The sequence below is a fragment of the Sceloporus undulatus genome, chromosome 4 (assembly GCF_019175285.1).
Source record: "Sceloporus undulatus isolate JIND9_A2432 ecotype Alabama chromosome 4, SceUnd_v1.1, whole genome shotgun sequence".
Taxonomy (NCBI): Eukaryota; Metazoa; Chordata; class Lepidosauria; order Squamata; family Phrynosomatidae; genus Sceloporus; species Sceloporus undulatus.
The window spans coordinates 84,997,537-85,139,443 of NC_056525.1; the positions used below are offsets into that span (position 1 = coordinate 84,997,537).

Consider the following 141,907-nt stretch of genomic DNA (forward strand, 5'->3'; position numbering starts at 1 on the left):
CAAAGTAAACCTTGATTTTGCCATTTTATATAAGAGACACCATTTTACCAAAGCATTGTATTTAATAGGATTTAAGCATCCTTGGATTTTGTTATCCATTGGGGCTCCTGGAACCAAACCCCAGCAGATACAAAGGACCTACTGTAATTGAAAAGATAAAATAATGGCCAGATCTGTTCTCAGCATGCTGTATACTCAGGCAGCTGCTACAATCTCAGTGTCCTAGTTGGACCTTCCATTATACTGACATCAGCCTTGTGCCTCTACTCTTGTCTGCTGAATCTGGGAGATGCCACTTGTATTTTCTACAAGGCATCCAAACCACCTTTGATATAATGCACCTTATTACATGACTGCTTCCACCTAATGCTGTTACCATTTCCAGGTGATCTCAATGAAGACAACAATGATCAGGCAGCAGGGGGAGGGGACATTGCAGAATAACTTTCAATTAGTACCTTCAAACCTAGAACTGACTTTGGTAGGGAAAGAAGTCCCAAACAAAAAAAAAGGTTTATCAGAGAGACAGAAAGAGAGAGCAACCTTGCTATATATTCACCCAGGGAGATCATTATCATTGCCAGGAGCAATTTTCTTACAGTTCACTTTACACTGTTGGGCACCCCCATTAAAGACTTTAATAAGTCCTTTTTGCACTGGGGCAGTTCCTTTAAAAATCAGCCTCTAAAAAAATATATAATTTTAAAAAAAACAGCCTCTAGAAAATGTGTACTTTCATTATTTCATTCAACAAGACATATTATCCTTGTTCCAGTTTAATGACAACGACTGAATTAAAGAAAAATGAGATTGATGGTATTGTGTTTGTAGTGTTTCTGCAGCCTTGATGAATCAGGGATCAGCTCATCTCCAATTCCACTTAATGATACTGTCTATATTAATGTATGAGTCAACCTCGTGTATACCTTGAGGACAGGTTTGAGGCCAAAATTATGGATTTTGTAAGACCCATGGATAAGTTGACGGCGAAATATAGGAGTGTGCAATAAAAAATGTGAAGGACAGAGCAAATGAAAATAATGCCAAAGAACTTACCAAATTCTGGCAGGCATAACTGTTTGTTCTCACCCTAAAAGATGGATGGATAAGGAGGCAACTAAGGTTGTATGATGTATGGGGTAGCTGTACGATGGATGTGTGAGGGAGGTGACCAGGTCTAAGAAAACATGCACATGTTGGGAAAGATGTAAAGGAAAGAGTTAAGGTACAGTATTTTATCAGAAAAGGAACGATCCCCTTGTCTTAGTAGAGTGGTGAAAAGTGAGAGTTTAGTCCATTTTAGGAGGACCTAAGAGAAGTGCCAATCCCCTCTACTGGCTTGGCACTCCTTTGAGAGTAGTGCCAGAGAGCCAGTGCCACCACTATTTTCCCTCCCAGGCATTCAAAGGGCTAAAGTGATGGCACAGTTGACAGACTAGAGCAGGATCAGTGCTTCTTTTAGATTCTTTGAGGATGGACTAAGCTCTCACCTTCCATCACTCTACTCAGAGAAGGGGGTGGTTCCTTTTTTTAAAAAAATAAGAGGTAAGGAACAGCACTTATATTGACCAATGGATAAGGTGATCCAGGTTTTTCTACATAAGGGTATATATAGTATTTTGTTTCTGGGAACGTTTCTGGGAATGCCAGATTCCTAGACTGAGAAGCCAATAACTAGTCTACCTTCTATGAATTGCAGGAGAGCAGTGCCAGTCAGTTACTGGAACCAAAGAATTAAAAAGCCATTAACATTCTGTGGGGTCATTCTCTTGCCCTTCTTCATTGAGGCCTGTTTAATGCAATGCTGTTCTGCAAAATTCTTAGCAAGCTTCCAATTTTGACTGTAGCAGATGTTTAGCCTTAAAAATTGACATTTCGTGTACAAAATGTGACCAATAAAAGTGAGGGAAGTAGGATGAAGAAAACTGTATGATGTCTACTTCTTGAGCATCCAGAAGAATAACCATGAGCTACAACTGATGTTTTTGATGGAAAAGAGAATGTGGAAACACACAAAGAAATTGGTGTTTCCAAGGATGAAACCATTCTGAAAACACATAAGGGGGTATTTTTATGTTACATTCAACACAAGTACAGTCTATGAGCTCCCCCCCCCCTTATTTCCTAAAAAGGAAACCTTTTTAATCCAAAAGTCTTCACTATCGTCATCTATATATCTACATGCCCACATAACCTCCCCCTGCCCCCACCACCTGATCTCTCTTCCCTCATGCCCTGCCTCCCGATCCCTCTTCCCCTGCCACCTGAACTTACTTCCCCCCAACCTCTGCCTCCCAATCTTTTTTCCCTGCCACCTGATCTTTCTTCCCACTGCCCCTGATCGTTCTTCTCTCCTCCCACCGGATCAATCTGCAGGTCCTAAGTAGGGAAACAACAAGGAGGATGCGGAAGTAGGTCAATGTGAATACCAGTGCAACATACACAGTGCAGGTACCATACTTGTATTGAAGCAGGTGTGCAATAAAGATTGCTTCAATATCGGTATGTTTTTGTGTGCAGCAATTGGTAAATTGGCAGCACCTGGTAAAGTCAACATATTTTGTGCAAGTGTGCCCACTTCTACATTATCTGTTAGACAGGAAGACATGGACACTCACTATCTTAAAGCTGGATACCACCCAAAGATTCTCCTGTCTCCCCCACTCAAGGTCTGGTTCATCATCATATCATCCACTGAAATACATACAGATGGCATATCAATGTTCCACACGACATTATCAGATTTCCCACACTGGAGGAAGTTGCTACTGAATAAATAGCCAATATCATTTATTCACACAGTACAGACTGAGGTGGGAATCATGCAGCCTTCTGGATGTTTTTTGGACTGCAAGTCACAGAAGCCCTAACCAGCACAGTCTCTACTCCTCCACCATTTCACAGTTGAAAACCAGGAAATATGCAGCCAAGCAACATCAGAATTTGGTCAAAGATGGCAAAAGTTATTACTAGGAAGAACATACAAGCTAGGAGAGACTGAAGCAGTTTTCTTTTGTCTGGTTCTATTGGGACGGGGAATCTTTTCCTCTTCCTAAGTCAACTGAATGCAAACTACTTTTGTACTTTGAATTCCATTTGCAGCAAATGAAATACTGCATATACTTATGTGTAGGTCTAAAACTTTGAGTAAAAGTTGACGCCCAAAACCTGGGTCAACTTATCCATGTGTCAATGCAAGTGCTGTACCTTAACTTAAAATAAGAACCATCTCCTGCTCTGAGTAGAGTGGCAAAAGACAAGAGATTAGTCCATCCCTGGAGAACCCCAAAGAAGCACCAACCCCCTCTAATTCTCTCCACTGTGGTGCTGCTTCTGGCCTTTTTGAATGCTTGGAGAGGAAAATAGCAGCATTCTTTGGCATCATTTTCCTTTTCTTCATTCTTTACATCCTTTGTTGCATGCCCCTAAGTTTTACAGTCGATTTATACATGGGCCATGTCAAAATTCATAATTTTGGCCCCAAAACCTGCCCTTGACTTGTACATGTGGTCAACTTATAGTTGAGTATATACAGTATATTGAGGACAAAGGGGAAATGCAGGGGAGGAGAGAAAAACTGGGTCCTTTAAAAGCAGCTGGAAAAGTAAGGTGACAGAAGATTAATCACAACTATCCCTATGAAACTGGGACAGATGGGGGTATGACAGCCAATGTGAAGAATGATGGCAGTTGCGGTCCATTAATATCTGGAGGGCCACATGATTATAAATCCAATGATTCTTCACTGCCTTACCATGTAAAAGAAGACTGGCATTTATGTATCACTTTTAACATGTTGTGCAAACTAAAAATGTAAGACCATGTAAAACTAACCCAGAACTGTAGGGGTTCCATGAATATCCATATGAGTTTAAACTTTCCTTTGCTATTATTATTTATTATATTTATTTATATCCCGCTCCCCCCCCCCGCCCCCCCCCCAAAAAAGATCAGGACTCATAGTGGCTTTGAAAGAATAAAACTGAAAACATACAACAGTAAGTATTGAAATAGAATTAAGATGTTCCAGTATTAAAACACACCACTCATTAAAAGAATAAAAATGCAGTTAAAACAGATAAAAGCTCTCAAAAGGAAGTCTTCTTTAAGACTTAGAAGCCAGAGTGAGAAACGTTGCTCTAGATGCCAAAATGGAGTTTACCAATCCCACCATCTCTCTGATCTGCCTAGATGCCATTATCTTTCCAGCCCTAAAAAAAAAAACAGTTGGCACAATCCTTATTATGTCTGCCTGAGGGTGGTGGGGGCATCCAGCAAGGTAGGGCAGGGAGTACTACCCTTCTTCTAAATCCTTTCAGAAACACTCACTCTCTGAACACTATGAAGTGTTCAGAATATGAATAATTTTCCCAGAGACATCTTGGATGCTGCTGTCTCAGTTTGGAACCGCATTTTTGTTTTTTAGTAAAGCTTTTTTGTAAAGAGTGATTTAAAATAAAATAACAAGGTCTTTTCTTATATTCAGAGCTAGAAGCAGCAACGTTCTGTGCAGAAAATAATAATAATAATAATAATAATAATAATAATAATAATAATAATACCTGCTTACCAATTTAATGAATTCAAGACTCTACAGAGAGATTCCCATACAGTCAATGGCTCAGCATAAGAAAGACTGTTTTGTTTCCAGCCTCTTCATCAAGAAATGAAATGCAGGAATTGAGTCAATTTGCTAGATGAAACTGTGTGAAAAGAATAAATGAACCAGAGGTATTTCAGTAGAGTTTCATTATTATGCATAGAGTTCCCTGAAGATAATCTCCTCTCAGGCAGTAATGGTGAAAATCCCAGTGGCTGGGACAGGGCTAGTGAATGTGGAGTACTATGCCACCTTTCTAAGATTCAAGGAATTTTTCCCCCTGAAATTAAATGTTGCCTTTCTCTTCATTCACATTTGAAATTGTGTATTTTTGTTGCTGTTTATGTTTTAGCTAATGCACATGAATGCAGCACACATATTAAAAGCCTTTCTTTTCCTCGCTCTCTCTCCAAACATAGGATGTACAGTATACACTATGATCAGGGCATAACATCCTATTCAGGGCCTTATAGAGTGCATGTACACAGTAGAAATAATGCAGTGTGACACCAGCTGGAGTGCTGTAGCACCATCCAATGGAATCCTGGGATTTGTAGTTTTACAAGATCTTTAGCCTCATCTGCCGGGGAGTGGCTGGTGCCTCACAAACCTACTGATCCCAAGAGTCCATAGAATGGAGCCATGTCAGTTAAAGAGGTGTCAAACTGCATTGTTTCTACAGAGTAGATGTACCCATGGTGCTATGGTTCTACTTTAACTGCCATGAAAATCTATGGAATCCTGGAATTTGAAGAGGCACATTTAGAGCCAGCTTAGTGTGGTGATGTGAGTGTTAGACTGTGACTCTGGAAACCAGGGTTTCAATCCCCACAAAAGCAGACTGGATGACCTTGGGCAAATCACACTCTTTCAGCCTCAGAGGATGGCAATGACAAATAAATCTTGACAAGAAAAACCTATGATAGGTTCACCATAAGTCAAAAATGACTTGGAAGCAAACAAAAATTTAGAATTATCAGCTAGTAAGATCCTCTTGTGTCTCACCATATGAGAAACTCCAGCATTCTGTAGGATGCAGCCATGAGAGTTTAAGTGGAACCATAGTGCTATAACTGCATAGTGTGAAAGGGCCCTTAGGTGAGCATTTTGATTTTGTGCATCAAACAAAGTGGGTTGTCCAAGAAATCATGTCCTGCAATAAGGCTGCCATCTTATGCATACTTAAAGGAAAAAGTAAAGGTTTCCCTATTGACAAAGTTGTCTAATCATGTTCGACTGTAGGGGGTGATGCTCATCTCCATTACTAAGCCAAAGAGCCAGTGTTGTCAAAGATGAGCCTGTGAACATGTGGCCAACCTGATTGCACAGAACACTGTTATCTTCCCAAAGAAGTATCTATTTATCTACTTGCACTTTTTAAAAAATTTATTAATTTTATTATTTAAATATATATATACATATATAACAATGCCAACAAACAAAACACATACACCATTCATAATCCCTATAATACAGCATTTACATTACTACCTATTAAAAATTACATATTCTTACAAACCATAAAGTCATTGAAAAAGCAACCATGGCCCTGTACAGATGGGCCATTAAGCATGTCCTGGCGATGTACTAGGGTTGCTTCAGGGCGTTGCTTATATACGCCCCGCAACCCTAGTACGTTACCAGGATGTCAAAATAGTGGCGCCCTGTCTACATGGGCACCGCCATTTTGACATGCCAGCCGTGTCGCGTTCAAATAGCGCAGCGCAGCTGTTACGTCCTGGCGCCGCTGCAGGGCGCCTGTGGCACCCTTTCAGTGGCACTGGAAGGAGCTCCGAAAGGGAGCTCCTTTTGCACCATGTATCGCTGGTGCAGCCTTTACATGGCTGCGCCAGCGATACAAAACAGAAAAGGGGCCAAGCGACCCCTTTCTCTCTTTCCCTGCTGTTGTTGGGGTGTCCTTGGGGCATGAAGCCCCAAGGACACCCCTTTCCAGGCTGCGGTGAAGCAGTTTTGCTGCTTCCCAGAGGCCTGGAAAAGCGGCGGATCAGAGCCTCCGGTGCTGCCGCTGTGGCAGTTCAGGCCCCCATCCATCGGGGAAAGGGGCAGATGCAAGCCGCCCCAAAGGGGCGGTCTGTATCCCGCCCATGATGACCTACTCTAACCACCCTAAGTCTTCCTTTTACATTTACTTTCCAAAAATCTCCTTCTTAGATCTTACCCCTACCACACTTCCCTTCTTCCTTAAACACCTACCTACTCTTACCTTCTTCACCTACTTATACCTTCTGACTGTTTATCTTACTTTCACTCCTTTCCTTGCTCTTCGATGACTCTATTCCATACATCTTCATCTTACATACTTCTACTTCTTTCATAACTCTTCTCATTCATACCGACTTCCTCCTACCAATCTCGATCACTATCGATAATAATTGACTTTCTAATATTTCCTCCTATCAAAAGTGGATCCAACATTCCTTAACTACAATTAAATTATCTCAATATATAATATATACTAAATAGTTGCGAGCAAGCCCTGAATTCAGGTTCAACTTAGTGTCACCACTGCTGTTTTACCCCATTTGATTCCAAAAATGTAATAACCTCCCCTCATTCTTCTTTCAATTGTTTCTTTGATCTGCTTCTTAAAGCTTTAGTTAAACTATCCATCACCATTCCTTCATAAAGTTTCATTAACCAATCATCCACGGTTGGACAGTTTTCACTTCTCCATTTCTGAGCAAAACAGATTCAAGCAAGTGTAACCAAACAGTATAAAATTTTTTCTTCCCTTCCCTTGATATCATCATCAAAAATACCCAACAGGTCTTCCCTAGAATCACATTAATTTGACTGTTAATCATCTTCCAATAATTCTTGGCCCATTTACATGTCCTCCAACAATGACAGAAGGTTTCAATTTCTTTTTTACATTTCCAACATAAATTATTTTTTGATTTGTAAATCTTCGCTATCTTTTCAGGTGATAAGTACCAGTGGTAAAACATTTTATAAAAATTTTCTCTTAGACCTTGAAAAACTGTGAGTTTGAAGTTATTTTTTCATATTTTTTCCCAATGCAACATTTCTATGGGGTGACCAGTCTCCTTTGCTCACTTGATCATATGCTCTTTCACCACCTCCTCCTCCATTTCGTATTTTAGTAGGATTTTGTATATTTTCCCAATCAGTTTTCCAGTATCTCTAGCAATATTTTCCCTAGTTTTGAATTACCTTGATTCATCTCCACCTTTTATTCTTTGAGGTCACTTTTGTATCTTTCCAAAATCAGTTTATATGCAAACCAATTAATATTCCATCCCTCATCATTTAATTTCTCTTTTGATTTTAGGTTTAATTTATTTTCGTTCACTTCTAATAGATCACCGTATCTATACCATTTTCCTTCCTTAATCATCTCTTTTCTATAAAATGCCCCATGTGGGGAAACCCAACCTTCAATGTTTGGAACTATCATCCTTCTGAATTTGTTCCAAATTCTGATCAATTATTTTCTAATACAATGGATTCCAAACGCTTTGTTTACCCTTTCCAAAAATTAAATAGGCATGCCAACCAAAGGTAATTCCATCACTTTCAATTTCAAGTAAGTTAGTATCCTCCAATGCTATCCAATCCTTAAAACAGATTAATCCACACGCCTCGAAATAGAGTTTTAAATTTGGTAGATTTAAGCCCCCCCCCCCGTCTCTCAAGTCCAGCATTATATTAAATTTAATTCTAGGCTTCCTGCCCCTCCAGATAAACTGTGCTAGAACTCTATCCCATTCTTTGAATATTTTCTCAGATGTTATAATTGGTAGCATTTGGAACAGATACAAAATTCTCATCAGGACCATCATTTTGATGGTAGCAATCCTTCTCAATAAGGACAGGTTTAATTTATTCCATTGTATCCGATCTTGCCTTATTTTGGCCCCCAATTTTTTATAATTGTTTTCAAATAGATCAACCATTTTATTTGAGCTTTGAAGTCCCAAATATTTGACTTTCTTCCCAATTTTTATTCCCAATATGGTTTCTAATTTTTTTCCTTCCCTTTCTTTCATTTTTTTAGTCAGAATAATGGATTTAGACTTATTGATTCTACATCTTGTCATTGAGCCGGATTTCTCTAGAATCTCGATAATCTTTTTGATACTTTCAAATGGCTCTTCAACAAATAAGATTACATCATCTGCAAAGGCTCTGATTTTATAAGTCTGATTCTTAATTCTCGTACCCTTTACTTGGTCATTTGTCTTTATCTCTTTTATGAGCAATTCTATAATTAGTAGGAATAAGAGTGTTGGCAGGGGGCAGCCTTGTCCGGTTCCTCTCTGTATGTTTATAAAACTAGTTTTCTCTCCATTCACTTTAATTTGGACTTTTTGATTATAGCAGATTTTCTCAATCCAATTAATGAAACTTGATCCAGCCTTAATTTTTTTAAACAGTTCCCATTGCACTTTTACATGCTTTCGAACTGCTAGGTTGGCAGAAGCTGGGACTAGTGACAGAAAAGAATAAAAATGATCTTCTCAAGAAGCAGAGCAGCTCTTAAACCAGTACAATGTAAATATGAATATAATAATAATAATAATAATAATAATAATAATAATAATAATATGCTTTATTTTTACACCGTTTTTCCGAGGTGATCAAAGTGGTTCACAGAATCGTTTAAAACTTACACATCATAAAAACAACCTCACAAAAACCAATGAAAATTGAACAACATGCAATAAAAACAAGCAAGATGGTGGTCAGGAGGAGGGCTTGTCTTTTCAGCAGGCAGAGGCCTGTTGTTGCTGGCCTGCTTCTCTCCCCCTCAAGATGGTGGTCGGGAGGAGGGCTTTACTTCTTAGCAGGCAGAGGCCTGTTGTTGCTGGCCTGCTTCAAATTTAACAACCAATAAGATGTGAACAGTTTCTGTCTGCCTCTCTATACATCACCCTTTACATTCGTGTTACTATTACCACCGCTACCCCATTAGAACTATCTTGGATGGCATACTGTACAATCTGAAGCTAGAAAGAGATGTTGATTTATATTTATTATTATATTTATTTATATGCTGCCCTTTTCCCAAAACTAGGACTCAGGGCGAATATTAACAGTGGTGACTGGTAGCTTTATCAGTGGAGAGACAAATCCAAGTTTTCATCTGGAGGGAGTAGGCATGGATAAGAATTGTGTGGATCTCCAAATGTTGTTAAAATGCAACCCTCCTGCATTATTCACCACTGACTGGAAATTGCAATCCAGCAACATTTGTAGGGCTGCATGATTCCATTCCTATTTAAAGGCATTATCCAGTTGTGGAGGCTGGCTTGAAAATTAGGTTTTTATCAGATTGGACAGATTTTTTATAATTCAGAGTTAAACCGAAATGGATTTACCATTCCATGACATGGAAGCCACCAGTTAACATTAAACACAAGCATCATGCTAACTGTGGGATCCTGGAAGTTATAGTGAAATTGTTTAACTTTCTTAATCTCTATACCTAACAATGTAGATTGATTGTGGTCTCTGGCAGAAAAATTGTCTTCCCTTGTTCCTTAGAGTCCTGAAATGAACCTGAATATCTTGGCTCCAGCTATGAAAGTGTAATGTTTTCTATGCAGTTAACATGGTGAGCTAAACTGTTTGGTGTTGCACTTTGGGAAAGGTCTGACCTACAGGACACCATCTGTTTTAACAGCTTGTTTCTTCATTAAATCTTGTGTTCAGGCTTTGTTAAAACATATGACACTATAAGAAGTGATGCATGGTGGCCTTAGGTTGCAAAGGTCACAACACATATATTTCATGAACCAGGGAGGAGACGGAATGATTAACATGTTTTGAATGCATATGATTAGCATGTATTAATTAGTATGGCATTTTCATGACTATAACAAATGCCAGGCTAAGGTTGGTTGACTTAATGCTTTTGTTATGTAATATTGTTGTATACCTCAAAAACACTGGTCCATGCCCTAGTGGTCTCACAACTAGACTACTGTAACCTCCTCCTGGCAGGGCTTCCTCTCTCTCACCTCCACCCATTAATTTCTGTTCAGCATTCAGCTGCACGCATTATTTCACTCACTCGCCGTTATGATCATGTCTCCCCTCTGTTGTCTTCCCTTCACTTGCTCCCTCTTCCTTTCTTCATCAGGTACAAACTTTTGTTACTCACCTTTAAAGCCCTGCATGGGCTGGCCCCTCTTTATTTAACTGATCTTCTCTCTCCCTACATCCCTACTCACACTCTCCGCTCTGGTAGCCAAAGTCTCCTCTCTCAACCCAGGATTTTCTCTGCCCCGTCCCGGATCCGTCCCTTCTCTCTTGCTGCCCCTCATTCCTGGAACCTTCTTCCTCTGCATGCACGGCTCATCACTTCCCTAACCAGCTTTAAGGCTGAGCTGAAAACCATATTGTTTAGGGAAGCGTTCTCAGGGAATCTGTGATTGTCATCTGGCTGTCTGATAATGTTGGTATGATTTGCTTTTATATCTGATGTTTTTTAATTTGTTTTTTCTCTCCTATATTGTAATTTTATCTATTCCTCTATCTAATTGTTATTAATTTTAGAGTGTACGCCTCGGGCAGGCTTTTATATATTCCTTAATTTTACTGACTTTGTATAGTGCTGTGTATAATTACAGCGCTTTAGAAATAAAGTTTAATAATAATAATAATAACAACAACTTAAGGGGGCAAATGTGATAGCTGATTCCATGAAGTTAACATAGGGAGAAAAAGGCTTCTGGATCTTTCATAGTTGTTTGAAGAAGTAGTTTTTCTCGTGAACAGAATGATGTGTACTTATCCTATTCTAGAGACTACCAATTAATATCAGGTGCTGTAGGCTATATTTTGAGAAAGGTACTGGCAAAACCACTTCTGAACTTTCTTTGCGCAAGAAACTCTATGAAATGCACAGAGTTCCCAAAAGTCGACAGGTTACTTGAAGGCACATACATATACATTCCTTATTTTCTTTGCTTCTATTTATCCAAGGAAGTGTTGTTGTTGTTGTTGTTGTTGTTGTTGTCGTCGTCATGTGCATCAAAGTCAGTATCAACATGTTGCAACCCTCTGGCAAACCTATTGTTTAGTTTCCTTAGCAAGATCTGTTCAGAAGTGGGTTGCCACTGCCTTCCTCTGAAGGTGAGAGAGGGTGACTTGTCTAAGGTCACTCACTGAGTTTCCTTGGTTGAATGGGGATTCAAACCCTGGTCTCCCAGAGTCCCAGTTAAACTACTATACCATACTGGCTTATCCTAGGATAGGCATGAACAAATGTATCTGTTTAACTCAGAGCTTGGTAAAATTACTTTTGGGATGATAAATCCCATATTTTCACAGTTAGGGTGGTCACTGCCTATGCTGGCTAGGGCATTATGGGACTTATATCAAAACATAGCTTTCCAACATTCATATGTTGTGAATTTCTAACAATGGCCCGTTACAGACCGCCCAAAAGGGGCGGTCTCAGGCCGCTGCCGGTTGCAGCGTGGAGGAGCCGCAGCAGCCAAACCGCGTGACTCCTCTGCGCTGCAAAAAAGGAGCACGAAAATCGTGCTCCTTCCGGCAACCCAGAAGAGATATCGCAAGTGCCAAAGCGCGCACTCGCGACGTCTCTTCTGGGTTGGGACGTGCAGACGCAGAGCGTCCGCTACGTCAAGATGGCAGCGCCCATCTGTATAGGGCGCCGCTATCTTGACGTATCGGTTACGCGCGAGAGGCAAGGCGCGTCCAGAAGCGCCGCCTCTCACGCGTAATCGCGGCGCAAGGACAGCGCCTCTTAGGCCCGTCTGTAATGCGCCTATGTTTGTTTTAACTGTTGTGTGCTGCCTTGATTCCAGACTGGGAAAAGTGTAGGAATCATGATCATGATCATAATCTTAATTATAAATATATTCCCCCATTTCCATATCAATTTATTATTTATTATTTAAAAATTCCTATGGATTTTTATTCATATATTCATCATCATTTTCATAAGCAATTCTTTAACATAAGCATGTTTGCAAGAAATTTCTGCTAATATATGTTTCCTTGAATGTTATTTTCCCCAACATATGCACTTTTTATACAATTTTCCCTAATATCCACATTGAGGTATACATTTTTTGTTTGTTTTAAATGCAGAATTTCATTGCAAAATTCAGAGCATTGCAAAATCCAGAAGCAAATTAGGCTGGTTCATATTAGCAAACCAGAGCACTTGCTACTCCAGTCCTACCCTGGGAAGGTTTACATCCCACCCTTGACTTGCATTATTTTTAACTTTTATGGCAATCTATTTTCCTGAGAAGCTTTTCAGCAGAACGTGCAATACCTAATCTTCCCTTTCTTTGTGTTGGCTGTGGGAGTTCACATCCTCTGCCTCTTCCTTCTCACAAGACTGTTCCCTGAAAATGCCAAGGCATACGAAAATAACATTAAAACAAGAGAACAAAGAATTCTTCCAGTCTTGATGTGTTTTTTAATGGGGGAGGGAGCTGCAAGACAAGGGCCAAGTCCATTAATGGTACAAGAATATTCCACAAAGATTTAGGAAAGAAGAGCATAAGTAAAGTTTTGTTCACCCACTTTTATGATATTGACCAATGCAGTTTCTGTCTGCCTGTCTATACACCACCCTTTACATTCTTCTTACTATTACCACCGCTACCCCATTAGAACTATCTTGGATGGCATACTGTACAATCTGAAGCTAGAAAGAGATGTTGATTTTATTCCTTTCATAATCTTCTGATGCTGTCTCAAATGTGTTTGTGTTATTTTATTTTATTTATTTTTAATTCCATTTATATCCCGCTTTTCCTCCAATGAACTGAAGGTGGTGAACACAGTATTTGACCTCCCCACTTGGTTCTCACAACAACAGGCTGTTGTAGCAACTTGGTGGTGTTGCTTAAACTGGGAGAAATTGACAGGCCCAAGATCATCCAGTGAGTTACATGCATGAGTGGAGACTAGAACCCAGATCTCCCAAGGCCCAATCCAACACTCTGACCACTTCACCACAGTGTCATTTCACCCACTCTTTCCACTCTTGTCCAAATGCTCCTCAAACAAGAAATCCAACTGCAGGTGGAATGAAAGAGGGGGATTGATAGTGACAGCACAGAGAGAGATTGACCTTTCCCCCCAACACTATTTTTCTAAAATAAAATTACCTATTGCTATTATCCTAAGAATAATACTATTTTCAAGTGAAGAAGACATGGGGAAAGTCAATTATGACTCTTCCACATTGTGGGTAGATACACTTATTTATGAAGCACACTTTTGACTTGCCACTCATTCTGCTGCCAAGATCTGGGGTTCTGGCTAATAAAGTAAGAGACAAGCCCTTTTTAAAAAATAAAAAAATAAAAATAAAATAAGAATCTTAAAGTGGAATCATATTAATAGCTTACTTATTGGACTCCCAAGCTCTCATTTTTCTCCCTCGATTTTGTTTCGTAAATCTGCTACTTGACCTCACTTTATATCTCCTCACTCTGATCATGTCTCACCTCCATATCTTTCTCTTCTATGGGTACATTTTTCTACCCACAACTGCTAAAAGGTCTCCTCACTTTACCATGATCTCACTCCTCTCTTTGATTTCTTCTATGTGGTCCATCATTCCCAGCATTTTGCTCATTTTAATCTTGTTTACCCAGTCTTTCCCATCCCAGCTACTTCAGCTGTCCCTTTTTTTGTCTCCCCCCCTTTTTTTTTTCCTTGTTTGTCCTGTTCTTCAACATGTTTGGAACATTTTGGCTGTGTTAATTCTTTTTTCTTTTCTTTTCTTTTTTCATGATTGACGAAAATTTCCTTCCATTTTCCTTAAGCTGTTTGTAGTCTTTTATTTACAGTTCATTTATTATTACAATGTGCCCTCTTGCTCTCTGTGTTTAAAATTGTCAAGGCATAAATAGATGTATCTCAGTGGCCTAGGTAGATCCCTCAAGGCCATTTAAGAACTCCTGTGTATGAGTGAAGACTCTTATCTTCCATTATCTTAAGGGAAGCAACACACATTTTTCTGTGCATTTTTTCCAGATACACAAAGACAAGGTTGTTGTAGGTGCTAAATCAGTCTAAGCCATGGAAGAGGGGAAATGACACCTTTTCTGCCCTCCAGCCTTTCCTGGTCAGTGATAAACATTCTTAATAGCCCATCTCCAAGATTGTCAGAATATATGTGAGGCTGACACTAAAATATTTGCCACAATATTCTTGGTTCATCCTGTAAATCAATGTCTCTCTGACCTGACTTGAAGGAGAAACACTGGGATAAATGTGTTCCCTTTCTCCTCTAGTGGTAGCAGCCTACTTCTGAGTAAGTAAGTGAAACACATTCCAGCCTGGTCTGCATTACAGGACAAGTAGAATAATGTTCATGAAAAAGTACTTTTGTACAGTAAAAAAATAAATAAAGCTGTAATCAGGACTGAATCTAGATTAATGCAAAGTGGAGTTTTATATGGGCTGCATTAAAAAATACAGCATGTATGTGCCAAAAATACACAACAGATGCAGTAATACTGAAAAATCACAGACAATGGTTTTCACATTAACCTATTGGCCTATAATGTACAACTCTTATCAGTCCAGTTTGAAACTATGATTTCTGGTGGAATTCCTCAGTTCTTCTAAAAATTTATATATCAAATGCAAGTAAGTTCCGTGTCAGGGACAAGAATGATAAGACCCTCTAGATGTCACTGAACAGTGTTTTCCTAGTATTCTTCAACACTGGCTATACTGCTATACTATTGGGACTTGCAGTCTGGAGGGTAACACAACTTCTAAATTTCCCTTTAGTTTTGTAGATGTATCCATCAGACCTCATCAGTGATTTAAATACTCTTGTTATTATTGATGTCCAAATCTTAGGGAAGTTAGGCCCTCTACAGACCGGCATAAAGAGGTAGTGTGGGGGCAGAGTGGGGCATGGCAACCGCACACTGGCTGCCCTGACTCCTCCCCCATGCTGCCCCCATGCCACCCACCTGACCAGACGGCAGGCGGTGTCATGCTGCATCTTTGCCTCAGCGTTTACATGAGCTGCACCAAAGAAGCAGAGAACAGCCACGACCACCATGGCTAGGACACTCTTTCCATGGCGCAAAAAGGAGCCACATTTTGCAGCTTCTTTTTGCAGTGTGGAAAGGCCAGATCAAGGTCACAGAATGTAGTTGCTGCAGCCCCAATCTGACGAAGAAAGGAGCAGCTGCAAGCTGCTTCAAAGGGGCAATGCTAAAACAGAATAATTCAATTTGGGACTGAAGTCCATGACCCCACAAGGGGGAAGAATGATGATTGCTCGGAGAAAGAACAATGATGAGATTGCAGTAAACACACTCAGTGCTTGTTGGACCACAATGATCATGGTGAGAGATTCTGGTATTTCTAGCATCCAGAGTAAATTTTCCAAGCTCTGGAAGTAACTAGAAAGAAGAATTTTCTAGCATAAACTTTTATAGACCATACTCCATTTCATTAGATGCACGTGAACTTTAGTCCACAAAATATTATCCTAGAAATTTCTTCTGCTCAGTTAGGGGCTGTGCAGACCATCTCTAAGAGGTTGCCTGCCACCGCCTTCAGGTGTGTTGGATCGGGGCTGTGGAAACTGCACGCTGTGACCTCAATTCAGCCTTTCCAGGGCACAATAGCTGCGGCACCATAGCTTGAAGATGCTTCTTTGGTGCTGCCCTATGTGGACACAGCGCCAGAGGAGCACCATGATGCCACGCAGTGTGTGGAATGGTGCGTGGCATCATGGTGCCCTGGGGTGGAGCTGGGGCGTGCATCATGCAATCACGTCATCCCGACTCCACCTCCAGGCTGGCCTTAGTGGTGCTTTCCATTATAGAAGTGAATTACTTTGTGTCTTTTAATGCTAAAATAGGCCCATTCCGCACGGGCCTTTGCGGCGCCCCCGTCACATGCTAGGGGTTGGCCAAGGACCTAGCGTCCATACCGGCCTCACCCCTAGCATGTGATGGGGCGTAAAAATGGCCGCACCCTATACACACGGGCACAGCCATTTTTATGTGCCGGATGCTTAGCGTCTCGTCACGTCATTTCTGCGACGCAAGAAGAAGTGCCATTTTGGAGCTTCTTTTTAGCTGCGCCGGGAAGCCTCGCGCTTTGGCCACTGGGGCTTCTTGGCACAGCTAATGACGGCGCAGGCAGAGTGCTGCTTTTCAGCGCTCTGTAACGTGCCATCGTATGATTCAATTTGGGACTGAAGTCCATGACCCCACATTGGGGGAAGAATGATGATTGCTTGGAGAAAGAACAATGATGAGATTGCAGTAAACAGGCTCAGTGCTTGCTGTTGAGGCAACATGAGTATGACAGCCTCACAGGGTTAACACTGGTCATTTGAAATATGTCCCCCCCCCCCTATATATATATATTGTCACTAATATTTGGATGGTCAGGCATGTGCATGATTACAGATGCTCATATTGTTATTTTGCCTTAGAACTGTGCCAACCTTTTCTAAAACAAAGTGGTACTAATTCTCCAGTGAAACATTAAATGGTATTTGGGGCACGTGGAAAAGAGAATTATGAGTTGTGTGTATTTCACAACTAAGGGGATATGTACATGGGCCAATTACTCTGGTTTCTCCCATGCACACACATTGCTGCCATGACCAAGACTTGTCTACATGATGCAGGGCCAAAGCCCCAATTCAAATGTGGGCTCTCTTCACAAGAGAAGGGCAGATCTGCACCAAATCCATCCTAAAAAACCTCACCTCTTACTCAAGCCCTCTGGAGTGAAAATAGGTGGCTGTTTATCCATATATCCCACTGTAGTAGTGTCAGTAGGGACTGCAGGGAGTGCAACCAACACCAGGTGATACCCTAAAAGAGGGTGACACCACTTCTCCTCAAACATCTGCTTTTACGCAGAAATGGGTTGTGGCACTTGCCTGTGTCCCTTTAAAATACTTTAGAGATTGTGTGAGTGAGGTAAGTGGAAGGAGAAAGGAGAAATCCCAGTTTTTTAAAAAATAATTTTAAAAGTTTATTTTTTTAAAAAAATTAATTTTTATTTTTAATTTTTTAAAATGTTCTTCAGAAACACATTTTACTGAATTTTCACTTTAACCACATGAAACTATATATATATATATGTAAATACATTTAGGCTGTGTATATGGTACAAATTTTTTTACTAAGACTTATGTATGGTGTAGTATGGAAAGAGGTCAATTGGGAGGGTGGCACCAAGAGTTACTGCACTGGGTGATACCAACTGTAGTGACGCCACTGTCCCACTGTGCCACCCAGCACTGCCTCAGCTGGTGCAAGCCACTGCTCTGATGTCACAACGAGGTGCCTATCCATGAGATCAACATTGGGTGCCTCATTTCTGAACTCAGAAGATGAGACACACATCAGCACTGGTGGTGCTGGGCAACACAGCAGGACACGTGTGTAGACAGCCACTTGGCATTGCAACAGAGGGTGGAGATAACAGGGAGAATCTGGACCAAATCCAGGGCCACAATACTCTAGGAGCAGCCTGGAGTATTCTGACTGGTGTAGACAAGCCTTAAGCAATCACAAGGGGGGGGGGGAGGAGACAACCCTTTAAAACACCATAAAAGATGTCCATTGTGTAAAATCACCTGCTGGCTTGCTCTGGGGACTGCTTTTCTAGCCAACTAGAGTTACCCTGCAGCTTTTCATAATACTATTATAAATGATAAGGCACATTGAAATTGACTTAGAGGCAGAGAAATGCCTGTTTAGCAACTTGCAGTTTGTCTTAAAAAAAAAAAAAATCCCGCACATTTTCTATAAGTTCTAGAGATGTGCCAGAAGCAAGATTCTCTTCCTGCCTCTGGCCCCATAATCAAACCAGACAGGCAAGGTGGGGCCTTCGGTTTGGAGCCAGCTGTGGCTGGTATAAATCACCCTACGTCAGCTCTTTGAAACTGCTGCAGGGAGTTTCCTTAGCAATTTTTTCCCCCAGAACAACCTGCTCTTCAGTTCTCAAGATTGACCTGGTGCTTTCTATTCACCTTCTGATGCTCTGCATTCATTCATTAGATCTAGGCTGACTTGATTGTTAGCAAGAACTTGCTGGCCATAAGGGAAAAGCAAACGCAAAATCTATTTTGTGGTGATAGTAATCTTCAGACACCTAAACAAACACAAAAATGTGCATAAGATTCCAAGTTCATCAGAGCTATTCATCAGCCAAAATGTTGCTCAAATCAGTCAGTGAGTGGGAAAGGAAGAGCTGGTTTTTAAATCATGTTATTGCATATTGGGGTCTTCTGAGTGAATGAAGAAGAGTTTGCAGGCTCACACTGGAGCTCATCTAATGACATCTGGGCATTCCTCTCATTCAGAGCAGGCCCAAGGCCAGGGTGGGTAAACTCTGGAGCCTATAGGGCAGAACACCATCATCTTGATCTTTCTGGAGCTCTGATGGATTGCACAGCCCCATTGTGGGTGCCATTTTGGCAGACTGGAAGTGAAGGTTCATTGGTTTTGACTCCTTTTAAAAGGAAAGAAAATGTGATTTCAGGTTGTGGAAAACAACTTGGAAAGACGTCATCTGCTCTGAACAAGTTGATTGAGGGCTGAAAAACTTTGTTTTTTCAACCAGAAAATTTGAGCAAAGGATCTGAATAAATCAGGGGGGATCCTGAGGGTCTCATGGGCCATATCTGACCCACAGATGATACAACTCCCATGTCTGCCCTGCTCTTTGCATGAAAAGCAAATGTATCTTTCTCCATTTTGAATGCAAAAGCACCCCTGCCCTCTTGAAAGCTCAGAACTGTTTCCATTTTATCAAAGCTTCATGGGCTTCTTTGTTGGTAGAAGATATGTAGTAACTATGCAGTCTTTGTGCCAATGATGCTGGAGCTACTTAAGTCTGGATTACGTAAAGAAAGTCAAAAGTGGTCAAACTGGGTAGCTTTACCTAGTGGCTGGAGGCAATAAACCCTTTAAAAGTAAAACTCCTATAAAGTAAAATTCTCTTCCTCCAGGGAAGAATCCATGTGTTCCAAATTCACTACTCCACCATCATTCAGAAATATGAGAACCAGATCTTCAAAGTAAAAAGTAACAAATAAATCATTTGTAACTAATTCATTGTTTGAATAACTAAAGTATAACTACATTTCTTTACAATTCTAACTTAATAAGGAACAACTTCATTCCTTTTGCAGTGCAACTGTAACCTTTTTTTTAAGCTATGGGTTGGAATTCTGTATGATACCTACATACTCAGTAGCACTGTAACATCCTAACAGTGCTACAAAGTGAATCCTGGACCACCACCACCCATCCCCACTTACCAGGCATCATCATCATCATCACAACAATAACAAAAATATACAAATAAATAACAATAACAAAAATAGCTTCAGTTACAAGAAGAGCTGCTTCACAAAAAATAACACAATCTCAAAAAAAAAAACCATCATGTGAACAAACCCAAAAATAACAGAACCGCTAACAATACTTAAGGAGATTAAACAAATGCATTAGTAAATGATGGAAGAAAAGATTTCCAACTTGTAAAATATGCTGACAGAGCATGGCTTGGACCTGGGCTGATGGCAGCCAGCAATTCAGTAGTGATTTAGTGTGTGATAATCCGTGCATCCATCCCGCATCACAGCTGCAGTCTGGGAGGCTGGAGCCAATTTGAAACACTAAGCAATAAGCTCCATCCACAGGGTCGCCATGCAATGAGATCAACTCGAGAGTGGTTAACAACAACAACAACAAATCTTCAATAAATGGTGGAGAACGAATAGGATATGGTTCAAGTCTCATGCTGTGCCTTGCACTGCAAAATTTTAAAAAATCCAATTTTAAAAAACAATTAAAATGTGGTTTTATTACTTATGCACAATAAGTGGTTAAATGATTCTATGATTCTAAAAATGCAATATAACAAGTATCTATTATAATTATTATTATTATTATTATTAAGCTTTATTTATATAGCGCTGTAGATTTACACAGCGCTGTACATACAATCTTTTTAATTAGATGGTTCCCTGCCCTCAGGCTTATAATCTAAAAATACAAAACACAAAAGGAGAAGGGAATTGTGGTGGGAAAGGGAGAAAGTCAAGCATTTCTTCTGTCCCTCTGAGGCCTGGACCAAGGCAGGTGGACTGGAGGGAGGGCTCTGCTTCATAATCTAGGCCAGGCCCGATGGAACTGGCCCTGCCTCTTCACTCCCACCAGGCCGGATGGCTTGCCTTTCTCTTCCACTGGATGATGGTGAATGGAGGGCCCCCCTCTTATTTCAGGCAAGCCTTGATGGAGCTGGCTTACCCTTCTCTCCCCCTGGATGATGGTGGATGGAGGGAGGGCTCTTCTTTCAGGCAAGGCCTGATGGAGCTGGGTTGCCCTTCTCTCTCCCTGGATGATGGTGGATGGAGGGGGGAGCTCTTCTTTCAGGCAAGGCCTGATGGAGCTGGCTTATCCGTTTCTCCTCCTATATGATGGCAGATGGAAGGGGGGCTCTTCTTTCAGGAAAGGCTTGATGGAGCTGGGTTGCCCTTCTCTCCCAGTGGATGATGGTGGATGGGGGGGGGGAATCTTCTTTCAGGCAAGGCCTGATGGATACCTTTGAATGCCTTTGAATTACAACTATAATTAATTACTTTTAACAAGTAACTTTCTAAGCATTGACAAGTCCAAGTTGCAGAAAACATGGATCCTGTCAAGCTAGCTATCCCTTGTTCTCAAAGGGAGTTGTTAGTCCACACAGAATTCAGAAGGGGTCTAAGAACTGCATAATTATGGAAACAAGTATACATCATGTTTTTGCCCATATGTGTGTGAGCCAAGGCTTCTATTGTTTGCAGCTTTATTCTGAGAATCCTGTTTCTCCGAAGGCAATTAAAAGTGCAAATCTGTTCTTTATTAATCCATCCAAAAGGCTGAGTGCTTAAATATGCAGCATAGTGAAAACTCAAAAGTTGTGGTTCTCATTCACTCACTCTGCCACGTTACACTACATATTTTATAGGAAGAGTTTCAAAATTAACAGTCTCTATAGCAAACTTGCAGCAAAATCACTGAACTACCATGATGACCAGAGCTTATGGGATTTGAAGTCACTCACATCTGGAAATCAATAGGGTGGGAAGGATTGGTCTGTATGATGTCAAAAACAAGATGACATGCAAACTATAATTGGCAGACACAGAGCCATAACAGTTGTAATGATAACTGGGCTAGGTCTCACCACATCTCATAACTTTTGAACAACAAAATTGAGAGCTACATTCTAAAATGATAGCAAAATTCACTAAGAGCATGTCTGACAGACTGCCACACCAAGGCTGGATAGGTATCAGGGCTGGCACAATAATAGTCATTAGATTCCTTCTGTCATGATATTCATGTGCAAAAAAGAAGAGGCTTGCTAAGAAGACAGATAATAAAATGTGCCATGATCTTCATAAAAGAGCCCTGTGTCAGGGCTTGTAACTGCCATGTGAGTAAGGCAGCGAATCTACTCCAGGTTTTAGATAGCACTGAAGGTGCTGGGAATTGTGCTGAACCTATTTTGAGGGTATGCTTCAACACCTTAGACAGGTGCTGTCCAAGTTCAGGTTAAAACCTGGTTGAATTTGTGGCCCCACTAACATGGGAGCTTCTGCCAACCACCTCTGGCTTCACCTCCTTCATCATCACTCTCCTCATGTGGAAAGTGACGAATCCGAAAAGAAGGTTCGGTTTGCAAGGAAACTCTCCACATGAGCAAGAACCATAATTTTTCAGCATCTTTGCATTTGTATGAGAAAATGATGATAGGAAGGACTCAGAGCTGTCACGCACATTTTCTCATGTTGATTCAAAGTAATATCTGGATAGACCTTAACTCTTAAGGGTTGTCTCAATAGTCTTGCATCCTATACACTGATGCAGTGCTCTCAGAGACAGGAAGGCCTAAGGCCTTTTCATAAAATTAGAAGAATACAGAGCATGGAAAAATTCTCTTTTGAGCTACAGCTCCCAGCATCCAACAGCTAACCTAGCAAGTATCTATGCTGGATGGAGGCTCCTTGGAGATGTAGTCCAAAGGGTACCTTTGGCAATGTTTTTTAAAGGGAGCTTTACTCATACAGGACATAATAAGAAATCAGGCAGTTTGACCTTGCTGTAGAAAGAGACCATGTTGAAACAGTGTTAGAGCTCAGTTGTAGTCTTCTCAGTAGTTGAGGCTGGGATTGGATTTTTCCATCAATTGTTGTGAACTTTCCCTTTTGTATTAACATACCCACAGTTTTTGCATTTTTGTTTCTATATACACACACACACAATCTGCTTATTCATAGCTAGAAAAGTCTTTCCATAAGTAGTTCACTCCATGCATCTGACGAAGTAGACCCAGCCTACAGAAGCTTATGCCATAAATGTCTTTCTCCCAGTTAGTTTCAAAGGTGCTAAAATATCCTTTGCACACTGATCCAGACTATCAGGGCTGTGTCTTTGAATTATGTCGCTCTTGTAATGAAAAGTATTTTGGAGTGACTTGGTCTTGAGACTGAGTTAGATTTATAAAATATGTTCTGTTGGTAGAAACCAAAACTGAAAAACTGGTTTTGCAGATGTGGATCAAGACAGCTGCCTATACTTTTGCACTGTGTAGGGGAATGGCTGTGGAGGATATAATTATGCATGTCTTCAGTTCAGGATTTATACTTACACTGCTGGATTTTGTGAGTGTATGCACGTGCCATCAAGCTGTCTGTCAACTTATGGCAAACCCATTAGTTTTATAGTATTTTCTTAGGCAAGGAAACATCAGATATGGTTTTGCCAGTTCCTTCCTCTGAAATATAACCTACAGGACCTGATATTCCTTGGCGGTCTCCCATCCAAGTATTAACCAGGGCTAACCCTGCTTAGTTTCCAAGATCAGACAGGACCTGGATGTTACCACCTCTTACTAAAATGTAGGCTCTCCTTTTTCTGTCTGATCTAAACAGCTGCCAGTTGGCGCTTGATCCCTACCCTCTGATTATAAAGCTTGCTGAGCCTGTGCTTTATCCCTCATCCAGTCATGCACCTTATCACCACAATTTTCTGTTATTATACAGCAAATTACTTAACTGGTGTAGTACCAGATTTTAGTAACTTATTCCTTGCTGCATTTTCTGTGCATGCCAAAGGACATAATATTGTCTCTTTGTCGCTGACGTCAGATACTACTGGCAAGGACTCTGATAAACTCCCATGGGTTATTCCCCAATGGCTTGTAAACAACTTTGCTCTCACCTCACATTTTATTATTTTAGAAAGGTCCCTGAATTGCAAAAGGTGTTTGTTTTGATTCAGTGATGATAAACCCCAGGAATAAAAATAATACTGCCAACAAATTCTTATTTTAATTTCTCCTTGCACTGTGAAAGCACTGAGAATAACCACCATTTCCTGATGAAGGAGGAAACTGTGTTTTCCTTGACTGTTATAAATATTACTTCCTTGCTTAGATGTTTTCCCAGTAATGGAAATAGGAGAAGAAATATTCCCAGCCATAAAGTTTGTTGGGGTTTTTTGGGGGGTGGGGGAGGGGGTTGGAAAACTTATGCCAAGTACTATGTCTAGTTTCTTTAAACTTAACCAAATTATTTACAGAAGATAGAGGAGAACGTCTTGATCATAAAACCTGTTTGACAGTGGAATACACTGCCTCATGGTGTGGTGGAGACCCCTTCTTTGGAGGTTTTTAAACAGAGGCTGGATGGCCATCTGTCAAGGGTTCATTGGTTGTGTATTTCTGCATGGCAGGGGGTTGGACTGGATGGCCCCTGTGATCTCTTCAAACTGTGACTCTATGATTCTAAGATGCTAATGTGGCTGCTGTGTACAGTTAGGTTGGCTTGAAACTAAGGGTGTGAAAATGTTTGTTTCATTTTTGCTGAGTTTCTAAAAATCCCAGCTACATTTCCTATCTTTGTTTCCTATCATGTTAAAAGGCTTAGGGATTTCTTCCCACAGTGAAATTAACAAAAATGTGATTTTTCCCCCTTATTTATATGATTATGTACACATTCATTTGGACAATTTACTTAATGTATGACTTTTTTCCATGTTGACTAAAGCATGTTTCTGTGGGTACCTCCACTCGTACTTTACAGTTATATATATTCAGCCATTTACATAAGAAAATGGTGCATTGTTTTTCACATGTCTTTATTTTGTAAATAAAAATCATGAAAGATTTAAAAATGTTTTTCATCATCAAGACTGTTAAATCCAATGAAATTACTTACCACATCTACTTGAAACAGGGCACATTTCATGGTAGTTCTACCATAGCCTCTGCATCAATGGGAGCAACACTTGATAAAACTATGCTTTTACATGAGCACCAGGCATTCCTCTGGCTTTTCTGTGGGTGACTACTGGATAGTGGGAACCAGTGACTTCATCTTGAATAGGTTTAAATTCTCTCTACTGTAAGGAAAATACATTCTGAATCAGGCTATAGTTGAATACTGTTTTGGCCAGTGACATAAGGGCCTTTAGTCAAACCTAACTAAGGTCTCTTCTAAACCAGCCAGACTATTCTTGGCTTCTCCCAGAGTATTTTGGCCCCTGAGTTGCCCCCAAATCCCTCATTACCTGTGCACTACATAGTGATGCTGGGCAGCTGTCTACAAACACATCGAACTATGATTCCCGGCACCACTACTGCTGGCCTGAGTTCCTCCCTCTAAGGTCAGAACTGAGGCACTCAGGATCCATCACATTTTCCTGCAAAATCCACAGCAAAAGGTGACTTTTTTGCACCAGTTTAAGGGAGGAATAGGGTGGATTCAGTGTGGAACTGGCATCATGTTGTGAAGATAGTTGGCACCCAAATTGGGGATTTAGCGCTGCATCATGTAGACAGGTCGCGATGAGGGCAGGGGGAAACCGGTTTAATTGGCCCATGTAGACATGCCCTAAGACTTTCCCAGAGGTTCTGAAAATGTTACATTTATGTAAATAGTTGCACAAGCATATGTGCTGTCTAGAAGGTTCTGTCAGTATGGTCCCCAGCAGTGGATGGGGAGTTAGATGTACTGCTAGACAATGGGAGGGTGCCCAGCTGTACTGTCCATTATAGGATCATTTGCATGGCAATTTGATCCAGTAACTATTTAGTTTAATATAAAGCTGCACAGCTAGTGAACTTGATCTTCGGCTGTGTCTTTTACTGTGGTGCATTCACTTTCTTTATCAGCATCCTATTGAGCAGTCATGAATGTGTAAGCTAGACTTATTCATAACTGTTCAGTATTCATGTTTATGAAAGTGGAATTATTTCTACAATCATAAATCCCCCCCCAAACTCCCTTAGTTGCCAGCAGACACACCAAGTGACAGAGGTCTGTTCTGCAAGTGACTGGAGCATAGCAGTTTGATGTTTCCAAGCCCTCTTACCAGAGATCTGCAGTGTGGCAATCAGAAGCAGGACATCCATCACAATTCCTCGTTGCACTGTAGTGGGCCAGGAGATAATACATAATTACATATCCATTTGTGTACATCACATCACATCTGTAGGATGTAGGATTTGGGTGTTTTGGTTTTTTTTAAGTTTCATTTTTAACCTGCACGTGATTATTATTTTCCTTGTCTTCTTTTTTGGGTATCAAACAAACAAACAAGGATATTTTACTTTACTACTTTCACTGTACTTTATCAAGTAGCTGAACTGAGTAAAATATACACTAAACATTCAGTGTAGGTTTGCAAATGGAAGGAAGAAATACAACACAGGTTTATTTGTTTTGTTTTTGTTTTGTTTTTGTTTTTTTGTAAAGAGGGGGGTATTTTTAGTAATATCCTTGTCCAGTCTGCTCCTGGACTGGAAAGTAAGAACATGGATAAAATATCTGGATAAAGGTAATCCATCTTTTCCTCACTCATTCCATGAAATTAAATTCACTTGAAAAACCAATCCCCTCAAAAATGCATAATTGTTCCCCTTCTGTCTTAATTTAGTTGTCCTTTAGTTTATTCTCTTGAGACAAAGGGTTTCAGCTCTGTAAGCATCTCAACTAATGTGTGTTTTCTGGCATTTCAGGATAAGGTTCCAAGCAGAATGGAAGGAGTGCCATGTGTTTTCCATTACATGCCAAATGCTTTGTGGAGCCTAGGTGACAGTACATTTTGCAAAGCCATGTTTCATAAAGAAAAGAGGCCAGAGTAGGGAAGTATCTCTCTTGAAATGAAGAGATCTGCCATCTAGGCTGATTAAAAATGATACCTTAATTGGTAGGAAAACTGGAAATATGGTACAACAAGGGTATTTGAATGCTTTCAAGAGAAACACCAAGTCTAGGTTCTGTTAGCTCAGAATGATTTCTTTTCCAAGTAAGTTGGGCAAGGGTACATAATGTTCAGAGCATTTTAAAAATCAAATACATCATTTTAGATTACTTCAGGAAAGTACTGTTTACTACATTACCTCATTTGACAGAAAAACTTTCCCCAGCCCTCTAAAATGCTATTTTCCCCATGATATTTGAAACCTTTCAATTCTCAGTATGATCCAGTTTGTTTTTCACTATAAAAATCATCCCACCCAGTTTTCTCTGTTGCTCACCCCTAACCCCCATCTTCTCTTCTCCCTCTTAATGCAGAAGGCAGCAAAAAAATAATACTGAATTTCAAGATGCATTTGTGTTCATACTGAAATCAGGCCTTTCTTCAGGAACTCTTCAAAATCTAAGATAAAGGGGCAGGGAGAGAGATGTTCTGGGTTTAAGTTGTTAAGTGTAGTGTAGTGGTTTGAGTGTTGGACTACGACTCTGGAGATCAGGATTTGATTCCCTGCTGGAGCATAAAAAACCTTAGAGGATGGGAATGGCAAAATGGCAAAATTGCCAAGAAAACCCTATGATGGATTCACTGTAAGTTAAAAATGACTTGGAAGCACACAGCAACCAATTACCTTGGAGACTCCAGTCATTTGGGGGAGAAGGCTGAACACATGGAATTCAACACCTAATCTCCACTGGCAATACAAACCACATGCAAAGTAAGCATGGCTCATGATAGGACACAGGCATGGGGACATATCACAAGACCCATCTTTCTGTCTCCATGCCATGTGTGGGGCAGGAGCTGGATATAGGATACAATCAAATGTTATTGCCTTGATACAAACAGGATATAATTAAGACAAACCTTTTTCATCCATCATTCAATAATCTGAAGATTTTACTGTTCTATCTACACTTGAACCGTTATCTCATAGGCTCCACCTTTAATTAGATATCATTTTGGACATACAGTCAACTGATATTGATGTCTAAGCCTAACCCATTATTATGTTCTGTGCATTTTTCTGCCTGTGTTGTTGCTGTTGCTGCTGTTCTTATTCTCCAGTTTCAGAATCCCGACTAAGAGGCTTAGGATTTGGCAGGCATTCTACCAGTGTATCTGTGGCTTTTCTGCAGAACTGGCACAGAGTGGGTATAGTATTGCTCTATATGGCAGCAGCCCCAAGTATACTTAGAAGTGGGTAAACCCCAATGACTTGGGGAACTTACTTCTTTTTAAAACAAAATGTTTAGGAATAAACTGAAAGTCTGTGTAACTGAAGTGTCTTAGAATCCATGCTGGGTGGTGTGTTTGTGTGTGTGTGTGTGTGTTATATATATAACAACACATAGACACATGGTACTTCATCTTTCAAGTTCAGAAAACAAGTTTGCTATTCCTTAATTTCTGTGGGGAAGCATTGCTTATTCTTTCATTCAGCCACACCGACAAAATAAAAATAAGAAGTTTTTAAAGCAAAATGCACACCACTGCTATTATTACCACATTTCATTATTTTGTGGTATTAGTGATGGCATCTTGAAGCAACATGAACTAATGAGAATATTTCCTAGAAACACAAAATTCAGGTTTACAGCATCCTTAACTTAAATTATGCTTGCTTTTTCCTCTGTGTGCATATGTTTTTGCTTACTAATTAGAATGATATACTGTCAAAAGAACATAAATATTTAGACTGTCTCAGTATACTGGTGATCTATATTCTGCTTCATAGTAATATGAGCTGAAGCATGCTGAGGCTTTCCAGGTTATTTGTTGTATTAATGTAATGGTTTCTAAACTTCCAAATGAATGACATGTTTATCAAACCTTCCATTACATTAAGTGAGCACTCTTGAGATGAATTACAATATGGGGGAAAATGCAGGTTCAGCCATTAAATTTCCTGAACAGTGGTTGGAATTTAAGAACTCATTTTTACAAAATCCTTTTGTTGTGCTACCAGTGGGGCCCATTTGTAAATGATGCTTACTCAAAAGAATGTTGACATGCAGTGTGATTTCAAAACCATAATTTAAATGAGATATAGGATTATTAAATTCTCACTTTTTTTATTCTGTAAATTACTTTGAGACCCACTTTTTGGGGAAAAGGTGTTATAAATAAAATGATTGTAAATGAATTAAGGTTTCAGAAATAAAGTGAGGTTTCAGGTTCTACTAAAATGCATAACATATAATGAGGAATGTATATTGTGTATTAGACTGGAGGAGGTCTTCAGCAGAGCCATAGATAGGCTTGGATTACCTGCACTTAAGTGCCTTTGTAGTTGGAATAGATGCCAACAAGGTCTCTTCTACTTCATGAGCATACATTTTTGAAGGGATTGAGTTGTTGTGTCTCTTCAGTATCCCAGTATTCAAACTGTACTCAAGATCATCTGACACACCACTGTTGTTGTTGTTGCTAACAGCTGTCAATTCAACTTTGACTTATGGCAGCACTATCAATGAGAGACCTCCAAGTCACCCTGTCATCAACAACCTTGGTCAGGTCTTGTAGACTCAGGGCAGTGGCTTCCTTGATTGACTATCCACTTCTAATCCGGTCTTCCTCTTTTCTTACTGCCTTCTTCCTCCGCAAGAATCACATGGTGGTACAGGTATACCTCAGTTGATGAAGTAGATGTATTCCTAGGCATTATCTCTTTAATAGAGAATTTGGTAGAAGAAGCAAATAACACAGAATGAATACAAATAGTTCCAAAGACATAACTTTGGGGGTATATAGACGGGCAGAAAGGAGTGACAAGATGCCATCCCTTTCTGACCCGGATGGAGGCTGCAGCAGACAAACGCTGGGGCCTCTGCAAGGCCTAAAAAGAACCTGCTCCCAGGTTTGGTGAGGCACCAGCACGCTTTGGTAGAGAAGGCTAAGGATCTTGTAAAACTACAATTCCCAAGATCCCATAGACCAGTGGTTCCCAACCTGGGGGTTGGGACCCCTTTGGGGGTTGAATGACAGTTTCACAGGGGTCGTGAGGGACCCCCCTCAGAGCACTACTTTCCAAACAATGGGCTTCCAAGCTAAGCTCATTAATGCAGCAGTCACCTCCAGGCCCCTCAGGTGCTTAGCAACTGCCCACAATGTCCTGTTTCCTTCCTCTCTCAGGAACATAGAGCTCTGCAAAAAGGATGAGAGTCAGCACAGCCAAAGAGTTCCTGTTTCAATTTGAACCACTAACCCTCTGCCCCTCTATCCTGGGGCTTTCTTGACAGGTTTCTTCAGAGGAGCTTTTGCCATTGCCATCCTCTGAGGCTGTTTTTGTGATTAATCACAATGTTTTACTTATGTTCAATTTGTAACAATGAAAATACAATTTATAACAGTAGCAAAATTAAAATTATGAAGTAGCAACAAAAATAATGTTATGGCTGGGGGTCACCACAACATGAGGAACTGTATGAAAGCATCTTGGCATTAGAAAGGTTGGGAACCACTGCCATAGGATATAGTAACAACACTTAAACTGCATTATTTCTACAGTGTAGATGTATCCCTAGTCAATATGGACATAATAAGGACTGGTTGTGTTCCAACAACATCTGTAGAACCACACGTTTCCCACTCCTACTCTGCTTAGCCATTGCTCATTCACTGAACTCAGTGGAACTTACTATTGAGGAAAAAAACAAGTATAAGATTGTACTGTAAATGAGCTCAGATAGATGTTATTCTATAACAGTATCCTAGGCCTGCAATCACAGAACAACTGTACTATGTAGAGTGATCTTGTAGCACATTAGAGACTAACTGAAAGAAAGAAATTGGCAGCGTGAGCTTTTGTAGACTTCAGTCTACTTCCTCAAAGGTGCTACAAGATCTCTCTATGTACTGATTCTACAGACTAACACGGCTATATCTTTGAACAGTACTATTTGTTTAGGGAGCTTTGGTGATAATGTAATTAAGGATTCAATAGCTTTGGACTACAGAGAACTATAGGATTTCAGACTAGGAAGGGCTGCCTGCCTAAGAGGTTGTACCAATTTATCCATCATCAGCATTCCCACAATTACATCAAGAGGTCTATTACATACTATTAAAAGTGAATAATGTCCTGCATCTCTTCATACCTTCTCTTTTTAAACCTATATCTGAGGATTAATACAGTCAACACTCCTCTTGCCCTTTGCCATTTCCTCTGTATTCAACAAGCTATCAAAATAGCATCCTTCTTTTGTGCTTGTTTACTTCCTTTAAAATTCTGGTGTGGAACTTTGAGGGAATGTCTTGGTCTTTGCCTCCATTAAACATTCTAAAGATATTAGAAGTCTTTTCACATTTCCTCTCCTCCCAGAAAAGTATACTTGATATCTAGGATGTGGCAGTCCTGTTGCAAAAAATAAACAATTTATAACAGTATTATCTGTCATTTGTCCCCATGTAGACCTGCTGACTCCTTCTCAGTTTCCTTCATAGGTATTTAAAGTATATCTTAACATTCATCCTTGCTTCCTTTGCTATTTGTGAGTTATAGTCATGGTTGTCATTCTGATTTCTTCAGCTGTATTTAACTACTGAGTTCATTTTCAGGGTTATTGATAAGGAGAGGGGAGGTGAATTTAAGAAGCCATTATTAAGGAAAAATATAAACAGACACATCTTCAAATGCTATAATATTCCAAAACCAACCTGCTTATTGTTGTTGTTCTTTGCCTAACTATCAAATACAGTGGGCTCTTCTCTTATGTGGGGGATCCATTCCGGACTGCCCCCCCCCCCTCATAAAAGAAAAAAACATGTAAGCTTGAGCCCCATTAGAAGTAATGGGGCTTGTGACTGTGGTATGGTGTGGTGCGGCACGGCACATGTGCCTGCGGCATAAGGTGCACGCTACAGGAGCGCGTACCCCATTACTTCTTCTGGGGCACATGAGGCTTTTTCCGGCACAGCTTCCAACGTATGCTGGAAGCCATGCATGATGCGCCCGCGTATGACGTGGGCACACTGTAGTTGCAAAACATGACTGTTTGTTACTGAAATCCAGTAACTTGTAACTCATAAGCTTCAATATGTTTTGCATTGAGAACGCAAATGCATTAATTTTTTAGCACCCCTCAAATATGCTTTCTTGCTGAAGTGAATGATGGGCATGCTGGTTGGTGGGAGTTATGGTAAAAATAAAAAAGCTAACTTTTTCAAGTTCTGCACAAACCTTGCCCCAGCCCACCTGGTGTGTGGGCTACTCTGAATTCTTTCCTGTGTTTTCAAAGCAAAGAAAAGTTTCAAAGCATTTCATATTCCACTGAACACATTTGGAAGCCTGTGAGCCATCAGAAAACCCCAAAAGCGAGAATAGTATAGTGGTTTGAATGTTGGACTAAGATTCTGAAGAGCAGGTTTTGAATCCCTGCTTACCCATGGAAACCCACTGGGTGACCTTAAGGAAGTCATATTCATCCTCAGAGGAAGGCAAAGGCAAAACCACTCTGAACAAATCTTGCCAAGAAAATCCCATGATAGGATTGTCATAAGTTGGAAATGAAGACACACAACAACAGCAAAAACAACAACAACTCAGTCCAAATAGGTCCCACTTAATTTACTGAGACTTTCTCCTTAGTTGAAGCCTAAAATCTTATCATCTTGTGCAATATCACAAATTGTTCTTGCTTGCAATTTATTTTCCATGCAGCCACACTTATCTTAGTCTTTCAAGTCTCAGTACAGATGGGGAAGATGAAACTGGGACTGATGAAGTTAACCCACTTTGGCATGGTCCTGTATCAAGCATCTTTGTCCACCTCTGTTGCTAGAGGAATCCTCACATGAGTTGATCCATCCTTGCTTCTGGCTCACTTCCACAGCAAGGTTAAACTGTAGGAAATGGATGTCTCTTCTGGACAAGTTAAGGTGAGAACGACACGACTATTAAAAAATTTAAACAGCCTTGTTTTTTTAACATCATTGTGATTGGTAATTATGCTAGTGAAGAAATATGCCCAAGCAAGTTGGCTTCAAAAGGTTGCTCATAGGGATTTATGTAAAAAATAAAGTTAGACTACTAAGTTCACCAAACTCATGCTACACATTTTTGTTGTTGTTGTTGTAAAATTGTGCTGGGAGGATGCAACATATAGTGAACAGGTAATGTGCTGGAAGTACATCTTTTATCATTTCTTATCAAAAGACAAAACTCCAAGATCTTACTACACAACCTGTTTTAGGCACAGCAAACATTTCTAATTTCAAAGCATGAGCTTCATGTGGAAGTCTCAGCATAGTATTGAATAGTTGTTACTTTCCTGAATCCCACTTTGACATGTTATCGCTTTATGCCCAAAATAGGAAAATGGAAGTTCCACACTGTTGAGTTCTGCTGTAGTTACACACACAGACACAGACACAAACTTTCTGTTTTGAGCCAGCCCTCATATTATTAATTACTATTGTGAATCAGTTCAATCCAAGTTTTCCAAAACCATCACCATGCCACAGAGGACAGGATATGGGGTGGAGACTGCCATGATTGCTCTGGCTGACGACTTTCGTCTAGGCATCGACAGAGGAAGCATGACCCTGTTGATGCTTCTAGACCTCTCAGCGGTCTTGAATACAATGGACCATGACATCCTCTTGGAATGCCTGGGAGAGTTAGGAATTGTTGGCACTGCACTCCAGTGGTTCTGGTCCTTCCTCTCAGGTAGATTCTAGAGGGTGATGCTCAGGGACAGTCGCTCCTTGAAAATGAAGCTTAAATGTGGTGTCCCTCAAGGGACCATACTGTCCCCGATGCTATTCAATATTTTGATGGATCATCTCATCATCATAGGGTTTTCAAAGTATAAGGCAATTGGGAGTGGTTTACCACTGCCTTCTTCTGTGAAGTACTAACAAGATTTAGCAGGACTGTTGATGAATACAGCTCATGGAGGTCTGTCATTATAGGGTAGGCATAAGTTGGAGCCAACTTGATGACAAATAAAAACAAACCACACATTTGATGGAGACCATCCCATGGGTTTCCACATGCTATACAACAGGAAATCATGAACCTGAAACCTGTTTTTTGTGTATTAATCTTCCTTAGATGCCAAGTTTTAACTCTTGACTTCTTAGTACTTTTAACTCTCACTTTCTTAGTGTTTGGATATGGTTAAGAGATCTTCAACAGACTCTAGAAATACTAAGGTTCTGTGATTTGTTCTTTGTATGCAAAGGGATTTTGTAGCACCTTTGAGACTATGTGAAAGAAGCTGTAGCACAAGCTTTCGTAGGCTTTGTCTACTTCCTCAGATGCCTGGAGTGACTTGGTGCCCAGGAAGGACCTTTATCACCAGACTGTATGAATAGCCATAGAAATGCAAAGCTTGTGGTTATGGTGATGAGGTGACAAGTTCAGTTTCAACTGTGATCATTGAGGGACAAAGGCAGGAGGAAAAATGTTGCCAAAGGCCAGTGTAGGTGGATGATTATATGAATGGTGGAGGGAATTTTGGGGCGTGGTGTGTGCAGGCTGGGAACCTGAAAGGAAACATGACAAACTAGTTAAGAACATCCTCATGAGAATGGGGTATTAACCTGTGTCATAATGCACTCTGCCCAAGTGTGGGCTTGCCATCTGTTGATATGAGCATCCGCGGATGGCTCTGATTGAATTACCCTAATGGTGGCGTGTGTACACAACTACCCTGTCATGGCCACATGCACAGCACATCATTAAAACCAATGACACTTCGAGAAGCGTGGATCAGGACCGGGAAGGTGGATGATAAAGGAGACAGAGGTGAGGAGAGGCATGGATCGGAAAACTGTAGATGATTGGAGTTTGTAGATATATTCTTATTTAGCTGTTTTTCTTTCCCATATTTCTTTGTAGTTTTTTTGTGAAAGGACCAATGTCCTGAGGTTAGAGATGAAATGCCAAGGAAAACTGAAGTGCTCTGCAATAGGTCTTTGTGTATTGCCATTTCTAATACCTGATTTATGTTCATTTACCCTCTTATGCAGAGACTGGCTTACTTTGCCCAATGTAGAGTACTGAAGGGCTGGCTTATATTACATTAGAGGATGTGCAAGTGAAAGTGTCTTTAATAGTGTGGAATATCTGATTAGATCCTGTGACCACACATCCTAAACAGATGTATAGACAGAGTTGGAATCTTGGTTTGTGGCAACATCTTGTATCCGCCTCCCCATCTATGTTGTATCATAATCACAGAATTACAATCTATTTTGGGCAATAACACTGCCCTCTCAAAGGCTCTTGGTGGTGGGACTTTGTTATATGACAACCTTGTGAGTGAAGATGGTGAGCTTGCCTCCAAATCACCTTGTTATCATTAGCCCTGCTCAGGTCTTGCAAACTAAGGGTTGTGGCTTCCTTATCCGTGGCCCCGATCTGGCCTTTCCAGGGCCTGGAAAGGGCACAGTAGTGGCAGCGTTGCAGCTCTATGACACTCCTTCGGCACTGCATTGTGTGATCGCAGAGCCAGAGGAGCAGCGTGATGCCATGTGCTGTGCGGTTTGGCGCGCCAGGCCCTGACTCCACCCCCAAACTGGTCCAAACTGCCAGTGTGCACAGGGCATATGTCTCTCAACCTGTATGGGTTTTACAGCTTTGGACTTTGTTTTCACTTCTGAGCATGTCAGCAGCTGTATGTCCTTTCAGCAGTGTTACTCCTGCTTGTCATCTGCTCTTTCTAGGAGCAGGTCAAGTGCCTTCCAACCTGGAAGTCTCATCTTCTGCACTATTCCTTGTTTCTCTTTGGACTGTCTCATCAGGATTTTCATGATAAAAACATTCAAAACTGATTTACCACTTTCTTTTTCCATGCAGTAATAGGTGTTACACATGGTGCTGCTGTCATTGTCTCTAAGATCCTCCACCAGTGTCACTTCACGCTACTGCTGCCGCCCAGTAGCTGTCTGTCACATTTAATCTGGCTCCTCAGTAAAAGCCTGTGTGACATGGGAGACCCTACCAGCAGTAGTGCCACTGTCAACTCTTGATTTATAGAAGCACACAATCCTACCACCTTAGAAAAGTAATGCCATAGTGTTGGAGGCATTATATTTGCATAAACTACAGGTTATGCCAATGGTTCTACTTTTCTTTTTAATTTTAAGTGATTTCCAGTGCCGCTTTGCAGGCACTTCTCCATTCATCTACAGCATAATGGGCTGGTATAGAGTCCTATCTGGCCTGCAGGCACAGTTCTGCCTCATAACCAAAAACAGACACCAGAAGAGCCTCTGTCTCCACTGCCTAAGTATGTTGGCAATACTTTATGCTTCACATACACTGAATTGGATCTCACAACCTTTTGTTTTATTTTTTACCTTCTCCACATGAGGATCATGGAATCAGAATCACAAGGGCCATCCTGTCCAAATCCCTGCCCACACAGGAACCCTTTAGTGAAGCACCCTTGAGAAGCAGCCACTTAACCTGTTTAAAAACCTGAAATGAAGGCAGTCCTTTCTTCTAGGGAAGGCTATTCTATTGTTAAACAGTTTGTACTGTCAGGAATACAGTACACATTTTGCCCATTGACACAAATGTATTTGTGCACATTATTCAACAGTATATGGCTGGAATTCTGTTGGATAGTTATGAATGTGTATCCTGGAATTATACACTCATTACTGTTTTGCATTCATGACCTCTACCTAGCCCCTTGTTTGTGAAACTCCCTCAATCTTCACTTACTGCAAAGTAGCCATTGCAGTTGTTGGGGTCCATTCCTGTTGAATGGAATGTTGGTCCAACTCTGCTTTGTGTGACTGATCTCTGACATGAGGGGAATTGCAACAAGCAACCTGCTCTTCTCTCTGTACTTCAGGAAGGGGTGGGAATGTGATTTAGCTGTTTACTGATCAATCGGAGAACAGATCACATTGATTGCAATGGTTGATGCCTAGTATGTGGGGAATGGGGTGGGGGAATCAAGAGGGGATTCACTGTGTAGGACCATAACTATGGTACCTATGCATTTGTCACTCCCCAACAGGATTCTGACCCCCATTTTTTTAGCTGTTTGCTTTTTTAAAATTTACACACAGCTTTGTGTGCATTTTATTTTTGCATACATTATTTTTTTTCTTCTTCGTTTTTTTTTTGGTGGCACAGGGTGCTTTGTCTCTCAATGAGTGTTAAGAAGTGTGAGACTCCAGTGAAATTCTTTTCTGTCCTGACACTTACTTCACTCTTGTGTGTATGCAGTTCCATTGAAGCCATAAAGGAAATATTGTACTGGACTGAACACTGGAAACAAAAGGAACAAATAGGCAAATTGATATGACACCTGGGCAATATGTTAACAGCACGGTAAAGTATATGGAAGACTGTGATGTATTCATCTGTGATTATCATTGATATCCATTGGCACGTTTTCACAGTGTAAAGTTAACAGCATAAGCACAATGTTTTGTTTAAAAAAAAAATCATATCAGCAATCCTTTAAAGTGAGAACATGGGCTCACAGTTGTGCCTGAAACATTTATTTATAAAGCACATTTATACAGCAATATTTTTGCAAATACCAACTTTAATTCTTGTACTCTACAAAAAGTCTTGCGTATTCCTCTTTGTACAAAAAAAAAGAAACATTACAAAAATACAGACAATTTAATATGATTTTTATACAATTGTCTTTAGTTTGTTATTTTCATTAAAATATTGCTACCACAGGACTACAATATTTTAGTCGACTATAAAAAAAAATTAAGTCATTGCTTTTTTAAGCAGCAAAATGCAAATAACACAGGTCAAAACACAATTTATAATCGTAGTGGATATATCTAAAATTGTTTCAGAAATAATATTTTACATAGTTAATTTTTAATGTTTTATACATTATTTATATAATATTTATATATATATTTATATATTTATAAAAAAAATCATAGCTTGCTAGAATTGAAATGATGGGACGGATTTTGTATGACAAGATGTGCAAAGGCCAGTCTGCTTGGCTAGTATTGTCAGTTCTGTTCTTAAAAATATTTAAAAGCATGTCTTTTGGAACTCCCTCTGAAAGCATATGAAAGAACTACATTTGCTCTTGCTTGCCTTCTTCACATGGCCCTGATGTTGTTTAAAGCAGAATTTAGCCTACTGTCCAATACAGTCTTCCCTACACCAGTGCCCTTCAGTTGTGTTAACTAAAACTTCCATAATTCCAAATCTGCCTAATCATTGGTTATGGGGATTAGGCATGATGAGAATTTAAACCACCACATCAGGAACACCACAGGTTGGAAGGCTGGGTTCTAATGAATATTCAAGAATGATCCCCTTTTTTCAGGCTGTGATAAACAGAAGAGAGTTGTAACTGGGTATCAGGATAAGACGGTCCTGACCTGCAGTCCGCCTCACAGCTGAAGGGTTGATGTTCTGAGTCTCAACCTCAGAGCTTTCGGGGCTAAGAAACATTAACAAGACTGACTGCAAAGAAGACAACACATTGTGAACCCACAATTAAGTGACCATTCAGAAAATATTTTTGTGATTGTGTGGGTAAATGGAAACAAGGGGGAAGATTTTTCTAGACCAACCAGCAAATTAAATGCAGGCTGAACTTTTATATGGTACTGTTTACATTGCATAAGGAGGCATATGGGGGCTCCAGATATCTTGAGCAATTGACAATTCCAGCCAGCTCTCCAAAGTAGTAAACATGATAAAGACATTAAAATGGCATATAATTTGTGAGGAGAAATAGGATAGATGAAAACAAAGATGAAAAGGCTTTTACAGTCAGGAATATTATGAAGAAAGTAGACTTCAATTTAATAAGTGGCTTTAACTATGCCTTATTAGGTAAAGAAAGGTATTATTTTTCAGGGGGTTTACAGCAGAAAAGGATACTTTTCCACTATGTTTTCCTAGTGTGCTTCTTCTAAACCAAACATAAGTCACAGTTTGGAATGGAGACATTAAAAAAAACAACAATAAAATAAGAAGATACCCCTTAGAAAGTGATCACAATTCATGAATCAGTGCGTATTTTCTTGTAGATAGTGCTATAATCTAGTTGATGAGCATTCCTCTCCCCCACCCTCCCCTTTTAACAGGAATTGGAAATCTTTAGTTTTTTTAAAAAATTAAAAGCAGAGATGGCCTGTTTCCTAATAACCATTTAGTGTTCAATAAGCTATGAACAATTCAGCATTCACTACAACATGAACACTCAGCCAATTGCACATATAAAATATTTGCAACATGTTTTGATTCATTTCAGACTTGTTGCCTTTGACTTAGTTGAACAACATCTATTTTATGCAAATGTTGTAAGAATAAAAAGGCCACAGAGTAAGACCTCATGGGTCAGGCAAGAGTCTCTCCCTACATTCTACTGTCAGATGAGATTGAGAGCAGCAGGTAGTTGCTGTCAGCAGTCATTTTGCAAAAAATAAAAAATAAAATTAAAAAATTAAAAACATTTGCAAATGTCTACACCATGTTGTGATGGTTGTTCCGGTCAATGATGTCCACAGGTGAAAGTATCTCCTTCCGGATTGGTGGAGGAGGCTGAGAAATCTTTGCTTTTGGCTTGAAAAGGTCTGAAACGTAGAACACCTGCAAATGAAATTACAGACATTCAATATAAATGCAAAGTTTGGGATACCTATCCCATTTTTCTTCACAAATGCTAGAACTCTGATTTGGAAATGAAGTCGATGGTGCAGCACTTCTGATGTCCCAATCTCCTGAACTGGGTTAGAGGTCTTCTAGATTTGCTGATAAGGGTTATTCACTCCATAAACAGAATTTGGAAAAAATGCTTTTTTGGAATACAATGTCTAAAACCCCACACAATATGTCCAGTAGGATTCAGCAAACTGTACATTCAAAAAAAGTAACTTTCCAAGGCTCTCTGAGACAATTAGAGTCAACCTAGCTGACCATCATTTACCTCTTACTGATATGCAAAATCTCCCTGCCTTGCCTTCCTTTATTGATTTCTAATGCATCTTCCACATTGCATAGAATTTCTTCAATATTTTAATTCAAATATATTCTGTGTGTATTGGGGGAGAGGGTTTACTGAATAAGATGCTTTTGGAAAGAAGAGAGTATCTAATATTGACTAAATCAAATTTGCTTCTTTTTTTAAAAAAAGAACTATGCTGTTTAGATATTTTAAAAAAAAAAACCATTTTCCTCACCATAACCAACCAAGTGTTAACACCACATACAAGTTCACAGAACTCCACTTCCTCTGGTAATTTAAACTGTACTATTATTAAACTTCCCTTACGAGTCAGTTCTCCACAATTATTAGTCAGAATGGCTGGATATTTCCTCACTTTTCCACTCTTCACCCCCCTTCACACTATACTTTCCTGAATGAAGGCATAGTCAGGATGAGATGGCTCAGTAGTTTCAGAGGAACAGCTTCATGGAAGAGATATCCCCAACCCCTTTCCCCTGAAAACCAATTATGTCTCTACTGTCAGGGATATGACAGGGCCCACACTTGACAATTCAGCAAGGTAGCTGCACAATGAGAAAGTCCTAAAAGGAAATTCTGACATCCTCTCTCAGGCTGAAGTCTTATCAAGCCAGTGTGACAGATGGGACTTTCTCCCGTGCAAAATATAACTCTGAGGCCAGAAAGGAAAAGAGTCAGACAGACTCACGCTCTGCAGACAGGAGAAGATTCAGCCCTCTTATCCAGTGCAAGAAGTTTGGAACAACAATACAAATATTCCAGCTATTAAACCCCGTCTGTGTACACACACACTCACACACACAACGGGACACTCGTATGCTCAATTTACACCAAATGAAATGTGTATTAGATTACTATTAAATTCTTTATTCCTTGTAACACCAAGTTGAGCTAATCCCTGTGACTTTACAATGGCTCAATGACATCAATACACTGTGTGGATTGTAGAATACAATACATCACAACTCTCCTTACTAAACAGATGGCAACAATATCTTAGAGATAACCAGTTGCCTTCTTTGCTGCAGCATCACACTGCTGGCTCAAGTTCAATTTATGATCTACAATAATCCCAAAGTCTTTTTTCACATGTAGTACTGCTAAGCCAAGTATCCCTCATCCTATAGCTGTGTATTTGTTTTGTGTGTGTGTGTGTGTGTGTGTGTGTCCTAAATAGAGAATTTTGCATTTGTCTCTGCTAAATGTCATTTTATTAATTTCAGCCCAGTTTTCTAGTTTATCAAAGTCCTTTTGAATTATGTTCCAATGTGTTAGCCACCCCTCCCAGTTTTGTATCATCTGTAAATTTGACAAGCATTATAGCTTACATCATAATTTTTATACCACTTTGATAGTAAAAAGTTTGTAGGGATAAGTTGTGTTTCTAGTTTTAACTTCTCTACTGTTCTGTCTATCAGACTACCAGGATTTTCAGAGTGCAAAATCACAAAATAGTCAATTGTTAAAAGAGACTGCTTGTTTTACTGAATGCAGATGTTTGCATTCAGCCTTCCAGTTGTCTTCCTGTGTTCCCAGATCAGTTAGTTTGACATCTAAATATTGGCATTGAAGAATACAGTTAATTTACCAAAGAAACAAAACTCCACTCAGAAAAACCAATGCTTGGCTGTAAAGAAAAACGAATAGTAGCTACCTCCTTGCCAGAACATGTTTTAATTTAAAGATTCTTTTGAACCCCTGTTTCAGCAGCAATGTTAGGGTCCCTGAACTAAAATTACACTTTTCCCTTCTTCCTCAGTGTTGGGGTACAACACCACTATTTCCAACTGGGCTCCATCAGATATATATGGATAGTCTATCTAGATTTTTGTATAGTTCTGGAAAATCATGGTACTCTCATTACTTTGCCCATTACACAGTAGTCTTTACAGAATCAAACAGAATGGGTAAAATGTCTTTTTGTATACACTAAGGAACTGTGGATGACAGACACAATCCAGTGAAAGTCATCTTGGTTTACACTCAATTTACACTAATGACACATTTAATTAGTCATAACCACATCTGACTACTTCCTTTTGTTGACTTGTATATAGTATTTGTGACTCCCATTTCTATCCTACTTGTTTTAAGAAGCTAGTGCTGAAGAAGTGCAATATCTGCTTACCATTGAAAATCCCCAGTTTCACTCCTGTAATTATGAATACTCTAGAATAAAAATTAAGGTTAATTAACCCAGCCATTAAATACTGAAGAAAATGACTGGGACAACCCCTGTCTGGGTTCTGCGTGCCATAAGAGGCACAGGATACAACGTCTTAAGTCCCCACCAATTTTTGTTGATGGTACATCTAGGCATGGTTAGTCTTCGCTGGATTCTTTCTAGAATTTGTAAATATTTACATCTTCATCTAATTTTGTATTTCTGCTGGTCATCTGGTCATTCATTTCCATAGCTTTTATGTAGCTGAGGGCTGGAAGACAATTCTGCTACTATGATTCTTGCTTTCTACTTCCAAGGCTGGATTCAATCATAACTATATCCATGTTTTATACAGAGATCTCCATGACAAATCAATTTGTGGCAGGAACTAGCAGTGATTGCACACTGCAAGCAGCAAGTGGGGGATTAGGTTCAATCTGGCCCACATTTTCCCAATGAGTAACATTATGGATGGAGTGTCATCTAGGCTGTTTTAGCCTTTGCTCTGTAGTTCACTGTGTGTGTGGCTTTAAATCAGATATTTGGTAGCAGCAGCACCCTTAATTCTCCTTTAAATTGTATTTCACTTTAGCAAAGGCTCAGGGTTATAAAAACACTTCGAGAAATCATGAAACATGATCTTCTAAGGTTAGGAAAGTGTGCTAAACCCTCCTAATGCTTCAGCTGCTTGGCACAAAAAAAAAGGGTACATGCATAGAGTGTTTTTGCTTGGATTTGTTCCATTTCCTGTGGAAGGTGCTCTCCACCCATAAAGAAAACTCAGCAGCAGACAACTGGGAATGTGCTATACAACCATTACAACTGATCAACATATTTTAATTCATTATTATTGTTGTTATTTTTAAAAGGATTTCCTTTAAATGCAGAACATTTTAGCAAACAACTAACAACAGTGGAGGAAACTGGAAATTCCTAGCTTCACATATTTCACTGCTGAATTATTAGACGTAGCCACTAAAACTTGTCTAAATTTCTAAAATATTTTTGATTCCAGAAATTCTTAATCTGCCTAAACTCCAAAACAAACAAGGCTGTTTCATCAACTGGACCTGAATAAATGTACTGGGTTGCTTTTTTTTTTTCTTCAGATGAGAAAGGGCAACTGTGATTGTTACAATGAAACAGTGCAGACAGCTTTGGTGACCTTTGAAGATGAAACACTACATGTCTTCTACTGAGCAGTTGAAGATAAGGAGCAGGTAATGACATCAGAGTTTAAACAAAATCTTGAACATCATAGTCTTCTCTTGGATAAAACATTGCTTTGAATAAATATTGCATCAAGTGATAACATTGTGGGTTGTAGAAGAGCAAAAGGTAGGTGAAACCACAGAAGGCAAAAGCCAAGTCTATTTTTTATTTTTATTTTAGGTCTTGGTTGTATTAGTCATGTATCACAAAGAATGGGGCATTCTGCTGGATGGATATGATTTACTAAAAAAAAATATGGTGAAACATTTTCACTATGAACAGGGCAAAAGTTCTATACCCAGGCTTAACAAACTCTGAAAAGGAAGGAGATGACATAAGAAAAGGAAGGAGTTGGCAGTACTGATTGATTCATAAAATGATATTCAGAACCTAATTCAGAATTGCACTGTTCCTATTTTGTGTCTCAGCTTCCCATGCTAAAAATGCTATTCTTCAAGTTGTCTCAACCCTTAAAACATGAAAAATAACTACAACTGCAATATTGAAGGGATGTCATATTGAGGAGGGACCAAGCTTGTTTTCTGCTGCTCCAGAGACTAGAACACAGAACAATGGATGCAAATTGCAAGAAAAGAGATACTACCTCAACATTAGGAGGAACTTCCTGACAGTAAGGGCTGTTCGACAGTAGAACAAACGCCCTCGAAGTGTAGTGGAGTCTCCTTCCTTAGAGGTCTTTAAACAGAGGCTGGATGGCCATCTGTCAGGGATGCTTTGATGGATGGTTCCTGCATAGCAGGGGGTTGGACTGGATGGCCCCTGTGGTCTCTTCCAACTCTATGATTCTATGATTCTATCTCATATTTGTTATCCATTCAGAAATAATGTCTGGATATTTGTGGGGGGAAAGTATTCCATCTGTGTTTTTCAGCAAGAAAATATAATGTTGAGGGTTATTTGAGCTTGCAAATCTTTTATCTGAAGGATTTCTGAACACCTGCTTCTAAACTGGGGCGGGGGGGATGTCTACCAGTAATAATCAGTTTGTAAGCAATGTACAAACGAACTGTACAGAAAGATATGTGGAAACATCTGAAGTGAGTTTTTAAATACTTGATAAATACCACCAAGCAGAAGCAGAAGCATTAAAGCCAAAGTGCCCATCTAGTTCAAAGAACAGGATAGAAACTAGCAATGGAAAAAATAAAATAAAATAAAATGTGGTGCATGTGTGTGTAAGCAGAGAGAAAGAGATGACATTGCTATATCTCAATGACAGCACTATAAACAAGTCTTGAGATGATAGCTGTGTTTTAGTCATTCCTTGTGAACCGGAAACCACAGGGAAGACATAGGAAACTACAAGCTACCCCTCTTTCACCTTCCTCTTCTACGGTCATGCCTGTCTTTTCTCCAAAGGGCTCTGTAAGGGCACAGCAAAGAGTGACCAATGCCCTCTCTGTATCCTGGCCCAGGACTGAAATATACAAAAGAGAGGCTGCGAGGGTGGGAGAGCCCAGGGAGAAAGAGGAAGGGCCATACATGTGTTTGCCGTTTCTCATCCAGCTGCTTCCTCAGCGGCTTTACCTTGTCACAGGAAAGTCAGCCTATAGCTGCTGAACTCTCACCCGTCCTCCGGGCTGGCAAAGCACACCATCTGTTTACAAATCAGGAAAAAAGTGCTAGATTTGTAACTTGTCATTAGACGGGAAATGATGGATCTGCACTGGGACTCCTATTGTCTGTCAGAATTTTTTTGTTTGGATGTGCTGCCTTCACTGGAATCCTAATACTACACCCTGTCCAACGGAGTTCCTCCTTGCTCTGTCAAACTCCACCCTTTGAAGAAGTGGTTAAAGCATGGTAGAATTACAGATTATCTCTATACAGCCAGCTCTGACAGCAGGATCTCAAAATAATGTCTGGATAAAGCCACGTCATACCTGAGCTGAGAATGAAGTGCTTGATTGTTAAAATAAGATATAATAAAATACTTCAGGCCTTTTCTCTTTTCTTTCCACGACTTCATAACAGGTGGATGTCTGTGGTATCTATGAACATCAGCAGGAATGATTTTTAAAAGATCATTAAAGCTTTGAGCATATATTGTTGTGCGCATATGTAAACTAGAAACACTGGAGCTAACACTACCGCTGCTGAATAAATATAGGAAGGAGATGCTCATCGGATTTCAATAGAAATGGCAGTAACAAACTCGTTATGAGAAAAATATTGGAGAAGGAACTTTTGCTGACAAGAAGAGACAAGGGAAGAGATACTTCTACTATTCTCCTGCTCACAAATTATCCATCTCCATATGTTTCTCCCCAGCAGATTTAAACTGGGCTCCAGACTAGACCTTGTAGAATAGATGGCATTGATGGGTGTGGGAGGGATTGTGCACTTGCCCTCCAACTCTTCTGTGTACATCAGGGGTGATAATTGTACAATGAACCAGGTGCCTCTTGTTGTGTGCTTTCAAGTCATTTTTGACTTATGGTAACTCCAAGGTGAACTTGTGGGGTTTTCTTGGCAATATTTGTTCAGAGGAGGTTTGCTGAACAGTAATTCCCGCTAGCCCTAGTCAGTATAGTCAGTGGTGATGAATGCGGAGAGTTGCAGCTCAAGAACTTCTGGTGGACCACACAATTCCAAACCCAACGTAAATGTGTCTAATTCCTGCTGTTCTCGTGTGGCCATACTGCTTGCTAAGCAGGTGTTCCAAGACTCCATATATTTATTTTGCAAAATTCATTTTAAGAACCCATAATCCAGACTGCCAAACCACAGGGGTGGCAGGAGTTCTAAATCATCTAAATCTAACCATCTTCTCCCAAACCTGTGCTTATTTTTAGAGGTGAAGCTTACAGGATCAAGTATTTAGCTCCATAAATTTTCTCCTTTGAGGCTACCAGCAGCTTGCAAGATGTCTGCCATTTTTCCCTCTCTCTTTTCATTATTATGAAAAACTTGTACACTATTTCTCATTTCATGAAATCCCCAAATAGATTACAGCATTACCATAAAACAATCCAGCAAGAACGTAGTCATATGGTAGTTCCAAACACCTTGTGGCTGAAGGAAAGCCAACCTTAAAAGACAGATTTCCAACAAGTGTCCAAAACATGTCAAGATTGTTGACCTGACCTGATGCAGAGGGCCACCATTTAGGGGCTACTGTGGAAAATTGCCCTTTTATGTGGAACCATCAAACAGAAATCCATCTGAAACATTCATTGCTATTCCCATTCATGGCGCAACAGAGACAGGTCTGCCACCTTTGAAAACTTCAGTGACCTGGAACCCCCAGATATCTTTTTTAAGATGTGGTGAACAGGGCTCTTTTATATTAGATGATAACAGCATTATGATTCCACTTGAACTACCCTGGCTGCATCCTATGGAACCCTGGGATTTACAGTTTAGGGAGCAGCATTTCGAATTCTTAGCCAGAGACCTCTAGTGCCTCACCAAACTACAAATCCCATTCAAAAGATGCAGCTACAGGGGTTAATGTGGAATCACAAGGTTATATTTATGTAGCGTGAAAGGGTCCCTGTGGCTGTATCAGATTTGTATAAAGTTTTTACAACACTGGCAGTTTCATTTTCAGACTAGTCCTAATGCTAATGTAGAATCTGCCTGATTTCCACAGCGTGTGTGTGGCTCATTTACCTTGAACCATTCCACCCCTACAACAGGAGGGTCACTTTTCTGGGCAGCCATACCCATCTCAAACCATGTCGGTGTTAAACTGGAGCAATGGTGTGGAAACAAAGGGTTAGAATGATCCTCTCCTTGTGAAATAGTTATGGCCAGAGTCCTGTCAGCATGTTGTACAATGAAGAAAGGATTAAGAATTTGTATCATAAAAGTCATGGGTAGTATATAGCTTGCCTTTCAGCAAATATGATTGGAATGATGCATTAGCAGAGACAATGGCTAGTTTGGCTGTAAGACAGCATTAGTTCTGTATATAAGCATGTCTATCATGCCAGACCCATCTCTCTGGAATTAAGCTCCATTAACTTTCTAAGTAGGTATGCATGAGAATGTGCTGGAAGTATTTGTTCATTATTATTATAATTATTATTTTTAAAGTTTCTGTTATCTAATCTGAGCTTCAAATGATTACACACACACACTTGTCTGTTGGAGTATTTAGATAGCTACATTTCAATCATGAATGAACATGATGAAAGGCAAATGAACTCCTTTCCTGGTTGCTGGTCATGTGTTTATTGAGGAGAATCTCACTATGTAAATATTTTTCTAACAATAAATTGGAAGAATGCAAAAACAAAGATGCAAGGGGGGCATGTCCCAAATGTTTACTTGAGAGCTAACCCATTTCAATCCATAAGAAGCACATGGTACTTTTCAAATATGTTAGATATGAATAAATTAGACCTAGACGTAGATAAGGTAAAGAATAAAATAATTTCATTTAAGCAAGGTTACTTGGCCTACATGAAAGGCTTATATATAAAGGGTCTGTATATGTGTGAAGTTACCGTAAATGGATTAAACAATCTGGTCGTGTTTAGAAAGTGAATGGCATGAGAACAAGTTAGTTAGGAGCAGATAAGTAATCATACCTTGGCCAAATAATTTTTTTGCAAGAACACTTTTCACTACATTACACAATAATACACATAGACAGATGCACCCCTGCTCTTTCCATCAAAAGACCAGACCCAAGTTTCATCTTACTACGCCTTCTGATTCAGCTCAAAGGGAAATATTGATCTGTGCATGTTCCTTCAAGCTGCTTAGATTTGCAAACCTTGCTTGCGAAATCAGAGACTGCATTGCTCAAAAAATGTTGACAGTGGTCTGCTAACAGTGGAAATGAATGAATGAAATTGACTCTGTGTGTGTTTGTGTGTGTGTGTGTGTATGTGTGTGTATTTTCAGCTGCCTTTGAAAGTGTTTAGTTTTTCAAAGAAAGAACTGCTGTAATCATTTATACATTTGGTTAGGTGAGCTATCCTGGTAATATGCCCAGTTTGGCACATGTTCAAAAACAGCTCCTTCCATGCACTAAACATACCAAACCTAATACTTAAGAGGAAAATGTAGAAAACAGCTGTTTCGCATGAGCCTTATTGTGTATATATTACACCAGAAAGCTAGAATTCACTTGACATTTATCTTTCTAGTTTCCAGAAGTATAAGGAAACATTCAACATTTGCTTAAGGCTATCATTTCTTCCCTTCTTGGGTTTTATAAACTCTAATAATCTACCTAGTCACTGGTAAAACTAGTCATATCTTGGATCTCTGCCTGCACCTTGTTTCAAAATTTATTGTTCTTAATTGCCATCAAGTTGACTTTAACTTATGGTGATCCCATGAATGAGAGACCACCAACTCACCCTGTTATCAAGAGATCTAGGAACTTATCACACAGATTTAAAAAGCAACTTACTATTCCCAAATTGAATTCTTATTTGTGTTATATCCTGATATCATCACATGGATTTTTGCTGCTGCCGGTGCCGGGTGGGTGCAGCCCGGGTCATTTCTGGATAGAATCCGAGTTCAGCTGGCCTCTTTTCAAAGCCGAAAGCTTCCCAGCTTTGCAAATCGGCCAGCTGAACTCAGATTCTATCCAGAAATTACCTTGGCTGCATCTGTCCAGTGGCAGCAGCAGCAGCAAAAGTCCAAGCGATGATATCAGGATACATTGCAAATTAGAATTCAATTGGGAGTGGTAAGACGCTTTTCAAAGCTGTGTGATAAGCTACAAAATCAGGTCTTGCAAACTCAGGGCTGTGGCTTCCTTGATTGAGTTTGTCCTCTTGTATATTTTGAAAATGGCTCAGTAAAACAAGCCAATTTTCCAAAGACATCATGCCTGATATATTTACTTTCCTGAGTGCTCAACGCTCTACTGATGAGGATGCAACCTTTTTAGATGGATCTTGACATTGTTGGTTTGTCATAATGCCATATACAGTCAAGCTCCTATCATGCTATCCACCAGAAGCCAACACCCATGCATTTGAGTTAGAGTACTACCAATCTTGCACATATGATACATATCAATGATTATTTGTTGAAATAATACACCAGCGGTATATGACACTTACTATGCAGTAAGCCACCAGGGCCCCCTGTGTGAATCCTGCCAGTACATCTGTTGGATGATGTTTGTGATCAGACACACGAGAAAGTCCTGTATAAAATGCCATCATAATCAGTGTAAACTGGAGCAGAGGACGCAGCAGCCGAGCTCCTCTCCAAGTGAACCTGGCTTGCAGGTATAGCTGAAAACAAAGGGAAAAGTAGGACATCAGATATTATAATGTTTTCTCTCCATGAGAGTGTGTGCAAACACCATTATCTGTTATGGAGCTTCCATTACCCCTGCTCAGTACCACACCAACAGGAATGTCACACTTTGGGCTGGTTTATCCTGTGCAGCCAGCCATCATTCAACAGGAAACAATAGCTGGAATCCTGGCACGCATAGCCTGAAGCCCACCTTTTTGTTGTTGTTGAGGAGGCTGTTACTCCCTTCCCCCCTCCACAATGACCAAAGCTCCCTGAAAGCCCCCTGAAAGTTACTACTTCTGCTTCAGACTCTCTATGTCCAATCTGTGAGTGGGAGTGGGGTCAGCGAAGTGTCCAGCCACATCCCCATGAAAACAATGGCCTAAAAATATGGTGAAAATGCCTCCCACAGCCCCTAGAAGACTTTGGGTATTATTTGGGGGCAGAGAATTGGAGTGTGTACTGGGGGATGCAGCGGAGGAGTGCACCCGCAAGGTCTCCTCTATAGCTAGTGTGCTCCCCTAACCTCCCAGAGTTGCCCACCCCAGACTACATAATCAGCTAAGACTTCCAGAGAACCCCAGCAGATCTTGACAGATGGTGTAATCATTTTACATCTGGCTACAGGGATATATCAAAATACATATCCAATCCCCACCACCACTTTCTACTAGCCACATAATGGCTGTGAAGGAGTTGCAGTTGTTCAAAAGTAAGTCAGTGAATGTTAAATAGGCAACTGTTGTGTAGTCCCACATGAGAAACTATTATGCACCAACCTGCACCTTGTGATTGATGATCTTCCTTCCCTGATAGAAAGTCAAGCCACCTTCTGAGTTCATTTATCCCAGTATAGTAAGAATGGGCAAGCCAGTCATAGACAATATTTTTGAGAGTACAACCAATCTGACTTTAGCTTGGTCAGATATTGTGGGCAGATCAGACATGATTTATTTTTCTCTTTGCCTCATAAAAGCAGAAAATAAACTTGTCTGTCTTCAATCAAATGAAATTCACTGGATGTCCTGGAGCCCCAATGCCATCACTACCCCACTTTTGCCATTATAATTTCCAGAGAGGCCTCTCTATCAACATTCTGCACACTATTCATAATTTTATGAGCCTCTATCACATATTTCTTTTCTTTCTTTAATTTATATCCTGCTTTTCTCGCATTTGGGACCCAAAGTGGATCACATTGTATGTTAAAAGAAAACAGCTAAAACAATCAACAGTTCAATAATCCAAAGCAGTAAACAAAAATCCACTTTAAAATACTGATTTAGAACAGTTAAAACATATTAAAACCTATTACACACACACACACACACACACACACACACACACACACAACCAGCACATCCTTTGCACTATCTGAACCTGTGAAAAGATGAAGGACTATGTAATTAAAAAAAAATCTGCTGGCACAAAGAAAGTAGAGATGGGGCAAACTGAGCTACTCTTGAAAGGGAATAGCCACCAGAAGGTTCTTTCCCAAGTACTCACCAGACATAGCTGTGATGGTGGTGGGATCAAGAGAAACCCCTTCCCCAAAGATCTTAAAACTTAGTAGGCTTGCATAGAGAGATACAGTGTTTAGGGTACTGTAATCTGTTTATGGAATTTTTAAAAGTGACAAGTCCAGATACTTTAATCCCTTTATCATTTTACTTCCCACTCTTCTTTACCTTGTTCAGATCTACAAAATTATTTAAGAGATAGGGGGACCTGAACACTGACAGTACTTCAAATACAACTGCAGCATTATTCAGTGACTGAAATCCTGGTATTGTTTAACTGCTTCTTGAACTAAGTTTTAAAGCTCTTTGAATGTAAAGCCTAGAGTGAAAATAATTATATTTTTGCTTTAGTGTCTAACCAAACAACGACCAACTGAGGACCTGTTCTGAAATGAAGTAGCAGAAATGATGTCAAATGGGTATTGTCCCCTGCCTCACCTCTTCCCACTTATCCTGATCTAGTTTCCTCTCCAAAGTGCTGGGTACATCCTATTCCTTGGGTTCCTGTGGGAACTGGGGAAGCCAGAAGGGGAAAAGGCTGCAGGAAAAGCACAAAATATCTACCCACAAATCAAAGATGCTGGAGAATGACCCAACCCAAAAATCTTGGTGAAAGGGAGTGTAAGCATGACGGATTGTCCTCCACCCAAATGCTGCCTTCCTGTATTACATGGAGCAACCCAGACAAGAGCAAATGAATGCTACAAGGTCAGAGAAATGTCTGCAGGGCGTAATCTATGCACAAAAAACATTTATGGCAGGAGAACTTAAATGTTGTAGCTATTGCATTACACCTACAGGATCATATGCAAAAGCCACCCACAATAGTCATGTGCCTTCATATTATTCTTTATTCTGCCTGTTTAAAAAGAGAAAATACACAGACAGACTTTTCAGTTCTGTGGATAAATGACATACAATCATATTCTCTGTCAGTACTTAATTACTATAATGCTGGGACTCAAATTCAGGCTTGCGATTCCATGTGTTCTTTGTGATTAGAAAGTCCTCAGCTTAATCCCAGACACATGGACAACAATTCTGGGAACACAATCACAACAGAAAAGCTTTGAACTGGGACAACATCTTTATAAGGTTCCTTTGTCTATCATTGGCATAGGCATACAGGCTATATATAAATGAAGATCATTCCCTTGTTATTTTACCCAGAATTAATTCATCTGTCAGAAAGCCAGCTGTTTGTTGTTTTTCTGTACTTGTGTGCTTGTGATAATTTCAGTGGGCCCTTGGTATCCACTGAGGTTTGGCTCCAGGACCTCCTGTGGATAACAAACTCCATGAATGCTCAAGTCCTATTAAATGGCACACAAAAAAGGTGCCCCCTATTTAAAAAATGGCAAAATCAAGGCTTACATTTTGGAATTTATGTATTTTAAAAATATTTAAAAGCCATGGATGCTTGAATCTGTGAATAAAAAATATGTGGATACAGAGGGCTGACCGTACAATTTTAAATGACCATTTCAGATTTTAAGACCAGTTTTCAAAGTTACTGATAGCTTGCTGATTGCTTTAATCAGCAAGTGCACTAGAGCAAACCAGTCAGCATTGTATCAGAAGAAAGGGACCCATGCCTTAGGCATTAATTGCCAAATTCAGCTGAAGAGAGCTTGTGTAGTTTTAGGGGTGGACAACTGTGCATGGTGCAGAGGACAATTTTTGCCCCACCATCCCCCTTCGGGTCACACCAGAATATCACAAAACACTGGAAGTGATTTCATACGACTCCCACTGACCACCTGTGGAACCACTTTACAGCCAAACAAAAAAAACATAGAGGATACAGAAAATCTAAACCATCTTGCATTTGGGGCAATAACCCCAAAATTAGCCTTATATTTTACAAACAGAAGGTCTCTCAGCTTGCAGGAGGACTGGTAAGGTGATTCAAAGACCACAAAAGGGGACCCTACATGGCTCACAGGCTTCTTTTTCCCTACTCATGCTTTAAAACACATATATAGAATTTTGCAAGGTAATACGTTCCCTAGCATTGCATTCCATTTGTGAAGAAGACTTAATATGGTGGAATTTTATTCTTTACCCAACTCTAAAGGCATATGAGCCTTTAATAGATTAGAGTCATTTTTAGATGTAACAACAAATGTAATAATCCCCCTTGGAATCAGCATACATGTTGACCAGGGTTTTCTTCAGGATATGAAGCGTTAACTAACTGACTTTTGTGTCCTTTTAATAAAATCCACCCCCACCCCCAGATTGTGCCTCAGCTATTATCCATTTGTGACACCGATACTGCCCTTCTTATATCCTAAGGCTTTCATTATAAAGTGAAGCCAAGCTAAAGAAAACAAACATTTAATGTAAAAAAAAAATCATTTCAACTGAAGTTGTTTTTACAGCAGACAGTGAGTGAATTACAAGTGGGTTTTTTTTTTTTTTACTAAAGTCTGCTAACTCAGTCATAGGAGGTTTACGGAGGCGCCTGTGTGGTGTTTATATAGTAACATAAAATGATCAACTGCTACTGCAGACCAATAAGCAACAATGGGAAAAGGAGCACCCAATTGCATGGAGGAGATCAATGCCACAAAACCAAAAAGGGAGGGAAGAATGCAACGACCTGGTGACCCCTTGGAGCAGGAATGGTTGGGAAACCTCCCATGTATCACCACAGAACTGGCAGCACTTCTACTGATGTCAGAGGATTCCAGACAAATGGAAAGGAGGCATTCCTGTCTCTTCAACAACTTAAAGAAGCTTTTTCATATTCATATATGTGTGAATGCATGCACGCACACACAGAGTAAAATGGCTTTTCATTACAGATATACATTCTTGCTTGCTTCATTTTCACATGCAAAAATGAGAAACCATAACATTTTTCTGTTCAGTGAGATGGGCAATTTTTTTCTCATTTGATCTTGAGAAAATTTTTTGCATTTCTTTAAATTAAAAAAAAGTGAATTGTATCAATTGCACAGCTAACGTATGACAGCCGTTGCTTTGTTCCAAGTTCCAGCTGTGTTAGAGCATTGCTGGCTACCACATGATTTTTTTATTATCTGAAAATACTTGAGAAAGATGGTGTAACTGTTCAATATAGATTGTTGAATCAGTGTAATGAGAGGGTGGGGAAGGATGTGGCCAAGCACACATAGATCATAAAATCAATCTAGGAAGTGTGATGGCAATCGGTTTTGGAGGTGGACATTAAAAGAGCACCTTAGAATCCTAAGTAACAAATCCAAGGCAAGTGTAATGTCACCTACATTCCAAGATGAGGATGAATATGATAAATAACTGCAAGGCACTTTATAGACCTGGAACTAAAAATGATTCATAATTATTAAATTGCTGAGTATTGACACTTCTTTTCAAATGAATGAACATTCATTCAAGTAGATGGGTTATGAACACACAAGGGAGGGGAAGTCAGAAGTCTTTCCCTTTGTTCAGTCTGGTGCTTTGAAATCAGTCACTAATGTTTATCCAATGACTAACAGATTGGCCATGATCCCAATATAATAGTCAGACGTTTGCTATTTGGCATCCCGTACATGAACACACTGCTCATTTGGCTAAGAGTAAGTATAGCACAATCCTAGGAAGTCAAACAAGCAGCATTTAAGTTTACCACCTCAGGAGTTTATTTGCCAATAGCATAAACATTGGTAAATTTATATAAGAAATTAATCTAGCAGCTTTGTTAAAATTTGGCAGGCACATGGAAGAATCTGCAGTCAACATTATGTCTGACTTATTTTAGCAATCTCTGGAATAACTGGTAATGTTCTTCTACAAAGAAAAAAAATAAAAGAATAAAGTGGCTTAGTTGTATCATAATTAGGCATTTAGTCAGCAATGTGCTATGGCCTAGCATATCCTAAAATCTTATTCTGGATTTCTGTGGTAACTTTATGGAACCTTGGCATGGATATCCACTACAAAATTCCTGAGTTTATAATTGGTGCCAATCATTAATGTAACAATGTTTGTGAAAATAACATTATTTTTTTAAAATGGAGACATATATCAAGTCATATTTTGGAGACATTGGGCCCATACAGACAGGCCAAAATAAAGCTGCTTTGGGTCACTTTGGAGGTGTGCTGTTTAAATGATGCAGTCCTTAGGACTGGAGCGTGACTTTGGCACGGCTTCTGGACTCTTAGGATGCATGCATCATTTACACAGCACACCTCCAAAGTGACCCAAAGCAGTTTTATTTTGGCCTGTCTGTACGGAGCCATTATGTCTGATTCATAAACCATGATTATTTCCACTGCAGGAATTTGCACACAGTATTGGATGCTAAGAGGTATGTACACATATATGAATATACACATATATAAGCCTGCTGAGTTCATTCAATTCTATCAACTACTGGAAGCAGTTTTCATTCTAAATAGGCAGACATCATAGTCACTGTACCATTGCCAGTCAAAATGTAAATTCTATTAGGTGAGCCACCTTAAAAAAACAACAACCCTAATAAATGTATTATGATATGACATTTTGGAGGCAACAATTTACTTGGTCAGATGCATCATTTTTTCAGATTCATAATTTGGAAAAGTACCCCCATCCAGCATGGCTAGTGAGAACTATAATCACCGATAGTAATTTTTCTATGCTTTATTCAGAATAAAGCCATTATATCACAACATGAGAATCCAGAAGCCTCAAAACAATTGTTAATCCCAACTAGTGTAGAGCCAATCAATGAGTGGGAACTTGGTATGGCAATATTTTATGTAAGCTCTGTTGATTCTACAGGATAATAATCAGAGTTAGACCTTGTGCCCAGCTATTGTGAATTCTAATACAGACCACTGCCAAGAGCGCATGATGCTACAGTCTCTTTAACAGAGGTATTAAATTTGCCTGTAATATATACCAGGTAAAAAACCCAAATGACCTAGCAATCTGCAGCAGCCTTCACCTTCTATTTCCATGGAGGGAATCTGAGATGTACAGCTGAAAAGAACGACAAATTAGAAGACCTCCTTCTATATTTACAGGAAATATAAGATTACTTGTTATTTTCTGTACAATAGTGTATAAAAAAATACTATGCTGGTGATGCAGTCTTCTGGTGACACTACAGATTTTAAAAGTCCATAAAAGAGGCGAAACTATTAACGTGAAGTAAAAAACTCTGAAAGCCACTATGGACCTTATCGCACACACTTTTGCCTGGCACCTGGGCACAGGTAGGAGAAGCACTTGGCCAAGTAAAAACACATTTTATCACATGTCATACTGTCCTCAAGGCAGCCCCATTCCATCACCCGGCGCTAAGCTGTCCACAATCAGGGCTCAGGTAACTGAATTTTGAAAGACAGAAGCTTTCCAGCAGAGCAAAATCATGCGGCTGAGCCCTGATCGGGGATGGCTTAGCACCGGGTGATGGCATGCAATAAAATGTGTTTTCACTCACCACGTTCATCCCCTGCTTGTGCCCAGATCGGGGGCTAAAGTGTGTGCGATAAGGTCATTTGATATCTCCAGGGACCATTCCTAGATCTCAGGCTTCAGCATGGAAATTTCAGAGCCTGGGATGATTCTGACATGGCAACTAGATCCCCTCATCATTGGCTAAATTAGTGAGGACTAGGGCAAGATGCAGCCCAAGAATTTCTGGAAAGTCAGGTTCACCAACCGTAACCCCCTGCTCCAGAGATCATTTCACCTGTTGCAGCTTATGAACCATATACTGTCCTTGAATATCCACTAAAACTGTAATTGTGGCTGATGGCTCCCAGTGGCAGTGGAGTGGTAAATCTACTTCAAGTTTTGGTCTTAATAATTTGGAGTATAGGGTCAAGCAAAATTGAAAGGTTCTTTAATATTTCTTTAAAGCTTCTTTAATGTTCAGGCTGAACCCTCAAGTGGATTCATTGCTCTACTGACATAGAAGCCACCATCTGTGCCAGAAGAAAGGCATAATATAAATTAAATTAATATATCTATAGATAAATATCCAGCTTTTTAAAAATTGTACATTTACTTGCAATTTCCAAGTTTCAGCTGGAAACAAGACATGAGTTTACCATAGACACTTGTTAAAAACTGAACTTGCCAAGCAGTCAGGGGAAGAGAATGCTGATTTTGCAGCAACCAAGAACTGCAACCCTGGCAATTTTCACAAAGATCCACTCCCTACAGGGCGAGAATGTGAGAGGGATAGCCCCTACGGCCAAGTAGGCTCAATAGCAACAGCTTTCTTCTACCTGAAGTCAAATGAGAACAGAGGAAAATTGGCACTTAGTGGGACTGTTTGATCTTAGTCAGCACTTTGCTTTCTCTGACATTTTAACAAATGAAAGCAACAAAACTTTTTTTAAAAAATGATATGATCACCCATGCCTATATAACCTGCAAATTGTTATTCTACAGGTTCAGAATCAGCAAATATTGTGTATGTGTAGTATGCTGGGGGAGCAGTGACAAAAGGCCAGCCACAACTTTCCAATGAGATGAAAACTGTAAGGGCAGCACCCAGCTTTACAAAAATTATACACTTGTTTAAACATGCCGGGTGTTGGGATTTTTTTTTTAAATGAACTTAAAACTTTAAGCCAAAGGTGACTTCTCTAAAATTTGGGAGGCTCCTTTACTCTGTGTTCACTAGCAGTTGTTTCCAAAGATGAAATCATGTGATTTCTAACATAACAAGACAGCTGTGTTCTCAACCAGATACATATGCACTCCCAAAATAAAAACCTATTCCCAGGATCTTCTCGGCCACAATCTAATTGTCTCTGGCCCCAAACAAAATAACTCTCTCAAGAAGTCAAGTCACTGTCTTCTTGTTCTTGTGTACCTTCAAGTTGTTTCCGACTTATGGCGACCCTAAGGCAAACCTATCATAGGGTTCTCTTGGCAACATTTGTTCAGAGGCGGTTTGCCATTGCCTTCCACTGAGGCTAAGAACATGTGACTTGTCCATGGTCACCCAGTGGGTTTCTTGACCCAGCATTGAATCGAACCCTGATCTCCAGAGTCGCAGTCCAACACTCCAATCTTTACACCACACTGGCTTCTCAAGTCACTGTCTACTTTGGTCAAATTATTAATCCCTTTTTTTCTTCTTTTTCTTACAACTATGTCATGCAGCCAGCAAGTTTTGACTATGAACCTTACCATACAGGGGCTCCACGGAACGGAAGGAGAACAGAACGAAAGAGGCTGGGAACAAGTGGGGGACGAATGGGGGACGCATTTTACTACACACAGAGGTCCCTCACTTGTTTCATTCCGTTCCCCAATCTGTCCCAGAGGGTGTGATTTTTGAGAAGTTCAGAACAGTTCTCAAAAATCACCTCCTCAGGGACGGATTGGGAACGGAAGGGAAGGGAACGGAACGAGTGAGGGACCTCCTGTGTACAGTAAAATGCATCCCCCACTTGTTCTGTTCCCTTCTTGGCTCCTTTTGAACCGTTCCTGTTCCATGCCTGGAGCCATGTGCAGTAAGGTCCTAAGCAACATTAGCAATGGGAAATGAAGCTAACTCAGAGTAAGGGCGATTTCCTTACTTACAACAGATCATTAGTTTGCCTCTGATGATCTCACTGTCTAACTAAGGTCCAGTCCACATTGCAGAAATACTCTAATTTGACACTGCTTTAACTGCCCCAGCTCAATACTAGGGAATTCTGGGAACTGTAGTTTTGTGAGACATTTGTTCTTCTCTGTCAGAGAGCTCTGGTTCCACAATAAGCTACAATTCCTAGGATTCCTTAGCACTGACCCAGGGCAGTTAAAATGGTGTCAAAATGGATTATTTCTGCAGTGTGGATCTGACCTAAATTTCCTTGGCTATCTGATTAATTCATTATTTTGCAAGAAAAGAAGATATGGTTTCAAAAAAAAAAAATGATTAGCAAGAGCATGTGATGTCCACACACACACACACACACACACACCCCAAATGTCAAGTTTTATTTCAATCTCACTTCAGGCATGGATATGGGATGGAGGGAAGTTTGGGACCCTTGGTAGATGACTAATACCAGGAAGTGCACAGCGGGAGTAACCCCTATTGGTTCTACCGGATCTCTCAACAGTTTTCAGTACTATCAACCATGGTATCCTTCTAGACTGTCTCTTTTGGACTAGATTTGGGGGTACTGATTTACGGTGATTCCAGTCTTTCCTGGAGGGACAAACTCAAAAAGTGGTGCTGGAAAATTTCTTTTTGACATCATGGCTGTTGTCTTTGACAGAGCTTAGCTCTGACCTCTATGCTGTTTAACATAGACATGAAACTATAGGGAGAGCTTACTTGGAGTTTTGGGGTGTAGTTCACCCAACGCAATTTCTTCTTCCCATCCAATTCTGGGAAGTTATTTTGGTACTGAACCAGTTCCTGCTGTCAGTAGTGGACTGAATAATGGCAAACAAATTGAAACATAAGCCAGATAAGACAGGCGTGACTCCAGTAGAAAGGCAGATCAGAGGACACTACTAACAGCAGGAACTGGTTCAGTACCATGATAGCTTCCGGAAATCAGATGGGAAGAAGAAATTGAGTTGGGTGAACTACACACCATGGGAAAGGCAGCTTATAAAATAAACTAAATAAAACACCAGTGAGTGTTTCAGTGATTAATTTGCTCCTACAGCCCTTTTTATGCTTCCAGTGTTTGCAGTTGTCCATTTGGCTCAGACGTACAAATTTCTGGGAATTAACCACTTGTAAAATCATGAAATCGCACTGAAGATTGGAGTTTCTCTCACACTCCAACCGTACAAGAGCTTTCTATTTTATTATTTCTGCTCTGACTAGTAAATAGAACCAGTGACATCAGTCAAAAGGAAGTTCTGGGGAGCTAAGGAGGTGTAAGATAGGAAAAGGTGGCACCATTTTGTGGCAAATGGAAGTGATGCTAGCTAAAACAAACCATTTATTCAGACGTCGTAGAGGTCTGCTATAACCGTGCTATAACCAGTTCCCAGCCAGACACTCTCCATCTATGAATTCCCAGGCAAGGGAGAAGGGAGCCCGAAAATGAGTTTTCTTTCATGTTGTTTATCCCCCCCTCCAGTTCATTGGCAATGTTATTTTAGCATTGCTGAGAGGAAATGGTGTAAATGTTTACGGAATGACTTTGAAACATGTAAAGAAAAGTGAGAGAAAAATATGAGGAAATAAATTCATAGGGACCACCAAACAGTCTGAAAGGTATGGTAATTAAATTACAGAGGCTGCTTCCAGCTTAAAGAGTAGAGGGAGAAAAAGGAGGGAAAAACAGCAGGGAGTTGTGTCTTAATTTATCTTTTCAGACAGCAAAGAGAAGGAATTGTGGTGGAGAAGGCCTATTCATAAGCACAGGTTCATGTGCAATGTTTTTACAAGTTCAGTCTGACCCCACTCTGTACCCTCCCCACATTTCATATCTAAGGTTACAGGAGATATGGGACCCACAGATCTTTTGAAAGTTTCAAAAGTTTTTTTAAAAATGTTTCCCCCTAATTACATGTACCATAAATCACTCCCTAAATCTCACTTTTTTTATTTCCAAAAAGTTTAGGGTAGTTCCACCCATAATTGACCTGTGCTGGGTTCCTTTCACAAGCTCTATCAAGCATACTTCCAGCGCCTATAGTCAGGAAGCACTCTGGCATAACAAGTTGAGGAAAGGAGGGGGAAAGCCATTTTTCATTGACAAAGAAAAACAAGACTAGCCCCAACATTTGAGTAAAACTACATGGGCAAGAAACTCCACCTGCCCTGCATCATGGAGTGCTACCCCATAAATAGGGGTTTGAGTTTTGGGTTTTGTTTTGTAACCTAATGAAGCGCATAATTATGCTTTTGATTCAGTATATGTAAATACTAAATAAGCAGCCTAATATTGTCTCAATAATGTTCCATGGCGAAATGAAACAGGTGCAAGATTGCATTCCTTGTGCTCTTAGAGCTCTTGCTTTATTCAGAGACTAGAGAAAATAATAGTGGATTAGCCCTCCTTCTCCAGAATGGAACATTTTAGTCAAACTGAATCTGCACTCTAGTCATTCTGTTGCATTGTCACCTGCACAGCTGTAAACAAATTTTCTCATTTTCAACTATTCACTATGCACTTTTTTAACATAAATAAAGAAAGAAAGAAAGAAAAGGAATTGGAGACTAAAATATAATTTGCTTTTTGTTCAATGTGTCATGAAGGGACAAAAACCTCCCATGCTATTCACTAGTGAGCCACAATGCAGCAAAGCTTTACTGATATGCTCTTGTTATTAGCAGGCTTGTATACGGGGAGTGAGGTTTACATTGGAATCAGGAAATGCAAAAACTACACATAAACTTAACCCTGACCTAACCAGAACCCTCACCCTGGTCCTGACCCTAAACCTCAATGCACTGGAATTTTCACTGCTGTTAGAAAGTCGCTAAGTGCAAGTTCTGAAGGTTAATGGTAGTGAACTGAACATGATTTGTGGTTACTGTTGCCCAGCTAAGCACGGGTTATACATACAAACCCACACTTATAGACATACAAACCCATGTTGTGTTCTTCTTGTGATTGTACACCACTGAGATCAGCTAGAAACAATTACAACCAATGGAAAAATGCTAAATGGCATTTATAACCAATGGCAAAATACCAAAACAATGTACAGACTATACATCAATCAGTATTTATGCAAGAATCAGTTATCCAATTTCATATTTACAAAATCAGGATAATTAATGAGGATCAGATCACAGGTAGCAATATACCTGACCAACATTAGATTAGAGTGCCATTTTGGATGTAACAGAGAACTCTGTTTTTATCAAACAAACTAGAATCTCTAAAGTAGCTCTGATACTTGTTCCTGGCTTCATAAACAATAATACTATCCCTTCAGAGACAATAAAAAGCCTTGTGATATGCACACAATGGCATCATACAGGCTACTTTCCCTTGTGCATGGAATTATCAGTTTAAAGCTAGATTGATCATGAATCATACACATACCTGATAACCACAATGCCAGGGCAAAAAGTCTATCTTTAGATCGAGGATCTGCCTTTACCTCACAAAAATTCTTCTACCTGATTCAGAGGGGAATTTCCCCTCCTGCAGACACCATAATTCACTACATTCTGCAAATTCTGCAAATGGATTAACCATCCATTAAGAAGCCAAGCCCTCCCTCCAGTCCATCTCCTCTGATCCAGGCCTCGGAGGTAGAGAAGAACTGCTGGCCCTCATCCCCTTCCCCAACACCTCCCTTCTCCTTTTGTGTCGTGTCTTTTTAGATTGTAAGACTGAGGGCAGGGAACCGTCCAATTAAAAAGGTTGTATGTACAGCGCTGTGTAAATTTACAGTGCTTTATAAATAAAGGTTAATAATAATAATAATAACAACAACAACAACAACAACATTCAGCGAGGTCCTTGACTTTCTATGTTCCATTTTTCAGGAGCCTGGAGGGGCTTTCATGAAGGAGCGGATAGAAAAGTTGACTTCTGCAAACCCAAAGTATCTTAGACTTGTAGAGTTGGAAGGGATCCCAAGGGGCAATTTAGTCCACCCTCTGCCAGGGGAAATCAACAAAAAAGCAACTGTGACAGATGGCCACCCAACCTTTGCTTGGAAACCTTAAGGGAAACCTCAAGGGAAGGAGAGTCTACCACCTTTTGAGGTAGACAGAACCTGATAATTTGCTGTGCTAGAAATAAATAACCTTGGGTTGACATTGCATGCAATAACCAGTAATACAAATTCACATCAATGATTTTCTCAAACTACTTTGTATGCAGCTGCACAAACCTGTAGAGACAAGTTGCTCTGAATCTAGAGTAAAACAAAAGCATGAGCAAGCAACCACCTGAGTTCCTGTGGCTACAGTTCTTCATGGTAGCAGAAATGGCTGCCCTCTTTACTAGCCATGTCATTTATTTTTACAAATGCTCATGAATTTCTGCTCGCACATACTGTAAGTGGCTTTATGAGGAAGGTTGTATCATTTTCAAGGCTGGAGGTTTGAGCTGTTGGTCAGAGGATTTAGGAGCATAAGATTTCAATTTGTAACTATGGCCGGTTACAGACCGGCACTTTAGTGTGTGACGCCTAGACGAGGCGGCGCGGATGTGACGTCCTTCCTCCGCGCCAGGGCGCTTAGTGCGCCCTGAACACGGAGCAGGAAGGAGCTCCGTTTCGGAGCTCCTTCCTGGTTTAGTCCTCTGGGCGCAGCCTTCAGACGGCTGCGCCCAGTGGACTAAAAGAGAAAGGGGCCAAGCGGCCCCTTTCTCCTTCTCCCCGCCGCCGCAGGGTGTCCTTGGGGCTTGAAGCCCCAGGGACACCCCTTTTCAGGCTGCGGGGAAGCGGCGTTTTGCTGCTTCCTCGCAACCTGAAAAGTGGCGGATCGGGGCCTCAGCGGCTGCCGCTCTGCACACTGAGGCCCCGATACACCGGGGAAAGGGGCGGGTGTAGACCGCCCCAAATGGGCAGTCTATAACCCGCCTATGTTAACAATAAGATCTGCACTAGAGATTCTTCTCTGCCTCTGGATAAGCATACTGCCCATTTTCCTCCATCATTATGCATGTTATTAATCAAAATAACTTATACTTACCACCAAATAAAGCATGGTATACAGGGAAAAAGAAGCATGACCAGAGAAAAATGATTTCCTGTTGAAGGAAAAAGAAAACATTATCAAAGTATTATACTCTTTCTGTTATTTCAACAAATGTTTAAATTTCATTTTTCTAACACCTATGCATACTAATATAGATATTAAGTGGACAAAGGGATAAAAAAATATAAATCATTGTTAACCAAAACCTTTAGAGACAGCCTCTTTAGCAGGTTTTTGTAAATATTCAATTAAGTTACATACTTACTTAGGTAAGTAAGAAAGCATTATTCACTGTCCCCTATATTTCCTTTAGTTTGTATTGTAAGAGGTGCAACCCCCCCCCCCCCCCATACTTACACATCCCTATCAAGATGGCAGTTTTAAATAAATGTTTGGAATAAAGCCCTGTTGCCAGAGCACTCAGAACAATTATGCCATCTTGCTGTTGCCCAACCATTTGGTTCAATTCATCTACTCAAAGCAGTTGGGAAAAACATTTTCATTTAAAAAGTTATTACTGTATTGGTGTTACTCAGACTTTTCCTTCAACATGAACTCAAATCATAGTACAATCAGCACTCCACATTTGCAACTTTGACTTTTACAGATTTTATTGTTTGGGGATTGGATTAATATGTTCTCTTCTAGGAATCTCTAGGTCCTCCAGCACAATTCTGCTAGAAGATGACTATCGAGTCACACACTAGAGATTACTAGATAAAACACTTTTCTAGGCATTTGTAGGTCCTCCAGCATGATTCTATGGTCAGTTTCCAGCAGATGTTGATGATAGAGTTGCAGTGGGGGACCTAGAGATTCCTAGGGAGGTGTTCTCTCAGGTTAAAAAATTAGTGGTTTTTTAAAAATATATTTTCCTACTTTCATGGGGGTCCTGTGCCCCTAACTCCAAAGAATGTGGAGAACCCATTGTATTTACTTACCATTTTTCAAAATGATAAATATTTTGGATACACTATTATTTATTATTATATTTATCTGTATCCTGCTCTTTTCCCAGAACTGGGAGTGGCTTCACAATATTTTTAAAAAAATACAATTAAAACATAGAAAAGTGATACATTAAAACAGAATTAAATTTTTACAATATTAAAATAGATTGCTTATTAAAAGAATAAAATACAATTAGAAAGCTAAAAAATTTAAAACATTTAAAATGATACAACACCCTAGCTGGTCCTTTAAGAAACATTCTGTTTAAAGAAGCCTGCCAGCATAAGAAGGCTTTAACCTGCCGGTGGAAGGCCAGTAAGGAGGGGGCCATTCTGGTCTTCCTGGGCAGGGAGTTCCAAAGTCTAGGGGAAGCCACTGACAAGGCCCTCTCTTGCATCCCCACCAACTGTGCTTGTGATTCTGGTGGAACAGAGAGAAGGGCCTCTCCAGAGGATCTCAGGGAGGTTCATACAGGGAGATATGGTCTGCCAGATATACACTACTCCTTCTTGGAGCCCATACAGGCAATGCAAATTTAATTCAATTCCTGCCAAACTATTTCTGTTGTAAAGAAAATTGTTCTTACCTAGCTTCCTGGACTTTACTTTCATCAGGATTAAGGCAGTCATAGTCTTCAATATATCCCTGGGAACAGCTTATTTTGGTAAAATTGGGTTCACAAACTGCAATGAAATTGGGCCTCAAGCGGCCAATGGAAACTTTGGCAATATCTGTGAAGGACTGGCTGATGGCACAACCAAAGGCAAAACAACCCACTTGCTTGTACAAAGCTGCCACATATGGGTTCTGAATGAAAGACCGGGATTTCTCCTTCAAACAATGGATCCGGTAGAATTCTCCTATGATGATCTGTAAAAAAAAAAAAAAAAAAAAAAAAAAAAAAAAAAAAAGGGGGGGGGGGGGGGAAAGATCATCCTGCACGAACAGAAAATAACAATATTTTTTTTTTAGTAATAGCACTGGTCAAGAAATAGATCAAAGAAACTCCACTTCTACTCCCAAGATCTTTTCATGAAATGTGTATAAAGTCACTTTTGTGAAGAATGCTGGAATTAACGCAGGATGATGGTTTTATGCTGCACAGGTGGACCTGACTGAAAACTTTCTCCCTGGCACCTGCCTGCGCTTTCCCCCCCTTGCCAGTTCAACTTGTGGTCTAAATATGAGACAACAGTGTGATGTGGTGGCTAAAAAGGCCAATGCAATTCTAAGCTGCATCAATAGAGGTATAGTGTCTAGAACAAGGAAAGTAATAGTGTCTCTCTATTCTGCTTTGGTTAGGCCTCACCTGGAATACTGAGTCTAGTTCTGGGCACTACAATTCAAAAAGGATGTTGAGAAGCTGGAGTGTGTCTAGAGGGTGGCCAAAATGATGAAGGATGTGGAAATCATGCCTTATGAGGGGAAACTTAGGGAGTTGGATATATTTAGTATGGAGAAGAGATAGTAAAGAGGTGATATGACAGCCCTGTTTAAATATTTGAAGAGGTATCATATTGAGGATGAAGCAAGCTTGGAGCAATGGATTCAAAGTACAGGAAAAGAGATTCCACCTCAACATTAGGAGGAACTTCCTAACAGTAAGATCTGTTTGACAGTGGAACACACTCCCTTGGACATGCCTGTGATATGCGTGTATTACCCAGTATCTACTGGCTGAAGTTCCTACTTCTGTTTTGTTGAATTTTAATGGAATGCCGTATGTTTTCTGTAAATATTTACGCATCATTGAGCTGGAGAACTGGACTGGTAGGTACGCATGTACAGAGTTAATGCATGGACAGCATCTAACAGTTTTCTGTTGTACAGCTTGTTTTCTCTTGTACTGCCACTTCCACAACATAGATATTCTATGCAACTATGGAGATTAGCACACCAGCTTTTATTCCCCTGCTAGGTGTGGAATGTAAATGCACAGGGATGGCTTCTATCACATAGCTCCATTCCCGGGCAGTACTCATCCCGTATGTGACCCGGGCTTCTCCCAGACCTTTTAAAGAACAAGATTTTCCTATTTTTAAAAAGGTCTGGGGGAAGCCCAGGTAGGATATGGGATGAGTACTGCCCAGGGGCAGGGCTATGCAATAGAATCTGTTTACATCCCGCGCCTAGCATGGGAATAAAAACCAGTGTTCTAATCTTTTATGCTACCTGAATTACTACTAAATGAGTTACTGCCCCTCCACTAGTGTCATCACACAGAACCATTTTCCATTTGCCGGGGGGGGGGGGGGGGAGAGATCCAAATGACACCTGTATTCACATACTATTACATGCATATTGGGAGGGAAAATACTTATTAACATATCAATTGACTGTATTTCCCCAACAATCTACACATCCTAAATCTTTTATACTCTTTTTGTAAGTGTAATTTGAGATGGAATGTTCAGTCGGAAGATGTCTGTGTTGGGGTACCTTCTTAATCTTGCAAGGATTGCAACATGAGAATTATACCTGATATTCCATGCCTTAGCCTACAGGCAATGACAATAAGCTCAAAATAGAATATAATAGTAGGAAAACTGGCCTAGCTGCTTTCATGTGAAGATCCTATCTACTGCACATTATCTAAACATGGAAGCAAAGCAAAGTGGAGGAGGGAAGAACCAAAATATAAAAGATATGTGTATTTTTGGTACTGCTATCAAACAACTACTGTTTACAGTTGGATGTAAGTTAGAGTGCCAGTATGGTAAAAATGGTTTGAGCATTGCACTAGGACAGTGGGAGACTAGGATTCAAATCCAGTCTCAGAAAACCCAGAGGCAAACTTGAGCAAATCACATTCTCTCTGCCTCAAGGTAAGAGAAGGGTAATCATCTTCTGACCAATTCTTGCCAGGAAAACCTCATAATAAGTTTGCCATAGGTCATTGTAAGTTGGAAGCTACTTAAAGGCACAACCAAATGATGGCACAGACAGAATAACTGACAAGTTGATCCTAAAAATTAGTATTTAAAGAGATAGCTGTGTTAATCTGTTTTTGCATTTAAAAAGACATAAAGAAATCCAGTGGCATGTTTAATTGGGAGGAAGAAATTTCTAACATTCAGTTCTACATCCTAAACTAAGAAATAATTTTATTTACTTTATTTTATTTTTTGGAAAACGTTTCTACTGCAATTATAGTCAAAATTCAGTGCATCAACACGAGGTCACACATTTTTTTCAAAAGTCATTAAGAAGGTAATTTTAAAGAGTTAAGTGGTCTCATAATACCATCAATATTCAAGAATGAAATGGTCTCATGGTAATACTATCATAAATGATCATGACTTGTCAAGTCTGTGGAGATACCTGTATGGGCCAACTCATTAATAGGATGGGTTAGTTTCCAGACCATTGCTAGAAAGTAATTGTTGTCTTAAAATGAATCACAACTCCTTTTTCACTTCTCCGTGCATATAAAAGCCTAAAAATGTATTTACACTATCATTATGTGTGGAATACCACTAGGCTTAAAAAAGAGGCAACACTTCAATAAATAAATAAATGCTGGACTATAACACTGAGACACAAAGTGCACAAATGTTGTAAACGGACTGAGCAAGGATAACAAAATGATGCTATACTGTATAACTGAAAAGCAACGATCTCGATCTGGCCTATTGGACGAGGGTCAGGATCGATCCTTTGCAGAAGAACCACTAAAAAATGGCTACCAAAATACCCCGGCTTTTGGCGTTTGCCCCGCTTTTTTCTCCACTAGAATTGATCAAATGAGGTTCAGAATTGATTTCCAGTGAGAACTAGGGGCATATAGCTGGAATCAGGATCCGAAGCTTTTGGTAGTGGGAATGGCCCCTTTGTTAGCTGAAGTCCAAAACACACTGCAGAAATAATCCATCTCCAGGCAGCTTTAACTGCCTAGGTTCAGTGCTAGGGAATCCTGTGAACTGTACAGTACTTTCCCACCAGAGCTCTCTGACAGAAGGCTCACAAAACTACAGTCCCCAGAATTCCCTAGCATTGAGACAGGGCGGTTAAAGTAGTCTCAGAGTGGATTATTTCTGTGTCTTGGACGTGAGGTAGGCTTGCAGTTGTCTGCTTTATGGTAAAGAATCTAGAAGAAATGTGGCCTCGTTCTATTTTGGGGAAGCTACATGCCATCTGGAACATTGCCATATTTTCCCTTCCAACGGAAATCAACATCAAGGTTCCTCCAGTTTCACCAAGTCAGTCTGGGCTTAGTAATGTCCTTTGCAAGCCCTGGAAAATACAAGTGCTGCACAACTGATGGTTCTTCTAGAATGATGCTGGATTATCTTCAAATGCAGGCAGTGAGCCAAGGCCTATGTTTGTATGTGCAGTGAATAAAAACATCTGAATCCCAGTATCATCTTCTTTGGAGAAATGCAATTAATTTCCCAGATTGCTCACTTGTCATTATATACAGGCAGGGTCTGTCTTTAACAATTGGAGCATCAGTCTCTTTTCAGCATTGCTCACTGACTGGAGGATGAATCTCTTACAAATCCTCTGTGGTTTTTGTGGGCACTTTGAAATGTACTTCCATCACAGATGCACAGCCATTCAAGTACAATTAAGCACAAGAAAGACATACAAAATTATTATTCTTTCAGATGACTTAATGTGCTCTCTAACTGTCCTCAGGGAAAATGGGATGGGGAATCTTCCCCCCCCCCCCCCCCCGCAACTGATGTACAGTACTGAACTTCAGACCCCAACAGCCCCATCCAGTATGGATGTGGGAGCTGACATCCAAAGCATTCAGACATTCAAATTCTTCCCACCCCTGTTGTAAATAGTCAGTGCAAAAACCTTTTTTGTTATTATGTGCCGCCATGTCAGCTCCGCTTATTATTATTATTAACCTTTATTTATAAAGCGCTGTAAATTTACACAGCACTGTACATACAATCTTTTTAATTATGGCAACCTTATCATAAGGTCTTCTCGTCAGGGTTTATGCTGAGGTTTGCTATTGCCTTCTCAACTAAGAGCGAGTGTGACTTGCTCAAGGTCACCCAGTGGGTTTTCATGGCTGAGCTGGGATTTGAATCCGAGTCAAGCATTCAGTAATGAACAAAAATTTAAATATTTGCCCAATGTAAGCAAGAAGATGACAAACAGAATAAAGGAAAAATTGTAACTAAAGAGTCATGGCATCCAAACAACCCTAAGTAGCCACAAGCACACAGACCCTCTAAAAATCTATAGATACCTGGACTCAGATAGGCATGTGAATATTTTGAAAAGGGGCAACAAAGTACAGGGATTAATATTTTCTTTCACTGCTGGTGATATTAACAATTGCACAGATGTACTAGACTATAAACAGTCTGCCCCCCCCCCCCCTTGCCAGCACACCACTGTGCAGTCATGACCTGTCCTGCTTCAGCTGAAATCATGGCCAGACTCTTAATGAGAAGCTGAAGTAGAATAGCCCTGTATTTTTGGCAATGCTGTCCTTGGTTTTATTTTATTTTTTTATAAAAAGAGGAAGAGAAAAAGAAAGAAAAAAGAAAGAAAGAAAGCTCAGGCAACTAATTCGGCACAGATGTGCAAAACCTGAAACTTCATCCTGAATAAACAAGTCTTAAAGATATTAAGCTCCTCTTCTGACTTGCGTCTCCAGCAAGCAAGAAGCATGTGGTGCGAACTGCTGGAAATGCTTAAAGGGGAGCAAAGCTGGGAAGAAACAAAGTGCAAAACATTCTGGTATTTGGAAAACATGGCTGAAAATCTGGTTTTCTCAAATCCTTGAAAGGCCTCTATGCAATTAGTTTCTATTATTCAGTCACTCTTGCAATCTCTCCCCACCCATCTCACATGACCATTTCATTTTCAAGCTATTGTTTTCCAGCATTTAATCGGATGGGGAAGATGTAAGGTTTAAATCAAAGACACTCCTTTCTCCCTATTTTAGTTTCATAGATTGTGCCCACATTAAATGCAAATTTCTCCCTCTCCCTCTCTTTTTATCGCACCGGTCTTCAGGGCCGTTCTGGGAACAGCCCGGCAGGAAACGGAATAAGTGGGGGACGGATTTTACCGCACACTCCAGTCCCTCACTTGTTCCATTCCCCCTCTCTTCCATGCCCATTCCATTCCAGAGGGAACGCTTTCTGAGAACTGTTCTGAACAGTTCTCAAAAATTTCCCCCTCTGGAACTGACTGAGAACAGAAGAGAGGACCCAGAAGGAACAGTGCGATAAACTTCATAGTTTTCTGCCAGTGCCTAAGGCTGAGAATGAGCACTGTTAACAGGATAGAAATGTTACTTCTTTGGACTATAATTCTTTTTGTCCCCTTGTATAGGCCATGATGACTTATTTTAGTTTCATGGATTTTAGAAGGTGAAGTCAATAAATAAAATAAAATAATAAATTAATAAACTGAATGAAAACACCAATCTCTTATGTTGAGTTGTTGTTATTGTCATTGTTATGTGCCTTCAAATTGTTTCTGATTTATGGTGACATTAAGGTAAACCTTTCATAGGGTTTTTGGAGGGCTGAGAGTGTGTCTCCCCCAAGATCACCCAGTGAGTTTCCATGGCTCAGTGGGCAATTGAGCCCCAATAGCCAGAGTCCAAATCCTATGCCCAAAACCACTACACAATGCTGGCTCTAGATAGTAACAAAAAGAAAACTCAGGAACATGGCAATTTCTCACCATCACTGTGTACATATGTGTTAACTGCCTTCAAGTCAGCCTTGATTTATGCTGACCATATGAATGAAACATCTCCAAGACACCCTTGTCCTCAATAGCCCTGGTGAGGTCCTGCAGACTCAGGGCTATGACTTCCTTGGTTGAGTCAATCCACCTGTAATGCTCTCTCCCTCTTTTCCTGTTTCCTTCTACTTTATCCAGCATTATGGGAATAGCGGTATACAAATAAAGATTCATTCATTCATTCATTCATTCATTCATTCATTCATTATTGTCTTTTCTAGTGAATCATGCCTTCTCATGATATGACCAAAGTACAACATCCAGTCATTTTGGTTTTTAAGGAGAGTTCAGGCTTGATCTGGTCTGGGGCCCATTCATTTGTCCTTTTAGCAATTCATAGTATCCACAGAACTCTTCTGTAACACCACATCTCAAATGAGTTTTCTTCTAATCAGCTTTCTTCATCACCCAGCTTCCACATCCACACATAGTAACAGGAAATACAATGGCATGGCCAATCCTAACCAGTATTCAGTGAAACATCTTTGCACACTAAAAACATGTCTAGTTCTTTTATAGTTGCCCTTCCAAGTCTTAGGCGTGTTACAGACTGCCCGTTTGGGGCAGCCTGTAAGCGGCCCTTTCCCCGCTGTATCGGGGCCTCAGCTGCCACAACGGCAGCCTCCGAGGCCCCGATCCGCTGCTTTCCAGGCCACAGGGAAGCGGCAAAAGGCCGCTTCCTCGTGGCTTGGAAAGGGGTGTCCTTGGGGGTTCATGCCCCAAGGACACCCAATGGCAGCGGGGAGGAGGAGAAAGGGACCGCTCGGCTCCTTTCTCCCTTGCGTCCCCGGTGCAGCTGTCTAAAGGCTGCGCCAGGGATGCAAACCTCAGAAGGAGCTCCGTTTCAGAGCTCTTTCTCATGCCGCGGAAAGGGCGCTCTAGGCGCACTTGTGCGGTGCGACGACGTCACATCCGGCGGCGACGTCGTAAGGGTGGCCCCCATGTAGAACGGGCGCTGCCATTTTGTACGGACTGGGTCCGTACTAGGGTTAGGGGCGTCAAGAAATGATGCCCCTTTCTAACCCTAGTACAGACCCAGTCCGTACTATTAGGCCCGTTTGTAACGGGCCTGGGTCATTTTAAATATTTCAATTTCATTAAAGTTATGTAAATCATCTGTGGTCATTATTTTTGTTGTTCAGCATTAAACCTGCCTTAATGCTTTCATTCTTGAGTTTCTTCAGTAACTGTTCCAGGTCTCCAATTTTCGTATCGTTTTTCTTGGAGTCTAATCTTGCTTTGCATATGATATTTTGAGCATACAAATTGAACCGATACAGTATAGTGATAGAATGCAGCCTTGCCTGATCCTCCTTTCCAAATGGTACCCATTCTATTTCTCCATATTTTGTTATAACAGTAGCCCTTTGTCCTGATTACAGGTTACACATCAAGACAATCAAATGTTGTAGCACACCAGTATCTTTAAGAGCAGTCCACAGCTGTTCATGATCTATAGAATCAAAGGTTTTGCTGTAATCTATAAAGCACATGCTATTTTTCTTTTGGAATTCTTTAGTTTACACCAGCGATGGTGAACCTTTTGCAGACCAAGTGCCCAAACTGCAACTCAAACCCCACTTATTTATTGCAAAGTGCCACGTCCCTCTGGCTTTTTAGTAATGAACTCTGTGCTGGGGCGACAGCATGCGTGCCCACAGAGAAGGCTTTGAGTGCCACCTCTGGCACGCGTGCCATAGGTTCGCTACCACTGGTACACCATTAGCCAACATATTTTTGCAATGTGCTCCCTAGTGCCTCTTCCTTTCCTGAAATCAGCTTGAACATCTGGTACTCCTTGCTCCATATGCTGTGGAATTTTGAGTATGACTTTAGTTGCATAAGAGATTAATGCAATGGTCCTGTACTTACTGCAATCTGTGGTTACTACAATCTTAGGAAGAACTTCCTGATGGTAAGAGCAGTTTGACAGTGAAATACACACCCCAGACTGTGGCAAAATCTCCTTCTTTGGAGGTTTTTAGACAGAGGCTGGAAGGCCATCTGTAAGGAGTGCTTTGATTGTGTATTCCTGCGAGGATGACCTTTGTGGTTTCTTCCAACTCTATGATTCAGTGATCCTATGATTCTATATTAGAGGAGATAATTTTTTACAAGCTTGAAGTGAGATGTCAGGTGATGAACTGGACTAGTTACATCCTCAAGCACAGAAAGGAAAGATCCACCTATTAAGGGGATGTTTTCATAGTTGCAGCCATGACTTGTGGTTAGAATGAGGTTCTGAGGGGTGAAATCATTACATTTTCAAAAGCAAAGGAAATGTACTGTGGGATAAATGCTGGTAACATTTATGGGAGGTCTGGAAAGCATAATCCCTAAGGCAAATGTGAAGCCTAGTGCATTCATATTCCCTCATGTACTGATAGAGAGAAAGGTCATAGCCTTGATGTTTACTTAACAAGAACTCTATGGGCCCTGGAAGCCTCTAAAGTATGACCTAGACCTTTTGCCCTGGATGAGAGCCTCTGTTGATGGCTGGATGGTTGAGGGGTGTGTGTTAAAATGATTGCATTCATGCCAAACTTTTGCTTGGAAAGTCATTTAATCAGATAGCAAGGGAAGAATTAGCCCTTTTTGAATTTGGGATTAATTTATATTATACAGTACTACAATTTTATCTTCTGTATTGTATCTTTAGGGTCATTCATATATATATATATATTTATATATATATATATACACACACACACACACACACACACACATATATAGAGAGAGAGTAGGGATGCCATAACCCGGCGGCCCCCGTGACAATCACGCTTTTGGGGGACCCCTCACGGTCATGGTCTGGTTTGGGGGGCCCCCACGCCTTGTTCCCGGTTCGGGGTCCACTCCTCCTGCGGCCATAGCCGCTGCCGCTAATGCGGCTGGCTGCAGCGCCAACCCACCTCCTCCTCCTCTTAGTGGTGGGCTGGGCAGCACCAACCCACCTCCTCCTCCGGCTCCGCCTTCCTCCTCCTCCTCGGCGGCAGAAGCGCCACCACCACCGCGTCAGGGCTTGCCCACCCATGCGCGCGCGCACGGGGCTCCATAACAGGAGCTCGTCCCTAGCTTTGGCCAGCCAGCCATTGGCCAGCTGGCCAAAGAGGACGGGCTCCTTGGCGCGCGCCGCCCAGGCCGCAGCAGGGGCCAGTGGCAGCGCGCGCGCCTGCCCTGTTTCCCTCTGCGCGCGTACGCACCTGCCCCGCTTCCTTCCGCGAGCGCATGCGCGCCAGCCATCCTAAGGAGGAGGAGGGGAGGAGAGGAGGAGGAGGAGGAGGAGGGGAAGGAGGCCGGAGGGAGGAAGGGTGCCTTGAGCGGCCAGGGCAGAATTGGGCAGAGAGAGGAGGAGGGAGGAGGAAGGGTGCTTGAAGGGGCCAGGGCAGAATTGGGCGGAGGAGGAGGAGGAGGAGAGCTGAGTCAGTGGCCATTAGGTCTGCCTTGGTTTTTAGGGTTTTTAAATTATTTTTAAAAATATAAAATAGTTATTTTATTTTATTTTATTAATTTTTATTATTGCTTTTCATTTTTTATTTCTTTAATTTTTATTATTGCTTGTTTTATTTTATTTCATTAATTTTTCTTATTGTTTGTTTTATTTTATTAATTTTTATTATTGCTTGTTTTATTTTATTTTATTAATTTTTATTATTGCTTGTTTTATTTTATTAATTTTTATTATTGCTTGTTTTATTTTATTACATTAATTTTTATTATAAAATATATACACCCCTGCCTTGTTTTTTATTTTTTCCCCATTATTTTTTATTATTAAATGTATGGAAGTGCATTTTCTGTGTATTTATGGCACTGTGAATGCTAACAAGTCTGCCTTTCTTGGACAATTATAGTGGTGATGATGATGATGGTGATATTGATATCAACAAGCCTCTGAGGCACGGCCAATGTAACTTGCTGTGATTTTTACAAACTCATGCGCAGTGAAGAAAAACCACAGTCCCTTGACCAAGTACACACTTCTGAGAAGTACAGTTGAACCCGAGGGCAAGTCCATTTCTGCCATTTGTCTAGGAATAATGCCAAAATGTCCTCCATTTTGATCATGCTTAAAAAACATCCATTTATATTAACATTTTAAAAAAATCCTCAATTTTTTTGCACGTCCTCCATTTTGTTAAAAATGTGTCCTACATTTGAAAATGTTGCCCTACATTTGTCCTACATTTGTCCCGGTTTGGAGCTCCTGACTTATGGCAACCCTAAGAGAGAGAATATATTGTATACATATGTGTGTGTGTATATGTGTGGCGGGGCACAGAGTGGTAGATCTATACATTTGAAAACTGGTAATTAAAATGTCACATTTTCCAAGAAGATATATTAATCTGCATGATTTACAAAGTACTAGAAACTGAATGCCACCAATGGTTGGTGCTACTAAACAGGAATGCTGTTACATGCATGGAGTTCTTACGCTGTCTGTTATGTTTATCTCAATGTTTGCATATAAAATAATTCTGGAAAGAGGTAATAAGAATAATCTTTCAGATTAAAGGAAGTAGAGATGCTATGTATGCAATATTTCATAATTTAAGGTTATTTTAGGAAGACTGATACCAGCAGTGAGAAAGCTGATGATTTTTAATCTATTACTATGGTAGGAATTTAATTTAAACTTTAAAAGCACACTTAACTGTGGTAGGAATTTAATTGGAGATACACACACACACACAAAATGGATTAATATATTATATAGAAGAAGAGAGAGAGCTGTACCAGTTAGAATTTAATCTAAATTATATTTATTTCTTTTGTTGTTGCAGCTCTTTATATGTAGTAATTTTGCAGATATTCTTAATGATACTATGTATATGGATTTTCCATATATTTTGCCTCAATAAATAGCTTATTAAAAGTAGTAATGCCCCACAGTTTGTTTGATTTTTAAAGGTTCCAACTTGTTTTGTTTTGTTTTTCCAAGCCAGGTAACTTTTGTTGTAAAAGCCAAGGGGCCTACAAAGAATCCTCTTGTTTTACAACAGTTCTTGTGGTTTTTCTTACGTTCTTTCCAGTTTTAAATGAACCTGCCATTTTGTATTACAAGGCTGCTGAATTATGTAGTCAGCTGATGATGTTTCCAGGCACATTTGCTGCACTAATGCACATCGCTGACTTGCCTCTGATCAGAAGCAGATTCTGAATGAAGCCCAAATGAGGGTATGTTATGCACTAACATAAAAAGGAAAATCTTTTTCACTTTCACTTATTACTTTTCCATAATGAAAAGTTTTCCCTGCAGGACAAAATTCTTTGTTGTTCACAAATGTTTATCCATTTGCTCTAAGAATGCAAAATAAGTTTTTTTAAAAAGTCTGTTTGGGCTTACTGTAGTGTTCTTTTTTCATATTTCCAACAGGGTGAAGTGGTAACGGTGGATACCCAGGAAATAAATGAAGCTAGCCTGAGTATTTTAAAAAACGGAACCCACCTGTTGAGCAGAAACACAAATACATCCAAACGTGGATTTCTAAATAGATTGGTCCATGCCTTGGTATTTTTGTCTAATTTAGTCTTAGTGTTTTATTAGTTGATGTAGCACAATGTCTGTTTACAGGAAGAAGAGGAGGAGCAGGAGGAGGAGGAAGAAAAAAGTTGTATCACATTCAAAATGAAACTTTTATGCAAGCTCCATCAAAAATATGTGTGCTTAATGAGATCCCATTTCTGAATGTCAGCCAAAAAAACCAACTGTTTCTCCAGAAAAGATGTCCAAATTCATGATACTTCAGGAAAAAACCCAAACTCTGAAGCAGTCTTCCTTGACATCCAAATGTTTGCAGCTAAAACTGCCATCATTCCCAGGGATTACTTCCATTATATCCTTCATGATGACCTTGGGTGTATTCCAGGTAATATCTGGCCCCACTCAAGCTGCAGGTCATACTCCAAGTTTTTGTTTGTTTGTTTTGTGTGTGTGTGTGTGTGTGTGTTTGCTGGGCTGGATGGTGGTGACCTGAGCATAGAGGAATTCTTGGTAGTCCCGTTGTCATGGTCAGATCCATCCTTTATGGGGTTTAGACTCTTTGGAAATTTTAGCCTTGGCAAGGATTCACCATTTGAGTCACCCTCCTTTGGACACGCTCTAGTTTCTCCACATCCGTTTTGAATTGTGGTGCCCAGAACTGGACACAATATTCCAGGTGGGGCCTGACCAAAGCAGAATATAGTGGCACTATAACTTCTCTTGATCTAGACACTATACTTCTATTGATGCAGCCTAAAATTGCATTGGCCTTTTTAGCTGCTGCATCACACTGTTGACTCATGTTTAACTTGTGGTCTACTTGGACTCCTAGATCCCTTTCACATGTAGTCTTGTTCAGCCAGGTGTCCCCCATCGTATATCTGTACATTTCATTTTTCTGCCCTAAGAACTTCAATCCAAATGAATACAGGTTGTCTAGTTTGGGCTGAAGTCACTATGATTATCAATAGTTTTTTATTATTATTCCAGAAGTGTAGTGGCTGGGTAATGAATCCACTTTGGGTTTAGTTACAACTTTAAAGGAGCTGCTCCAAGTTCTAAGCCTATGTTTTTGAACAAAGAATAACTCCTTTAAATTCTGGGTTAAGACCTGGATCAGGTTCACCATACAACTGACATGGAAGCCATGGAGTCAAAAGCATTCCAAAAGTATTTAAAATAACAGTTACAAAAGGACAAGCATGCTATTTTAATAGTAAATGTTACTTTTTTTAAGATGCAGAAAAAAAAGTTATCTTGCAACCTGATTAAGAGATGCACAGAAACCACAACAGTATTATCCTACTTACAGCAAGTATGGCTATAAGAATGCCTGCAGCACAAAGGACAGCATCATTGATGGTCTCGCCAGTTTTCACAGGATAGCGAATGCTTTCATCATCACAGTAAAATCCCCGTCGGTAGGGTGCAATTGTGCTTGTTTCTATGATCAGGAATGGCAGTCCAGCTGGGGGGTGACAAAGCAAGAGAAACAAAAGAAATAGCTGTATTAATATCAGTACACCTTTGACACTAACTGGAAGAAAGATGTTTGAAGCACAAGCTGTTCTATACTCACTTTGCGAAATCTATGTGTTCAATAATGATTTTGCAACTAAGCTATTTCTAAAGGCTGATGCATATCAATAGAACTTTTAAGTGCAACCAAGTACTATCTCCATTGAAAGTGATGAGGAAAATACCCAACATTACTCAACCACATGACATCAAAATGATGTTTTATCCGAGTTCACCAAAACATAATGATAATTGGGAGTGGTTGTGGTGAACGGGAGTCAAAAATAAAAGAAGCACCATAGCATCATACCAAAATGTGCAATAGAAATAAAATGTCTATGGAAGCTTTTAAACATAAAGATGTTCTTATTATTTTGCATGCTAGTACAGTGATACTGAAATGACTAAAAAAAAAATCCCAAAAGTAGGCACACTTTTTAATCTTTTGATTCTGGTGAAAGACGCCATTGTAGTTTCAGAAATGTATCCTCAAATGAGAAGCAGGACAAATCTTGGATAGACTAGGTAGCCAGACAACATGAGATTACTGGTAAAGTGAGGAACAGTGAGATTTATTATCTCACAAGGTTGTTGTGAGGTAATACAAACATAAATAAACCATAATTAGATATGCAAGGTTATTCCAGAATGATATATGCAAATAATATATATTTGGACAATACACCCAATTTACAACAAACCTGAGCATATGACAAACTGACTTAACATGATCATTCAGTTTATTCTTTTACTCCATTGTTTTTCTGTTTTTTCTTCAGTTTACCTACAGTCAGTTATGACTAGACATTCATATAAAGGGAAAACCTTTCCCTTTACATGGCTGTTCCCCTCCAGTTTTATCCTCACAACAACACTAGGCTGAGTATTAGTGATGAGATGAGCATCCCTGGATGTAACTAGCACTTTATATCACACTGGTGTCTGCACATGACATAAATAACTTCCACTTAGATTTCCACAATCTCTTCAGACAAATGTGTTATCCCCTGCATGGGCACAGAGGACCTCCATCTTGAAATAACAATTATTAATAACAAATAATAGAGAGAGGGGAGAGGCAATTTCAGTCTTTTAACAAAATCACTATCTCATGTGGGAGGGTGCCAAGCCTGCAGTTAAAACTTGGCAAAGGTGAAACCCTGTCCCAGTTATAATGTAGAATATTATCCTGTAGAATATACGCCATTGACAGGTTTCATGTTTATCGATTTTTTAATTGTATGTACAGTGCTGTGTAAATCTACAGCACTATATAAATAATAATAATAATAATAATAATAATAATAATACAACAAATCACGGTCGTTATAAAATCTACCAGAATTTGGTCTGTTATTTTATTTCCTCCTCTTTGGCTCTAAAAAAAAAAAAAATAGAATTCAGGTAGATTTCCCTTTGAAACTAATAAGAGGCAAAGATTGTTTTGCCCTAAAATATTTCTAATAGATTTTTTAGTAATATAATCTTGTAATAAAGATCATATGCAGCCCTGAGATCTGAACAACTCATATAGGTCAGAGCTGGAAATATTACTTTTTGAGGGCTACATCTCCAAAAAATCCCCCAGGTAACATGAGCACCTGATATATGGGGAAATAAACATGCTGAAGCTGGATCTACAATTTAGCGCCATTTCCCCCCTCGGATTAAGCCAAGGTGGACCCCTGGGTCCAAGTTATTTTCCACTGCCACATGGTTTAGCATTGGCTCATTAGACATGTGACTTAAAATAATTCAGATTCCAAAAATCCTCCAGTTCTAGCAATCCCCAATGTTATTAGAGTGAGAATTTCTATGTTAAATGGAATAAAATTCCCCAAAGTGGACATTTTGTTGTTGTGTACCTTCAGGTCATTTTTGACTTATGGTGACTGCTGGAAAAGTTGGGGTTAGTAGAAAGCATGGAAGACTGCAGGCCAGATGGCTAGACTGCAAAACCTAAGTAGAACAGTGGAAGACAGGGAGATTTGAAGCTATCTTATCCACAGGGTCGCCATGAGCTGAAGTCGACTCAAAGGCAGTTAACAACAACAAATCATGGGGCTTTCCTGGCAAGATTGGTTCAGAGGAGATTTGCCATTGCTTTTCTCTGAGGCTGAGATCATGTGACTTGCCCAAAGTCATGACTGGGTTTCATGGCCAAACAGAGCACCAAACCCTGGTCTCAGAGCCATAGTACAACACTCAAAGCACTATGCCACAGAAGTAGACAAAAGCTGAACTGAGATGGGTGAAGAGATTTTTGATTGGAGAAAAGGTCAGCCACTAAGGATTTGCTAAGTATTCCTTGTATAAGAAAACACTATGAAATTCACAGGGTTGCTATATGGCAGGCGTGCACACATGCAGACACATTATTTCTAGGTACATTTGATTCTGCTTTTAAAAATAGTATGCAAAATACAACTGTTAACTATGACTTTGTTGTGAAATGCATCATACAGATTTTGGCAAATATTCTACTATGAAATGCCTATGTAGGGAATTAATGTACTCAACTGCCTAAATACCCTAAAGGTATCAGATACTGCCTGATCTTGGAAGCAAAGCAGGATCAGCCCTAGTTAATATTTGGATGGGAGACTGTTAATGAAAACCAGGCATGTAGTTTTCATTTCAGAGAAAGGAGCTGGCAAAACCACTTGAGTATTTCTTGCCTAAGAAAAGCCTATGGAATTCATGGGGTCACTATAAGTCAAGAGGCTACTTGCGCACACATACATACACATCTCTGCAGGCTGAGCCAAGATACTCAATGTATGAGGAAGGGTCTGTTTTGCAAGACACTCATAAACAGCAAATAAATGTGGGAAGAACCATACTTCTTTTTAGTCAGCACCTGAATTTGCAACTCAAAACATGGCAAATATTACATGGATCCAGACCATTGTTTCCACTACCTAATGTAATGGAACAGAGCCAACATGAACACAGGGTCACCTTCCCAGGACTACAATATATAATACAGCCTAAAAGAAAAACCCTCAGCATCCCAATGAAAAATTGCTGCTAGAAAGCTCACACTGCATGATGTGATATAGTTTCATAGTCACTAGAAGTAGCAGTTTAATAGTCAAACTTTAGGGATTAACCATACCACAGTGACGTGGCTTATTGTTATTGCTCTAGTTCCTTTTCTAAATAGCTTTCACATGACAGGTCTGTAAAACACATGTTCCCTCAAACAATAAAACATATCTGAGAGCTAAATCATGTTTTTTTAAAGAAAAGAAAAAGAGGGCAGGGCTAGTGAAGACAATAGCGGCCCAGTATATTATGTGAACTATGGCATAATAAAGATTTGTTTTTCCTACATTCACTGGACAGCATGGGGGTAGTATTTCCTCATTTTGATTATTTTCAGGACTGCCACCAGTATAATACAAACATGGTTTGACCTGGATTGTATATATTTTCTTTAAAAGCATACAGACATGGTTTTGAATATCTGAGGGTTTTGTTTCTTTCTCCTACAAACTTGTGGTTTAGTGGGATATTGCCAATTGAGCCTTGACATTTTTCCAGCATAACAGTAACCTCAGATTCCCTATTTTCGTATGAGAAACATAAACATACCCTCAGGAGCTGAACGGATATTGCTCACAAAACCCACAACATGCCTAGACCCTGGCAGCCATGCTTGGGAAGGTTACCACCTAGGCCAGGGCACACCCAACGCTCTTGTAATGAACACTGTGGTGCCACGGGCAGTGGGAATAGGGACTTGAGAAGGTAGCTTCATTTCTTGAAGCACAGATTATTTGAGGAATTGTGTCACCGCCCACAATGTCTGGCACAAGCCCCATCTTCTGGGAATGGTTAGCACTGAGGTTCCAGCATGGAGAGATGCCAGCGGCCACCCTGAAAACAGGCTTACAGAAGATAAGCAGGAGACGCCACATATGAAAATCAAGGACAAAAGGGGAGGGTGTGAGAGATTTTAACAGAAATAGCATTTGCCGTGTGACTATATACAGGAGAAGTTCCAGACCCTGCTTCCATTTATCCCAAAATGTTAAGGACTATTAAGAAGCATAAAATCAGACTGTGGTCCTTCTCGATCCCACAGTGCTATCCTAGACTGGCCACAAATTACTATGGTTGGAAGACGACACATGAGGTTCTAGTCAAGCTGAGACGGTGAGCTCAGTCTCAAATGCTGGCAAATCAGACTTCAGCATCAATTGAAAAATTTCGCCATTAAAGCCAGTGTTGATTTTTGGTAGCAGAAACAAAGTTCAATAGACAACATCTACATGTGGTTTGTGCCTGTATCTGTGTGCAAAACAGAGAGGCAGAATGTGTTTGGTTGAAGGAAACTCCTCAGCTCTTGTGTATCCACAGCAAGCAAAGGCTGCATCTGATGGACTTCTCAGAGGCAATGTTTTGGTTACAGTATAAAAAGTATGTTAGACCAGATAAACATTTCATCTGATGCAATATGATGATTGTAATGTTCATATTTGCCAGTGTGTAGAAGGGTTCAAACAGTATCAAAGCCCCATACTCTTTTAAAACCCTTTTCACATTATACTAAGCTCTAAAAGGGAGACTGTAAGTATATTTGGCTGAACACATTTTCAAACCTCCCCATGTCTGGGAATCTTGCCTTATCAGGGCAGCTTGTTCATATGAAGGGGTGACAGGATAGGGCATACAAGGGCTCTTTCTGAAGACGGCTAGGAGTTGCACCAACTGGAGAACCAAATGATTTAGGTTGTGTAAGAGCCAGTGTGATGTAGGGGTTTGAGCACTGGACTGCAACAATAGAGAACAGGATTTGAAATTTCCTTTTCCTCTTGGGGAGAAGTGACCAGTGGAGTCCCACAGAGTTCTGTCCTGGGCCCAGTGCTATTCAACATCTTTATCAATGACCTGGATGACAGAATTGGGGGCATACTTATCAAATTTGCAGATAACACTAAATTAGGAGGAGTAGCTAATACCCCAGAGGACAGGATCAAAATTCAAAATGACCTGAATAGACTAGAAAGCTGGGCCAAAGCTAACAAAATGAATTTCAATATGGAGGAATGTAAGGTACTGCACTTTGGGCAGAAAAATGAAATGCACAGATATAGGCTGGGTGACACCTGGCTGAATGAGACTATGTCTGAAAGGGATCTGGGAGTCCAAATAGACCACAAGTTGAACATGAGTCAATAGTGTGATGCGTCAACTAGCAGGGCCAATGCGATTTTAGACTGCATCAATAAAAGTATAGTGTCTAGATCCAGGGAAGTAATAGCGCCATTCTATTCTGCTTTGGTCAGGCCCCACCTGGAATATTGTGTCCAGTTCTGGGCACCACAATTTAAAAAGGATGTGGAGAAACTAGAGCGTGTCCAAAGGAGGGTGACTAAAATGGTAAAGGGTCTGGAAACCATGCTCTATGAGGAACGCCTTAGGGAGCCGGGGATGTTTAGCCTGGAGAAGATATGATAGCTTAAGTGTTTAACTACTTAAAGGGATGCCATATTGAGGAGGGAGCAAGCTTGTTTTCTGCTGCTCGAAAGACTAGGACCAGGAGCAATAGATGCAAGCTACAGGAAAAGCGATTCCACCTCAACATTAGGAGGAACCTCCTGACAGTAAGGGCTATTCGACAGTGGAACACACTCCCTCGGAGTGTGGTGGAGTTTACCTCCTTGGAGGTCTTCAAGCAGAGGCTGGATGGTCATCTGTCGAGTATGCTTTGATGGCCCTTGTGGTCTCTTCCAACTCTTATGATTCTAAGAATCATAAAATCTTGGCCCTTGGAACTAGCTGGGTGACTTTGGGCATGTCACACTGTCTGAGCCTCAGAGGAAGGCAAAGGCAAACCTGCTCTGAACAAATCCTGCCAAGCAAACCCCATGACAGGTCTGCTACAAGGTTGTCATAAGTTGGAAACCACTTAAAGGCACAACAAGAACAAGAACAACAACAGGGCATCCACTTAGTATTTGGCTCTGTTTTTCACCATCCTGCTGCTGCCCAGTATCTACAGCCTAAGATAAGTGCTTCACCCTAATTGGCAGGCCTTTACTTGGCTACAGACACCCTCCAAACCTCAGTTATTTACACATAAGAGGACACACAACACCGATGTGGACACTGGTACCAAGCTTTGCCACAAACCCAAATGCCAACTCTGCCCACATATCTATTCAGGAAATCTCATCACAGGACCTACTAACATCACCTACAATATTAGAGGGTCTTTTACTTCCTCATTCTCCAATATGATCCATGCCATACTATGTCAGCAATGGTCTTCAGCACTCAAACGTCCTGGTCACTCCATCTCAGATGTCAGAAATGTAGTCCTTGAACAAAAAGACTACAAAGAAAGATTAGAAAGAGAAATAGCAGATTTGGAATGTATCCACAGACTCCAGTCCATCAGCAGTGGGTTGAACAGAGACAATGGTTTCCTGGCACATTCACACATTTCAACACTATCTAATCCATCTTCATGTGGGCACCCTTGACCATCATCATCACATCTCCCTTCTGGTTCTCATATAGAGTGCCTGTGTCATATGCGGGTGCGCTTTACGCGACTTTCAGAAGGGGTGGTGCATCCCATAGGGAACAATGGGGCATGTGCCTATGGCGCGCACGCACCACCGCACTACCGCGTGCACAAGCCCCATTCATTTAAATGGGGCTCGAGCATAGGCGGTATTTGCTTTACAAAGGAGAGTCCGGAATGGATCCCCCGTGTAAAGTAAGGGTGCACTGTACTATATTTCAATACGCATTCTTATGGCTATCAACTTTCCTTTGCTTTAGGCAACATCCCTCCTCCTGCTTTTGTCCCCCAGTGACCATAAAACTGAATTTGATACCTCGTCTCCATACTCACAGGGCTTTGAATTTCAGTTGACATTCTCACACATAACTAGCTCATATAGGTTTGTTTCTAGACTCTACACTCCGGTATCTGAGAAAGTAGAGTCAAGTCTACAAAAGCTCTTTCTTTGTTAGTCTCAAAGGTGCTTCACCTTTTGCACCTTGCCTTGCTCCTTAAATACTAAAAGTGGCTCCAAACTGCAACCTTCTTTCAAGGCTGCTTTCCACTCCAGCAAACAAGGAGCTTTATTGCTGACTTCATTCATAACCATCTGAAGCAGTTATAGATGTTAATGGATTCACCTAGGGACGTTTGGTCTTGTACAGAAGAGAACAAGGAAGGGAAAAATATGCTGCTTTTATTTGGCAGTGGGAAGTCAATGTGGCTTTCTGACTCCTCACTGCTGGTGCCCTTGTATGGTCCATTCTGCTTTATATTTCAATAAAAGATTCTGTAGTTTGGGTGAATCTTAGCAGGGTTTAAAATTCAAAGCCAAAGTAATGTTATTTTATTAATGTTTTTCCCAGCAACCAATTAATTTTTCTGCACCTCCTGGGAATGCTTACAACCTTAGGAGTAGATTTTTTTTCAAGGCACACATTTGCAGTCCAACTTGCAATAGACAGAAAAATCAAAGGACTCTTGTGTTGGATTCAGTGCTTTGAAACATGGAACCTTTGAAAACCTAACTCTTGGGCAGATTAGGGAGGGGGTTTGGAGCTAAAACAGGATAAGCTTTCATTGCCCACCCACTAATAAAGTCATGTGGGATGTGTTTCTATGCTGAACCTGCTAGGCATCTCTGATCTTCTCAGCTGAAGTTTCACCTTTGCACTAAATTAAACACAATTGCTTTCCCCACTTTCAGACTGGTGCTTCTTGTTTTGCTTTCAGCCATGGAGACATCATCCTCTTCTGGGCACTACAGAATAGGGGGGAAATATCCCAGATAAATCTCCTCTGCTAATTTTCAATATATCAGTCTACGGTATGGCATTTCTCTGTGTTTTTATTTATCCAAGCATTTGAATTAAAATAAAGAACCTCTGCACTGCTTTAAATTTTGCTTCTACAAACGGAAGGCTATAAGTTACACACCAGAAAGGATTGCACTAGAAAAACATTTACTTCTGCTCTGGCATCCTCTTAGGGTGTCTGGTTGTAGAACAGAGCAGATGTGAGTAAAATTCAACATTTAGAGCAATTATGAAATGATTCAAAGCTTGTACGCTCATGCATGTTCTTGCCTGGGCAAACAAAACCCAACATAATGCTGTCAAACGGGGATAAGGAGTCAGATGAACAAACCTCTGAAACCATTATATGCTATGCTTGACTCTATAAACAGGCAGACCAGACAGCAAGGAAACAAACTGAAATTCTTTGGGGTGGAGTGATCAGTGAAAACATGAACAGTTGTTTTCATTTCGTGAGAGATGTTGCAAAGAGAGGGCCAATGCTTGCAAACACAATACCTCCATAGGGATAGCTTTCCAAAAAAATGTTTTTTAAAAAAAATGCTAGCATTTTAAACCAACCACTAAAAAAAAAAAAAAAACAGAAGGGTTTTTTTTTTAAAGCTTATCAAAGATTCTTCTGTTAAAAAGGTTTTTAAGGCTTTTGCAGAAGAATTATTAATATTAAGCATGAAGAGGATATGGAGAAGCTTGCTGTCCTCTGTGCCCAACACTCTTGCCCTATTCTCTGTGGTGACCTCCGCGCGTTAGGGTCCTATAGCAGGTATTCAAAAGCCAAAGGCCAAGTCAAAGCACTAAGATCTTCAAACAAGTGTGTGGACACTCAATATTAATAAGTCCAACAACAACATTTTGCCTTCAAAAACAATTTCAGGAAACTGCTAATACACTTGGTACTTCAACTTTTTATATCAATCCTACTATTTTACATTGTGAACACTGATTTGCCTGACCCTAGTTATACCACTTCTTGACTTTCTTTCTAGGCACATTCAAACTATCCAATCTTAGCAATAAATTCACTTTAACTAGCATGTTTCTATTCTATGAAATACTAGGATTTGCAGTTTCAGGAGATATGTTTAGAATTCTCAACCAGAAAGCTCTAGTGTTCACCATACTACATACCTCTGAATTCCGTAGGATTAAGCCATGGCAATAAAACTGGAATCATACCGCTATAACTATGTAGTGTGAACCCCTTTGGTGCCCCCATCATTTGCCTGTAGAAAGCTGATGGATTCATAAATATTCTTGTGTCTACCAAAGCAATTGCTTCTTATGAACTATCCATTACTTAAGTTCTTCACATGTATGGGCATCTGCATCAAAGCCTGTTCTAGATAGCAGGGCCAAGCCCTACCTTTGGGCAAAATTAAGCCATTAGTTCAGGCAGCAGATGTCCAGTGTTACAAAGATGGCACACTCTTTCTGATTAAGGTATCCTGTTGTATATTACTACTAAAAAGGAGAATGGGGAACTATGAGATGCTCTCTAGCAAATAAAAGTTTTGTCTTTATATTTTACTTATTGTTCCAGCAGAACTTTGCTATGAACACTTTCACTTCATTCAGACTTTTGGTATGTCACATATTTTGGATTTCATCTCCAAGGAATTCCAGCCAGCATGGCCACTGGCAGTGGATTATAAGGGGAAAAAAGAAATCTGGAGAAATACCCCACCCCTGATTTTATGTGTGGTATCACCTCAAAAATGTTTTGAGTCACATACATAGATCTGTCCATTAACTCCTATTGCTTTCTTGTTCCTACAGTGCTCTTACTCTATGGAGACAGAAGAAGCTTGAAGTTGATGATATGCATCCTTCCAGAATCAAAAAAGGCATCCTACCCATTCGACAAGATTAGATGCGCTTCCACATGTAGGTCTACATGGGCAGCTGCTGTGCTCAGGAAAGTTTTCTTCCATAGAGACAATTGTTTTGTTGGATCAAAACAAAATGGCTAAAGGCCCCTTTCACTAAATCTGGGGTTTGAGAACAGAAGTAGTTCATTATTCAAAAATGCCAAGTGTAATCTCCTCTTTCTTAGGCTGACATCTATCCATAGCTTTTGCCCCTTGAAACTTCTTGAACTCCCAAAGACTTCCCTAAAAGACAATCCCCACAAAGCTCCCTGAATATTGAAGAATGTAATTCATTTGTTCACATTGTCTGAACAGCAGTAGTAATCTGAGAGCAAATAGGTGGAAGTTCAGTCTCTTGGATTTCCAGGTCTGATGTCCTACAGAATAATGCCTCTCTTAGTGCAGAGTGATCTGTAGTCTAGATCAAGGAAACATTTTTAGCAGAGAAGAGAAATACATTTTTTGTGGGTTCCCCCTCTCCTCTTTTTGTGGGCTTCAAATCCTTACTTAATTCTCCCACCTCCCAAATATTTGGGCTAAAAATAAAGGGTGGAATTGCAGTTTCTGGAAACTTCTAGGAATAGTAATTTTCCTGAAAGCAATGTGCAACCCTCTCCTCTACCTAGTGTTGTTCTCCCCACCCTCTCCCCCCAGAAAACCACACCTAAAAGGGATTTTGAAAAACTAGTAGACTTCTGGAAGCTCCAAATTTCATTGCGGCAGTCCTGTGGGGAAAATCTCAGTTTGTCCACCTGATTTCTAGCCATGTTCATCTGTTGCAGCAAAAACAAAATGTCCTACAGTGCTTTAAAGGCCAACAACTTGACTGTAGCACGAATGGTCATGAATTATTGTTCACTTCATCTGATACATGAAGGTAACAGAAGTTCTTCATCAGACAGAGCTGATTTTCCAAATGTAGAATGAGGTTGGAAGTTGCTGTCCATAACATAGGAAGGACACCACTTACTGAAGACAGCAGAAATAGAAGTTTTGCAATTTACCTGCAAACTTACAGGAAGATTATTTTAATTGATTTTAAATTTTTATCTGAAAGTTTTAAAATGATTTTATCTGTGAGCCGCCTTGGGTCCCTTTCTAGGAGAAAGCTTGCATATGAATGAAATTAACAACAACAACAACAAAACCCCAACAATTATATTTTACACGGGCTTTTAAAAATATGTAGCCTAAATCTGGTCTGTATTACTAAATCCCTGTAGGGCAAGCTACAGTTCACTTTTTCTTCAGGAGCACAATGGATATAGTGTTCCTTTACAGTTAAAAAATGGAGAAGGCTCAACTTCCTTTTCAGACCACTTGTAACAATGCAGTGCCCAACTGTCAGGCAACGTGTGAATAAACTGGAGGGGAAAAAAGGGTTAAGGAAGCCTAAAGGAATAACAGCCTCTTTTTCTCACTTTCTTTTCCTCCTTTTTTTTGGGGGGGGGGGGGGGGATGCTTTATTGCGGTAAATTTTGCACAAAGACGCCCCTGTTCTCTGCACTTTTCCCCCCTTGAGGGCTCACTGCCAAATAACGTTATTCCCCTTCACCATGGTACTGCCATGAGAGCAGACTGGTATGTTTGCCTGAATATCGCTGGTTTTTCATGGAAATTGCTTTCAGTCAACAATTGCTTTTTTTTTTTTTTGGTCAGATTAGACATGAAAAAGAAGTGCTTAGATGAAATTTAATCATCAGAATTGAGAACAAAGTATGAAGCAAATGGCACATCCAGAGAAGAGTGAGCAAGAGAGAGTGCAAGCTCCTAAATGACAACTACATTTGGGAGTGCATAAAGCAGCATTCAGAAATCATTAAAATGTGTGTTCCCCTTCACAGACAGTAACATATTAAAACTTCATACTGTCAACCTTATACTACTGAAGTGGTTACCAGCTTATCAGATACAGAGCTAGAACTATAAATAACTTTTTCACAGTTTTTTCACTGCAGTATCTTAAGATGCTGAATCAAAGCACATTTTCCTCATTGTTCAGTGACTTGTTTGAATTGGTCCTGATTTGAGAGCATCAGCACGCTTTTCTCCAGGATACTCAACTTCTCTGGCTTTCATGGGAGAGCCAAAACCCAAATAAGAAGTATCAGCTCATGACTATCTCTTAAACAAGAAAACAAAAAGGTGTTTCCCAGTTGTTGAGAAAACTGAACTTGTTGTTGTTGTTGCTGCATGTCTTCAAGTTATTTCCAATTTATGGTGATCTTAAGGAGAATCTATCATGGGGTTTTCTTGGAACGATTTCTTCAGAGGAGGCTTGTCATTGCCTTTCTCTGAGGCTGAGAGCATGTGACTTGGTCACCCAGTGGATTTCATGGTCAAGCTGGGAATCGAAGCCTGGTCTCCAGAGTTATAGTCCAACACTCAAACCAGTAGAACTTTCTGTTGATGTTGTTGCCACTTTTCAATATGTTTCCTATGCAATTTTTTTTTAAAGCTTCATTTTTTAAAACTTCATGAACTAAACAGGAGTCTGGTTCTGGCAGAAGCAGGTGCAGTAGGAGCTGTCTGGATTTTTCCTTGGGTGGCTTTTCATTAAGTACAGAACTGATGCCAAGACTCTAATCTACAAAGGGAAGCCAATTAAACCAGCTGCTTTGAGATTCACAGGTAGATAATATCAGAACTTATGAAACCAGCCAACCCAACACCACATATTTTAAAAATAACAGTCATGAATTACTAGCACTCTAGAGGGATGTATCATAGAGTGAAATTGTGAAACAGCTGACTAAGCAATTTTATTTATTTATTGGTTACATATTTATTGCTGAATATGATCATATAACTCTTCCCATTTCCAAGGACCAAGTTCAAGGAGTTTCACCTATCTAGCACATAAAAGATTTTTCCAGATGCAACAATACAAAGATGCCTTGAGAAATTCAACATTATCTGCCTAAGAAAGGAGCAGTTAGCTTCCCAAGTGCCAGGAACATCTGGATCTCAAGAGAAGTTAATTTTCTGTTGCTAATGGGAGTTGAAATTTTATTATCTGTCTTTTATTGCGCTTTGTCTCTAGTCTTTATATGGCCAATAATTGAAACCCCTCAGTATCATCTAACAGATAACAGACAAACTACAGGCCTGCGACTCAAACATTGTCACTATTTTCCTCTGTATGAAGAAGCCTTGGAAAACTTAAATATATTTTATGCTTTAGAGTTGCCTCAAAAGATATCACTGCTTGTAGATTTTGGATTAAGGAGTAACACTCATTTCTTTCAGGTGAACACAAAAAGCAAATGGGGTTGTGACAGCCAAAAGGGGAGGGGGACCCAACTTCCCATTTGTACAATCTATTTATTAGAACTGAACTGTCACAAAATAGTGGTCCAACATTTGAAGACTCTTGAGGAACTCTTCATACTGGATGTTAAGTAAACTGGATTTGGTGTAAAAACAGTAAAGCATGTACTGATCACAGTTTTAAGATGGAGTGTGAAAAGAGGTGACAGACAAAACTGAATATTATACTGTGACTATTGATTTGCTGAGTTCCCAAGAATTCTCTGACAAAGTTTAAACAAATATGTGGAGAGTGGAGGGAGGTTTTAAAATTATGAGGAAAGGATGCTACTATCACTATCTTCAGATAGTGTTCAGATGATGCTCTGTATGCCACAAAATGCTAACTGCTGAGGAGTATTAGCACAGAAAGCTGCATCTACACTGCAGAAATAATCCTCATGATACGACTGCCCTAACATCTTTCTATGACATCTGTGGTCCTTTAGTCTTTCCTAGGATGGCCATGGTGTACTTTATGGTAGGATGTCTCTAACATCTTTTTATGACATCTGGTGATCCTTCAGTCTTTCCTAGGATGGCTTCAGTCTACCTTATGGTAGGACTGCTCTAACATCTTTCTTGTGGGTTTCTCAAAGAAATCTGCTTTTCTTTTGCAGAAAACAAGGAATGATACTGGATGGATCTTTTGCCCATCGTTGGAGGAATCTGTGTTGTAACTCAATACAAGTTTATATTGCTTGATTATAGAACATTAATATCACTTCAGTCGCCATCCTATAAAACCAGGTGTTTGTAAGTTGGTGACTTTGAATTCTTGCTAGAGAGCTCTATTGCACTTCTTTGAACCACAATACTAGAGATATTTAGCAGACATTCAAAGAACCTCACCAAAAGCATCTCCCAATATTCCACAGGGTGAAAGCCCACAGTATTAAACTGCAGTAATTGTGCAGTGTGGAATACCTTCTTAATCTGTAGGCAATTTAGTATAAAATGTAACGGTTGTAAATGAGCTATTCTTCAAGAACTCTAGTTACTCACTCAAAGAAATAGCATACTAAAATCCGATGCCTACAGACCCAACCATGCAGAATACAGTATAGGAAATTAAATTATTCTTTACTTGGCTTTTTCACAAGTTTAAGCAAGTCGTTTTTCATTTCCCAGTGCTTAATTGCCACCTCCCCCAACAGGAATGCAGATGGTTTTCCCATCACTAGCAATTTTGTTATTAAGGCTTTAATGAATTGTAACATGTGGGATACAGCAGGAATTAATTCATTATGAAGTTAAGCATTTTCAGCACAGTTAAATAGACTCTTCATAATACACAAGCAGGTACTCAAACCTCAGAGTCAAGGCCCAAAGCTGGGGAATATTGCCTTTGTATATTGTCTTTATCAGCATCAGAAATTCAACTGAAGGTATGCAGATGGAACGTAACTGTGATAAATACTTTAGAAGATAACTGGACTGTTTTTGAGAATTGAACTATACAGTTCACAGTTGAACTATACAGTCACTAGTGAGGGAGGGATTATAGGCATAATGTAAAAGTAATGAACTAAATGTAATTTTAAAACTAAAGAAATTTTAGATGTTGCAGAATTAGATTTGCCTCTACAAATCAACCAGTGGAAGAATATCTTAGGAGATTTTCATATGGGGAAAAAAGCCAGGAATTAAAAAGCATACTCTCAGCAAAGTCACGCGATCGTACTGAAGATTTTCAGATGACATTGCACTGATCCAGGACTTCTACCGGGAAGAACCAGGAATGCTCCAGCAACAAAGCATTCATGGGACTTCCTTGAGAATGCTTTGTTGCTGGAGAATTCCTGGTTCTTCCTGAGATAAGTCCTGGATCAGCATGATGTTTCTAAAAATCTTCAGCATTATCACGTGAATTTGCTGGGAGTATGCTTTTTATAACCAGCTTTTTTTCCCCATATGAAAATCTCCTAAGATAATCTTCCACTGGTTGATTTGTAGAGGCAAATTTAATTCTGCATCCCACTCAAGTTCAATTTCATTAAAGCCATATTTTGCACTTTTCAACATTTATAAACCAGACTTGCTGGTTTCAGTTTCTCTAAGGATATAATTAATGCAAGGAGGAATGAGTGAAACACTCAGAGCTGATGTTTGATATATAGACTCCAAAGGTGTTGCCATTTTCAATATTGCTACAGTAGCTGATTAAGCAGCTGAGTTTTAAATATTGATACACTTACCATCAGGATTAAAATTCAAAATGACCTGAATAGACTAGAAAGCTGGGCCACAGCTGACAAAACAAACTTCAACAGGGAGAAATGTAAGGTATTGCACTTAGGGCAGAAAAATGAAATGCACAGATATAGGATGGGGGACACCTGGCTGAACGAGGCTACATGTGAAAAGGATTTAGGAGTCCAAGTAGACCACAAGTTGAACATGAGACAACAGTGCGATGCAGCAGCTAACAAGGCCACTGCGATTTTAGGCTGAATCAATAGAAGTATAGTGTCTAGATCCAGGGAAGTAATAGTGCCACTGTATTCTGCTCTGGTCAGGCCCCACCTGGAATATTGTGTCCAGTTCTGGGCACCACAATTCAAAAAGGACATTGAGAAACTAGACTCGAGTGTGTCCAAAGGAAGGCGACTAAAATGGTGAAGGGTCTGGAAACCATGCCCTATGAGGAAAGACTCAGGGAGCTGGGGATGTTTAGTCTGGAGAAGAGAAGGTTAAGAGGTGATATAATAACCATGTTTAAATATTTGAAAGGATGTCATATTGAGGAGGGAGCTAACTTGTTTTCTGCTGCTCCAGAGACTAGGACCTGGAGCAATGGATGCAAGCTACAGGAAAAGAGATTCCACCTCAACATTAGGAGGAACTTCCTGACAATAAGGGCTGTTCGACAGTGGAACACACTCCTTTGTAGTGTAGTGGAGTCTCCCTCCTTGGAGGTCTTTAAGCAGAGACTGGATGGCCATCTGTCGGGGATGCTTTGATTTAGATTTCCTGCATGGCAGGGGGTTGGACTGGATGGCCCCTGTCGTCTCTTCCAACTCCATGATGCTATGATTCTAGGGCTAGACTTAGGGGTGAAACAGGCCACCCTGAAGGAGCGGCCTGCCACCACCCTTTTGAGCACCAGATCGGAGCCATGGCAACCGGACACGACCCTGATGCCACTTCCTTTTGGCCTGGAAAAAGGGTGTCCTTGCCACTGCTGTGCAGCTCGTCCCCATTTCTTCAGCATAGCATGTCTAAACAGTGCGCTGAAGAAGCGTTGTGACACTGCCCACAATCTGATCGGGTTTGTGGTGTGATTCCGTGATGTCGCTTTAGGGGTGGAGTTGGGGCGTGCAGTTGACAACCCCCCCCACTCCACCCCGATGACAGCCCCTAAAACACTTATTGTTGGGTCCTGCTCAAGATTATAGGAATATTAATACTTTTCCTCACATGGATATTATGAAGGTATATGATGGCTTGTAAGTGAGTACAGTACTTTACTACACAGAATGCACTGTAGGACCACCTGATGACATGGAAAGGTATGTGCAACAGTAGATGTATCTGTTTTGAACAGCAGAATTTGAGACTGAAGAATCTTTTTGAGAGGATGTACTGTTTACCCATGATGTTTATCTGAATTATGTGTTTTCTAGGAGTTTCTAGTGTGCTTCATCCTTATCCAAACTCATGTTCTATAATCAGCTGTATAGTACATCTGCAGTTGCTCTAGATGAAATGCATTCTTCTGATAAGTCATATCTGTTGGTATGCTGTGTTAACCAACCAATTCAATAGGCACCATCAACAATGCCAGAGAAATACAGGATCTGCTGTCTTGCCTTAGAGCTACATGCCATAAAATTTATAAGCATGCTGATAGGTCATGCTGCTATCGTCCTTCAAAAGTACTCCAATGTGCCAGGCCTGGCTTGTGAATAGCTGAAGGACTTTCATTGCTATCTGGGTATGGCCCAGCCTCAGACCAAAACAAGAAACAGACTGTTCTCCAAGCCTATAGACAAAGTGAAGTCAAAGGCTTTCATGGCCGGAATCCATAGTTTTTGTGGGTTTTTCGGGCTATGTGGCCATGTTCCAGAAAACAAAATTACCTTGGAAGATAGGTAGTTATAGACAAAATTACCTTGGGTGATAGGTAGCAAGAGAATGGAAGTATGATAACATGTATCTGACTACAGATTAAGGTTGTTATGAACAGTATTTTGGACTCACAGTGGACTTAAACATGTTGGATGTCACTGAAGAGCCAAACAAAAAGGTCTGCATAAGTTAGAATATTTATTAACCCTAATATTAATCAAATAACAATCTGATACTCAATGAGCTGGGTCAGAAGTAACTTCAGGTGGGAAGAGTGCATTTGTTATGTTTACTCCACCATTCCTAAAGCATAGATAATTTTTAGGGAGACACATTACATATCCAATTATCATCTTTGTTTTGTCCTCATAACACTGTATGAAGGATATTCTTCCTCATCTCCAGATACACTTGACCAAACACACATACCTGACGGGAAATGGCACAGAGAATTTCATTTGCCAAATCTGTCTGCACTTGAGTTATGTGCAAGCCTTTAAAAAAATGTTTGTTTTGCTGCTGTGGTTGTGTGCCTTCAAGATGACTATAAGGTGAATCTTTCACAGGGTTTTCTTGGCAAGATTTGTTCAGATGGGGGTTGCCTTTGCCTTTCTCTGAGAAAAAAGACAGTGTGACCTGTCCAAGATCACCCAGTGGGTTTTTAAGGCTGAGTAGGGATTCAAACTCTGATCCAGACTCATATTCCAATGTTCATTACACCATGCTTACTCTCCTGACCATATTAGTCAGAAACAAATTCCCCCAGCTAAAACTTAAGCTACTTCTAATATACACTAAGGCTAGAATGCTCTTGGTGTAACCAAGTTCATGCTGGTGTAAATGCTTTTCCTGGTTTGTAAGAAAGTATCTAGTACCTCCTTACACAGTGATTTTCCTCGGGCTGCACAGCAGCACCTGGCTGCAGCGCTGTATCTCTGCCCCATACGTGCATTCGACCAAAACAGAAACTGAAATGGTGCTGTACCAGGAGAGTTTCCTTGCGCTGTCACCTACTTGGTAGCCATCACCCTCCCAGTCCTGCTACACCACCGGCTCTACTCATGTCAAATAGGATCTCAATCATAAGCTGCTTCCAGGCTAGCAAGGCAAGATTGGTGGTCTCATATGGGGCTCGACAGACTGCCCCAAAAGGGAGGACTGGAGGCGCCCATTTTTGCTCCTGAGGGATGCCGCAGCAGCCAAACTGTGCGGCCTCCCCTCCACACCAAAAAGAATCTGCTAAAAGTGGGTTCTTTTTGGTGCATGCGGCGGAAACCATGAGTGCACCATTGGCACACTGTCATGCATTGATGATGCAAATGTGGCGCCACAATATGCAGATGCTGCACCACTTTTGCATCATGATGGCGGCCCCTGTGTAGACAGAGCCCACCATGATGGCAGCACCGTTATGTACTAGAGTTTGGGAACGTGCAGACGCTCCACAGTCCCGGGCCCTAAAATCAGCCCCAGGGCGTCACAAAACGCCCATTTATACCGGGCCATATATCCCCAGCTGCGAGCAACACTGTTATCTATGGCGCTTTACAGAGCGCCCAAAAAGGGTGCTCTGCCGGCGCCCGTGTTTGCTGCGCGAGGGAGCCGCAGTGGACAAACTGCGTGGCTCCCCTGCGCAGCAAAAAGAACCCACAAAAAGCGGGTTCTTCTTGCGGCGCACTTGCGACACCGCAAGGCACCAATGGCGCACTTGCGGCATCACAACCGTGCCGCAACGTGCGGATGCTAAGCGTCCATCATGTCAAAATGGCGGCGCCCATGTGTATAGTGCGCCGTCATTTTGACGTCCCCAGTTCATACTAGGGGTGAGGCCTGACTGGACGCTGTGTCCTCGGCCAACCCCTCGTATGTACTGGGGGCGGAGCTAAGGCCCATCTGTAATGGGCCTATGTCTACCTCTAATAGTCCACAGATTTTCAAATAAACATGCATATCTTCAGAAGTGTACCTTTTGTCCTACAAATGATAAGCCTTTACAGAAACTTCAATTCTCCAACAAATGCAATACACAAATATCTGTTTGTTCCTTTCATTCATTTCTTAAGATTTCCCAGTGTTTTCTTTCATTATCCCTTCAGTGTGGAAAAAGCAAATTAGACCTAAACTTATATCTCTGAGTCTTTTTAATATTTCCAAAGGTAGTAGAAACAGCTTATGCTTGCATGGTTTGTTCATTTCATTGATGCCTCCAGAGTGACCCATCCATCCTCCCCTCACCTTTTTAAAACAAACATTTCTGCATGCTTGAAAGAAGGCAAGTCCTAACCAGCCATACAAGGGTAGTTTTTGTTTTGTTTTCTCTCTCTTTTTGCTCTGCTCACCATTACAATTTACTTAAATAAAATAGGAAGAAATGGAGAAATGTAAATCTGGCATTTTACTGCAGGGTTTTTTAGATACTTAGGGGATAGGAGTGTCTCCAGTTTGTGGCCTTGCTAATCCACTGGCTGGAATTGCTAAACTCTTTTAATGCCAGGTGTCACACTATGGAAAATTTAAGAGGAACGGAGGAGGAGCAGTGTAGATGGCTAACTGGAATGCTGAATGTTCAGCAAAATATTCTGCCACAAATGCAAAACTTTAAAACAATAGTAATTATAACTAACAAACCAAAGAGAAATCAGCTTATTCACACCATCTTTTACTAATGTTTAGCTCCTCTTTCCTCCCTTTTACCCACATCCTTCTTTCTCAAACCTTCCAACTGTCCAAGTTTGGGAGGGACAGTCAATGTTGTTCTCTGCCACTTTCTTAGCGGCTGTTAAAATGTCCCAGTTTCTCTTTCTTCTTTCTCTTTTGTCTTCAACTTACGGTACTTCAGTTATTGCAAACATAGATCAAAGTGCAAAGGTAGTTTGCTCTAAATTACCATATACACTTGACTATACGTTGACCTCATGTATATGTCGAGGGAAGGTTTTGGGACCAAAATTATGGATTTTGATATGACCCACTGATGGTAAAACCTAGGGGCATGTAACAAAGGATCTGAAGGATGAAGCAAAGGAAAACAATGATAAAGAACTTACAAAATTCCAGCAGGCAGTTCATGCTCACCCTAAAGGCTGGATTGGGGGGGGGGGGGTGTCAAATTGCTGCAGCTTCTCCTACTGCTGTTCTTTCACATCTGGCAGACATGTACTCCAGTTATAACCAGAACTAGGTTGACAACTGTCAGCCAGAAGACTTTTATATTCAGATGCCCCTAGACTGTGGAATGACCTGCCAGAAGAGATTCAACAGTTGTATACACTATCTTAATTTAATACAGCACTGAAGGCCAGTCTCTTCTGGCAGGCTTATCCAGATGATTTTTAAATTGTGAATTTAGACGCTAAATATTAAATGGGGATTGTTTTAAAATGTGCATGTCTTATTTGTCCTTTTTAATCTGTTGTATGTTTTAATTAATGTTTTAATTGATGTTGTTCATTATTGATTTGTTGTTGTTCCCCACCTTGATCAAGAGACAGGCAAGAAACTACTGTCATTGTCATCATCATCATATGCCACCTCTGATTTTGCTTTGCCACAGTGTCCCTGTTTTCCTCTATGCAACATTGGAGGAAATGCTTTCTACTAGGTAAATTCCAGTTCGAGGGATACAGAGAGCATAATGCAAGATAATCTACTCTAACCAGGGCCCAATGATAACCAGGGAATATGATTTCTCCATGGGATGGGGGAATGCAGTTTAAAATATGCTCAGAAGCCGCTTCTGCTGTATTCAGAGACTGCTGTCTAGTGTCTTTTAGCATTTTAATTTCAGTGGATGTACCTGAAAAATCCTTGCTGGATTGCACTCAGCACACCATCAAAAATTCTGGGAACTGACAAGAGTCCAGAGATGTTTTGACAGAAAGAGGAGGAAAGAAGCCTAGCTCTAGAAAAGTAGAAAAAGAGAAAATAAAATGTAAAAAGAATAGAGGAGAGAAAATAATGCTGATTTCTGAAGCTTTCAACAAAACAATGCTATGTATGTAAGTACTCTTCTACTTCACTACAGATATCCGGTATATTTCTGCTCATCTCTCAGTAGTGTTTGGGATACTTCTCTGACCTAAAACTGTTCTCAAGCAATGCCAAACCTCAACTTCACCACTGAAAAGCTTCTTTGTTTGCCATCTCTTTCCAATTCAGCGTATCCTGCGATTGAACCTTACAGTACTGTAGAATGCTCAGAGGCTTTGGCAACTGTAGGAAGCTGCCAGCAGGTCTATGGTTCCCATAATAGCTTTCTAAACTTCAATGCTTGGGCACATTTAATACTAAGGAACTCTTTGGGCTGCACACACACATAAAGCAGAGAGTGGGGGTGTGGAAGGAAATCAATGGGGCAGGAGAAAGGAGGAAACATTACAGAACGGCTTCAAGTAAAACTTTTATCCTTAATTATTACCAGAGCTCTAAAGTTATCCCACTGTAGGTTAAATGATAAGACGTAGTCAGCTTCTAGGAACATCTGTTTAACATGCACCATAAAGCTTGATTCAGTTTTTTATCTTTAATGCTGAAATATTATCAACTGAAGTTAAAAGATGGAACTTCCTTGTCATTTTTGCAGCAGCCACATTTTAACCCAAGCACTCTATAACTTGCAGTCCACTAACTTTTTACTCCTGTTATGTTGAAGTAATTTTCCTGACTCATGAAGTTTATTGTAAATTTAATGTTAATCCCTCCACATATCACTGGGTATAAACTCTCATTATCTCTCACCACTGGCTAGGAGTGCCGACTGTTGGAGACCAACAACAACTGGAATGGAAAAAGCTGCCTACCCAGGTACTATGGGTTTTAAAAGCAAACAAGCACAAAGAAGCCAGAGTTTCCTGTGATTTTTGAAATATGTAATTTCTAAATGGTTTTTAACATTGGAGGGTTACTGTATCACAGAATAAGCATGTCATGTCTATTATTAGATTGGCCATACATATGAGATGTAATTTCTTTTATATGAAGTGGTCCCATACATATGAGATGTAATTTCTTTGCTATGAAACTTAATATGCACTTTAATTGAAGCCAACTAGATCAACATATGCAGTCAATGAGGGACTCTACTAAAGTTACATTTATTAATTTTGCTTGTTTTTATACCAAATCACTGTATCCTCTTGATCTAGTTGCACACTAAAAAGTGACTTTTAATTTCTTGCATAAATCAAAGTCCCTGAAACCAATTTTCCTGAATAGCACCAATGATTTGCCTTAGAAAACCCAAGGTTTGCTTTTTTTAAGCACCAATGAGGGGAAAATTTCATTTTACCTTAGAGGAAGAGTTCCGCACTTGAGTGAAATTATATCCCATCTCCTCTCACCCCAGCAATAGAAGTGGGAGATAGGATGTCCCCAATCCAAATGGAGATCACAATGGGGAGCAAAAGTATTAAAGTCCTCTAAATACTATAAAAGCTCCAGATCCTGTCCGATCATGCTAGCTAAGCAGGGTCAACTTTGGTTAGTTTTTAGAGGAGAGACTGCCAATGAATACTAGGTGCTGTAGGCTATATTTCAGAGGAAGGAAATGGCAAAACCACCTCTGAAGATTTATTGCCTAAGAAAACCCTATGAAATTAGTAGAATCAACATTAGTTGAAAGGTGATTTGAAGGCTTGTACACACACACACTCCCCCACAACATACACATGTGCTGAGGTCGAGATCAACAATACTCTCTGAACTTACAATTCGTGAGGAGAAATAGTCAGAATTAAGAAAAAAAGCTAAATTAAAGGCAATGTGTAATCTGACCCTAATGCAGTTGTCTGACTCTTGAATAAGACTGTGACAACCTTGTTACCATTGATAAAAGTAGGACAGCCAGAAGAATTGTTTAAAGAATAGATGTGCAGGATGGTTTTATAACAAAACAGCTGCTATCATCATTTTTACTAAGAAAATAAAAGTAATGTAAACATGCCTAAAACACACAAGTTAGGCTAAAATTAGCTAATTCTCAGATTAGTTTAAGATGTAAACAATGCGTTGCCATCAAGCTGTTCAACTGCAGCTCTAACCAACCCTCATTATTGGCTATGCTGCCTAAACCTGACAGGAAGATTACTTTTTGGACTCCAGTTCTCAAAATCTGAGCCACCAACTCTGGGAGTTATAGTCAAAAGAAGTAAATCTTCCAGACAGATCTGGAAGGCTACAATTTGCTAAGGCTAAGGACAAGTGGATAGTTGTTGCCATGCTGATCTCATAATCCTCCTACTATGTTATTCAGTCTACTGGAGAAGATCAATGTGAAAGATGCCGAGGCACCACACAACCAGATGTGCTGAATCAGCTCATCAGAGTCTCTTCCCTCCCCACACATCTCCTAATCCCTTTGCACTAAATTGTCAACTGATGAAAAGCTGCATGGACCTATTTATGGCACACATTAGTTCACACCACAAAGAATCCTGTTTTAAATATTCCTTTTCCAGTAAGTGCAGAAAATTAGGAACAACCTCATTCAAAGAGAAAAGGGCATCTGAAATTCAAATCAGATCCAGTATTAATACCATCTTTGTTTCCTTGGTCTCGTTGATGCAGTGTCTGCTTTGTAGTTGCTAGTAATGGCAAATTTTCAGAATGTGAACTCTAATGTCACATTCAGTTTGGGTCCTCAGCTGACCCACAACACTCCTTCAGCATGAGGACTTCTTCACCTGTTTGCAAAAAAATTGTTTAACATCACATTTAGTTTGGCATTCAGTCTGATCACCTTTAAAGGCCCAACCATGTACATGCCAGGGACTTCGCTGTAGTCTACGACTGCTGGTATACAGTCTGCTACAGTGTGCCAAAAAAAGAAAAGGCTGGGTTTGGAAATGTGTTTCCAAGAATGTAACTGAGCCAAGCTTCCAGAAAGGGTCTTTGTAAACTTAAACGTGTGAGGATGTTTCCATCTCCCCTTTAAGGGGACCCCTCCAAAACTCTATTTGACATTTCCATGGTTTTTTATTTGTGAAAGATTCATGCCAAGCAAGTGGGAGGAGGGAGACCAAAACCCCAAACAAATAATGTATGTCATGAAACTTGTCCTTTAAGAGAAAAGGGGATGAGAAGTATTCTTTTTTAGAAGCTTGCTGATACCTTAAACTTACCAGAGATGGCATTTCAACAAATGTGCAGCAACTTTAACACTGATTAAGAAAAAGACGATTAACTGGAGCTCTTGGGGCCCCTTCCCTATTTTCTTGAAGAAGCATAAATTTAATGAGACAAAGCTGAACTTGGAAATGTCACAAGGCATACTTATTTAGAGAATCAAGATTACAGTATTGCCTCTTTGGTAATTGTCAGTAAAATCAGTGCTAATAACATAGTTGTACAATGTGAAGTCGAAGGCTTTCCTGGCCGGCATCCATGGTTTTTTGTGGGGTTTTCAGGCTATGTGGCCATGTTCTAGAAAATTTTCTTTCTGACATTTCGCTGGCATCTTCAGAGAATGCTTTGCCTGGAAAAAGTTGTGTGTGTGTGTGTGTGTGTGTGTGTGTGTGTGTGTGTGTGTGTGTATATACACACACACTGTGTGAGCCTGGGAATGCAGGAGTGATTTGCATGTGTATTGTTCCCAGCCTGATGGCCGACCTCAGGCTGGGAGGCTAATGCAAAAGAGGATTAATGTCTGCTAACTGGTGATCCTTATCTGCTGGGAAAGCCCCTGACTCTGAATGGTTTCCCATTTGCATTTGCTGAGTCCTTATTTTGCTGTTCCTCAGGACTGGTAGCCAAATTTTGTTCACTTTAGGGTTTCTTCTTTCCAACTGAAATTATCCAGATGTTTGTGGATTTCAATGGCTTCCCTGTACCATAAAATTGAGATATAGGGTAAGATTCCAGAGTATTCTCTGCTTTCACCTTTAGTAGTAACATGGGGGTCATTGACTATCTGTCTTGTAAATAGATATACCTTGGAAATATGAACTTGGAAATATGCATTAAAATATGTACATGTTTAGAAAAGTACAGAAAAACACCCACATTTCCCAGTTCTACTGCCAGAAATAAGCAGTGAATGGAGAAAACACATATGAGATTTTTCCTTTTTTGGACTACTACAAACCTTACAATTCCCCTGCCAGCCTGGCTACCATGGGATTCTGGGAGTTGTCATCCAAAAATAACATTTCAAGTTCTGAAAGAAAAGTAACTGAAGCAATTGACTGAAAAGAGCAAAGATGAGAAAAGGAAAATTCGGCACCCATCTCTAATATGCTCCTTTTATTGTTATAAGACCTCTCACCATACACTATATGTGAATGGGGGGGGGGGGGGTGTCTTTTTTGAAGAAATAAAAAAAACTTTTTGGAGGTTGCTCCAGCAGCTGGAGTTTTTGTTCCTTTTTTAATTATTGGGGGGGGGGGCAAAATTAAGAAAAAAGATAAGCTTCCACAGTGGGTGGGCCTCAAGCACATCAAATGACCAGTTACAACATATACTACTGCAGTGTATACAAGAGAAATAATGGGAGTTGGAGTCCAATAATCTGACCACATGATTCCCACTCTGACTTGCATGATTCATAGGATTTATAGAGAAGCAATAACCCTCTTCAGATGTTCAGAAAAGTCTCACCTCACAGGAAGAATCTCACTCCATGTGCAGACAGGGAACAACTTGGCCCTGGTCCTTCCATTTCCACCTCCCTCTACACATGGAGTGACAATTTTACTGTGTAGAGGGACTTTCTGAAAAGAACAGGCAATTTGGAGCTCGGGGGGGGGGGGGGATCAGGATTTTAAATTGTGGCGTGACCCTTGACAGATATGGGAGAGTTTCCTATTCAGAAAACCACATTCTATGCTCTCCTCCTTTTCCCACATTTACTTAGCCCTGTTTTTAAACTGCTGAGGAAAAGCAATGTTAGTTTTTAAAAAGACCTTGGGAAAGTTCTTTGGACTACAACTCCCAGAATCCCATGGCATCCTAGTGAAGGGATTCTGGAAGTTATTGTTCAAAAAAAAAGTCTTGCTTTAGTTTTTACCAGCTGAATATCTCCCCACAAATGATTAAGTGAGATCCATCCAACCAGCTATAATAATCAAGATTTATTAAGAAGAGGAGGCACAGTAGGAAGACTGGTTGTGAAGAAAGAATTTGTCACGAGGTCTCTGCTTCAGTAACGTAGTGAGCGACATCAAAATGGCCAGTTTGCCAAAAGCGTCTGGGATTATGTGCTCCTTTTCTTAGTGCTTCTCTCAAAACCATGGAGACAAGGATGCCTTTTGCTAAGAAGATCTTAGCTTGGCGTTCTTGGCCAGTCTCCATGGATACCAGGTTTATACAATGCCCACACTGAAAGCAACAGTGGGAACAACAGCTAGTTCAGGCTTCTGTGCAAATGAAATGCAGCAAGAACTGACCTCTGCTAACAGCTTTGGGAGGGAAGGGGGGAAGTTAGGAAAAAGGGCCTCCAGCCCACCGGAGGACCTAAACAGCTTCCAAAGATTTCAAAGAGTTGTGGCACACACATACTTCACGTTCTCTCCATTTTCTCCCCTTCTGAATGAAACACTTAAGCCAACATACTAAAAGGAGGGAGGAACTATCAAGTCTACATTCTGAGTAAGCCCATTATAAAAACCCTGGAACTTGAATTAATATGCACCCTGCAGACCTTATTTCAGCAGAGGACTTGAAAGTAACTAATTTTAAAAAGAGTGAGAGCTTTGCAAAATAATTGTAGTTTACAATAAAAGCCTACCCTGTTATATCCTATATGAGAGCCAACATGGCATAGTGGTTTCAGTGTTGGCCTACGACTCTAGAGACCCAGGTTCAATTCCCAGCTCAGTCACAAAATCCACTGGGTGAACTTGGGCAAGTCACACACTCTCAACCTCAGGGGAAGGCAATGACAAACTTCCTCTGAACAAATCTTGCCAAGAAATCCCCATGACAGGTTCACCTTAGGGTCACCATAAGTTAGGAATGTCTTAAAGGCACACAACAACAACAACAACAACCCTAACCTATAAAGGTATTGTGATTTTGCCACTTTTCCAGTATAAGCTGCAAAGGCTACCCAAAGTGTGCACAAGATCAACCCATGAAAAAATCTATGATAAATCAAAGAGGAACTAAAAGGATTACTTCCTAGCTTTGTGGTTAACCAATGAACCACAATGAAACCTGGGCAGCTGGTTTCACTGATAATGAAACACTATTTCATGAAAATTGTTATTTTTGTGTACAGTAGGTCTTGCACACTAGGATAGGACAAAGCTGTCAATCTAATGAGAGTAGACCACCGAACCAACTGGATTTACATAAATGCTGACTTGCCATTCAACAATCCATTCAGTGGGGCTTCCTCTAGCTGAGACTAATGATTTGACTTTGGCCAGGGGTGGGAATTATGCAGTCCCCCCACTGTTGCTAGAATGCAGCTCCCATTAGGTTCAACCAGCATAGCCAACGTGAGAAATATGGCGCGTTATAGTTCAAAAACATCTGGAGGACTACATATAAACCCTAGTTCTGGTTGAGGCTAATGTCCCCAAATTTCAGCCACTTGTGAAATACAAGGGGTTTAGTTTTCTACAAACAAAAAAATCGGGGACAAAATTTGTCCCAATAAATCTAATGCCTTCTGCTACTGCCACTTTTTTCATCCCAAGCCATCTTGGGGCGGGGGGGGGGGGGGATTACACTTCATTGGCAAACCAGGATGCAGCAAATGAGAAATTATGTGCTCTGGATGTCAGCAAATTGGCCCCATTAGAAGGAATTTCTTTCCATGGGGGAAAAGCACTGGAATTCATTGGTGTCCAGACCTACCCGCCAAACCAAGAAGAATGTATTCTATTTTATTTTATCCAATTCTTTTTGAGTTTTATTCCCTCTTGCACTATGTTTTCTGACTCTGCATATTTGTGTGGACCATACTTGATTCTGCATACACAATACTCATAATATTCTTGTACCCCACAATTGTTGCCTTCAAGTCATTCCAGTCTTATGGTGACCCTCTAAGGCATGCCTATCATGAAGTTTTCTTGGCAGAATTTGTTCAGAGGAGGGTTGCCATTGCCTTCCTCTGAGGATGAGAGTGTGTGATTTATCCAAAGTCACTCAGCAGTGGAAAAGTGACTGATAAATGTGACCTCTTCTAGATTTTCTTTTTAATTGAAAGTTGTCATTGGTTATTTTATTCTTAACTACAGACATAAAACTGCCAACCAAATCTGAGCTCTCCATTTTGTCACCTGTCTGCTCTTTTCAAAGTGATGACAACATCTTGTGATTTCACAAGCTGCTCCTACCGATTAGAGACCTTACTCTTGTAACTAGTTGATTCGCCCACCAATCAAGTGAAAACTATACCTTTCCAATATCTTTTGACAGCTGTCAAAACAAAGGTCTCATACAGGAGTCTGATTTAGGGGCTTAGTTTCCCACTAGCAAAAGAATCTACACATTGTGGGAACATATAAACTCCAGTATACTCAAAGCTGCATGATAGGCAAGGGACTAAAGAAAACAAAGCAAAAGCAAAGCACACTTGAAACATGGCGCAATGTGGTGCATTTAGGCTACCAGGTGTTGATCCCTGTTTTACTGTGTCACACTAAACTAAAGAAAAGTTGTGGGGTCCTACCCAAAAAGTTCAGGTAGGTACATAAGGTCATTAGTTAGTGCAACATGATACCAATTTCAAATCTGGAATCATTTAGAAACAGTGTTGCCAGCTCCTGCACTACAAATAGGTCTTGTTACTTAAACTGACCTGGAATAATATTCAGTATTTCCCAGTGCTGCAGTGGTCCATTTTCATTCCAGAAATTCGAAATCTAGATTAAGTCGAAAATGGTAATCATTTCCATTGTAAAACTTTGCTACTTAAGAGACAGTATTCCAACATGGATTGTATTGCTGAAAACCCTATTTGTCTAGTATAGATTTAAGAATCTCGAAATCTAGTCAAAAATATACTGGATTATCCAAATTGAGATCTTTCTTCATTTGTCTTCCAAAGACATTATCAAAACATATTTGTAACCCTTGACTCTTTGATTACAAATTTTATAAATGTAAATGTTAATAACAGGCACTAAGCTGCAGTGATGTTAGACTAATTATAAAAAACGTGATTTCAAATTAAGCTTGCAAATACAGTATCTTGTCTTTGTATCCTGGGTGAATATTGGAACACAAGACTATACATAGGAACATGAGTGCACAAGGGCTGGGTCACTGGATATATGTATGAATAAAGTCTTCAGAAGCTGGTTTTAAAGGCTGAACAGATTCATGTGTATGCAGTGCTTCAGATGATCTAGTTCCAAACTGTATAGCATTTTAAAGGTCACATCAGGATTTTAAACTGAGCTAAAAATAAATTAGCTATTGTTACCAGGATTATAATAGCAGGGTTATGTTATCAAGATTATGAGAGAACCAGTGTAACATAGTGGTTGGACTGTTGGACAATGACTCTGGAGATAGGGTTCAATTCCCAGTTTAGCCGTGAAATCCACTGGGTGGCCTTGGGCAAACCACATTCTCTCAGCCTCAGGGGAAAGCAACGGCAAACCTTCTCTGAACAAAACTTGCCAAGAAAATTCCATGATAGGTTTGCCTTAGGGTTACCGTTAGTCAGAAATGACTTGAAGGCACACAACAACAAGAGCAGGATTATGTGCTCTGAACACTTGCCCTTATAAACATCCCAGATGCTATGTTGCATTCTCTGCAAGTTGTAAGTTTCTGAAATGTCTTGAAAGACAGCCTTACAGAGAGCACCAAAGAATGCACAGCTAAGATAAAGTACACTTCCTTTGGCAAGACACTGTGAGCACCAACTTGTATCTTCGCAGGTAACAACAAGCCTAAAAGAATACCCAAGCTATAAACTGAATCATTCAGGGTGGAATGCAACCCTATCTAAAAATGTTTGCAAGTCTCCATTTAGTTCGGAAGACTTCCCAGCCCTCACCACTGTTATCTTGAGCCTGAACAGACAGGCCAAAATAAGGCTGCTTCAGGTCACTTTGGAGGTATGCATGCTGTTTAAATGACACACACATCTTAAGAGGCTAGAAGCTATGTCAAAGCTGCACTCTAGTCCTTAGAACTGGAACGTGACTCTGATGTGGCTTCTGGTCTCTTAGGATGCATGCATCATTTAAACAACATACCTCCAAAGTGACCTGAAGCAGCTTTATTTTGGCCTGTCTGTTCGGGCCTCTTATTAAGTTTCCACTTCCTTGCCATCATCTATCTTTAAAACCCCTCACTCCAGGTACCTGTTCAGAAGTTCCACAGCCACACTGGGAAAGAGACAGAATTGCATGTCATCTGTATACTGATGAACCATTAGCCTAACCTCAAGGTAACTTCCTTCAACAGTTTAATTTAAGTATCTTAACAAGTGGCAAGATTGACACTTGAATCACTTCAGAGGCTAAGATCATGAAATGGAACGTGAGTTTTCCACACCACTTTCTCAGTCTATCTTTCCAGAAATGACGGGAACCACCATAACATCATTTCTTGCTGTTCCAGTCCAGAAAGAATATCCAAAAGTCTATGTTGTGATAGCCTTTCCCAATCTGGTGTCCTTCAGCTGTTTTGGACTACCACTCTGATCATGCATGGCAATTGCCCAGAGGCTGACTGGAGCTGTGGTACACAGTATTAGGGAGATACAGGGTTAGAGAAAGCTGGCATTAGAGAAAGTCCAGGAGAACCAGCACATAGCCTACAGCCTGTGACACAATGCTGTTCAACTGGCAAGACATGTGTCACTTTTACACATACACATTTTGCCCTTCCTGACCTCTCTAATTCTCTGGGTTCCAATGCGTCTGTGTCTGGTGCTGCCAAAGGCTACTGGCTCTTTACCAAGAGGAGATGGGTGTGATGGTGATTGTAGATAAGAGGCACCCAAGTTTTGATGGAGGCTAATTATAGACAAGCAGAGCTAGTCGCTCGGCAATCAGACACTCTCTCTTATTCTTCTATGTCTTGAAGCCTCTCCTGAAGTTTGAGAAGCAGCTATCTGCTTCTTGATTCACTGGCTCATTCTCTCATGCAGATTCCCTCATCTTGACACTTGCAGTGGGACCACAGCTGTGCTCAAAGCAAACTCTGAGAACTTAACTCTTTCCACACACACACACACACACACACACATGCAATGTACATTTGTTTATGTTTTTTGTTCTCAGTGAAGAGGCCACAGATTAATGACAGCATGTGTATTTTGCATACACAAGTTCTCATATTCATATCTTTCCCATTCTTTCTATTTTTCAGTCACCAGTCTTGGGAAAATGTGCGAGCAGAGACTTGAGAGAGCTTGACCATAGAGATTTGGGAGAATTGTTCAGGCTGAAGTGAGTCAGGCTAGACACCTACAGCACTGCAATTCCACATTAACTACCATGCCAACATCCTATGGATTCCTGGAGCTTGTAGTCTGGCGATTCACCAGAGGAACACTCTGGCTGAGAATTCTAAATACCCATTCCCTGAACTGTAAATCCCACATTAATGTACTGTATTGTGAAAGAGCCCTGGGAAAGGGAATCTCCTACAGGATTATAACAGCCCTTATGGATTCATTCCCCTTCCAGTTTGCCATGCTTATATCTCAGTTCTCTTTTCCCATTCCTCTACCAAAAGGAAAGGGCTGATCTCTGATCTGAATCAGACTAGAAAGACCCCCCCCCCCCCTTACTGTTGGAAAAAGGTCATGAGATGCCTCACTAAACTATTCTGAGTTAGAAGGACAATATAGGAGAATATAATAATAAAAATAATAATAAATTTTATTTGTATATTGTTTTTCCATAGATCAAAACGGTTTACAGACTATTAAAACTATTACAGACCATCTCATAAAAAATATGAAGTTAGATGAACTAAATATTTTACTCACTGTAAGGCACTTTCTTCTGGTGAGGCATGATTAATGCTGAAATATAAAAGATGTGACTTGGAAGTTAATAATACTTTATGTGCTCCAAAAGTGACAGTAAAAAATAGATACACTTGTTTTACATTCCCAGAATGATGAATTCATAGCAGGATGGGCAGCAATGTAAATGACTACTGATCTTATGAGACATAAAATACTTAGGACTAAAACCATAATTCTTTCCTTATTTGCTTACCAACCAATCTAGAAATTAGAAATAGTAACGCTGTTACACAGCCCTTACTTTAAAAGAAAGTCCTTTGTTTCATAATATAACATAATGAGGTTTTTTATTTCAGTCGTTCCCATGCTAGAATTTACTTTGAAATATCCACTCTCTTCCCTAGAGTTCACACAAGTTGAAGAGACACCCCACACATTATCAACTCATCCCATTCTGCTAGCTCTTCTTAGCTGATGCAATGAGGGCATCTTCAATAAGTGAACCTGGATGGCAATTATGACATGAACATACAAACGTGCTCCCACTTGTAAGTCCATGTAGTATCTTCCATCAGGCTTCAGAAACAAGCTCTTATAAAGAAGAACTTATAAATTGTTCACAGGTCATCTAGTGCCATCATTAACACTCAAAGTCACTCAGGATATACATTTTTAAAATGTACAGGATGAATAACATTTAACCTAATCCATCGTGACATGGACCACACCTCTGAAATAGATTCCGAATAGGATCTCAGTCTTAACACTCTTACAATGACAACAATCCAAATATAAATAGATAAACAAGGCAAGGCCTATTTAAACAATAATCCTGGTAGGAAAGAAAGGGTTCAGAAACAAAAGGTTCAAAAACAAAGCCTTCAGCCATACACCCCATTCAGCCTGTAAGCAATAGAAAAGCACAGGAAAGTTCATTCCCACTGCTTCTTTTCTGAAATCTCATCTTTGTTAATAAAAGTGTAACCATACACCTATTTACCTGAGAGTAACCACCACTGAATTTCATTTTGAGTAAGACTGCACTGTTTATTGTCTATGACTCTTCCACCATTGTGGTGTGTGTGGGGGTGGTGGTGGTGGTAGGGTTTTCTTAATGACTGGGAGTATATAAAAGGAATGACAATTATTAACACTGGATGGAAGGGCAAGTATAAGCACTAATTATACTTATTTCTTGCTGACATTCCATCATAAGAAATCCAAGAGACCATTTTTCCTGCAGTTAGCTGGCTCCAGGTAGTCTATGTAAAACAATAGTCCAACACAAGTTTTGTTTTTAGAACTGTTTTTTTTTAAAGAAACAACACTATAAAATCAGTTTGTGTAAAGACTAAAATGGAACACTGTACACAGAAAAGGAATTGATGCTAAAGTGAGAAAAATGTTACAAATCTATAGTTTTCAAATTATTAGTAGAACTATGCAACTCTATCATGTTTTTTATTCAGAAGTATTTTCCATGGACTTCAGTGATACCTAACCCCAGGTAGTACATATAGAATTCAGGGAATACATGTACAGGACAGATTGAACATAACTGCTACAATAGACAGTATGTACAGAAATCTTGTAGCACCTTTTAGACTAACTGAAAGAAAGAAGTTGGCATTATTATTATTATTATTATTATTATTATTATTATTATTATATTTCTTTATGTACTGCCTTCCTCCTAGTAGAGGGACTCAAGGTGGCTAACAAAATTTAAAAAGTCTAAGTTAAAACAGTGTGAAACATTAAAAATACAAAGTTTAAAAAACAAACAATTCAAACGATTAAAAGCATGACCTTTCATAGACTTAAGTCTGCTTCTTCAGATGCATTTGGTGGAGTGGTAAGCTATGGACATCTCCACTCCATTAATGAAACTGAGGAAGTAGGCTTAAGTCTACAAAAGCTCATGCTGCCAACTTCTTTCTTTCAATTCATCTCACAGGTGCTACAAGACCTCTCTACATACTGTTTCTACAGACTAATGGCTATATCTTTGAATACTACCATAGACAGTCATTTATACATTCTACCATCTTGATTTCTACCATGATTGGGTGTGATCATTGTGGAAACAAAATGTGTCTGAGAGAAATAATATGGAAGTACAGACTGAATATTTAAAGCATCTCAACATCTTTAACCTCATTTGCCCTAATCACATCCTTACACAGACTGGAAGCGTAAGGTTGCAAAATAGCAACTTGCCCAAGGCCACTCTGTCTGTGACTCAGCTGGAATATCAAGAACCTTCTCCTACTATCCACTGGATCTAAACAAGGCTCTTTTAAAGTGACTTTTCATCTCCTCTAGCAGGCTCATCTTTTTCCTTATCTGAAAAACACATGTTGCTTTTAAAGGTGATATGAAAAGGAATGACAAGTTAGGATCAGGTCTGAACCAAGCCCATTTAAAATCTTGTGGGAAAATATTTAGACTCCGGCATTTTCAAATATAGGCTACAACCCTGTCAACACTTTTTGTACTGGAGAAAAACTGCACTTCTGTCAATATACCATTTGAAGAAGCCTAAACAAGCTTTGTTCTCAGCATGCAGGAGGTGTTATCCTATCTACATGTTGACCTTGGCACAGGTTCCACTGGACTCAGCGGGAATTAATTAATTAATTATTGGCTAATCACAGAATCAATTTACCCCATGGGAGATATTTGAGTTACTTGTTCATCTTCATTTTCATATTATGCAGTTGTCTACTTATGATCACTTTTCTCCTTTGTTTTAATATCTGCTATGGTTTCTTGTGCATGTTTAAAACATTCCCTCCAGAGCTAGGCTTGCAAGAATATGCAATAAAGCAAGCCTTTATAGCACCTTTATATTCCATAAATTGAATAATAAGTCACCCTTCCTTTTTCACGGGGGATCCACAAAACAAAAAGGTATTTCACTTATATTCAAGATCCATTGGCTTGAATATAGGCACGGGTCCAGGCGCCACAGGGTGCGCCCCGTTCTTTCCCCCTCCATTCATCCCTCGCATATAAGTGAGAGACACGAGTCTGAAGACCGCGAAAATAGAAGGAGGACTGTATAATCCTCACTTTTTAAAACTGGCATGTACATATTGTACTTCCCCAATTGGGGGAGTCAGTAGTTTCATTAAGAATTTGAATAAGTACAGGGCCTGCACACTGTTGTAATAAGATTAGTGACAAGACCCTGTAACCATACTGTCCTTTGCAAGCTGAAACTACATTCTTCATGCAGGGAAAGAGAGGAGAAACTACATATAATCTTTATTTCCTGATACTGTCGTCTCAGTGAAGGAAAGAATGCTAAAACTCTTCCAAGGCCTGGACAGCAGATGCATCTTTGTGAAGTGTCCAGTATGAGTGTTTAATGGGATGCTCACAGGAAATGTAATTCACTTAAGTTTCTTACATTCATTTGTATCATTGCCAGTCTAAATATCACAGAAGTTTTACTGTCCTATTCCCACAGAGCTCAGGGGGACTTATAAGTGTTTACAATTCTTAGGCCACAATCCTGTAAACACTCTAGTGGAAGTCTTATTGAACTCCATGGGAGTATATCTGAACAAACATGAATAGGACTGGGCTATAAGAAAGTAATTCTTATTAATAAATACAACTGATTCTTTGTTAATGTGATTAATGTGTGGTTCTTTCATTCTGAGTATTAATAAGCTTCATGGCAATTGGTGTAAATGAATAAAAATCCAGCAATGTAGGAATGAGATCAGAAATATATCTATTTTCTCCCACACTGACCATGCTATTATCTTGCTGTTATATTTTACATATGTCTACTCAGAAGCAAGCTCCAGTGAATTCAATGGGGTTTACTCCTATGTAGGTGTTATACAGGAGCTACACATTGGACTCCCTTTCAGCTTCAGGAGCATATTCACTATCAGAGAAGTTCATAGTTATATTACAAAAATAGTGGTGTGTGGCAAGGGCAAAGAAGATGGGACTAGAAATACCAGCATATTTTAGTTTACATTTGGTACTGACTAACTAAGAGCCATTTCAACTTTTTAGAATAGGGAAAGCCTGTATGAAAGCTGGGAAATCACCAAATGATGGCCATCTGGGGAAGCTATGAGCTGGATTCAATCAAAGGGCCTAGGGTTCCCCCATTCATGTTATGGGACTGCAGCCAGACTTGGTCAAGGAAAAAGTTTTCAAAACCCAGTGCTAGGGACTTTGAATGGAATTTTTATTATGCCCACAGAGTAACCTACACATGTTTACGCAGAAGTAAGCTGCAATGTGTTCAGCAAGCCTTGTCCTATTCCCAAGTGTGTTCAGGACAGCAGCCTCAAATGAGAAGTAGTTTTATTTCCAAATTCTGATAAAGAGAAGATATCCTCCCAGTGCTGAATAATCTATGTGAAGTAAGGTAAGGTGAACATATCACTGTGCCACCCTGAACACACCAATCTCATTTGATTTTGGAAGCAGAGCACAGTCAGGCCTCATCAGTACCTGGGCAAAAAACAATTACAAGGAAACACCAGCAATTTCAAGGTAAGACTTGAATAATCTTGCTTAAAATCCCAGAGAGCCATTGCTGTCAGTTCACAGTACTGGACTAGATAGACCAATGGTCTGACTCACTATGGGTGCATTCACACTGTTGAGATAATGCAGTTTGACACCATCTAAACTGCCATGGTTCCACCCTCTGGGATCTGTAGTTTTGTGAGGCACCAGCACTCTTTGGCAGAGAAGGCTTAAAGACCTTGTAAAACTGCAAATCCCAAGATTCCACAGGATGGCAATACAGGACTTAAAGTAGTGTCAAACTACATTAATTCTACAGTGTAGACTCACACTATATGGCAGGTTCCAGTGACTGATAAGATTCTACTTATTAGTTTTATATAATGTAGTACCTATAAAATTGTTTTATTTTTTTCCCTTTGAAAACAGTACTTTTTGCAAAGGCCCCTATTTGTGTGAGATTACAAAGCAAGAAGTCTTATCTCTCTGCTTGATATATTGAAGGCTTATAACAGAATCCAGATGAGCAATAAACTCTATAAAAAATTAAACACAGTATGAAGAAAAATATCCTCAGAGCAGAAACTAACAGTTTAAAGACTGTGGTGATTAACATCTTATGCTGTTACGTTAATCATTTCTTTCATGGAAACTAACAGATTGTTCTTCCCTTTGGTTTCACAACAAAATGTTTTAACAATATGCCTTACTATTTCTATACTTCTTCTTTTGTAACTGCTAATTCATCAGTGCAAGGGCTGCTCTTTATGAAGTCTGCCCTGCCCACACTTCTCTAGCTTTGTTCAAATACTGAACTCTGTTAGACGCACACATGAGATTACAGTTTTAAATTACTCTGTTGCAGTGCAGCAAGAGGAAGGCAAAATGTGTAACACCACTTTAAGAACTACTGCTTTTTGTGCCAGGATGTCTCTTGAGTATTTCTTCTTTCAAACAGAAGTGAAGCTGCTATGCTTGTTTTACAGGAATTAAAGACTACAAAGCTATACTGTACACACTCGCATAGAGGTTAGGTCATTTAATTTAGCAGGATTTAATTTAGGGTAGAGAAGAATGAGATTGCACAGACTGACTAATCCTGTATCTTGTTCACTCCCAGAAAATTAAATAGGTGTTAAGACTTCAATGATTCCTGAAATCATTTTTGTTGCTGTTGTTCTTAAAGTGACAACACCAGAATATAATGTTCTAGGAAGTTTTTAAACATCCAATACCCATATTAATATTGTCATTGGTCAAGCAATGTGTTGTTTTTCTGGGCTCATACCTGGTTAATTTGATTGTTCTGTGAGCAGGTGGCTTTAGCACCCTAGCACTTTCACATTCTTAGTTATATAAGAAATTTTTGCATATACAAAGCTTCAGCCCACAATAAACCAGTTATAACCTGCCTGTATAACAGTCCCAGCTTCTGCCAACGTAGCAGTTCAAAAGCATGCTAATGCAAGTAGATAAATAGATACCACTTTGGTGAGAAGGTAAACAGCATTCTGTGCAGTCATGCTGGCCACATGATCATAGAGTAGTCTCTGAAAATGCTGGCTCTTCGGCTTAGTAATGGAGATGAGCTTATGGGGTCAGACACAACTTGACAACGGGGAATACCTTTACCTTTATAACAATATATCTATATTGTTATTTTGGGGGAAAGAGAACAAGCTGTAGATATGCTGTATTTTCAGACTTGCCATTGGACTTTGGCAAATGATGCATTGTATGCTGTCAGCCACAGCTTAATGCTTTATATGCATATACCTGTGGTTTTCACTTTCCTACTCTGTTGATAACATATGGCTTCTTTAAAAAAAATCTCTCATGCTCACACACTAAATAGGCTGTGTTGTTTAGAAACCAGAACTGATATAGCGAAAACAAATGGGCATTACTTTACAAATTGCCCACACTTAGGAAACTGGATTGGAACTCAGTTCCTTCATCCTACAGTGAATTGTACCTTATCTACTAACCCACAGCGCCCCCTAGACTCTGCTTACAGCTACAACCTTTTACTACTTACACTTCCGCCTATAACAAAGCATTTCCATTACAGTAGAGGACAGGAAGAAGTATAGATAATTAAATCATTTGTTTTACATTTAAATTCTATTTGTAAGATGGTTTTGCTCTCAAAGCAGTCTCTTTCTGCTAGATAAAGCTTTTCCCTTGTTAAGCAAAGCATTTCAAAATGTTGTTTTTATTTATCAGAAGTACAGTATCCAATTGAGTACAACACCTTTTCATAGTGCATCTACTGAAGTTGACAACAAAGTAAGAACTCTTTGAATTTAAGTTTGTTGTTGTGTACCTGTCAAGAAGACAGATGTTCGGAAGCTGTGGCAATTACTACTCGACTGCTGAAGACAGTGACACTCAAGGATATGGGTTAGCTTACCAAACATGGTAGTTTTCCACCATACAAGAAATGAGCATCAGACCTGGAGATACTTCAGAGATCCTGGTTCTTGTTTAGATATTTATGAGCAGATGATACATAGCAGAGACATGACAGATAAACCCCCTTTCATAGAATAAAACCTTGCATAGACAAATTATATTAAAATGCAGCATCTGAAGTGGCATGGAACATATCAATGTTCTACTTCCACATAAATATTTTAACACTTGCTCCCAGGCAAGTAATACGCTCGCACCCAGCAAATAAATTACAACACCCATCCTTTCCAGCCAGCATAGTCAATAAACTTGCAGAGGGAGGAAAATGAGACTTGCAGTCCAACCTATTTGGAGGGCAACAGGTTTGGGAAAGTCTTCAGTAAAGCTATTCTGCTCTTAAGATGTAATTGCTCTAAGCATACACATACATTGCTATAATATACACATCAAACTGTGCAAATTGGACAGCAGCAAGCAAATTACACATCTCAGAAGAGCCAAATTCTCAACCAGCATAAACTACAATAAAACATATTACAAATTTGTACCAGCCTAAACATATGAAGTGGGGATGACACAAACAGGTCACTGAAAACATGTATCTCATACAAGTACACATCAAGAAGCTCAGGTGGGGCATTACTCCCTGCTGAGTGTGGTTAATTTAGGGCTGACACTGTTTCAGTGTGTGAAATAATCATTATTCTGATTCAACATGTTGCACAGACCTGCTCCTTTTGGTATCTGTAATGTTGCTCTAAAATTCACAAACCCCTAAGTCTTTAAAAATGACAACAGTAAGAGTCAGGACACACAAGAGAACTTCAAAAGGAGCAATCCTTTTCAAACCCTTAGCATTACTGCAGAATTAAGATATCTGAGGGGATAGAATGAGAAGTATTTTTGCTCTTCTCTACAGCTGGCTCTGTCAATGAGCAATTCACTATTGTATCTTTGCTATCAAGAGATAAAGGGCACCACATAGGAGCAGTGGTGTTTGTTCTGGAAAGTTCTTTGCAAAATTCTTAGTCTTAAGAAACAATCTTTTCAGACAGAGAAGCACCTTTCTATCGTTGGTGGTTTGCAAGGTTCTTGCAAACAGATGTTTATCAGGCATGCACAGGATTTCCAGACATTTCTTAAGGTCTTCATTATGTTCAGTTGCCTTATAAACTCAGAAGTCTGAATTCATGTATACCCACCACCTTCTCAGAATAGCTTCTGTGTCTGATCAAGTGGGCTGTTGTCCATGAAAGCCTATGCCACCATTAAGTAGTTATATCATACTAGGATTGTCACCTTTTCAAAAATGTGTGTGTACATTTCTGGCAAGATTCCTCTTTCCAAACAGTAGCAGTCAGAAATCTCAAAAACAAATACCTTTTCAGACATGGACTTCCAAATATGCAGGGTCACCCACTGTATTTAAGTCACATAACTTTTTATAATATATAAACATAAGGGGTTCTCTATTTTGCAGGTGTATCCCTGGTGTAAAAGTACTTAACACCCCAACACACTTCCCTGGAACACCAAGAGAGAAAATGTCAGCCCTAACAACTACTACAAACCTGCTTTCTAATCTTCACTGACAGGTCAAGAACTTGGAAAAGTTACTCTTTAAACCTTGCTTCCCAGAATCCCCCAATCAGCATCTGGCTGGGGTATTCCGGGAAGTGTTATAAGGTTTGTTCACAAGCTTTAGGTCTCACTTTTCTTTCTCTGAAGAGCCACCCAAGTGTAATGGTTTGAGTGTTGGACTACGACTCTGGAGACCGGGGTTCGAATCCCCATTCAGCCATGGAAACCCACTGGGTGACCTTGGGCAAGTCACATTCTGTCAGGTTCAGACTGCATCTACACTGTAGAAATAATGCAGCTTGACACCACTTTAACTGCCATGGCTTCATCCTACAGAATCCTGGGATATGTGGTTTTGTGAGGCACCAGCCCTCTTTAGCAAAGAAGGACTAAAAGACCTTGTAAAACTACAAACCCCAGGATTGCATAGGATGCAGCAACAGCACTTAAAAGTGGTGCCAAACTGCCTTATTTCTATAGTGTAGATGCACCCTCACAGAGGAAGGCAAAGCACTCAAAAGTGGTGCCAAACTGCATTATTTCTACAGTGTAGATGCACCCTCAAAGGCAAGGCAAAGCCAAACTGCATTATATGTCTACACAGGGGAGATGCTTTCCCACAGAGGAAGGCACAGGCAAGCCCCCTCTGAAGAAATCCTGCCAAGAAAACTCGGAAAGGACTTGAAGGCACCCGACAACAGGCACAACCTCCATCTCCAAATGGCCCCCTCCTCTCTCTTTAGCACTGCTCCATTTTCATCCCGCAAAAGGGGCCATTCGACGACCTTTTCCCTCACACAACCAACTTTCAAAGCTTGGCAGCCGCTGGGTCTTTTTCTTTCTTCTGGAGGCGGCTCCATCCTTCCCTCCTTTGAAAAACCAAACCTTCTTTCCTCACCACAGACACCCTCCAGAGGACCACCTTTTGAACCCTTTCCTTCAGAGCAGAGGCTCCAAGGAGGAAGAGGAGAAGGAGGAGAAAGAAGAAAGAAGCCAACCTCGCTTTAGAGTGCATCCACACGGGAGAAATAACTCGGTTTGAGAGCACTTTAACTGCCATGGCTCCATTTATTTGTTTGGTGCCCCAACAAACGACCATTCCCAGAATTCCAGAGCATGGAGCCATGGCAGTTAAAGTGCTCTCAAACCGAGTTAGTTTCTACTGTGTGTGGATGCAACCAGCTGCCTCTCCTTGGGACTCTGGGAAATGCTTTTGTTTACACACAGAAGGCTCGCCTGGACATCCATTTTATCCCTCACTCCGCCTTTCCAGACCTCTCTGTGGGAGTTTTCCAAAGTTTAAAACACCCCAAAGCTTCCCTCTCTCTCTCCTTCCCCCACCATTTTAAAGCAAAGCTTTAACTTTCCTCTCCCTCCATGAGGAAAAGAGAGCATTGGGACTCACAGAGGTCCTCCTTTTCCAGGACACGTCCTCCACTTCATGCCCCCAAAACGCCCTCCATTTGGAGCATCCCTGGGATTGAAGCATGACTTTTGGAACTTGTCTTTGCTGGTGTCCTCCATTATTGCTCCAATGCCCTACATTTTGGGGTGCCTCTTTCCCACAACGACACACACAAACACACAACAGACACACATTTCTCTAATACGCAAAACAGGCAAGAATGGACTGGGCAAAGGGTTTCCTCCAGCAGCTGAACAACCAACAAATAACTAAAGAAGATATATATTAATATTAATACCTATGTTAAAGCTTACTATCAAAAATATATATTTATATATAGGTATAGGTAAAATGACGGTTTGAAGAATGTCAAAACTGCAGGGATATTAGGTTATCAATTTATACAATTAAAAAACAACAACAGCTTAACAACATGACAACTTTCGGGGGGGGGGGGTAGTCCTTCGTAAACCATAAAAAAAAGAGGGCGGGGGGAAGGGGGGCAAAAAGGACATGGTTCAAAGTCTGAGGGGGGGAGGACAAGGAAAGAGAGCAAGACCCCCCAAAATCCAAAGCCAAGAGGAAGAAAAATGAGAGAGGTTTGGTTAGTTTTCCAACAAGAGTAAAAAGAAAAGGAAGAGGAGGGAAAAGTTTGTGCGACGTTGTTGTTGAAAAAGGCATCCGAAGAAAGGGAGTTAAATGGAGTGAAGGAAGAAGGAGAAGAAGAAGAGTCCTTGGCTTTGAGGCCGAAGAAGGAGAGGGAAAAAGGCCCATCGGATCTCACCCATGAAGAGGCAGAAGAGGTCGAGGCAAATGAGCAGAGCCTTCTTGCTGGGGCTTTTGCTGGGGTTGTTGTTCAGAGCCGGGCTGCCTCCGTTTTTGGACTCCGGGACCATCGCCTTGTCGTACTTGTAATTCTGCATGCTGAGCCTCGCCAAGGAGAGAAAGGGCAAGAGAAAAGGGCGAAATCCAGGCCAGAGGGGCTTCTTCTTCTTCTTCTTCTTCTCAGGTCCGGATCTCCCTTCGCAGGAGGAGAGGAAAAAAGAAATCGCTCCTTGTTTTGGTTACTTTGCCCGATGGATAGTTTTTGTAGCAAGTTTTGGTGCTTGAAATAAATCGGTGAGCTCTTTCTCTCTGCCACCAGCAAGTCTTGCTGCTACTGAGTCTTTGTTGCTATTTCAAAGAAGACCCAAGGCGATGGGGAAGGAAGGGGAATAAAACCCTCCTCTCCGATCATACAAAGGGGAGGACGAGTTGTTGGAGAAGTCGAGGCGACCGATCCAGGGCTGGGGCTGAGGAGGAGCTCCTTTGCAAAGCCTTGCAGAAACACCCACTGTAACTTCCCCAGCAGCTCCGGCGGAGGCGAAGCTGTAAGCCAGCTGGCTTTTCTTTCTGCACTTTTATTATTGCCTGGGCTTCTTTTCCAGCCCTCTTGCTGCCGGGAGGAGCCAAGGACAGCCCCCTTTCCTGAAACTGACATCGACATCACTTTAAGCCCACTTTCTTCAACCCCCCCCCTCCTCCTTTCTTTCCCCTTTTGGCAAAGGAGGACCAGGCTCCAGGAAAGCAGCAGCAAGGAAGCCCCTAGCGTCCCAAGGAGAAAAGGCACCCCTTCCTTCTGCACTTTTCTTGGTGCTGTTTGGGTTCTTCTTAAGGTGGACTTTGGAGAGAGACCTTTGTAGCCCTTTTGAGACTCACTGAAAGGGAGAAGTTCGCAGCAGGAGTTGTCCCAGGAGTTTATCACACCAGGGCTAGTTTCGGCATTAAAGGGAGACCAAAGCGCATTGAAAGTACCCCACAAATAAAGCGGAAATCACGCAATATTGGAAATGCATTATCGCTGGAATCCCAAAAGTAAAAAGATCCACATCAATGCTTCTCTGAGTGTTATCACACTAGTGAGTTCCCACGGGAAAACAAAAGTTAAAGTACATTTGGATTTAGACCAAACTTGCAAACGCGGTTAGTTTATCACCCTAGGAGACGGCCCAAGTGAAATGACACAAAGTTAATCTGCAAAGCAGAGAAAATCGGCAGTTTTTTTTTACTTTTGGGTTGTTCCGAAAGTAAAAAGCTGTCAGTTTTCTCTGCTTGGCGTTTGGATTAACTTTGCGTTAACTACGACGTCATGTGATAAACTTTAGGCATTTCTGGGTTTTCTTTGCTTTAAATCTCATTTAAGTCCGTTTTCCCATGGAATCTCACTAGTGTGATAAAGCTATTTGTGACCACTTTAATGGCAAGTTTTGTGTGACATCGTGTGAAATTGTTTTGTGTAATTACCTGATTTTTCCAGAATATTCATGGGATAAACTACCGATCTTCTTTGTATGATAAACTCCCTAGACTTCAGTCTACTTCCTCAGATGCATTTTGAGGGAGTGGAAAGCCAGGGACAGACCTATATAAGCCATCAGTGTGTCAGAATGTCCATTCCAATTCAAAATCCACATACTAACAGCATATATAGGTCTGTCCTCAGCTTTCCACTCCACCAAATGCATCTCAGAAAGTAGACCTAAGTCTGTGAAAGCTCATGCTGCCAACTTCTTTTTTTATAAAATAACAATAATACATTGTTGTTATTAATAATAATACATTATGTAGAGAGCTCTTGTAGCACCTTTGAGGCTAACTGAAAGAAAGAGGCTGGCAGCATGAGCTTTCCTAAAGTCTATTTCCTCAGATGCATTTAGTAAAGGAAGTAGACCTAAGTCTACAAAAGCTCATATTGCAAACTTCTTTCAGTTAGTCTCAAAGGTGCTACAAGAGCTTTCTACATACTGATTGTACAGATGAAATGGCCATATCTTTTTTTGTTGGGGGAGGTGTTGTTGTTGTTGTTAATTTGTTCCGAATCAGTGCTGTCCTGTTTCTTGTCCTGGTTGATGGCAAAGTTGATTTACTTACTTACTACTAATGAAAAGTGACTTTTTCCAAGTTCTGGTTAAAAGCATCTGTATTCCACCTATGGCTGCAACTGCAGAAATAGTGCAACAACAGCAGCAACAACAATAATGTGTCACCATGCATTATGTATAATGTGTTATGTATTGTGTATAAACAAATGAGGCCTAGAGCAGATCAAACCAGAAATCTCTCTGGAAGCCAAGATTAGTAGACTGAGGCTGTCATACTTTGGCCACATCATGAGGAGGCATGATTTGCTGGAAAAAAACAATAATATTAGGAAAGGGAGAGGGAAGTAGAAAGAGAGGAAGGCCACATGCTAAATGTATGGACTCTATTAAGGAGGCCATGGATATGAATTTGCAGGACCTGAGCAGAGCAATAGGGAGTCTTTGAGATATCTCATGTACAGGGTTGCCATGGGTCGAGATCAACTCAAGGGTGGATAACAACAACAAAAATAATGTATATAATGTATTATTCAAATATATAGCCATGTTAGTCTGTAGAATCAGTATATAGAGAGATCTAGTAGCACCTTTAAAACTAACTGAAAGAATGAGGTTGGCAACATGAGCGTTCCTAGATTTAGGTCTACTTCCTCAGAAAATGCATATAAGGAAGTAGACATTAGGAAAGTTCATGCTGCCAACCTCTTTCTTTCAATTAGGCTCAAAGGTTCTACAAGATCTCTCTACATAATGCATTATTATTATTATTATTATTATTATTATTATTATTGCTGTTGTTGTTGTTATTGTTGTTACTGTTGTTATAATCACTATTTCTTTATATAACACCATCCATGTACATGGTAGTTTAAAAGAGAATAAAACATAACTATTTCAATAATATGAAATACTAAAATACAACTGCCATGAGATTTCTAGTTTGCTTTGTGGGACCAGAGTTCTCTGATATAGAAGGCTAAATGTTTCATAAAACTACAGATCCCAGCATCCCATAACATTGAGCCAGGGCAGGTAAAGCAGTGTCAAACTACATTGTTCCTGCAGTGGAGAAACATCCTAAATCATTTTATCAATTAAAACACCAGAGCAATTTAAAAAAAGATTATAGTAGAATACAAACTGAAAGACATGACCCTTTACACCTGGGTGGGCAACTTTCATGGACTTGAGGGGCAGGGTTGTCTGCCCCTGGAAGCTTTCAGGAACCACATGGACAGCCCAAAGTGCATTCCCCACAACAGCAGTCTGCTTTTGAAAGGTTTTTGTTTTGTTTTGTTTTTTTGTATGTGTGCTAAACTGTACAACCCAATTAAAAGATTAATTGTCATTCCTAGAAGCAATTTCCAGAAGAAAATGAACAGCCCATCCAAGTCTTGGAGGGTCAGGCCAAAAAGGCTGTAGGAGCCCTAGGATTGCCCCCCTTCCCCCTACTTGGTATATCCTTAATTGCCCTTAGTCGGCTTTTGATCTCAACAACTGCAGGCTCTTCAATATAATAGAGAGTAGGCTTCCTTGGGTAAATCCTGTAGTTTTTTAGGAGTGGCACTTCACCCTAGGACACATAAAATGCTAAAACTGTCCAGAATAACTTTGTCTGAACATGGCAGCCAGCCTTCATACTTCAGGGATTAAAACAGTGAGAGACATGAGAAGGCACTGTTTTTGAAAGCCAGCATGATATGGAAATTTGAGGGTTGGACTGGGACTCTGGGAGATAAAAATTCCAACCTCCACTTAGTCATGGAAGTCCACTGGGTGACCTTGGCCAAGTCACATGCTCTCAGCCTAAAAAGAAAGCAATGCCAAACCTCTGAATAAATCTTGTCAAGAAAACCGCATGATAGGGTGTAAGTCAGAATTAACTTGAAGGCACAAAACAACAAAAACAGCAAACCATTCCCCAGATACCTACTTTTTCCAAAATTGACCTCTGTAAAGCAAAATATGTGTGATGATTTGCTAATTACAGTATATTCCAAAATTGTGGGGCTTAGCTGCACAAAACCCATGATTTATGAGTCATAATTTGCAGATGTATACTTCTGAGCATTTTTTTGTTTTGTTTTGTTTTTTGCTTCCTTGCTTCTTTACAAATGCCATACAAGTTGGTACTTTTTGTCCCTTAATTTATAATTGTAGTCTACATGTGTAATAGGTTCCAGATTCTTCTCTCACATTTGTTTTGTTTCTTAGAATCTTTGCTTTGGGGAAGGAATATTAGTACAGGCCTTGTGACAATGGTGGTTACCTTCAGCCCATGCTTGGAGTAGAGGGAGTGTTTTGTCCTGCCAAAGTGAGCTGATGTATTCTCTCAAGCTCAGAATTCAGGCTCCAGCAAGGCCTATTTTAAATGCAAACACTTCCAGAAGCTGCAATTTACCTCTTTTCCCCCAGGAATGGGTGAGTTGGGGACCATAATAACAGACCTGGAGGGCTTCATGGGGCCCTAGGTAGCACTTTCCATATAACTTGTATATATGCTGGCAGGAGATCTTTGTTATTGTAGTGGAGCAATCTGATCAGACATCTACCAGAGGGAAATAAAAGCCGAAAAACCAGGATGGGTTGAAACTGAGGAGATGATTTGAATTAATCAGCCAGGTACAGTGTGTGTGTATGTGAAAATGTGTGTGTGTGGGTGTGGGTGTAAGAGAGAGAGAGAGAGAGAGAGAACAGTTGTTGTACAGAGTGTTAAGTACAAATCTTGGTGACCCGTATTTGAATTTTCTGTTTCCTGGATTACCTTGAACCAGGGATTGCCAACCTGTGCTCTGAGGAGCCCTCAGGGCTCCACATGCATTTCCCAGGTGCTCCACGGCTGCTCCAGAAAAATGAAAGAAATAAAAAATGAAGGAAATTAAATAATACGAATATATTCTTATATATACTGCTAAACATCATGAGCTTGTAAGACATAGGGTAGGCCTCTTAGGGGCTCCACCATAGAAATAAAGGCTCTGCAGGTCAAAAAGGTTAGGAACCCTTGCCTTGGACAAATTGCTAGGAGCACACTATTTCACTAGTCTGCTTATGCTGGAATCAAAGCTGAGATTATAATGGTTAAGCACAGGGTAAAACAGTGCTACAGACAATTACATCAATACATCATGAGTGCTATGATAATAAATATAAAAGTAAAGCAGAGTGGGTTGAGTGCTATGACTCTGGAGCCCAGGATTCAGATCCCGACTTGGCTGTGGAAACCCATTGGGTGACCTTGGGCAAGTCACAGTCTCTCAGCCTCAGAAGAAATCAAGAAAACCCCCTTAAGGCTGCTGGAAATGTCTTTAAGGCACCCAATAAAAATAAAGCATCATTTACATAAAACATGCTGGAGATTATGGTAGGGATGAGGGAAATATAGTTTTCAAGATGCATCTGTACTACAACTCCCATCAGCCCTAACTAGCATAAATAACAGTGAAGGATAATGGGAACTATAGTCAAGCAATATCTAAAGACCGCAACTTTCCCCCACTTTAGATTATCAGTATATCCTTTAGAAAATCGGTTTGTGTTTCCTACTGGATCTTCAGTTCTGATTGAGCATCCTAGAACAACAACTGGTTATCATTCTTGTGAAACCTTGAGAGGCAATCCAAAACTATTTAAATTCCCATTCTATGTTATCCAAACCACCATTAATCCACAATCATACTTAGTTTTAATGAGCATTTGCTTAAAACTAACCATCACACAGAAGCTATTCTATGTGGCAACTGCCTCCATGTGGCTGGCCATCTGCCATATGACTATCCACTTTGCAAGTGTAAAGAATGTAGAAATTGTTTCCAGATCTTGGAAAGGTTACTTTTTAAACTACAACTCTCAGAGTTCATTGGCTTAACCAATTATTGGCTGTAGGAACTATATTCAAAGAAGTAACTTTGCCAAGCTCTTGCTATTTCCTATACAGCTTTAATTCATCCATTATAGGTGTCAGGGATGTATGTGGATATATATTTAGAAGTTCCAACTTTTTTTCTGTATTGTTATTTACATCACATTACCAAATTACTAAAGCCCAGACATTAAAAATTTCAGCACAGAAACTAAAAGTTCCATTAGCCAGGAATTTGTTTTAAAAGTTTTGTGCCAGCTAGATTGATCATTTGCCTGGATGGTGCAGTAAAATGCATAACCAGAACTCAGGTATTATATCTGCCACATAGACAGTATTCCCATTTAAGTGCTGTAATAGCTATTGGTACAGTCGTTCATACTGAAACAGAGATTCACACTGATGTATGCACCACAATGCATCTGCAGGTCTTTGCATCCAGGTGGGAGCTCCTGCACATTTCAACAAAAAGTGAGCACAACAGCTTACAAAAACAAAGGCTTACAAATCAGTTTACATGAAATGAATCAATCACACATCTACTGATATCAGGATATTTGTTGCCCTATTATGAATGGCTGGATCATGGCAAGTTTACTCAGTCCATAGCATTGGGTTTGGAGCTCTCAGGCATAGATTCAGTACCCTGTATCTAGGGGAAAGGTTAAGAAAAAGCTCCCCTTTACTGTATAATCCATTTAGCACTGTCCCTTAAGCATTAACTACTTTGCACTCATGGAACTGAATGATTGACATAGTGGGATTTGGGAAAGAACAATATCCAAACTGTGAGACTTCAGCCACCACTATTCATTTAGGATTATTCTTATTGCTTAAGCTTCCTTTCCTGTTCATGAGAAGCTGCTTTGGAATCGCGGACCCTTTCCTCCTAAATGTCTAGCATAAGGGTAATTCCAGCATCTCTAAGCAGGATAAGAGATTGTTACATTATTAAGATGGATTTGACTTCCATAATATATAGGGTAGTGCATCTCCTCTAATGGCTTTAACAGACCTGGTCTTACTTTGCCCTAAAAGGAAATTTCATATTGGCCAGGAAAACTCAAAAAGCCACAACTAGAAACAGACCTTAGAAAATCTACTTTTTGTTTTATTTATATCCCACCTTCTACCGAAGACTGGGATTTAAAACAACTTTTTTTTAATGACAACTCCCCAAATTCACTAACCAACAGGACCAGTGGCTGTGCAAGCTGGGGGATTCTGGAGGTTATAGTCCAAAACTGACATTTCCATGTTCTGAACAAAGATATACATAATATTGCACTCATTCTCTCTCTCTCTCTCTCTCTTTTCCAAAGTACAAGGTTTCCCAGTATGCAACCAAGTACACTTTGAACATGATATTTGAATGTCTGAAGTTTTTAGAATGCTTCAGCCACAGGTCATCTAGTAAAGAGATGCAGATAAAAGATCTAGAGTACTAACCAAGTAAGCTGTGCAGACAGAAAAGTGGTGTGATCTCAGTTACCTTGGTCCTCTTACAGATCATTAACCTGATGGAAAGACCCAGTTTTTATAACAAGTGAAAAAGTGGTGGGTTTCCTCTGGGGGGGGGGGGGCAGAACTTGATAATCTCTTTGAGAAATCAATACAGTGGACCTTTAGCATCCAGTGGGGTTTGGTTCCAGGACCCCCCCATCTATGGATGCTGAAGTCCCATTATATACAGTGCCCTAGCAAAATGGTGCCCCTTAAATAATATGGTAAAATCAAAATTTGCTTTTTGAAACTTATATTTTTAAAAAATAAATATTTTCAAGCTCCAGATAGCTGAATTTATGGATAAAGAATCCATGGATATGGAGGGAAGACTGTATCTTGTTAAATTGAGAAGCAATTTTATACCAGGTCAGATCGTTGGTCTATTTAGCTCAGTAATGTCTACATTGACAGCATCTCTCTAGGATTTCAAACAATCCTCACCCTGGAGATACTTGAGACTGAACAGGGATCTTCTCTGTATAAGCATGTGCTCTACCATTGAGCTAAAGCCAGCATTTCAAATACATGAAGAAGAATGAGAGTACCAATCAGAAGTCTTAGAAGATAACAGAATCCTTAAGTAATTTTGTACAGCCTTGTGTCAATATACAAGGAATCTCCAGTTTAAGCCCCTCATGATACAAAAGAGAATTGCACAAGAGAAGAACTGTATACTGTAGTTAGTTACTCTTTCCCTCTTATCCAGTCTTATCTATTTTGGTATCAGGTCACATGTAGAATCTTTTGTTTAAACACAATTGATGTGAGCAAGAGTTGTGTGTCAACATCAGTAGGCTACCCTTCCTCCCACCATAGAAAAATCTACTCTGGCTCAAAAAACAGCTGTAAAATTTGAAAGAAATGGCAATGATGTAATTTAGAAAATAATAACATTTCCAAGCGCTGGCCTACCCACTTTATGTCAAGAGTGTGAATTATGCAACTCCAGAAGATGCTAGACTATTACCATCAGCATCTCTGGCAAGGAATATTGGGAGCTGCAATACTTCCATCATCAAGTCAACACTTTTCTATTCTGACAAGCTTTAGGGAATTGACTGCTGGGAAGGGAAGGAAGGCAATAAAAGAAGATATGGGGTTGATTGTTTATGGTGGCAGTTTTCCTTTGCATTGGACATTTTTGTCAGTAAACAAGGCAAAACCTAGCATATGGTTGGGGCATGCATCATTCTTTAGGTCCACTACCTATGAAGCATGTTGTCAGGAAGGCTTCTATAATAGAACAGAAGAAACTGGGATCATCTTCCACTTTCTCTGCATAAGATTGCATTGTGGCTGCTATAACAATTCTCATAGCCAGCCCAGTCTATATATTAGGGGCAAAGTAAGACTGTTTTATTTCTTCATAGGAAAGACTGGTTAAAGATGCCTATATCTCCCAATGAAGGATAGCCCTTAAATGCCATGTGAGAGTTCTTCATTCTCATTCCATGTTTTCACTATTATCTCAGATCATTGACAAGAGGCTATTTAAAGTCCAGGAACTGAACTGTGCCTTGAATTTGAACCTTGGGGGAAGGTTGGACAATGGCTTACTCTTGAGTAGACATGCCTAGAAATAAGCTTTGCCTTTATGTTCAAATCTTCACAGTATTTAACCACTGTTAGGTACTGCCTGCAAGAGCACATTGCTGTACCAGAAAATTGACTTTTAAAAGAGTTTTTTTTTAAAAAAAAAATCCCTTTTTAGCCTTTTTATGTTGTTTTAATTTGCTGAGTTGTTTGGTATATGTTTGTATATTTTTTGAATTATTTACTGATTTTAATTTGGAATTGTTCAAATTCTTTATATTGTTTTATCTGTTTGCGTCTCTGAAATCTCATCATAAAACATGAAATAAAAATATTTTTATAACAAATAATTAAATATAGAAGGGAAATGTACAGTAGTTTGACAGTGCAGTCCTGTGCAAGATCACTCAGCACAAAGTGTTCAAAGTTCAGTAATATGAAGAGATTCTAGCTTGTTACGGAGGGTGGCTTCTACACTATGTTGTAGTTGTTGCTGTGTGGTTTCAAGTCATTTCTGACTTATGGCAACCTTAAGGCAAACCTATCATGGCTTTTCTTGACAAGATTTGTTCAGAGGAGGTTTGTCATTGCCTTCCCCTGAGGCTGAGTGCATGTGATGACTTGCCCTGGGTCACCCAATAGGTTTCATGGTTCAGTGGGGAATCAAACCCTGGTCTCCAGAATTATAACCCAGCACTCAAACCACTACACCACACTGCCTTATCCATTATTCTACACTATATCTAGGCCACAATGCTTTAATGTGGGCCAATAGAAGAAAAAACAACTGAATAAACCCTACAGTATTTCTGATTTCCATGTATGGTGATGAAAGCTGGACAGTAAAGGAAGAAGAAAATCAGCTCATTTGAAGTGTGGTGCTGAAGAAGAGTTCTGTGGATACCCTCGGCTACTAACATGGCTAGTAAATGGGTCCTAGTGCAAATCAAGCCTGAACCTTCCATACAAGCCAAAATGACAATACTGAGGCTATCATATTTGGACATATCATGACATGACATGACATAACTCATTCCAAAAGACAATTATGCTTGGTAAAGTGGAAGGTAGTAGCAAAAGAAGAAGCCTGCATTAGAGATGGATAGACTCAATCAAGGAAGCTATGGTGTGCAAGACTTGAGCAGTGCTGTTGTTGACAAGGTTTCTTGGAAGTCTCTCATTCATAGCGTCATCATAGGTCAAAGCTGACGTGATAGCAATTAACAACAAAGTTTACCTGAGGAGATAAAAAGAATCCCCACAGCTATTTAACTCAAATAAATGAAACATTTTAAGGGGAGAAATGGGCTTGTTAGCAGTGATGGTACCTTAGGTATGGTAAAAGACCTTTACCACCTTGGCCTTTCTTCAATGTCTCTGCGATGAAATTAGTTGAACATTAATGTAATATTTTTATAGTAGCATACACAACAGATTAATTCTTTACATATTAACTCAAAAGCAAGCCCAATTGAATTCAATGGAAATTATTTCTTTCCAGTTATTCAGTTCCTTTTGTTAGTGTGGAGTACTATATTTATTTGTTCAAACATTATAGACACCCTGTTATAAACAGAGAAGAGAACAAGATGGAAAAGTTTTTACTCTTTAAGAAAACTGCTGCCAAAAACTGTTTGGAAATAATTTTACTAGACAACTCTTCAGTATACGAAGATGACTTGGTGTTTTACGGCATGTTCATACATGAAATTCTGGCTCTCTGATCTACGCAGCAGTCTTTGAATTTCTGCTGTGTTTGCATTCCCTTTGAAGGAAATTCACTCTCTACAGAAAAGCTACAGTCCACCATATTGATTTGAAAGGAAACAACAAGCTCTATCTGAAATGTCTAGCTGACTGAGACAGCAATTCCTGGGAATACAGTCATGAGTTTATAGCACATGTAAGAGTGACAAACCACAGATGCATCTTAATAGAAAATATATTTCAAGATTTATAATAAGTGAATAATAAAATAATTTATCATCGTACCAGACCTTGAGTTCTTACTACATACTTGCAGAACGAAAGCAATACAATCAATTAAAAACTTGAATAAGTTAAAAAGATGTCCTTGATTAATTGGGCTATGCATACAAATGCATGTATATGCCACACTCACACACTTTTTACAGTACAAAAGCTTACAAAAATATGAGGTGGCATCATCTTAAAAGAGACATTTTACTTTCTCTCACAAATAAGAACTGCACTTACTAAAATGTGACTCACTACCATACATTTGTACACACATCTAAAGATGAAGAAAACCCTCATCTTGCTTCAGAAATATTCTTTCTACACAAAAATTTCATCAATAGAATAATTCACTAAAATAATTGATTAAATAACTGACTAAAATTCGAATGAAGAATACATGAAAATGTCATCTAGCTCCTAACTGGCCTGCTTCCTCTACAGATTCCAGAGGACTAACTACTGCTTGTCAAGGAAATGAGACTAGTCTAAATAGGCCATAAATCCTCCATTTTACAGCCCTAAACCTATCTATTAATTAAATCACATAGACGTCAATGAAACAGTAGTTGTGGAGTCATATTGCATGAGGTCCAATTGTCTGCATGCTTACTTAGTAGAATTAAACATTTTCATCGTGCCTCTCTGCATGTTTACTCATAAGTAACTCCTGGTGGAACTTGGTCCCTAGTTATAGGTGTGTTAGTAACTACAGACTTCATTCTGAGTGAATAAGAATAGGGATACACTGGTGCATACCTGGGACAGAAATATGCAAATTCCAGGGGTTTTTTTAGATGGCAAAGGCACACACAGACACAAAGAGATACGCTTACACACGGTAACGAGAGCCAGCATGGTGTAGTGGTTTGGGCATTGGACTAGGACTCTGCACACCAGAGTCTGAATCCCCACTCAGCCATGAAAACCCATTGGATGACCTTTGGCAAGTCACATTCTCTCAACCCCTGAAGAAGGCAATGGCAAACTCCCTCTGAACAAATCTTGCAAGGTCACCATAAGTCGGAAGCAACTTGGAAGCACCTGTCAACAACAACAAAGGGCTTTAAAAAAATAATTACTGAACCAGGATCAGAAAACCAGGATTAACTATTTGTAAATTGCTCTGGGAGTTTTTTGGATAAAGGTATAAATGCATCAAACAAATTAAACATTATTTGATCATTGTGCAAGTTTTTTTCCTAGATTGAAGCAATCACAGCTGTTATCATAATAGGTAACAATGCACCAACAATGTTTTTAAATGTCTCATGAACAGACAATTGAAAAAAATGTTTAGCAGAGAGAATACCATTTGAAAATCTGACTGATTTGCTTCTATTTTGTGAAAGGTTTGCATTCCAGTTTCATCTGTCTCTTATAAATTCATACAGAAGGAAATACTACCATCTAGTGTTTTCAAAAGATAATACAATCAAAGCAAATCTTAAATGCATAGTCTTCACCTAAGTCTTGTGAACAGCAAGGTTATTCAGGAGTATATCACACAGGGCTTTTTGGAGCTCAGATCCGGGGTGACTCCTGGTTCAGCTATGTGAATTCCCATCGTAACGTGAATGTTTTATCACACCTGGTTGCCCTTCCGAATCAAGGGGGAATTGAATCCAAGGCAAGTCACATGATGTGGATTAATGCAAAGCAGAGTGAGTGCAAATTGTATTACCACAACGGTGCATACCATGCGGATTCAACGATTTGAATTGGGACCCTTGCGCATGCTCAGTGGGGCTCTGGACACTGTCCTTCTTTCCTGCCCCCTCCTTAGCTGTCATTGGGCTGAAGGAGAAGGCAGGGGATGATGGGATAGGTCCCATGGGGTCACTAGAGCCAGGAAACGGATGCAGGAGAAGTCAGGGGATGATGGAATAGGTCGCAGGGACTCACTGGGGCCAGGGTTCGGATGCAGGAGAAGGCAGGAGATGATGGGATAAGTCGCAGAGGCTCACTGAGGCCAGGGTTCGGATGCAGGGGATAATGGGATAGGTCGCTGGGGCCAGAGTTCGGATGCAGGAGAAGGCAGGGAATGATGGGATAGGTGGCAGGGTGGCAGAGAGGACAAGATAGCATGAAGGAGGAGGAGGGGGATGAAGGAGCAGGACGGAGGGGGCTGGGGGGCGACATCAGAGTGATCTTCCACACCAGACCAATTCGAAGTGAAATTGAAGTGAGCTTGAAAGCGAATTCTGTGAATTCACTTTTTTCCCAATTTTACCAAAGTAAGGGGTCACTTTGGAATCACTGAAGAAGCGCCACGGAAGGAGTGCCCATAGAAAGGAATCTCGTCTGATAACAAATTCACGTTATGGCGTGAATTCACATTGTGGACCTGGAGTCACCCCGGATCTGAGCTGCAAAAATCCCCAAAAATCTCTGTGTGATATACTCCTCAGACTTACTGTCTCTTTCACAGTGTGTGTTGCACAGTCTGGGTGCAATGGTGCTGTATCCACAACATACACACATTTTTCATCTTATTACCTACTGTGGGATCCATCTACACTCCTGTTTTTACAAGAGCAAAAGGAAGAATAGTTGTTTCACTCCCATATTCTTTTAATCAATATTTAAAAACACAATGAATTGTGGATGTATGAATCCCCACTCAGCCTTGGAAACCCACTGGGTGGCCTAGGGCAAGTCACAGTCTTTTAGCTTCAGAAAACCATGTCCCCTTAAGGTCACCATAAATCAGAAATGACTGAAGACAGACAACAAAAAATGCAGATGAGTTATACTTAGTGATCTATGAGACATTATTGGAAGGAACCAGGAATCCATAGAAAATAAGGTTGCCAGATTGCAACCTGGACAACTATCTTTAATTACAAAGACATCTGAAGAAGTGGGTTCATATTAATGAAAGCTCATGCTAAAATAAAAAGCAATTAGATTAAAGGTGCTGCTATATTTCTTATCTCCCTGCTTCTTTCCTCCTTTTTATACAAAAACAGCATCAGCAAAACAGATACAAATATAGCTTTTTATATATCAGTGGTTGTCAAACTCTGCTTCTCCAATTGTTTGGGGTTTCAACTCCCAGAATTCCTGCGTATTGACCACAATGACTGAGATTTTGGTTTGCAGCATAAGATGTGAATATTTGAGAGATGTTGGATTTACATCTATGAACCATAAACCTCCTAATTATTTATACACACAAACCTCAATCTAACCATATTGCCAAAACTTGTAATGAGATGGTTCATCATTTTATTTATTTATTTATTTATTTATTTATAGTATTTATACCCCGCTCTTCAGCCAAAAGGATATCAGTGGCTTACATTTTTAAAATTAGACATTTAGATTTATCATTTCCAAATATGTAAAGACACAGATGCAATGAACTTTTATATTTTTACAATTCAAATGAAACCTGAGTAAACACTTTATATTTTATGTTCTTGCATACCCTATATGCCCCACTGTCAAAATCAGTTTTTGGTTTTTCAAATGCTGGCAGCTGGTACACTTTCAAATAGACACATTGAGTGGTATCATTATTTTGTTCAGTGCAGCTAGTAGCTTTCTTACATATTGCTGCTGCTCTCTTCTGTTCAATTGGAGAAAGAATTAAGTTCTGATAGATTATGTTGTGGTGTACGGGTTTGGAAAAAAGCTTGGTATGATACACAGGACATTCCCAAGATTAACTATGTTGAGTTGCACATACAGGAATTTATCAATTAACAGAGAATTTTCACTCAGGCTTTTAAGATTAGATTTCCTTCATTTTTGATGAGGCAAGTACATCCGTGAGCTTCAGTTTTGAAAACATAGATCATCAATTGATTTGGCTAAATTCAGTTTTTAGTCTTTCTCATCTTGAGTAGACCCACTGAATTAATGGTAAGTACATAAAGAGTTGGCTTTGTTGTTGTTGTTGTTGTTGTTGTTGTTGTTGTTGTGTGCCTTCAAATTGTTTCCAACTTATGGTGACCTTAAGGGGTTTTCTTGGCAAGATTTATTCAGCAGAGGTTTGCCATTGCCTTCCTCTGAGACTGAGAGCATGGGACTTGCCCAAGGTCACCCAGTGGGTTTCATGGCCAAGCTGGGAGTTGGTAGTCATAGAGAGAATCATGATCCTGGTCTCCAGAGTCATAGTCCAACATTCAAACCACTATACCACGCTGGCTCTCAAACAGTTCAGTTAACAAGTTCCATTCATTTAATAGGTTTCGTCTAACTGGGACTAACAAGTGGATTTAGCCCAATATCGTCTGGTTTCCAAGATAGTTCAACTGTCAAATATACGCATCTATAGCAAATTTAGAATAAGCATGGCAGACTATTAAGGTAAGGGGGGAGTAATTATTAGACATTCCAGCAGAAGAAAAACAACAGTATTTCAAAATCACTCTCTCTGTGTGTGTCAACTTCTTTTTCATGTGGTTATACTTACCCTTACAGAACTTGTGTGTATACTGCCTTATGTGTTATTTACACAAAGCAGGCATTTTGGTAGTAAGCTGGTAATGAAAGAAATAGTATGTGTGTAAGGGGCTATATAAAGGTTGGTAAATTCTTACTTTGTGCTACATGTTGGCCAGTATCCAGAAGTTTGGAAAGCAAGTGAAGCAGTATGCTGAGCCTGCATTTTCAGGTCATTGAAAGGATAGCCTTGTACATCACAATCTTGAAGCATGATTGTTTTAAAATAGAGCATCCATCTTATTAAAAGATGTAATATCCTGTTATTTATACTACAGACAAGCAGCCTTATCCAGAGGCCCAGGTGAAAACCAGTATATACTTGTAGCCTTAGTAAGTCTCACATTATCTGATTCATTTCCAAAGTGCATGCTGTTCTGCTTGCCATACTGAATATATGCATAGAGATGCTCCTTCTACTGCTGTGCATGGAGAAATACTTGCAAGTGAGAGTGGTACTGTATATATTCATATGTAAGTATAGAAATTTTAGTTTAAAAATTGACCCCAAAAACTGAGTTGATTTACATTAAAAAAGAGAACCATGTAATCTGTCTTGGAAGCACTGACCCCTCTCTACTCTCTCATCCATCCAGTCTTTCGTGTGAGCACAGTTATGCCTGTTTAAATTTTGTAAATTGCTTGGCAATGTTTTTCTTTGCTTCATCTTTTTGATCCTTTGCTACATGCCCTTAAGTTTTACCCTTAGCTTATCCATGTATCATATCAAAATCCATAATTTTGGCTCCAAAACATGCTCTCAACTTATACATAAGGTCAACATAGAGGTCAGGTATATGTTATTTGCATAGTAGATTTCTTATTTTGCCCTGTACACTCTACAGCTGTATGTGATGAGATCACAAAAGCAGGATAAACAAGTGTGTATTATAAATGTATACTGGTCAATATTTTAACATGTATTTAAACAGCTAACCTTGCAATTGATCACATATATTCAGAAAACCCAGATAAATTTAGTGGGACTTACTGACATGAAAGGAAACTTACTTGGGATTAATCCCATCAAAAACCTTGGAATTTACTTTCCAGTAGATCACAGTCAAGACATGAAGGAAGCAGCCCTACCCTACCATTGCTTTCTAGGTGTACTGCATTGTATCATCAGTGTTTTGTTATTGCTATTTTGTTGGGGAGATTGTTAGGGGTTTCTGTGATTTCATAGATGTGGATGGTCCTTCCAACAATGCAGGTCACAACCATAGTTCAGAGTTCAGTGTTGCTCTGGCCAGATCAACTTCTGATGGCCAATCTTCTGATGTTGAGCCTCTTTGTACTCAACTAGGATAGTCCTCAGGTGGGAGACATGTGGTTTACCATTTGAACTGTTTCCAGAGTCTAGTTAGTTTGGTAGAGTAGCTACAAAACAGAACCAGAACCAGAAGTGGAAGCCTAGCTGAGTACAGAGAGGCTCATCACTAGAAGGGTGGTCAACTCACTAGTATGAATCTGTTAGAACAGGGGTGGGCAATTGTTGGGGATTAAGGGGCTCTATTGCTCTGTTCAGGAATCCTAGAGGGCTGCGTCTGCTTGCCCCTCCTTGCAGAGGAAATTTCATAATATTTTTGGAGCTGTACTAGCAGGTCACTTCCTATTGGAAAAAAAAGGCATGTCCTGGGTTGGAAATGGCCCAAAGAGGGCCTAAATGTGGCATCTGTGCCCAGTGTTTTCAGAGATAATTTCCCCTGAGCCATGGGGGGATCTTTTGGACACTGACAACTCACAATTCTTTCTGTTACAAAGGCCCTTTTCTGCTTTTGTGCTAGGTTTGCAAAACTGAGCTACCATACAGGTAATATATTTTGCATGGGTGCACAACAGAAAGTTTTCTTTCCTTTTGCTATTCTCACAAGCAGAGCTGACAATAAATGTATCATAGCAGCTGAATAGATTGAGCAATGTAACAAACAGTGACATAAATTTCTTCCAAAGCACAAAGATAGTTTATTAGAACCTGAAAGCAACAAGCTGATATGTATTGAGAACTCATTGTCTGGCATCTCAGTGTAGTAAAATCACTATCTAGAGCAGGGGTAGGCAACCCTTTTGAGCCGGGGGGCCGGGTTGCTGTCCCTCAGACAACTGGGGGGCCGAAGCCAAAAAATAAATAATTAAATAATTTTTTTAAAATTAAATAAATAAATAAACCGGGACAAATGTAGGACAAAATTTTCAAATGGAGGGCACTTTTTAAATAAAAATGGAGGACACATGAAAAAATTTGCTGATTTTTAAAAAATGTTAAGATAAATGCATGTTTCTGAGGCTTCTATAGACAATTGCCCCACCATGCCCCTCGCGCGAGACGCCAAAGGCCCCGGCGGCAATCAGTGGTAGGACCGGGTTGGGGCCGGTCCCAAGGCCTCACCGGGACGCATTCGGCCCACGGGCCGCAGGTTGCCTACCCCTGATCTAGAGTATAGTGTACCAGATTATGGAAGTAACCTTTCATTCCATATATCTCTCTTGTAATATGAGGAAAGAGACAGACCTGAATTATCTCTACACCATTACATTCTGTGTTGTATCATGCTTTCATCGTCTGGAAGGGATGCCCCTTCTCAACCCTAATACGCCCCTTCCTAACTCTAGCACACCCCTTTGGCGCGTCTGTAACACGCCTCAGTGTTGGTTTGTTGTTGAATGTCAAGGACTCATGGTGAGAGGATATGCGGGAGGATATGTGTGTCTATTTAATTACCAATCCGGTGTCTGTGAGGGAAACTCTCTGACCCTGGATTATGTTCATTTGCATGTGTTGAGTCTTGATTTTGGTGTTTTTCAGGAAAGTAAACTTTGTTTACTTTCGGGGTTTCTTCTTTCCTATTAAAATTGTCCAGGTGTTTATGGATTCCAGCGGCCTCCCTGTGCATTTTGACCTGACAGCTGTTGGCATTGCCCAGGATTTCAGGGCTTTCAAATAGCATTTTATGCTGAGGTTGGTTTGCTACCGCTGTTTTTTTCTGGCTGGCCCAGTCTGTAATGTCTCCCATGTTCCTTCATTCATGTTTGAATGCTATGTTTGGTGGCCCCTATGTTTGGTGGTCCCTGTGTAGACTTGTCTACAGCTGCACAGTATACAGTAAACTTCTGCAGCCATAAGAGGGTCTCTCCTATTCTTTGTTGAGTGCAGCATTTACTGGATTTCCTTGGTTGGTCTGCAGATCATTTGGAGGTTGTGTTTCCTCATCAGTTTCCCTACTCTGCCTGTGACTCCTTTGATGTATGGTAACAATACCTGCTCTTTGGGTGGTTGTTTGTCTTCACTCTTGTGGGTATTTTTCTGGATCTGGCAGCTCTTCTGATGTCTTAGCTGGAGCAACCATTAGCCTGTAAAGCCCAATTTAGGTGTTTTAATTCATCTTCCAGGAAGTGAGGTTCGTAAATCATTTTTATATGGTCTACCGGTGTTTTTGTTGTACTTCTTTTTGTCCTGGGTGGTGGCTGGAATTCTTGTGTAGGTATCTGTCTCTGTGTGTAGGTTTTCTGTATACTGTGTGGCCCAATCATTAGTTCAGTTTGTGGATGACCAGGACATCCAAGAATGGTAATGTTCCTTCCTTTTCTTTTTCCATCATGAATGGGATGTTCGGGTGGATGCTGTTCAGATGGTTCAAAAAAAGTTTTCTTCTTCATGGCTCCAAATGGTGAATGTGTTGTCCACATACTGGAACCATGTTGTGAGTTTTTTTTGGTGCTGTTTCCAGGGCTTGCTCTTCAAAGTGTTCCATGTTAAATCATGGGGCTCAGAGGCCTTCCCATGAATACTCCATCTCTCTGTTTGTAGAATCCATTGTCCCACTGGAAGTAGCTTCCCACTGGAAGTATTCACAGATGGAGGCAAAACATCAGGAATAAATTCTTCCAGAATATGGTCACATAGTCTGAAAAACTCACACAAAAAAAATCTATGGATGCTGGCTGTGAAAGCCTTTGACTTCACGTCACCCAGTGGGTCTTGTGGCTGAGCTAGGAATCAAAACCCTGGTCTCCAGAATTATAGGCCAATAATCAAACCACCACACCATGCTGGCTCTCTTAATTCAGCTTTAATGTGGCTTTTTCTATGTTTGTAATATTTTTCATGTATAAGCTGCCCTGAGTCTTGGAGGAAAGGCAGCATATAAATAAAGACAAGGAGGAGAAGGTGTAGATTTATGTTGATGCAGAACTCTGGAACTGGAGAAGATATGATGATGGAGAAGCAAATCATTTCTGAGCTTGGACCGTGTTGGAGTTGGGATTTAATATGATCCACCTTCTGTAACACCACGGCCCCTTCCTCTTTCCCTTATTCATCTACAAGAAAGGCTTTAGCTCAGGCTGCTGTTAACCTTGTGCCAACAGCTGGAATAGTTAGGAACCATAGGAAATATATTTCCCAGGGTGCCTGACATCTCTAATTAATTCACCATGGTCGTTGATAGCTGTGGATACTGATGCAAGCAAATAGTTTCCATGGTGCCTGACATCTCTGCTTAATATCTGTGGGATCTGTCCTCCTGATGACATTGGACTGCATTTGAATCAGATGCTCCACAAAGCCAAGGAAACATTTACTAGTGCTCATAGCCTTAAGGCAAGTGACTGACAATGACTTAATTATTCCCTGTTCCATGACCTCTGAAAGTTTGAATTTCCTACATATCAAAGATCCATTTATATCAGGACATTTGTCAAGCAACTGACAACAGCAGGAGCAAACAACATTGGATTTTGACTTAGAATGACTTGGTCCATTTTAGATATACGGGCCTTTTGTGTTACATAAATGGTGCCTAAGGTAACATGTTACTCAAACTGTTATAAATTGTCCTATTAGACCAGAGGTTCACTACTAGACCAGATTCCTCCCTCCTGGAGATGCACATGGGCAGAGCTTGAAGAGATATTGTGTCACTTCTGGCTATCATTTAGCCTGATATATGGCCAAAGATACAGGATCTTGGAGGTTGTGAGAGAGTCACTCCTTTTGTGAACTATAAATTGGGTGCAATTTCTGGGCAAAAATGATTCTCCCATAATCATGCCAATAAAAAAAAGTTTTTTACACCATGTGGCCATGTTTTAGAAGAGTTTATTCCTGATGTTTCACCAGCATCTGTGGCTGGTATCTTCAGAGAATGCTGGCATGGAAGAGAGTTTTGTGTGTTTGTGTGTATGTGTGTAGTGTGACCCTGTGTAGGGAGGAGTGATTTCCATGTTAATCTGTGTAATGGAAATCCTCTCTACACAGGGTTATGTAATATATATCCCATTCTCTTCCATGCCAGCATTCTCTGAAGATACCAGCCTCAGATGCTGTTGAAACGTCAGGAATAAACTCTTCTAGAATGCTGGCATGGAAGAGAGTGGGGTATATATATATTTATATTGTGTGACCCTGTGTAGGGAGGAGTGATTTCCATGTTAATCTGTGTAATGGAAATCCTCTCTACACAGGGTTATGTAATATATATCCCATTCTCTTCCATGCCAGCATTCTCTGAAGATACCAGCCTCAGATGCTGTTGAAACGTCAGGAATAAACTCTTCTAGAATGCTGGCATGGAAGAGAGTGGGGTATATATATATTTATATTGTGTGACCCTGTGTAGGGAGGAGTGATTTCCATGTTAATCTGTGTA

General features: G+C 40.1%; 1 protein-coding gene and 1 long non-coding RNA gene across 2 annotated transcripts in view; both read right to left on the minus strand.

Moving 5' to 3' along the window:
• Window positions 1-4,656, minus strand: part of LOC121927783 — a 74,930-nt gene extending 70,274 nt beyond the window's left edge. The window contains exon 1 of the long non-coding RNA XR_006103336.1: window positions 4,571-4,656. This is a non-coding gene — a long non-coding RNA (uncharacterized LOC121927783). The remainder of the gene's footprint in view (window positions 1-4,570) is intronic.
• A 32,661-nt stretch (window positions 4,657-37,317) lies between these two features.
• On the minus strand, window positions 37,318-121,519 carry PLPP3 (phospholipid phosphatase 3). The gene is made up of 6 exons (XM_042461650.1): window positions 120,853-121,519; window positions 77,989-78,146; window positions 65,054-65,337; window positions 63,511-63,568; window positions 49,248-49,424; window positions 37,318-39,439 (listed from the first exon to the last, which is right to left on the minus strand). Exons 1-6 carry the CDS (start codon window positions 120,989-120,991, stop codon window positions 39,314-39,316), a joined length of 942 nt encoding a protein of 313 aa, XP_042317584.1. The 5' UTR covers window positions 120,992-121,519; the 3' UTR covers window positions 37,318-39,313.
• Window positions 121,520-141,907: the final 20,388 nt, after the last annotated feature.

Bases quoted from the DNA above. Each gene is read 5' to 3' on its own strand.
- PLPP3 (XM_042461650.1), bottom strand. From the start codon at position 120,991: ATGCAGAATTACAAGTACGACAAGGCGATGGTCCCGGAGTCCAAAAAC. The intron at 78,147-120,852 runs GTGAGATCCGAT...GTCACCCCCCAG, and splicing joins CCTCTTCTGCCTCTTCATGG to CTGGACTGCCATTCCTGATC. The intron at 65,338-77,988 runs GTAAGTAGGATA...TTTTTTTTACAG, and splicing joins TTCTTATAGCCATACTTGCT to ATCATCATAGGAGAATTCTA.